This window comes from Melozone crissalis, unplaced genomic scaffold, assembly GCF_028551555.1.
Source record: "Melozone crissalis strain CALT ecotype California unplaced genomic scaffold, PUWL_Pcris_2 ptg000019l_1, whole genome shotgun sequence".
Taxonomy (NCBI): Eukaryota; Metazoa; Chordata; class Aves; order Passeriformes; family Passerellidae; genus Melozone; species Melozone crissalis.
In genome coordinates, this window is record NW_026535797.1 from 18,790,543 (window position 1) to 18,894,106 (window position 103,564).

The following is a 103,564-nucleotide window of genomic DNA, read 5'->3' on the forward strand; positions in this document are numbered from 1 at the left end:
TTGGCTTTTGCCAAGTCCTGTGTTAGTTTCTGCTATGGATTAATTACTGTTTACTGTGTAAACTTACCTAAATGGTTTGGGGTTTGAGTATTGGTGTACCATGCTGCTGTGCATCTGCTGAACACAAATGTTTAGCTTTTATGTGTTCATGTAATTAGATTATTGTATTATAAAGAGTTTACATACTGGAAGTTGAACAGTTACTTTGGTGTGTGCTCTTCTATACCTTTCTGCCAATTTTTTTTTGCTTGTTTCTTTTATGTGTGAGGCAAAACTAGGCTGGTCTCTTGTTGAATGCTCTCCAGGATTCTGGTGTCAAATTGATAGGCACCACAGAGGTGTCAGAAATTATTTTGGAAGTATTAAATACTTCCTTTCTCTGGAATTTTTAGAAGCCCATGGTGATAAAAGCCTTTCTGCTTACAATTTCTGTCTATTCAGTTTGCAGTCCCCTGGGATGTAATTACAGTGATGCCTTCTGCTCACAGTCTTCAGTTGTAGACAAGGCCACAGTTAATTCATATTACAAAATACAAAATGTTTCTCTCTAGGTTTTTTTTTGCATACAATGAATTATACACTTTGTTTCTTTTCAAGTCCTTCCAGCTTTCATAATGGGGCGCCATCTTTTGGGTGTGAATTGTGGATTTGGCATTGCTTCTGCCCATAAGGAGTTGCTTCCACCTGCAGCTTTTGTGTTGGGTCGCGTTTTTCCAATCTTTATGTAAATCAGGTTCATCTTGAGATGCATTTGACAGTTTTTCTGGTATCTACATTAGCACTGAGCCACAGCTGCTTACATAAGAACATTTATGGAGCTGAGAACCACATCTGGAAGAGAATCCACTCGTTCGTGCATAACTTCTCCTACACAGGGACGTTGTGGCAGATTTTGCTGGATTTCTCTTGCGTTCGTTTTGCGTGTGAAGCTGCAGAGAAGCAACACCAGAGGGCAGCAGAGGCATTTAAAAATGCCAAAAAGTTTTGGGTTTGTCCAATAACGAGAAATAAAGTGTTTAGTTGTTTATGACCCTTACTCAGCCCACTCTGAACAGATCTGAGGAGGTCAGCAATAGCATACATTCCATTTCCTAATTCCAAAGATTTTTAAAAAATCAGAATGGAAGAGTACCTCAAAAACTTGTTTCTATGCTGGGTTTCATGCTACAATTTATTAGGTGATCTTAATGTATTGAAGACTAGACAGCCTTCCTCCCTTCCCACTAACCCTGCAAGGGTGGATTTCAGAGGTGTCTGTTAGCCAAGCCCTGTTGGATGGTATGTTTAGCTAGGTTTACCAGATATGTCTGGTAAAAATACTGCATGTCCCTATAATTTCTTACTTTAAAAAGACAAGTGTTGCTGTTTTTGTTCTTATGGGTTCAGAATGAGGATATCAAAGTATAAATTCAGTGGTGTATGAGGAAGGTATGGCAGTAACTGCTCAAGTGACCACTCTTTACTGTCTTGCCTAGCCTTGCAATTCAAAAAGCTTTACAGTGGCAGAAATTTATTTCTAAACCACACTTTAAGGCTGTTTCAATCCTTTTTAATCCAATCTTCAGAAAGACTGATTACTATGTACCATATATATAGGAAGTGTTTATATATACCTCAGTAAGAATTACATTCTAATCACATCTGGATGGTGAATTGTTGCTGAAATTAGGTGTTCTGCCCAGTACCAGAAATTCAAAACAGTACCTAATCACAAAAATAGCATTATTTACATGATATGTGATTAAAAGTGTTAATGAGCAGGAAATGAAAACACTGAAGTTTTCTAAAAGGAAAAATTGGGGGATTCCAAATACCCTCTTTTCTTTCTCTCTTTGTGAGGAGTTTTTTTAGCAAATGCATATGATTTTTAAAAAGTGAATAATCTTTTATCTCTCCCTTCTATTCATAAACTTTATTTTGCTTGAATCTTGTACTTAAGTACTGGAACCATTGCCCATAGTGGGCCTTGTTTACTAAAAGCCTGCACTGGCTGATGCAAAGTTACAACACAGATATATAATGAAATACCTTTGGTTTTATATGTGCTCTTGAGACTGAGAGTTGAGTGACAGGGTTTGTTCTTAGCATCTCCTGTCTTGCCAGCAATCACAGATAGTTTGTTTTGGGGAGACATAGGAGTCATCAAAATAGACTGGATTAGCCTGAGATCATCCAGCCCCCCATCTGTCTCTGGGAATAGAAGGTAACAGGCACTTCAGAAGGTGCAAAAATTCCCTAACCAAGTATTCAGGAAGAGGACACTGGATCCTATGCTAATGACTAGTCTGAATAGTGAAGAACTTCCTATCTCAGTGTGATATTAATTTGGAGGTCCATAAAGATCTAAAACTATTTTTGAATCTTGATAGATTCATACTTTCACTTATTTATATAGGTGATGTGAAAGGAATTTTCTTTCACTGCAGTTTTGAATTTCCTACTGTTTTTAAATTGAAATTCATTTGGTCCAGTGTTATGAGAAAGAGAGAACGGTGACTCCTGAATATTCAGTATGTTCTGTCTTTGAATCACATCCCCTCTTACTCATCTTTTTTATGGTAGCAATTCACTGTCTTTACTATTTCAGAGTCTTAATTATGCTTGCTGTCCTCTAAATCTCCTCTAATTTTGCATTATACTTTGCCATCTACAGTTCTCTGGTTCCCATTTTCCTGTATTGTGTGTTCAGCTATAAGCTGTTCAAGGCACTGTTACAAAGGAAGCCTCTAAAATTGTGATTAAAACAATACCAGGTGAAATATGCCCAGGGTTCTTCCAAGGAGGTCCCATAGAAATGCTTAGGATTATTAATCTCCATCTAATCTGGACAGAATGCAAACAGCATTTGTATGAGGAGGAGGGCAGGAAAGCGCTGTAGGGGGAACATGTGGCTGAGTTCAGCACAAAAGCTGTGCTGCTGAGGGAGATGCTCTGTGGGGACTGTTAGACTGAACCACACTGCCTATTTTTATACCTGCACCACATCTGCAGGTGTATGGCATGCAATCTGTTAATTGCAGCAGGGAGAGCCAGAGCTGAGTATTGGCTGCTAAGAGATAGGCTTGGAAAATGGCATGCCTCCTCTGCATATTTGGGATAAATGACTTTCTATACATTCCTTAATGGTCCCAGTAACAAATGTGAAAGTGAAGCAAACTGGCCAGATCCTTTTTCCAAATTCTTGTCAGTAGAGGAGAAAGCTTTATTTTTTCTGTCTTTTTCAAAGCAGGGGAAGAACATGGTGAGCCCTAGACCCAGTTGCAGTACCACCTGACTTCTGGAGAAGCATTACTTGTCCCTGAGCTTCACTTTTTTTCTAGTAGTGCATATCCTGCCTCGAATAAGCATTAAATTGACAGGGATACAAAGAAAGGGCCAATGTACTTCCTGCTCTTTTTTCATTTGGATGCTAAATGACAATGACTTGCAGAGCTATAAGCTTAGAGTGCGACACCTTAACGTTATGGATTGGATTTCTCTCAAGCCAGTTCACCCATACCCAGATGACTAGTTTTACCTAGACAAATCACTTTAAAAGGTCAGTTTGTTGTTTTTGCCAGCCTTTAGTTTTGAGGCTCAGAAAGCTTCTACAGAGAACAGTGGTTTTGAGGCCTGGGTTAGGCTTTATTGCTTTGAAAGCTTATCTGCTCTGAGACAGATTCAAAGCTGAATCCAGTCTTTTCAGTCTTCAAAGGCACCCTCACATGGCTGCTGAAGAGTTGCTGAAGTCTGCTGGGGTGTGTTGTCCTAGGCCTGTTTGTCACACACCCTGCCAGATTAAACCTGCTGTGTGTGGGGCTGGCTGCAGCCACTGTCTGCTGCACCCACCGTGCACCTCTCAGCACTGCCCTGCCCTGGCAGAGAGGCTGCAGTTTGCTCTGCAGGCAGGAATGCTCTTTTCTCCTGCTCTTTTCCATGTGAGACCTTAATGGCTCAGGCCACTCTGTCCCTGAGATGGGTTCCACATCATCATAGTGATTTTCAAAGGCCAGATTTTGGTAACATGTATTTGCTATAGTACTGATTTATAGTACTGCATCTGAGGTTGAAGAAAGTTTAATAAATTTCAGGCACTTTGAAAAAAGCATTTGTTAAGATGTCTCCAAAATCATCTTGGTGCTCTGGCAACATTTTTGTTAAAGGTGATTTAACCTTAGAAATCTGGTGCTTTTCTGATAAAAGCTGATTCCTTAATCAGTCAGGAAGGATGTAAACTTTATTTGTATATCCTTTCATCTTTCTACTTGAATTCCCATCAGTTCTGTTCACCTTCCCTAATGACTCCACTTTTGCCTTCTCCTACCAGAATCTGTTTTATTCACCTAGCACAGGAAGGAATGAACCCTTGGCTCACCTTCAGTAAAATGTAAGGTCATTGGAGAACTTTTGGAGAAATACCATTTTATTTTGGCCAGTAATGTGCATACAGGAGAGTGAACAGATGGGAGAACACACAGCTTAGGATATGCAGCTTGAAAGAACTAGAAAACTGAGCTGGCTTGGAGAAAAACTAGATCCAAAACACGGTGGAATTACAAAGTAATCCCTGAAATATTGTGGAGTTGCTATGGAGACATGCAGGTGCTCAGACCAACACTGTAGACTAAAAAGATCATTTATAATTATCTGGGAAAAATGAATTATGCTTTTCCACATAACTACTGTATGTATTGTAATAACTGAGGAGAAAAAAGGACACAGTTATACAACAGTTGTTACTATTCAGGGTTTCTGCCCCATACCCCTTTCCAGGTCTTTGTGCTAAAAGGAGCAAAAGTATTTCTAAAAAAACATAGACTTAGAACCATATGCTAGATCTGTGCTGCTTCTAGAGAGGATTGGAGTCTCCTGGGCATAGAGAAATTTTGCTTTGTCTTTTTAAATAAATTCAATATAATTGTGTTTGTTGTTGATGCCAGGTAAGGCCACGTGTGTGGTCACAGTCCAGATCTCATGTGCAGGGCATTGGGGCAGCTCTCAGTGCAGATCAATCAGTTCTTCAGCTAAGTGTGATGTGCATTTCTAGGCACATATTCTCAAACTATGTTTTTTCTGTAACTCTGAGCTAGAGCTATTCAATTAGCAAAATTGAACTGTTCCGTTCTGTTCCCGTAATTTTTTAAAGCCTTGTATCTTCTACTCAGGTTTCAAACAGCAACACTAGCTGGAAGAATTTAATATTTCCATTTGACTAATGGCCTTTAGCTTAAGCTTGCTCATTCTTTCCTATTTTTGAAATTAGCAGCAAGTTTGAGGGGGAGAACATTTGCAACAGCTTAGGTTTGTATTTTCTACTGAGGGCTGAGAGACATTCAGGATATTCCACAGTAGTGCTTGCCCTTCAGTATTGAGGCTTTAGTCTCAGTTCTGCAGTCCTGTATTCAGGAGGCTGCTGCTGAGACTTTAAGCCAAGAACAACAATGTGTTAAAATACTAGACAATAAAATACTTTCTGGGGAAACAGAGACCATGGAGTAAGAATTGCAAAACACAGGGAAAGCTTAGATCTGCAAAGTGGTTTACTGCGGATTCTTTCATTTCAGGCCTAATCCTTAGTTATTCTACTTTGCCTGGAAAAGCTCTATTTTGTGCAACCATTTTTCTGTATAATATCTACTTCTATTCCAGTGGTGTCTACAGGTCCTTTTCCTAGTCTGGTACACAACACTGAGTGTGAGCTATGCTGTTCCCAAAGTGGAATACATTCCTAACCCGAAAAATGTTTAAATACCCAAACAAATCACACAACAAAATGGATTGAGAGCATGAAGGAAGGAAAAATCCTCCCTTAAGAAATCCCAGTGTCCTCAAGATAAGCCAGCAGTACTGGTTCTCTTTACAAACCTATACTGCCTATCAAGAGGACAGTGGTTATCATCACATATGCATGTTTCCATACCCTGTTTTATGAAGGGATACAATCTAGGTTGCTTGACTTCAATCTACATAGGACTAAACTGGAGTTCTGCACACTCTCCTCTTCCCAGGAAGACACACCATCACACCATACACGCTGGGTGGTGCTTCTCCCACCTTCACTACATGGGGATGCTGGGTACCAACTCACAGTGTAATGAGAGTATTTCAGCCCAGCTTCTCTGTGCTCTGCAAACCTGATGTAACATTTCATTTTTCTGTAGGGAGTGATCTTTGCATGAAAAGGGGTTACCTTACTCATCTTTCGCTTTTTGCACTGTTCTCAGTGGGTACGTGTAATCTCCATGGAGCCCTGTAAATTATTGTGAAAAAGTGCGGATTCAGGAGATGAAAAATTCAACTTAGGTTTAGTGAATGAATTTTCATGTCAAGTCAGGAGGTTTCTTTGTTTTCTCTTTTATTCTTTGAATAATATCTGTTTTCTTGTCCGTGCTTCAGTGACAGAAACTGTTCAGTGAAGATGCCTACTTTCCTGGTTTTTTTCACTTATTCCGAAGTGGGATAGACATCATGTCTGAACACAGAAAACTCTCCCTTGACTTATTCTCATTCACTTTGCTTGTTCCTCCTGTAAATTTCCCCTCGGTATAGTTCACCTATTCCAGCATATCTCAGGAGATATCTTTGGGAAAAAGAGATTAAAGCATCCTGCTTGCATAACAAAAGTGTAAAATGGCAAGAGAGTATGGCACCCAGACATGGGTATGGGGCAAACACGAAGCTTTTCGTTGACGTATTTTTTTTGCTGATAAATCAATAAGTCCAGGTGAGCGAAGAATACAAAACACCTTACGACGATGGCTATTAGCCATCTTCAGGCTTTCAACATCCCTGCATTTTAAAAAGTTAAATGGCACCCTGTGAAGTTAAGATGCTTTATTCTATGTACTAAAGCGCGACCCGTTTTACCCGGAGCCCAGTGACAGCAGCATCCCCGCCTGCGGCTGCGGGAGGCAGGGCTGAGCCCGGGACAGCCGGACCGCACTCGCTCTGTGCCGATTGTCGCCTCCCGGTGCCCGCCGGTCCCGCCCCCGCCCGCCCGCCGCGCAGGTGCCCGGAGCGCGTTCCGGGGCAGCGGGGCCGCAGCGCCGCCAGCCCGAGCGCTCCGGGAGGCTCCAGCGGGCGGCGATCGGGGGCCGGGACAGCCGCGTCCCGCCGCGCCTGCCCGCGCTGCTCCGGGCCATGGCGGCGGGGGCGGGCCGGGGCGGGGCGGAGCGCTGACAGGCAGCCCGGCCGGGGAGCCGCGGTAAACAGGAGCCGGGGAAGAGCCGGGGGAGACCGGCCTCGCAGGAGCCTCCCGGCCCCGCGGCCCGCCGCCCCCTGGCCCCGGGCATGGGCAGCAGCAGCCGCCGCAGCCGGAGGAGGAGCCGCCGGCCCGGGCCCTGTGCGGGGCACCACCGAGGTAGGCTCGGCCGCCGCCCTGGCCGCGGGCAGCCGCCGCTTCCTCCGCGGGGGCCGAGCCGGGTCCGGCGCCCCTCCGGCGCTGCGAGGCCGGGTACCGGGGCCGGGTACCGGGGCCGGGTACCGAGGCCGGGCCCGGGCCGGGCTGGTGCGGGGGCCGCCTGCCCGGGGTCGCTGCCCCGCGGCCGCCGCTCGTCCCGGCCCCGGCGGCAGCCGCTCGCCCGCAGGGTCCGGCAGGTGGGGCGGGCCCGGCCCCGCGGGTCCGTGCGGCGGCCGGGGCTGGGGCACCGCGGGGCGGGCGCGCCGCGTTCAGGGCTGCTCCGCCGGCGGAGCTGGGGAAGCGGCTCCTAATTCCCTGGTAAGAGGCTTTCCCACCTCCGCCGTCTTTGTCTGCACAGCCTCAGCTGCTGCTGCTGGCTCTGGGAGCATTAGTGTTGCTGCACTCGGGGAAACCGAGCGCCGATCAGGGGTGGGAACGGGACCGTGTTTGCTCCAGGTGTCCCGTTAGGAGGAGGACGCGAATTGCGTTCCGTGAGCAGCGTGGAACAGAGATACAAACAGTGCCCAAGGTGTGCTGGTAGCAACGCGTTCGTAAGGAATCGTGAAGTTTCACGGCAGACTAAGGAATAGTCGGAATTCCTTCATGCTTCTTGGAGCTAGTTGGCAGGAAGAGTAATGCTCGAGTTGTTCCAAACTGTAACACTTTAACTTCGCCTCATTTTGGTACGCTGAAAGTGCAAGCAAAGCGAGAATTACAGTGTGCCAATGCCAGATCAGTTGGTCTCAAGCTGCAGTGCAGGAGGGCACGGCTCAGCTCTGCAGTGGGCAAAGGACTGGTCTATTTCCAGGCATCGCGAATCTGTGAAATAACCCAGCAGCATAAACATAGAAAGGACAATTTAGCTAGAGCTTGAGTGGAGGTGGAAGAGATACTGGAAGGAAGATGGGGGTGGGAGAGAGCCGGTCTGACAGTAATGCTTTAGTTGAAGCAGCAGCAGTCTTTATGAATTTGTGCTTCTAAAATTGGTTTGGAGTAGTGTCAGATGAGGCTGAGATTGATCTAGCAATGGTCCTAGTGAAACATTTTCAGAGAAAAGTTTTCTTTGAAAACCACTTTATTTATTAGACCTAAGATATTTTGTTTGAAATCTGTCAACGTTGATCAATTTCTACTGATGCAGAGTTCTGCTAAGCCTGCCTGAGGACCAGGGTTCCTGGAAACATCAATGTTCCTGGGTCGAGGGTATGAATAATACCTGCTGGGGCTGTTTGCGGCTTCTCAGCTGTAGCCCAAACTGTTTGGTGCCAGATTCTCCTCAGAACAACCTTGTAGCTGCTCAGAGAAAGTGAGATTTCATTCTGCTGCGGTTGCTGAAAATGGTAGAGCTGTGGAAGTCTGAACAACTGGCCTTTTGCTGGGAACTTGGTGTGACTTTGTTCTAATGCAAACTTAAGAAATTAACAATTCACTCAATATTTGTTGTTGGGTTTTCTGTTGTTCTTTTGATTTTTTTTTTTACTTGGATTTCAGCTAGTCCTAGCCAGAAGTTCTGCTTATAGAGATAAACTAGTTAAAACGAAGTGATTTTCTGTTTTGGGGTGTCACATTGGAAGAAAAGCTGCATGCTTTTCGTGCCTCAGTGTATGGATATGGGACTAGAATTGCTGGAGATGTTCAGGTGAGGTCTGGTGCTAGAAAATACACCTGTTCCCAGGCTGCTTTTGTGCAGTCTTAGCTGTTCTGAGGATACATTAATTCAGCATGCTGGATGAACTTTCTGTATTTTCAGGATGAGTTTGTTTTGGTTTGGTGTTTTGGGTTGTGGGTTTTTTGTTTGTTTTTTTTTTTTTGTTTGGTTTTTTTTTTTTTTTTTTTTAATTTAAGCTTATTTTGGACAAGCAAGTGTCACATGTTCAAGGGTGAAAGGCCTTCCCAGCTGCTGAGGCTGTCACAGGTACTTTAGGCAATGTACCAAAGTGTCTGACAGACTCATTTCCTCGCTGCTCTTCCAAACACTGACATCAGTGGGGAAGGCAGGGCACTGCTGGAATGTGACAACTTCCAGTAAAAATGCTGCTCAGGGAAGGAGTTGGAGGTGGTTGTTACAAGCCCTGAATTGATCCTGCTGCATAAGAAAAAGCAGTTTCCTGCTATGGATCTTTTCTGCTGTGTACCTCAGTCAGCCCCAGTGGGCCTGCCTGATAGCTAGCTTCAGAAAGTGTGAATAATAGAGTGTGCATGGCTGTCTGCCAGGAAAAAATGAAAACAGGAATGAGATATTTTCTTTTTTTTCCTAATTGTTTTTATTTTGTTTTGCTCTTGTTCTGCCTTTCCACCCTCCCCCCCCCCAAAAAAAAATAAGGAACTCTTGATCCTGTAGAAGTGTTTAACTGGCATTCTTTAAGAGCCAGTAGATGGACCATAAAAAATTAACAGGCATTGAAAGGAGGAACTTCCAGGAACCCTGAACAGCCTTGTTCTTGGACTGTGTCTGTGTGGGGCAGACAAATAGTGACTGTGAAAGCTGTAGAAGGCTATAAGGAATAAAAACTTGAAATATGTGGAAAACTTCCCTTGCAGGGCATAAGGTATTAGAGGGGAAATCTTCCTGGGGGACGAGTTCTCCATTTACTGCTCGTGCCAGCTCTTTCTTGGGAGCATCTAGTGCTGGCTGCTGCAGGAGCTGTGTGAGCCATGTAGATTGCACATCTCATTCACTGTATTAATTTCCATAGTGATACAGAGCTCATGCAGGGTTTGCTGGGACTTCTGTTTTGCTGACTTGTGGAATGACTGCAAAGATCTGGTGGCAGCTCGGTGGAGCACAGCAGAGCTGGCATTACACTTGCTGGGTGGGCTTTGTTCACTGTGAATTTTCACAGCTCCAGATTGCTGAAATGCTCCTCGCTGAGATAGGGTCAGTTTTACTAGTTCTGCTTGGATTTTACTGAAAATGTCCCAAAAGAACTCTTAATTTCTAAACCAGATTATTTTTCACTATTTCCCACAATGTTTTTGTGGAATTTATCAAGGTATCCACATTCATGTGAAGCATTAAAAAAAAAAAAATAATGGATTACATAGTGTTTGTTTATTGATTCTGGGGTAGGTAAATGGACAAGAGCTCTTGGAAGCCTGGTCTTTTTGCAATTAAAGCTATGCTTTAAGAGCTTTGTTACTCTTAAATGTAACTCATCACCAGACAGCCAGACAGTTCACCAACAGCAAGAGCTCTCAGCCATCAGCAGTTTCTAGTGCTTGCAATTTCTTTTCCCCAGGGACTGAGAAGGAAGGCTGGCCTTTATTATATGTTCTGCTGGTTATCCTGTTTGGGCTGATCTAGATCAAAGGTGTTTGTCAATGAGTGTCAAACCTCTCTGTCTTTTGAAATGAGTGCCACTCTGGAGCTCAACATTTGGTACCTGCAGGCGAGGTGGGGGGCTTAGTAGCAAATCTTGAATTTGACCTGGAAGAATGTCGTGGTTGATTGGACTAAAAGATGTTGGAAATTTTAGGTAAAGTACACATATATTACCTATGGGTAATATGTATATATGCCATGGGTGGAAAATAGTGAAAGGTTCTAGAGAGTGTGGCTGAGATTTTCCATAGTTATATGAAATAAAGGCAGCAGATGAGCACTTTATCCCTGGAGACTCATTTAAGGATCCCAGTCGTAAACTTTGCAAAATGTGTGGAAAATGGAATATAAATATTGTATATTTTGGGGGTAGGTAAATCCTGTGTATCAGTTGGGAATGCCTTGATATCTGCCCTTCAGAGGGCATCAGGACAGAATTACATGTTACCAGTCCATTTTGCAGGTGAGGCTGCAGGTGAAGAACAGGACCAGCGTTTCTCCTTGGGAAAACATGCATTGAACTTAAGAACATCCTTTAATAGGTCACTGCTACCTCAGCTAGGACAGGGTTTGTCTCCCAGTTTGGGCTTCAGTAAGATCATGTGTTTATGCACCATCCAGATAAGAGGTTCATTACAAGGAATGAAAATGTTGTCAGCTGTTCTTTCCTGAGCTGGTAGTTTGGCTTCTGTCAAACTCATCCTGTGTCCTTGACACAGGATGAGAAACTTCCCCCTTTGAATCAAAGGGTTAATTGGTTAATAGGGGAAGGTAAGGAAACTAGAAGGTGACAAACCAAAAAAGGAAGAAAAAAAAGAATATGGTTCAAGTTTACTCATAAAGTTGCTCATTTTTTAAAAAGTGTACTAATCCTTTGTGCCTCTCTTTCTCTCAAATGTGCTTTATTTTTAAAAAGCTTTTTGGTTCCTCTTTAGTGTGTGTACTGGGCCTGCAAGGAAGAGTATCTGTAGGGAAAAAAACCCCAATGCTTCTGAATAAATAGCTAGGCTTCCCCTGGGTCTGATCTGTTGATTCTAATGACCAGAATAATTTGTCACTCGGACTTACTTACTGCTAATGACTCTGTGCCGTTGTGCAGCTTGAGGAAGGGAATTGTGCCTCTGTTCTTGTTGCTAGAGTTGAGCTTGAAGTTCTGCTTTCTCATTTCACAAGAAATTCCATGGGCACACCACACCGATGTGTGAGGGTCCACACGTTGCCATGACTCCTAGCACTGAAACTAGAAACTGGCTTCTAGACATGGGATTTAGGTGCATTTTGCCTCTAGAGGACCATTTGAGTACCATTAATTGAAGGAAGCAACAAATTGACTCTGAACAACCTCCCCTATAAATACTGAGGAAGTTTTCAGTCACATCTTCTACTGTAAGCAGTTCCCTTGGCAGTGGACCAGGCCTTCACTGTCCTGGGAGAGGGAAGGTGGTGTCACAGGATTATTGGTGGGAACCCCTCATCTCCAGATTACTGCAGGGTTTTCAAAAGGGATGTCTTTGGTTAATGTCACCCATAAAGGTCTCCTAAAGCATTTCTTTGTTTAAGAGACTCCTTCAGCACCAGTGGGAGCTGTAGGAAGACAAAGCCTTCTCTGCCTATTTATATTTGCTTTCCCTGTCACTGGCTCCTTGTCTCATCCAGGACAGAGGATTAATCTCTCTGATCCCTCTATTTCTAGTTGTAAAAGCACAGTGTGCTGTTGGGGGTGATTCGCTATTATGCCAATCCTTGTTATAATCTCTTGTAACTACGAATGCATCAGTCAGAAGAGAAAGGCTAATGGAAAAATTTGGCATGTTTATGTATTTTTTTCTATGTGCACATAAATATTTATGGTAAGATTGATGGATTAGAGAACAGGAAGTGATGCAATATAGGGCTCTGCCATGGTTTCATAACATGGGCCACATTATAGCAATAAATTCTTGCAAATGACTCTGTCTGACTGTAGTTTTGTCTCCTTGCATATTTTCCATGCCCTCCTTCAGCAAACCACTCTTAAGGGTCTTGCATTTAACAGCATGATGAACTCTGCTACAGTGGATAGAAAGTGAAAGTTGGCAGTGGCTTTTTGGTTCCTCATACACAAGCGTGGTGAAGTCTGGCATACCAGAGGAATGTGAAGAGCGTGAGGTAATAGTTTACCATAGGTGATGACAGAGAAGAAAACACTCATGGGAGCAGTCTGACTCTTTCTGAAGTTGACAGTAGGCTTCGATTTTTCATTCCCTTCTAGTAAGTGACGTGAGTTCCCCTTGCAGTTCTGCATCCAAAATGTCCTTTTAGCTGTGATTATCGTTAGAGCTTTTAGAATAATCATCTTGAGCTTGCCTGCCAAGTCTGAGCTGTAAGTGCCAGGACTAGGGAAGACAGTTGTTGTCAGTGTTTTTTCTCAAGTGCAATCTGTGACCATTGATTTACAATGAAACTGCTTCTATAAAAGGTGTCCATGTGTATGTGTGTGCATGCATATAATCCACAAAAGCAGGTGGGCTGAAGATTTGCTGCTCTTTGACATTGCAAGTGATCTCTAGAGGAAAGGATTTTTTACACCAAGCATGATAAATGCATACTGAACTAAATGCTGTCTTGTTTCAATGAGAAGAAAATATCTGCTTAGCTTTAAAAAGAAGAGGAAGTTCCCTTGCAGCTAAAAAGGTTTTTTTTGTGAGAGACAGGAAATCTGAGTCTTTTTCCTGCTTCTGGCCTGTTTTTCCCATTTCAGTTACTTCACCTTTGCACACCTTAGTTTCCTGTAACTCAGCTGTCATCTGTATCATGATATTTGTAAGGTTCTTGGATTTTTATTTAAATTTTTTAACCTGTTCTCTAAGGGGAAGTGGGTTTATGCAATCACACCGCCAGTAACTTCTGAACCTGTTGGCTAAATGTCACATAATTGCTGGAACTTTAGATGTGGCAGAAAGAATGGAATGTCAATTGCAATGTCACATGTGAGAACTGCAGCCTCGCCCTGTGCTGAAGCCCATGGAGATGGCACTCTCTAAACATAAGCTCGGCCACATGGAGGAGTGGCCCCTGTGAAACCATGCGATACCAAGCACAGGATCTCAGACTGTGCTAATCCTTCTGCTGTGGAATGGCCTTCTTCCACTGCAAGGCCTTCTGAAAGCTTAGGAGAAATGCAAAGTATTGTTACCAAATTAGAGCTGCAGTGATGCATCAGATTCTTCACAAAATTAATGTCTGAAAACTAAGGGGGTGGAGGGAGGAGAGATACCCTTGTAAAATTACATGATTCTTGTCAGGCTGGCTTGATCTTGGGAATTAGCAAAGAACAGTAGCAGGTTTGATTAAAATATGGAAGGGAGTTTTAACTTTGCTTTTGGCATAATAAAGCAGGAGCTAATAAAAACAAGATCAGATTTCAGCCTTTTAAACACATTGATGTTCTTATGCAGTGTTTTCCTATTGAAGCCTTGGAATATCTTCTTTTTTGGGGGCATGAAAACTGTATATTGCCTCTTAGCAGTTCCTTTGTGTGGGGCATGTATGTTGTTTCTGTGATTATTTTGACAGCAATCTTCATCTATTTTGCACCCTTTACCTTAGGGTCAGACCTGACAGGGGAGGATAGCTCGTACTGAGACTGCTCAAGTTGAGTGTTTCTGATGTTGCAGAAGTTCTCACCAATCATTGCAAAATTGCAAGGTTTGAAAGCTCTCTGTGTTGTTCTGTGTGTGCTGCTGCATGCTTTGGCAGGGTATGAAAAGGAGTCCTGCTCTAGTACACCTGCAGAGCTCTGCAGTTCCTGCGACCTTTTAGAGATAAGTATCTTTTTATGTGCCATCCTGGAAGTATAGGAAAACTGCCCTGTGATGTTTTCCAGGGAAAGCATGGAGAACTTGCAACACTGTTGTAATTTCCAAATGGCAAAAAGTTCAAAATTATTATTCTTTGAGCTTTCCTAATCCATCTGATTACTTTCTTAAATGAAATGTGTGGCTTTGTCTCTAGTGAGGCAGTGTGCAAGTGATATATTAGACCTGCAGCTTCAAAGCAGCAGGAGATGGCCCTGCCAGAGCCCTGTGCCTGGTACTAAGCCTGCCTGAGTGCTCCTTGCATTTTACCCCTGCTCAGTAAGGCTGCATTTGTGATGCTGCTAGTGAGGTGTGGAAACATCTCCTCTGTATATTTACATACCAAAGGCAGTAGGGTAAATCTGACATGTGCTTTGCAGTCTTTTGGTGGTGTTTTTCTTTCCAAGATCTCCCATGGTGAGTGTCTGGTGTTCTGGGGACCCTGAAGCACTTGTATCTGCCCCAGACCTAGGCTTTTATTTACTGGTGGTGTTGGTATCAGCTTCTCCAACCACAGGGCAAGGATCCCAGCTCAGTTGCAGTTGAACATGTGTGATTCAAGATACAATTTCTCACTCACTTTCCTTTGTTAGTGATACCCTGGCAAGCATGGCATCATGTGGTCCAGCAGCCTGAGAGCAAAGAATGCAGGATCAGTCCCTTATATAGGGAATTAGATACTTCATGCATTTTATTCTTGGCTGTGATCTTTCATTGTGTCTTGTTAGATATTTGTTATGATTGTTTGCTTTCTGTCTGCTTGAGCTCTACTTGTCAGCTTGGACACATGTTCAGTCTGTCTCATCCATCTTTGCCTGCTGGGAAGTTTTTTAGTTGGCATGTTCTCACTGTGCAGAACTCCAGGTGTTTTGCAGAGACTTGGTAGGGCTGTGAGGCCCTGCAGGCATCGTGCTGCTTGGCTGTGTGCCAGCTGCCTTTTCAAGTCCTCATTAGCTGCTGCATTAAGGCTCTGTGCTCTGTAAGACCTGCCTGGGTTTGGCTTAGCCTGTCTTTGCTGTCTGTGCCTTGCGGGAGGAGGCTGCAGGGATGGTTCTGCTTCAAGGTAGATGCTCTGCTCAAGGAAGGCGTGTTTTCCAGTTGCATCCTGATGCTCTGGTGTTATCTCCCTTTCCACATGACACTACAAAGCATACACTTATCCCTTGTCACACAGTTCACGTTGCTGCTTCTATGAATGAGGGAAGAGAAACTCAGAGAGCTGATGATCCAACCTCTGAGTGATTGCTTTTGAGCTATATCCTGTGTGGCTCATGGACAGGTCTTTGTGGTTGATGTAATCTCACTAATGCATATGAGAGACATCTGAGCCAGGAACTGGGAATTTAATAAGATGATGAAACTGTTGGGTTTCAAGTCTGAAAGTAATTCTTGTCAGCAGGGAATGGGAGTGAAAAGCAACTTGCCTGTACACAGTGCATCCCACCAAGGCCAGTAGCATGGACACACTGCAGCACAGGCCTGCTTTTCTGAGGTGCTGTTTATTCCCCGTGTCCAGCGACCCCTCTGAGTCAAGGACAGTTGGCAAGTTTCTGAGCCAAGCCTTTCTTCTGCAGGCCTCTGTTTCTTCCTCTGTTGTAATGTGCCAAAAAAGAAAAAAAATCACTAGCAGGCTAAGTCATGCTTTAACTTGGTGAGCAATAAAACAGTGTATTTCACTGTCTCTGGGCCTTCTACCACCCCTTCTCGAAAAGATGCCACTCCAGCATGACAGCTTGCAGAGGGATGGGTCACTCCAGCTTGCAAATGCCTTCACCACTGGTGTGTGAAGATGGCTCTGCCTTTCCAGATTTCTTCATCTCCCCTAGCTGTTCTTTCTAGGCTTTGAGGGAGAAACTTGAAGATATTAAGTACTTTCTTGGGTATATGATAGCTGCTTCATCTTTGCTGGTAGATGATGGCTTTTGAAAAGATACTAAATATTGTATTGGAAATTCAAGTGTAAAATGTAGTCTTAGAAAAAGCAGTAACTAATTTGCAACTGAGTGCAGCTCCAGCTCAATCAGACAATTGCTAAAAATAATCTACCTTCTAATTCCACTGGTGATCTCTAATTAGGGAAGTCTTGTAATTCATAACCTGCGTATAGGACAAGATCAGAGACTGAAGTGGTTTTGCCAGTCTGGAAAGAATCATTGTTTGGGGAGGTAATTCTAGGGGGAGACCAGCTGTTCTGACACTGATGGTAGCAACTTTGCTCTTCATTTACGCTGAGCCTTTACCCTAGCTAAATATAGTAGGGTGTAGTTTTTCCAGCAGTGTCTTCTTTTTAGACAGAGAAGATGCCCTCCTTGGTGGGCATCTGCTTCCTAGAGATTTTATTTTTCCTTTAAAAAAACCTCACCTACCTCAGAAAACCCAATCCATGAGCACAGAAAGAACATTATATATATGTTGCATTGTTGTTTCCTGCTTGAAGCTGTTAGTTTGAGCATTTTAAGACACCTATGTCTATTTGCTGAAGAAGCAGCACAGCAAGGAAGAGGGAGCCTTTTCAGCTGAGGTATTTCACATTTCCTTAGATTGGGATCTGATTTAGCCATTTGTGGATTTCATTTCTTAAGTTGACTTCTGTTGTCTGTAATGAGGCAGTGAGAGATCAACTGGCCTTGCTGATATGTGAAACTTATAACAACTGCAGGAAATGTAGGGAATGTGAGCTTGTACCAGATTATTTCTTTGTAAGATAATGGTAATGTTGCCAGGTAATGCCCTTCACTGAATAGCACGTGTCCCTGAAAAACAGGGAGTGAAACTTCCTCTGAGCTCAAGGCTTTGTGCCTCTTCCAGAGAGAGCACAGCCCGTGGGGAAGCACCGTGCCAGGCACAAGGTCACTTGTGACGCCGAGGGGACCGTGCCTGTTCCCAGGCACAGTGCTGCTGCCTGTACAGCCCAGAGGCTGAGGGGAATGAGTGGGTCCTCTAAGGGGAAAGCAGCAGTGTTTTGGTCACTTCAGAAATAGCAGAAGACATCTTTAGTCTTTATATACCTTGTTAACATCTTGATGTGCTGTACAGCCCATGTGTGGGAGCCTGTGCTAAAGATGGGACTATCTGGAATTGAACAAGCCAACTGTTTTTAAGTGAGCAGAAAATGGAGGAGATTTTTGTCTTGACTTTGTAACTTCTGCTGCATTGGGAACAGGAGGTAGTTTTCTTTTTTTCAATTGAGAAAGAAAAAACAAACTTGCATTTGCCATTTAATACGATTAATAGAGAAATACATAGTTATCTCTCCATTAACCTAACTCTATAGATGTTCAAATTATTTGTCTGTAGTTATTTTTCATCTGCTCTTTGGGAGAGCAAATGTCCCTGAATATTATCGTAATTGTAACTACTTAGAGAAGGAAACCAGAAAGTCAGCAGGTATGGGTCCTGGAAGACATGGAGCAGAGTAGGGTGGAGTTCTGTGGGTTTTCCTCTCTGCAGTGAAGGATGCTGTTGATGTGAAATTCAACAGGTTCGATGCTTGCCTTTTCCTCCAGCAGTAGATTTTTCACGAGGACTACTGATATTTTATAAATAAATAAATTTTTTCTTCTAGCTTTCAGTTTCAACAGATACCTGATCAAAACTACTGTTTCTTTCAGGTTTTATCTTCATGAGTGTTTCAGGTTTTACAGTAGTGCTCGTATGCACCAGAGTTGCACTGGCCTCGTTTAGCACATTTGACTCATCTCACCAGCTCCTCTTTAAACTAATTTAAAGCAAAGACCGTGTGCTTGGGGAAAAGACAGAAAAGCCACTTCTAAATGTGATTGGGTTGAAGAATGTGACATGTCAGTTGGCATAAGTGATGTGGCCATGCTCCTGAATTTTATTTTCCTTTTTGGAGAACTTCATATAGCAGCTTCTTTTACTGCCTTGTAGATACGCAACAGCATCTCAGTATCCATTCCATTGTATTGCTCCAGTTATCACCATGTTCCTTCAAAACCACCTTTTGTCCCACAGAATTTTGCTGTCTGCTGGCTTGGGCCTCCCCTCTCCCTTACTAGACGCTTGGAGATTGCTTTGAAACACATGCTGGAGTAAAAACTGGTAATCATTTAAGAGTAGGTCAGAAGGGCACTGCAAGTCAGCCTGTTCTCCAGCAGTAAGGAACAGACCTGTGCAGTTCTGAGTGTTTCTCATCAGTAAGCACCATTTTCCTGTACCTGGGTACTTCACTCTGTTTCAGTGGCTTTCTGCAGTGTCTGTGTTTGGCTGGCAATGAGCAGCTAATGGATGATAGCTGGACTTTACTGCTGTAATTCTGGCGGTAGAAAGCTGTGATGGGTTTGCTTTAATAGGATTCTATACAGGGCTTGCAAGTGCATAGGAGTGGATTGGTGGAGCTTTTTGCTGTTTCTCTAAATGTCTCATAAAATCTCTAAACTTCTAAATGCTTTTAGAAATGAAGGGACTGATACTGGGTGGGACAGAAAGAGTCAGCACTTTATTGCTGAATTGAGAACAGGGACAACGGGTGAGGACGCAACTGCTGGACACTGTTTCCTTGTCTATGCAAGAAGGCAGTGATTTAAAGGAATCCACAGTCACGTATTCATCTCATGACTGCATCCAGTGGCTATTTTAGGTACAGTGGGGATGAATGGCTCTATAGACTGTGGTAAGAATGCCTTGTCTGTGGGTTTCAGTAATGCCAGTCCCTTCGGGTGGCACAGAGCGCTGTTGTGGGGGCAGGACGGTCAGAAGCAGCGCACACGTGCCAGCGGGCTGGTGTGCAGTAACACCCGCGCCAAGGGACGCGCTGCCAGCGTGTGTCCGTGTCGGCTCTGGCACAGCGAGCTGGGCTCTCACTGCTTGTCAGCCATCTGGAAACAGTTGTCTGGCCTTTAAACTACACCAGGGACACTTAAAATATGATAGACACATGCAGACTTTTTAACCACCCAGCAAATCCCATGATAAGGTTGCAGCTGGAAGAGGCTGTCTTGTTCTGGCACTGGAAGGGATTTAGTTCAGTTCACAGACCTGGACTCTCTCCGTGGGCTTTATACAGCCTTACTTTTTAATGATAATGCTATGACACAGAGGTTCTTAAACTATAGGCATAGTTTTCATGTTGAAGCCTATGAGAAATACCGTGTTTGTCTGCCGAGCATCTTTCTCAAATCAAGATCTGGCAATTTGGTGACAGTGCAGACGTGAAACTGAGAGACTGACTCAGATGTGATGGCTGTTATTGCTTGTCTTACTGTAGCGCTTCAGTCTGTGCTGTTGGTTGTGCCAGGTACTGTACATTGCCATGGTAAGGAACAATACCACCCCACAAAAGCTATCTGTGTGGCTGGAACAGCCAGGAAATGGGAAGTGGAAGCACTGTTATCCTTCCATTGCACAGAAGTGGCTAAACCAAAGAACTTCAATGATTTGCCTTCTTGACCCACAGCCAGTGAGCACACCTCTGTGTTGGTGACGCTTGAAATAAAGATGGGCGGCAATGTCAGTGAGGTGTGCACTCTACTCCCCCAGCACGTTGTTCTGCCTGGAGGACAAGTTCTCCTGCACGTCCCAGTATTGGTCCTTCCCACACTGCCTTTTGCACAGGGGATTCCTGGACGTAGCAAATGTACAGAGAAGGTGTCAGAATGGAAAAAGATAGAAATATAAAGCCTTTAAGGAAACATACTATGCCTGAGTATATTCCTGAATAAAAAGTTCTCACTGAAGTCTGTTATACTTTAATGACTCATGGTATTTCTCTGTATTTAACATGTATTTAGAATTTTTAAATCTGGGGGATTGCAAATGATTTCTGGTAGTGAGTTTGGCATCAGAAATCAGGTTACTTTAAAATGTGAGAATTTATGGTTGAAATTCAACTCATCTGTGACATGCAAGTTAGCAGAAGAATTAGGTATACAGGATTTTTGGTACATTGCTCTTTTTACTCTGCATTTGAACTTCTGCAGACTCTGGTTTTAGGCTCTCCAGTTGCTTTGAGCAAGTCCTAAAGAATGTGGTTTGTAGGTGTTTCTTCAGAGTTTAAAGGCTTGTCATAGTGATCCAGAAATCTAGATTTTGTTAACGCTTCCGCAGCAAAAACATGTTGTAACTTGAACCTATAAATAAAGAGTTACCTGACATTTAACTTGTAAATCATTCAAAAGAAATACATTCTTATGTGCATGGCTTTGGAAATTTCTTACTCACTCAAAGACAAAGAAGGAATGATTTCACATTTCTTCAAAACACAGAATCATATAATCAATAGTATATTCTTTTTACTCTGCCTTAAGATGAGTGTTTTGCCTGGTAGCAGTTAAACAGAAGTGAAGAATTTTGATTAGGTGCCTGTTGTTTGTAAATGGCTTTTACAACTGTTTGTCTCTGATGTAAAGAAAAATAAGTGATGTAGCACAGAATTTTCCTAAAAATGCATTGTTGTTATTGCTGTACAATATAGAATGTGAGCAATGTCCTCACTGAACAATGGTGAGATTGTTCTGTTTCATCACTGTCTTGCATTGTAAATATTTATACTGGTTGAGAGACCCAGGCTTTTGTTGTCTTCAATGTAAGTGTATGCATTTTTTAAATATGTAATAATTTTGAAGATAAAAATACAGAGCAATTTTTCCTTGTATTTCAGAACTGATTTAGAGTTTTATGAGCACCAAAACGGTAATAATGAAGAATGGGAAAGGATCATAAATTATCTATAGGTGTTACATTGTATCATGTGGACTTGTGTACTGGACTAGAAATTTACCTGCAAGCAATTGATGCAAATTCCTCTCTCTGGTCTATATGTGTATTAGTATGTCTCTTCTTCCATTGGATTATAATCTTCATTACATTTTCTTTTTAAAAATATCAATTGTCACATGGAGCGCTTTTTTCCCCATAGATTTGGAGTTACTCTGGAGGTCTGGGGTGTTTCCTTGTGCCTGATATCCCTTGCTGTCCTTCTGAGACGTGTCACAGTTTTGTGGGGTTTGGCATTTGCACATGGTAGGGGTGAGGGGAGGGGTTCTGTATTCTGTAGCTGTACTGTGGACCCTTCTGTCTGATTGCAGGATGATCTGCAATTGCAGTCAGCCAGCTGCAGCAGTCTTGGTGAGCCAGTCCCAAAGCTGTGTTCACACTGGAATCCATGTAGGTTACTGCTGTGCATCACTTCTGGACATGCAGTGAAAAGGTAAAGACAGCTCTTCTCAGAAGCTGTAGGAATGAGTATAATACTGTGGCATGTTCTTCTCTGACAATGAGCATTGTAACGAAGCAAGTCTTCATCCATATCTTTTGGAAAAATTTAAAGTTGTGTGATGAAGACATTCTAATTTTTGATCTGCAGGGTGGCTTCAGTGCCAAATTGGAGGGAAGAATGCCTCTTCTGGAGAGAGGCATTCATTTCCCAGGAAGGCAGTCTCTACTCATGCTGGGAGTTGATGGGATCATGGCTAAAAGTGATAAGGCAAGCCCCAGACAGGCTGTGGTGTCATGTCCTTCTTGCACAAAGCTGTAAAGACTCAGTTTGCTGTGAGTGGGATTCATCTGCCAGACTTGCTCTGTTCAGAAGCAAGCTGTCTTTAATGTGAAGGGGTGAGGAGAAATGGTGATTATTGAGGCAAGAGAGTAAATGGCACCCCCGTATGCAAATAGATTTGGGAATTCAGTGGAGCAAGTAGAGGAATTTGCTGGCTGAGAAAACAGGAGTCCTGGCTATTGCTTCTCCCTGGCCTACATCATTAGGACTTTCCAATGTAGAGAATCAAACTCTTGCTTTACTTCTTTTTCTTTTTGCTTGTTGTAGTTTGAGACTGTCCCAGGGATTGTTACTGATGTTATTATGATCTGTTTAATAAAAAATATACAAAGGGAGTTTCTTAAAAATGTCTGTGAACCAGCAGACTGCTGATGCTAAAGAAGTTTTGCATCTGTAGCAGGAGCTTACTGCCCCAGGTGTGTGTGGAGCACCTGGTGTTTTGTTTTTTTCCACAGGACATCAGGATTGATTAGTGATGCTTCTGATGCAGGTAAATTGTTATTAGTAACAGGAGCAGACAAAAGTAATTTGTTTGTTTCTCAGGGGACTGTACTGACTGTACTATTGTGTTATTGTAACAGAGGGAAGTGACATTTGTTTTCCTGAATGCTAACCAAGCTAGTTCATAATTGCATTGATCAGCTGATTTAATTTGAAGGGAACAGTTTTTAAGGAACTTGTTTTTCAGGGTCCAGATGCTGCTCAGCTTCCATTGAAATCATGGGAAGGGGTTGCTAAGAGCTTTGGGACCATTATTTACTGAGACTGTAGTTTAACTGCTTGCTTGTCTAGTTGTATTACTTTCATGAATAATAACTGTATTCTTATTTGGAGAGGACTTAGCCAGAGCTGGCAGATGGCTCTGTTTCTCTGTGGGTTATGTGTAGTCTACACCTGTATATTCCTGTATATTGAGAAATGTTCAAAGGGAAGATGGGGAGCTTGCAGAAGAAACTCTTGTCACCTTTCTAAGTCTTTCTTTTGATTTCAACTACTCAATAACATGATTTAAAAATATATTTGAACTTAATGAAGCTGATTAGCTGGGGGGCACTAGCTGGTGGAGGAAAGGAGGAACTGAGATAATAAAGGGAGAAGTTACAGCTTAAGCTGGTAAACAGTGCAAGATACATAGGCAGACTCAAAGCTGAAAATAGCAATAATTCAGAATTATATCTGCCTGGTCTGAATACAAGGACTCTTTTCAAGGTTAGTACAACATTAGAAGTGAAATGTGAAAGGTACTGCAGGAAAGGAAGTATTAGTTCCTCTCCCTTAAGCTCTGTTGATTAGATTTGTTTGTCAAGTTAACAAATGCATGTGAAGTGCATGAGGCTTGATAACATCTCTTAAATACTGCTGTTAACAAAGTACTGATTAAGCTACAGTAAACTAAACTGAAACGCAGATGCAGGATCCTCTTTTTGAAAATGCACATCTGTCATCTCTAGAAGAGCATTACGTAACATACATTAGTAGGGGAAGAGTCCGAACAAGCTCAAAATGAAATAAATCAGAGCTTCAAACTGGAGCCAACACAAGCTGATAGGATTGAAATATTTGCAAATATGGAAAATGTAGTGTACAGAAAGTAGACATAAGCTATATCCATCTGAAATGTCAAAGTAGCTAGGAAAAGTTATGCACACAGGAATATACTAAAATCACTGGATGAGGGCTTTTGTTACCTTCAGAGCAATGACAAAAACACAAAACCAAAGGAGTTTTTTTTAATGGAGCTTTGAGATTTCACATCAAGACCTCCAGCAGAAAAAGATTCCAAATCTGCATTAAAAGATTGTTTTAGATCTTATTATGAGCAAGTAAGCCAGCTGATGAAGATGTTACACCATCTAGCAGCAAATTTCCTCAGGGAGTTTCAGGCTTTGTGCTGCATAGAGGGGAAGTTTCAGAAGACCAGATTGCATGGCAGCGATCCACAGAGTCTCAGAGCAGAATTTTCAGCCTGCATCTGGAAGGTGCCCTGCAGTTTTACAGACTGATTTATCCCATGGCAGGATTGTCGCAGCAGTGGATGGTACTTCAGTGTCTGTATTATGTGGACATCAGTGATCTGTTGCTTTATTTTTAACCTGTCCACCCTGCTACAGACTGTCAGAGCACTGACATAGGTGATGCTGCTCTCAGCCACTGCTGTGGGCTAGGGCAGTTGAAGAGAAGTTAAGAAACAGACCGGAGCAGACCGGAACAACTCATGGTGAAATTCTTTCCAATTCCCTTCTGTTAGTGACTGTCGTCTTCCCTTTGCCACAGGTTCCAGGGCATATCTTTCATGTATATAAAGACATATTATTTTAATCCAGAGTACCTATTGTACTTTAAACAGAAAAGCAACTGACCTATGTGGCTGGTGTATTTTTCCCCTTCTGAGTAATACAAAGCATCTGTACACACTTACATGCATCCTTGGGATGCATTTCTTTTGGTAAGGCCTGTGTACATTTGCAGCCAGTGCCACTACAGCTCCAGAGCTTCTATTGAAGTTGTCCAGCATACCCTGTGTAGCAGGGGAATATGGTGGGCTTTCTGAAGAATAAATGACCTAAGAGAATCTGCTGTTCAGATAGCATGTTTATAGACTCAGGTAGGTACCAAAGCACAGAAAGGAAATTATTTGTGCTTATTTGCCCCTTTTCAGCTGTGAATCTTTGGCAAAGAGTAGTTTAGCCTTTATTTTGGAACATGTAATGGGCAGAGGGCTGCAGTAGGGGGCAGGTGAGGAAGGACTTCCATCTACATTCTTCCAATGGCACTTGACACCCTAACAACCCAGCAAGATCATTTGGTTCATCTCACATTCTTGCTGTCACTTGGGAAGCTGAGGTCTTGACAGGGTGGATGATTAAAGCAGGAATTCTAAGTGGTTTCCATCTACTTCTGTTATACTGAGCTTTCCTGTTGTTGTCCCTTCTCATTGTTGAGAGATACATCTGGTGCAGGTAGTTCAGATGCAGATTGAGCTCTGGGTGGGAGCCTGAGACAAGAGGCCATGAATTGCCAACCTCTTGGACGTCAAAGGGCATGAAGATGAATAGTGCCAGTGAGGTGGGTGAACGGACACTGGGACACACAGCCGGAGCAGGGGACTCAGGATGAAGAATGAGATTTGTGTGCAGGTAGACTGTGATGGGATAAAATCCCAGGGGGTCCTTATTTGGGGGTGCTCCTCGGAGGCACCAGCTCAGGCTGCTGTGTTACTGCACTGTGAATAAATGGTTTTGTGGAACAAGACATCTGAGACGCTGCCCTGGGAAACCTGGGGACAAACCAGTAAGCAAACGTGGCCAGACTGTGTGAGTGGGGTGTGCAGGGAGTCAAGCAGGGGTTTCATAGGCTCACAGGAGCCTCCTGCTTTGAGGGGCCTTCAGTCCCAGCAGTGAAAGTCTCTGGTGTTGGAAATGCAGCTGCCGGAGTCACGTGAATGGTCAGACTGGAAGGTTTCCTTAACACCAAGTACTTCCTGCTCATAACCCAGAACTAATTTTCTGCTTCTGTCAGATGGACTGTTCAATGGAATGCCCCAGCCACCAGGCCCAAGTCATGTGCATGCTTTTCCTTCCTTTTGTACTTCTCAGCTACCTTGAGAGACTCTGTCCTGTGTTCTCTGAATCTGGCTGGCTGATTTTGCTGCAGCTTTGTGGTTCTAGCAACATAATGAGGACCTAGGTGGTGTGGTTCCAGGTGTCTGCAGGCATTTTTAGTTACTGTTTTGCCTATCCTGCAGAAATCAAAGCTGGACTACCTGAGTGGGTGAAATCTTCAATTCACTGAGCTAAGATCATCTGAGGCGTCTGCAGCCAGGATTGTGACCTCTTTTGTATTTTGAAATGGCATTTGTTTCTGAAGACTCTCTGCAATGGCAGTATGGCTGGAATCCATCTTTTAGGAACCACTGTGGCTATAGATAAGAGCAGCAACTGAGCTTCATGCTGTCCTCTGTCTTGGCATTCCCATGTGCCCCAGCCAGCTTTGCAGGAAGTTACGAACCAAATAAAACACACACAGTGAAGGAGGAAGCTGAGCTCCTGCCTGGCACCTTCTGGGCAAGTGTACTCTGCTGTTGGATGGAGTAATGAGCAATTCTTGTTTTGTGTGGCCTAAACATCTAACTGGAATCCTGAACAAAAGGAACTATCTAGGGGCACTTCTTCCTTTTTGGCAGGCCCCCAATTTGATGTGCTTCAAGTTTGGATCCTTCTTTGCAGGTGCCCAACTCCTCACCTTTGAATCAGGCAGGACATGGATTTAATTTAACTGTGAGATATCCTGTGGAACTTGTCATAACTCGCTTTGTGTTGGCTTTGAGTGGCACTGCTTTTCTGGCATGCCTGTCTGTTTGTACTCGGTACTGCAGATGGTCTGTTCATTCACGTAACTTTATCCTTTAATTAGCCCTGTGGAGTTAAAGTGCTTTGGGTTGATACAGACAGAATTTGAGTTGTGTGCATTATTAGGGACCCAGCAGATTGGGGATGCGACAGGGTGGCATCTGGGTTTAGTTTACAGCTTTCTCTAAGCCACCCTTGAACAAAGGCAGGCTTTATTAGAGCGTCTGCCAGGCTTCTTTACCAGAGGAGAGCTGTTTCACATCATCTTTGAATACACAGTTGGATTATATTCTGCTGTTTGAGCTCTTTCAAAGAATTCTAACACATGCTGTCCTTGAAATACCTGCAAAAAAACTGGTTTGACTTGTTTGCCATCATCAGAGAGGGTTAACTGTGTTTTCCAATAATTTTCCGTGTTCTCTTTATAGTCACAACTTGTCCTTGCCTGCAAGCCCAGAACCCTTTTCGAGGGGAGACACAGAGCAGAACTCCTTCACTTTTGCTCCATTACATATTACCTGGCATATTTTTATTGAAGCTTAATGTTCTCTGGATTTCCTTTCTCTGTGTTTTCTTGGTAAAATACCTTCCCTTCCTGCCTTGTTTATTGTGGTTTGATAATCCCATCTCAGCCCATGTTTATATTCCCCCTGGCTTGGCTCTTTTAGAGGATGTAACTAAGCAGGTGTGGGGAGGATCTGAGGAGATTCTGTGGTTCCTCTTTGTGCTGGGATTCAATAATGCTGGTAAATCTCATGTTTCCATTTGTCCTCCAGTAAGGAAGTGTCTTTGTTGCCAGTTTATGCACACTGATATATTTTACTTTTAAAGTAAGTGATGCCTGAAAGTTACAGAGGCGTTGCCTGTAAAGCTCTCATGCGTGCTTTATGGTGCTGTCTTGGCCTCTCTGGGAGTAGCACAAATCCTGCCCACGTGTCACTAAAGCTCTTGAACTTGGCTGAGCACTCGAACGGGCAAACAGCATCAGGCAGCAGATGGAGTGTGTGATTGGGATGCAGCAGGCCTTGCTTACATTTTTGGTTTTGTTCATCGTTTTCTCTACAACCTTTGATAAGTCTTTCCCCCTCAGTGAAAAGAGGATAGTGAACTGTCATTCTCCATATAAAGTGCCTTGGAACCTAATTTTTTTTCCCCTATTGTTTAATCAAAACCAATCAAAATAATTGATCCTGTTTTCATTTTACACAACTGCAGTATTCCTGTGGAGTCTAGTGGAAATAAGCCAAGCTTTTTAGGTTTGTGATTCCTTGAAATATGCTGAATGGTCTGGTTCTATCTTCAGAACTTCCAATTAAATGTTAAATAAAAAATGTGTACAATATAAATTAAGGGTATGCACTAAGTGCTAAGATATACTATTTCCAAATTATTAAACAACATAATACATAGGGCATTTATCTAGTCTCTGTTTTTTGCTTTTTCAGATTCAGAACCAGACAAACAAAAAGTTGTTATGTTATGGAAGCAGAGGAACAGTGCATCATTCAGTTGCCCTGTTTAATATAGTCCCTGCTGTGTTAATTCCTTTCTAATCTGTTCTTTAAACACAATTGATTGTGTCTCATTTATGGCAAATTACATTCCAAATAAACACGCCATGATATTACGTGTTTCAAAAAGCTTTTTATTTATTTTAACTTCACTAATGTAATAAAAGTTATGCCTGCCTTTCAGATGAGTATTGCCAATTTTGGCTAATTTATGTCTATCACTATCTGTCCTATGTGTAATGCTTTCCTGTTACATTAGTAGAAGAAGGATAAAGTGTGTGTAGTCCTTCCAGTGAATTCACAATCCCTAGTAAGGGATTTTGATTATATTAATCTCTAATAGTCTTAGGAAAGGAACAGCTCATGTGATACATCTTTCAACTGTTACAGGTTTATATGAATGACAAGAGCCAAATGCAGGCTATTGTCTGTTTTTAGCCAAAGCTGCAGCATTCAGGTGTTTTTAGGATGACTCCTGAGGCAATTCCATGAAGTATGGGGGTTGACAGTTTAGGAAACTTATCTGTGTGAGCCTTGTTCCTTGAACCTCCAGGTAGCACTCTCAGCTTGGAGAGCTGCTCTTCCTCCCTCTCCCTGTCCAAGCAAACTCAAGCATGATCCCTGCCCTCTTGCTCTGCTCTTAGAATGCATTCAGAACTGGTTGAGAATTTATTTGTTCATTTTGCGTTAATTGTGCTCTGACCTGTATAGTTAAAATTCTTTAAAATTTCCGCGTCTCTTCTCACCCAGCAAGGGCACCAGAATCCAGAGAAAAAAAGACATATGTCTTGGTCCAGTGGATGGCATAGCTTTGATTTAGAAATTACTGCATTTCAAGCTACTTTAACATAATCTAATATTTTTATTTTTCAGTTGCAAGGCCTTACAATGGCACAGAATGAGCACTGCGTTCAAGCCTCCTTCCTGTAAATGATAGGACCAAACAAGGCGGTGTGATGAACATGCCACTGCATCAAATCTCTGTCATTCCAGCTCAGGATGTTACCTCTTCCAGAGTCTCCAGGAGCAAGACCAAAGAAAAAGAGGAACAGGTATTGTCAGATATGCTTGATTTTCACTGGAAATTATCTAAGTATAAAATGATAGGGGTTACCAAATCAGACCTGATTCTATTCCAAAGCCCCAACTCCTTGCATTACTGCTGCTTTTAGTGAGGACAAACACTACCAAATTATCTTCTTATTTTTGTGTTTGCTATTTTAAAGCAGCTGTCTGCAAAATTCTAGAGATTGTTGTTGAGTAACTTCTGCAAAATGCAAGCTACAGCCATCTATTTTGCATAAGAATTCAAGGCAGATAGAGATTTGGATGATTGCTCTAATACCATTATTGTAGAAGCTGTTACAGGTGTATTTAAAGAAAAATTATATGGAATGTGAACTCATATATGTAGCCATGCATCCTGGTTTTCTTTGCTCTTGGTGGCATGTAGTAGCTATGCTGTATTTCAAAGTGACTAGAATATCACAAGGAGGGCTGTGTACACCTTATGTATACATACTCTATTGGTTTATGCAATATGATTTGTATTCTTAATTTGGGAGTGTGTGTGAGTGGAATCAATCTGAGGTCTTGCTGTGGTGCTAATGCAAAAATATCTGCAGTATCTACTGATTATAAGTCCAGTAAAATCCATTCAATACACTACTTAACAGTTTGTAATAGCATGTGAAGAAGACTAGATTATATCTAATCTTTGCATGTCAACCTTATTTATCTGGGCTGTGTCTGATGCAGCCCAAAAACCTTAATGTGCATTGTGCTTTAGTGTACACTGTACTGCATTGATCTTGTATTATCTGTCAGTTCCACAGAAACATCTTTGTGCTTTTGTAGCTTTAACATAGATTGGCGTCAGGAGAATATTCACATTATGGTACAGCTGCAGGGCTTGCTTTGTGGGCTGCTCAGCAGTGGTTAACTCTGAGGAGACCTGGGGTGGTGCTGATTACAGATAGGGTGTAGCTTATCTATAAGGGACTAGAAAGGCACCATCATGTTACAGTAAGGGATTCACCAACACTAACTTTGAGTAGGGTAAAAGAGTAATTTCTGATGCGTTGTGATAATTTGCCCTGATGACCCATCTCACCTGATAGCTGTCTAGATTGCACCTATCAGAGTCACCAGGAGAAATAAACTGTCCTAGTATTGACTGTTTTGATTTTTTTCCTTAGTAACATCTTAATGGATTCTAGCCCTTCAGATGCTTAAACCAGGTTCTTAATTAGGCTGGTACACTGCTACCTTTGGTTGCTAGAACTAGGCAAGAAGTTACTCTCACAGAGAAGATGCTCTCAGTCCATAAAGCACCTTGTCTCAGGAGTCTACTGTCACTTCCCACGTGTCACACAGAGTTACTGTCTGGGCAGCTCCCTGGGTAAGAGGGCTCTGCTGTTTCCTCCCTTTGGTGCTCTCCCATGTAGTAACTGTGAGTGCTGAGAGTGAAACAGCTCCTTTGTCAAATGCAGGGCAGTGAATTTACTACTCTGCTTTGGGACAGTGGAGATTAGGAGGCAGATCAGAGCGACTTGGGCCTCTAACCATGCAGTGGGCTCAAGTGAGAGTCTCAACTCTTCTTCTAAACATGTTTTTAGTTTCCAACACAGTGACTTCAGTGTTAACAAATATCCCTTGTGTTTCCTTCATGACAACTAGTGGAAATGTTGGTTATTGTTCCCCTTGCTGGGTTGCTGTTATATTTTCAAGCCTTGGCACATTAGAAGCAGAACAGAATACTTGTTTAAATATGTGCAGTGTTGAAGAGGAAGTGGGACCATGCAAGCAATAGATTAGACTAACTTGGAAACACTTTGTTTCCCAAGTCTTGTCCCTCCTGTCTTCATCAGCATATTCATTCATCTCCAGGTGTCCTGCATTCTGCCAAAACTACAGCTGGAACAGCTGGAGCTCTGGGTGAGCTGTCAGCTGTACTGATACTGTGGGTGCTCCTGTGCCCATGAGCCTGGCTCTTATACTCCCTTCCTCACTCCTGCTTCTGGTGTTAGCCTTTAATGCTGGATCTTGCAATGAGCTGGAGGGCAATCAATTTGTTAATGTGCTGACTTTGACCAATCCAGTTAAACTTTCATATTGCATCAGTTAGCTTGTTCAAGGATACTTTATAGTCAGAGTCCCTGTTAACTCTTGGATGCAGTCCAGACCCACTGGGCAAGTCTGAATTTTGCTCAAATTTAAAGAATATAGTAAAGGGGAGATGGGATGTAAGAGAGAGAGAATTTCAAGATTATCCTTGCCATATTTTAAATGAGTTTTTTTGTTTCAAAATACCTGTTTTCTGTTGAGATAGCAACTCCAAGATAAAGGGCAGCAATGCAGCTGAACATGATCCTGTATTGGGCAAATCTGCTGAACAGTTGCACAACAACACAGATAGTTGTTGTGCCCTGGATAGCATCTACTGTACAAGAGATTGATACTGGGTAAAACTGAGAAAGAAGGTGTTCCAGTACAAAGTCAGTGTAACTTCAGTACTTTAACATTTCAGTTGCATAAGTTCCCATTAGACAATACAGGTCACAGTTATTTTCTTATGTTGTAGTGGGCCTAGACACAGTTCTTATGTCTGAAATGTTGCAAGTTTTTCTCAAAAACAATTGTATATTTTTGCACAATTTGAGCCAAGTACCGTAATTTTCTTACCTTACCTTTATTATATAGTAAGAATAGTAAATTTCTTACTTTTTCTGTGCAGGAACAGTAAACTACTCAAACTAATGTGTACACTGTAGTCTTAAAATATTTTGAGTTGTACAAAGCCACTCAACAATCTGAACAAAATCAAACCACAGTCAAAACCAATAGTACTGTTTCACAGATAAATATGTGGGTTTGCTTTGTAAGACCAGGCTTCTTAGACCAAGTGCATTTCCAGGTGTGCACTTTATAGATTGAGCAGACTCAGGTACATATCTCCCCTGTTTATTAACAAACTGTGGCTAAAGCCAAGGTGAATAAAAGTAGAGTGTCATCTAGCACATGAAATTTTGTCTTGCTTTCATTTTTGCTATTTCAAACCAGACCTTTGGCTTGTTGGTACCTAAATCCTGCATTGTAAGAAGTCCTTTGGAGGAAAGGCTCATGAAGCACAGCAGCAGAAAATGAAGGACCAAGGTGCCAAGAGAGAGAACTTCCACCAGTCTCTGAAAAACCAGTGTCTTTCCTATTTCCCAGAACGTGCTCTATATTCTGTTGTCTTTTGTAATTCTGGATGTGGTTAGTTATCCACATTTGTTGTAGAGCTGCAGAGGAAGAATTCTCAATCTGAACAGTACAGATCTCACTACTTCTTCTCTTCTATGCTTCTGGTCAAGATGTAGCTCTTTTATTTCAGGTTAAGACTTGGTTTTATTCTAGCTTTTCTTTCTACGAGAGGAAATTTTCTGGACTACTGTTTTGTAACTAAATGAAGAACAGCAAGAAATTCTTACCACCTTTGTCATTACAGTGCAGTTTTCCATATTGAGTGATGTATAATACCTAGGCATGCTTAATGGCAGATTAAATTGTAGGCTCAATACCTGTGGAAGACTGTGGCAAAAATCTTATTGAATTTGAAGAAGTGTTACAGGGAAAGATTTTTGTCCACCCTTTCTGGTCTATGTCCTCAGTGTATGTATACGTAAGAGCCCGATAGATTCAGGTTAATGTAATTTTCAACATTTAAAATAGTTGAAATCTGAAGTTAGCAGCAATATTTCATGAAACTTTTGTCCATTTCCCCAGTAAAATAAGGAAGGTTGTAAAGGGATTATTACTCTTGCATTTAACTCAGATGAACTGATAGCTTTAAAGGCTATTAATAACCATCATTAGCTTCTTACTTACCCTTCACTAGGAATAGCTTCATGCTTGCCTGATTTAAGGGAGAGTTGCTCTATTGTGTGTGAGAAGCCACAACCCCCTTCCCCTGTTTGGTGGGCAGTATGCTGGCAGTAGTGTTTCCTAGTGCATGCAAAAGCAAGCAGCCCTCAGAATTTCATGGGAAACGAGGAACGATGCTGGCATGTGATTGAGGTGGTGTTCTGCATTTGTTACATCATTGTCTTTTTGAGGGCTTGCTGCCTTCCTCGCTGAAGCAGACTGATATCTGCTACAAGTTGTTAGTGTCACTGCAGTGAGTGAAGCTCCCTCAGCAGTAGCTTTTCACCGCTCTTCTAAAAATGTGCACCAGTCATGGCCTCTGGTGCTGTGATCTCTGCAGATCTCTTAAGCAGATCAGGGATGGGTGGGATCAGCGATGGAATGAGAGATCATGAGATGTTGGTGCAAGTAATTTTTGGGCACAGTACTGTTCCTTCTCAATAACCTCAACCTGGGAATCAATGCCAAGCTGTCATCAAAGATCACACAGCATTTATCACAGATGCAGATCAATGTTCTAGTCAGATTTAAACTTGCTGATTCCAGTTGATCAGCTGAAACTCCCTTCTGCTCACTTCTCTTGTTTTCTAAGTGCTATGCAGTATTACTGGCTGCTACATTCTCAGCAGAGATGCTGTGATTGTCTCTGACATCTCCAGGTACTTCTCAAAGCTGTCATCTGGAAGATACTGAGTGCCTCATTTGTGTAGATGGAATTATGGTGAGAGAAGCACATTGTGATGTATCTTCATAAAGTTCTTCTGCCTTTGTAATGATCTCCTGCATCCTGTAACAGAAAAGGCACTGTGGCCTATTGATTCAAATAACCCACTTCTTACTGTAAAAGCAGGACTTAGAGAAAAAAAGCAATTGATGCATTTGCAAGAGTTTGCAGCCATAGATCAGTATTCTCAAGGTAAATGTGTGTGCTTTATGTTATTGAATCTAGAGTGACACTTTGAGAGCTGTTTTTAAGGTACAGAAGCACCCTGACTTTCTCCATTCACTTTTTGGACTTGGAGCTATGAATGTGGTCTCTGAGTGGCTGAATTTGGCCCAGATACTCAGGCTTTGTAAGGCTCTGTGTGGGTGTGTTTGGTTTTGCTTGCCCATTAAACTAAATCATTCATTAAACAACCAGGCTCAAAATCCTATGTGAATATTACCCCTTTTATTTTTTGTACAGTGACTTGTGTGTTTATGTGTAGCTATGTCATATATTAACACGGGGCCCGGTATTTTTCCTTTCTGAAGTTTGCTTTGTATCAAAACTGGCTAACTATGGAAGGGTTTTTGTCTGAGTATTCTTTATCTTTCCTGTGAGAAGCAGAATGTACTTCTCCTGCTGTACTTCTTGTAGGCATAGGCTCAGAGTGGGTGGGAATTGTGAAGACCTTTCCTGACAATTCAAATCTTGGTTTTTACTTTGGGTGTTTATCAAAGGATTGTAAAGCATTTCTCAGAAGAAGTTACACTTTCCACTCTTCCTGCCTCTTGCCAGCTTAAGGGCTTTCTTCTACTGTCCCATGTGTTCCTGGCAAGAGCATGGCTTACTTTGCCTTTGGTACCTGGAAAACTGTCAAGAAGCACACAGAGTGAAGCCAGGCCTGAATTAAGCCAGGTCTGTAATCTGGAATTTGTTTTTCTTTTACCACCTGCTAGATGGCATTGGGCAAATCCTTTGGGTTCTTGTGCTATCCTGACTCCCGTCTGTGAAAGAGGGCTGGCACTGCTGACTAGCCTTGTACATGACTCCAGGTGTATGGATAAAAGCTGAGGAGCTGGAAGCCTTTGTCACTAGGTCCTCTGAGATGTTTGCTTTGCCAGAGTCCAGATCTGCAGACGCTTGTGCTGGTGGCCCAAAGCTGTGCTGCAGAACACGCTGGGCATGGGGTATGTGGAGAGCAGAGGGGTCTTCCTCCTGGTGGTGAGCATTGCTTGATCTCTGTTGTGATGCATGTGCAAAAGGTTGTGACTTTGCTAAATTTCTTCCGCTCTTATCGTGCTTGAGTGCAGGGTAAGAAGCTGGTCCTCCCTCTCAAGCCCTACTCTTGGAAGCTAGCACATGCTGCTTCCCAGCAAACCCCAGTGAAAGGGGAAGAGAGGAGACAGGAAGAGGGAGGGGATGGGATGGGATGGGAGGGAGCTGCTCCTGCTTGAGTAGTCCTAACAAAAAGTCAGATCACGCTGTTGGATTCTGCATTGTGTTTGTTTTGGAGTGTGTACAGCATGTGTGTGTGAGGAAGGGAGCAGATGGCTGCTGAGTGGGGATTAATTACAAAAGCAAAAGTGTGGGAAGTGGTTTCTGAAAGGATTTTGAGGGAAAAAAGAAAACTTTATTTTAAAAATTCAGTAAACATTATGAAAACTAACAGCAGTAGATACAGCAGCAGAGATTTAGGTAGTGATTCTTAAGAGAAGAAGCTTCGGCAGTTTCCGATTTTGCAGTTTGCTTATAGTCACTCATTTGTTTACAGTTTCTGTTTTGACTTTGCTTATTGCATGTGAACTCCTTACTTTGATGTCTCGAGTCCAGAAACTTAGAGTTAATGATTATGATCTCTAGCAGTTGCTTTAACCTGAATTTTAAACCACCTCTCCAACATTAACAAAATCTGTCTGGCTTTTATTAGCAGCTCTCTTAAGTAAGCTGAGAGCCATTCCTCAGAAAATATTGTATTCTAAAAGTGCTGATGCAGTTTAATTACATGATAGTCATGTATGCTTTGGTGGTGTTTTGCAGGTCTGTTAATGTTTCTGGTGTATGTTAATGTGCAACAGCTTTCCATAAAGAGAGCCCTGGATGTGAGCTCGTGACTTTGGAGTTTATATTTTTTTTCTTCCCTGGCAGAAGCATGCCTGTTTGTTTGCCTTCTAATGAGATGTGTCTGTCAGTCATGATCCCACAGTGATGTATATGTGCATATAAATACCTGTGTTGATGAAATCACCACAGCTCCACAAAGACATTAGTCAAGACTTGATTGTAGTGTGCAGTGATTTTCATCATCCATTGCCTATACTGTTTCTTTCAAGTTAGGCTGTCAGATTCCTGCAGACTGATTTTTAAAGTTTGCTGTTCATTAAATGTAATTTCTGTAAATGAGACACCCCAGAAGTACAGATGGTTTTCCCTCCCGTAGGATGTTTTGCCTCATGCATTGATGCATAAGGAATGACTTCGTTGATTTGATCTTTCAGACAGATGTGCTTCTTTGCCCGGTAAAACAAAGTAGGTTGGGTTTGGAGTTGTTTTTTAGGGTGTTTTGTTTTGGGTTGTTTTGAAAGAAGAATGAAGACTAACAATTCTGCCAGGAGGGCATGATGTAGTACCCTTAATGTACTTGAACCTCAGTGAGTTTTAAAACTGTCTATTTTTAAGCTGCTGATTCCCCTTAAACCCTGCACCCCAGTAGTTTATAGTTTAAACTTCAGCAAAATTTTATGTAGGCTTAGATTTGCACCTTGAACTTAGTTAATTCTACTTGGCCTTTATGCCACATATGAATAATTCTTGACAAGGCCAGGGGAAGTTGTTCTTCAGAAGTTGCTCCTCCCTGCTTTGCTGAAATCTAAGCTGTTAGGAGTACAACCTTCTGAGTCAATAATCCTCACACCTAGAAACAAAATCCAGCTTTGGGATTCATTTAGCTTTCTTGGTCCCAGAAGTGATGGTCTCTCATCTGCTACTAAACGTGTTTCTGTCTGGCAGAAGACATAGCTCCTGTTTTAGGAAATTTCTTACGGAGATTTTTGCATGACAGCCACAAGTCAAAGCATACTTTTATTGCTGAGCAAGCTCATGTGTGTATTGTGTGAGGTCAGTGGTTGAAATTCAGAATTTCATTTTTTAGGAGTCAAGAACTGAATTCCAAAAACAAAGGAAGGAGCTGGATTCGCCTATTTGTCAAGGTTTAAGTTTATTTACAGCCCAGTACTCTCTTCCTGTAAAAAAGCACTACTTTGATGTTGATGAAAATGAGTACAAGTGGGCTGTTTAAAATTTTTTTATTTGCTTGAATGTAGACCACATTTGATTCCTTGTGCATCTGGACTACAGGTGGCTGTTAGTGTCAGGAAGAGGGTTGTCCTTGAGTTTGCAGCATTTGACTTCACCCTGTGCTGAGTGAGCACTGCATGATTTCACCATGTTCTTTAAGGGTGCAGCATTTCTGCTGTTCCTGGAGGCAGGAATCCGGGGCAGTGTCACCAACTGCTTTGCACACATGTTGTGCATCTGTCAGGGTAATTGGAAGTAGGTGTGTTTAGCACAAATATTCATATACTCAGATTGTATGAGTGTGGAAGCAATTTTTGGTGTATTTTTAAGATTAGAACATTTTTAGTAATAAGTTTGCATCTTATGCTTAGGTTTTTCAGAAACCTGAAAGTAATGAAAGGGGGTGTACATCTAAATTTTTTGTGTAACCTACTGAGGTCTATATCAAAGCTGGATTTGGAGTCATGGATTTCCAATATTCACTCTCTAGTGTGTAGTTATGTTCATTTGTCAAGTGTATTGTATGTAGTATCTCATGTGATAATTATGGATTGGCATCAAATTCTTAAAAAAAGTATGAGATTATCCTTTTCCTAGAATTTAGAGAGGGGAGCCTAAAAAAGATGTTTTAAAAGTTTAAAAGAGTCTGATCTTGGTGGTTTTGAATATCACCTAATCAATTGACTTATTTTTCCTGTAAAGTGGTTAAGGAGCAGCCTTGTAACACATTGATAGCTTTTGCTGAATGGAAAATTGCAAAATCAGAACTGTTTTAGCCAGCTGTGACTAGATGCACAAACCCCATGTTGGTTGTAAAGTTTCTTCTGGCAATCATCTGCCTGCCTATTTCTAGGAATGTTCCCAAGCAGTAGATGCAAGAGGAGATGGGTAATGTGTTGCTCAGGTTGAAACAAGGTGTGTTTACCTTTTTTACCTCAGACAGTGGCTTGTGATACTTTCTTGCTTCAGTTTTAATAATAACAGTGAAAACTTGTGATTGATCCCAGAGAATACAAAAGAGTTGTTTGGGCTTGGTTTCCCTCCAATATTCTTAGGAAGGTTTATTGTTATTCAGATGGCTGAAAGCGTGTTATTTGGGTAAAGATTGCAAGGCAGCCTTGTATGCAGTGAAGTGAAACATTTGCTAATTTTTGCATCTTAATTTCTCTGAGCTGGTTAACAACAGTTAAGCAACTTCCTTCTGCATGCAATACTGGAATGTAAGGTCCTCTTTGGCTGCCAACAAGCTTCAGGTACTCCAGAGACATTGGAGTTACTCTGAAACATCCACAGGCAGACTTGTGGCAGTGACCCCTAAAGAGAGGGTTTCTTTTTTCATGCTCTATGGCTGGGATATCTGGGAGAAGTGAAACACAGCTATTGCATACCTCTGAACTTTAAACCATAGCCATTTTAAGTTAAGGACTGAGAAGGAAAGCATTAGGAGAACATGGAGCATTAGGAGAACATGAACTCCTAGCATTAGGGGTTCATGGGAACATTAGCAAATTAGGACCACTGGGCCAGTGCTGATTTGTGCTTAATCTAAGAAAAGGTATCTTCTCTCTTACAGCTGGGAATAGGACTGAGCTGGTTCTCTTCTGTGATTAATACAAAAAACTTGGCTATTTGTCTTGTAATTACCCCTAATCAGCAAGCAAAAAAATCTGTATCACTATATAGTGTGAAGTTCATGCAGAAGGGGAACCGGCATGTTGGAGTGCAGATTAAAGTTTTAAACAAAACACCTATTTTTGTATGTTTTTAATATGCAAATCAGAATATACACACCTGCATGTCTGAATATACCTTCTCCCCCTGTACTTGGCACTGGTGGGGCCACACCCTGAGTGCTGTGTCCAGCTCTGGCCCCTCAGGTTGGGAAGGACGCTGAGATGCTGGAGCGCATCCAGAGGAGAGAACGAGGCTGGAGAGGGGCTGGGAACACAAACCCTGAGAGGAACCACTGAGGGAGCCTGGAGAAAAGGAGACTCAAAGGTGACCTTAATGTTCTCTAGAACTCCCTGAAAGGTGGTTGTAATTAGGTGGGCTTGGTCTCTTCCTCCAGGCAAACATTGACAGAATAAGAGGACACAGTCTCAAGCTGTGCCAAGGGAAATATAGGTTGGATATTAGGAAAATTTTTTTTACAGAAAGAGTGATAAAGTACTGGAATGATCTGCCCAGGGAAGTGATGGAGTCACCATCCCTGGATGCGTTTAAAAAAAGACTGGATGTGGCACTGGGTGCCATGGTTTAGTTGAGGTGTTAGGGCTTGGACTCAGTGATCTTGAAGGTCTCTTCCAACCTAGTGATTATGTGATTCTGTGTCTGTGTTGTAGATATATCTATATATAGATATGTATGTAATTTTTAGACACTGGTAATAAAGGGTTAGTTGTCCTAATTCCTAGCTAGAGTCAACATAGAAGTAGCACCTCCCACCCCCAAAACTGTTTCACTGAAAATGGCTTGTTTTATTTTAATGATTCCTTTGAAGTTTGTAACACTGAAGGCCAGCAGGGTTAGCCACATCTGACTTGGAATTACCTGTGTTATGTTGCATGTAACTACCCCTGTACATTGAATCTGTAACTCATGGTATTTGGAAGTGGCACTTTAGCTTTCAGCCTTGATTTGAAGATGCAGGGTAAAGCTTCTTAGTTTATAGTTTGTTTCCATGCCAGCCACCATCGCAGTGCACAGAAGTGCTTTGCCTGCTAGTTGCTAGCAACTCTTTCTTGAGTAATTGAAACAGTCTCTTAAATTCTGCTTTTGGACTTGTGTGTTGAAAACAAGTGGGATCATTCACTTTATCTAAAAACTTACAGATAAAATTCTGGAGTCTTAACCCAATAGGGTGTTTCCTTCAACATTGTAAATGGGGCAGGGGGAATGAGGGATGGAAAGGTATCCTCATGGGGCCTCCCTTGTCCTGTTTGAAAGTAAAGGTTGGGACACTGGAAAACCAAGTGTCTTAATTACAAGACATTCTGTGCTGCTCTTGCTGGTGGGATTTCAGTGGCTTTACAGTTTTTGTCTTCTTTCAGTTCTCCAATGCTACCTTGGCAGTTCAGAGGGAAAACTGAAAACTCTGCTTGCTCTAATGCAAGGGTGAACGGCATTGATCCTGTCCTCAAACCCCATTCAGGTTCTCATTTCCACTTGTCACTTCTCTATAGCTTTCTACAGCTAATCCTCTCCTGTACTTCTGCTTTGTAAGCTGAAACCCACATAATTTGCAATCACAGCCTGTGTGACTTCTGTGAAAATAAAAGGCAGTTTTAGTACTGTGGGTTTTTTTCCCCAAATCAGTTTCATATGCTCTGTATCTGTGAAGTGTCTGTAAGCTTCATCAGCCTGCTAAGCTCTGTGTCACCTGTATATATAACTGGCAGAGCATTTCCTATGCTGTTTTTTTTAAATTAATTTCCATGTTATTATTGAAAGTATTGACTGATGCCTGGCTTAGTACCAATCTCGTGAAAACAGCAGAGCTGTCTTAATTTGAGAAGGCCAACATCAAATCTGTCATCAGTCAGATCTTCACCAGTGGAACATGTTTTATATCAGTATCATTTGTTCCATTTTTAGATGAAACATTTGAGAAGAGAAATAGAAGGAAACACTCCTCTCTATCAGGCATAGTAAAGGTGGGAGTTCTACTGAGCTAAAACAGACCTTTAGAAAAATGTTAATAGGAGACAACAGACTGGCTGAAAAGCCCCACCCAGCAGATGGGGTGAGTCTGATTGCAATAAGGCAGCTCTTCCTCCCAGTCCCATCCTGAGCACGACTGCTGCAAGGGATATTTCTTCTGCAAGAGTTAGTGGGGAGAATTTCAAGAGTGGGTAATGTGGCAGGTATGAGAGTTTAATTTACAGTGTTTGTTCTGTGTGTTTTGGAGCCTGAATAACTAATGCCATTCTGAAAGATGCATTTTAATGGTTACAGGAATGAACTGACTGAAGTGTATAGGACCTTGCAGTTTCCATGGGAAGCTGGTTCTTTCCCATGAATTCAGTTGGGGAGGAAGAAAGACATCCTGGATGTCTGGGCTGTGTTGTCCCCTCAGAGCTTCAGTTCCAGCTGGATCATGTTCACACCAGACTGTTTAATCCTGGGGGTTTTCCCCTTATCATCTATAAACTTCTGCTTCTTCTTGAATGTAGATGCAGCAAAGAGCACTGCTGCTGTTCCTAGATGTATGAGCATTTTGAACTGCCCCCAGTCCAGCCAGTCCCATGCTGAGCATGACTGGTGGCAGTGCTTATCTCCTGAAAGCATTCCCAGTTTCAGCCTCTGTCCAGCCCTGCTGCTCTGCTTCCAAACTGCCAGGAATCCTCATGCTGCCCCCAGGAGTGATCAGAAATTTGTATTGATTGTGCTAAATCTCCAGATTCAAATATTTGCTTTCATGAGTTCTGGTATCCAGGTCTAAATATTTTAGCAGCTTGGTTAGTTTCAGTCAGAAACACAAACCCACCTGTAAACATCTAGAAGATAAATAATAACTAGTAGAGCCCAGCAATTCCTTAAAAGCTTCTTTCTGACCTCTATCTACCTCTGGTGCTACAGCTGCTCATTTAAAGGAACTACTTTAGAAGTCCCAGCCCGCAGCACCTCATCCAGTAAAACCCAGGTATCTTTCCTCTCGCCCCCTTTGAAATGCACTCTCATGGTCTGTCCTCTTCAAGAAGATGTTCCCTGTGGTCTCACTGCTCACACATATCCCACCAGGAACTCGGTGGCAGGCTCAGGTGCTCCCTGTGTCCCAAGAATGATGGAGGGGTACCCCACTGGAACACAAGAAGTACATTGTTAAAGTCCTTCTTTTAACACTGACTGCTCTCTGCCTACCTGTAGTAAACCTGAGGCACACCCAAGTCTCTGGATTGCAGAGGGAAGGCAGGCAGATGAGATCAACCCATTTTTATAGCCTTTCTGGTTTTCAGTGGAGTCATTAGGACAGAAATAACTAAATCTGATGTTCTGGTTTATAATCAGAATTTTTGGGGGTTTAATGCAGAACCTTGAACCCCTTGGCCTGTTGTCTTCCTTCTGGTGAATTCTTCTTGCATATTTGGGTAGGTTTTGGCTGTTGTGATTTTTTTTTAATCTGATGGGTTGTTTCTTGGGGTGAGTTTTTTTGGGGTGGTTTTTGGTTTTCTGTTGTTGTTTTGGGGACTTTTTTGAGACACTTTTGAGGAAGCCCATACAGTTCCTCTTCATAGCAAAGTTCTGGTTTTCACTTTATTCTCCTAGACTTCTCAAATGTTCATGAAAGTGACTTAACTAGTTCCTGCCTGTGCAGTTTTTGTTGGGGAGAACTTGTGTGCAGTTCAGGTCTGAACTCAGTTCTATTTTATGAGGCCAAAAAGCAAAACAGAGTCAAAAATGTAGATGTGATGGGAAATAAAAGCCTTGCCAAGCCCCATATGCCCCTTACTTGCTTGGCCATTTCATTTCATGTTCAACCATCCGGTTTTTGATAGTCTGAATTGTTTTTTTGTGGATTTGGATTTTTGGTAGGTTTTGTTTTGTTTTTTTCTGTAGTCAGTCTTTTAACTCTTTTTTGAAAAATTCTTCAGATCCTACTGTTATAGCCCACTCTTGTTTTATAGTTGCTTTATTAACACCCACAGTACTTGGGTAAGCAGCTCTTGATTGCTTTGCAGCATTGTGAATTGCCTGTTGCAGTATTTGAGTTAGACACAGGCATCAACAAAAGTCAGCTCCTTCCAACAGGTACTGCTGTCTTTCTGCCTTTTCCATAGAAGCATGGGTTGGAAGAGTGGCTTATGTGGAATTTGTTAACACTTGTTACAGTTTGGAGACTGGTTCTAATTTAATTAAAAACTGCTATAAAATCTTCACTACTTTTTTCTACTGTGAAATTCACATGCACAAGCACCTGCAGGATCAAAGTTCATTAGCTTGTTCAGTGTGTTCCTGATTGCTGGAACTCCCTTCAGTCTTGTTTGTTTGGAAGATGTCTGGTGTACCATTGGATCTGCACAGCCTGCATGTTTCACAAGCCAGAGAAGAGCAGAGCAGTGCTTGCACAAGCATGATTACGGGAACGCACAGGCAGGAAACACTGCCTGGTATTTAACATCTCCTTAAGCTATCTTTTCCCATTACACTTTATGCCATTCAAGCTGGTTCTCCCTTCCCTCAACCCTCCTTTGAGCTTAGGCCTGGGAAACATCCATCACCTGTTCCTGGGCAGTACCAACTGAGATGTCAGCAAACAAGGTGCTTGGACACACAGACACTCCAGAGAGGTTAGCAGGCTGAAAATGTGAGGTGAATTGCCCCTGGCTCGTGACTGTCCTGTGGCCAGGGAAGGACCATAAGTGCTCACCCTCTGAGAGTGTATCTGCTGCTTGAGGTGTGCTGCAGAGAACTGACCCGCTCGCTGCTCTTATTTTACTGATCAGGGATAACTAATCTCTTTGTACTGCGGGTTTTAATTCAGAATAGTTGGGGTTTTGTTCAGTCAGACATCAAAGAAGTTCTGATTGGCAGCTCAGAAATTTGTGTAAGGCCTGAAAGGAGGATTTATAGGAAATGAGCAGATGGTCTAGTAGAGAATTTCCCCAGGAGGCTGCAGTTATTTAAAAACGGGAGAAACTAAATAGACTGTACCAAATTTCACCAAAATTAACTGGCCAGCCAGTAGCTAAATACTTAACCAAAATTATTCAGCTTGGCCCCTAGCATAAGCATGTAGTGAAGTGATATGTCTGTGAGTTTACACACATTATTCCAAGTTTCACCTATTAAGTGCACATGAATGCAAGATGATTTTGCTAAGCACTGTTCTGTGGGGAGGCCTTTCCTGCATCTCTTCCTTTCACACTGGCAACATGATTATTCAGGCATGCAGGAGAATGCTACAAAATGTTGCTCATATTAAATGAAATATAAAGCTGTTCAGCTGAATGCCTTTAATTTTTAAACTGCTCTTTCTAGCTTCACAAACATAAGGCTTAACACATTGGTTAGATTGCAGTATTTTGGAAAAAAACCCAAGCAAGCAGTAGCTTGCTTTATTTCGGGATGCAAGACTCAAGAGTATGTTAACTCTAAGTAGTCAAATGTTGCACGTCCATTTAAAAAACCCATGAACTCAAGTCACTTCAGAGTTGTTTGCCACATGGCTTTAGACTTTCAGGATTCTTGTTTCCAATGTGGTTTTTTTTTTCCAGAAGCTCTGATACCTAGAAACCGGAGGTTTTGTATGGGAATGGCTGTCTAAAAATGGACAAGCAGTTTTTTAGTGCAAACCCTGTGATGTCAAATGAATGGATGAATTCAAAAACTGTCTGAGCTCATTATTCTTTAAAAACTTAGGAAAACACTTTTTTTCTTTTTTTTTTTAGGTAAATCTCTGTGAAGCACCCTCTTTAGAAAGCCCATAGGCTTTAATTCTCTCATTACGTTTTCAGTTGAATATGCAGTGGAGAGAATGCTCTAAGAAATGGTATGCAGTAATAAAATGTGTTTAATTACTGTCACACTCATCTGTTTATGTTCTGGTTTGCTTCTCCCAGAAACTTACACATAACACCTGGTGTTATGGGGGCAGTACCGTGGGCCACCTGCACACATAGCTCTGCTGAGAGTTCCTTGGTGTAACGCTGGTGCAGAACGTAATTACACCGTATTTCTCTTCCAGCTTGTTGTGTTTGCATAATTCTTTGTAATGGTAGTAATACACCTATTGAATTTAGAAACCAGCCTTCATAACCTTTCACCCCCCCTCCTGAAGTACAAAGAGGAAGAGGGTAGATATCCAAAGGGCTATGTGAAATTTTTAACTGAGCTTAGAAAACATGCTTCCCTTTATAGAAGCCTTAGAAATGTGTATTTATGGCATCATTTTCCCCCTCCCCTCCAGCAAATCATGTCCATTAGCCTCAGAGTTAGAGTCTTTGAAAATAAAATTTCTCTGAATTCAACACTATCTTCCAGATATGAAAGAAAAGATCTGGGTAGTGAATCCACAGCAGCCCAAGTTCAGCTGAGGCAGAAGTCTGATTGTAACAAGATGTAGCCCTTTTGGCTTCCTTTGCAGGGACTGAGGCTCTCTCCATAAAGTACTTCTGCATCTGTCGTGTGCAGCCTGGTTGCTTACCTGGTGTACAGGGCTGGATTTGTGCAGAGTCCCTGCTTTCTCACCATAGGAAGCCCAGCTAATTCTCTGGAAGCTTCTTGGTTTCCACATTTTAAAGCATAGTGGAGGAGCCTGAAGGAAGACATTAAGGCCTCAGTTTTTATATTTTAAGATACTTTGCCTCCTTGAGGTTCGTTTATTGGTAGATATTGGTAAGTGAAGTGTTTCGATAACCTTTGTTATATCAGCCAAGAGCTGATAATGCTTATGTGGATATGATTTAGCATTGGAGTTTTTCCTTTTTAAAAGGAGTATTCTGTGTTACTGAGTGCACAGGATATGGGACCAGCTGTGTTGGATGAGACAAAAGGTCTGTCTAGTTCAGGGTGTTGTCCTTGACCTTGAGTAAGAGGGAGAACATAAGAAATTAAGTATTTCTACAGTGATCTTTGCCACCAGGTTTGTACCATGTAATTTTGTGGTAAAACTTCATTTTGAATGGGGTGCAGTCCTCTGAAAACTTCAGTTTAGAAGTTAATGTGGCAAGAACTGATGAGGGTAAAAAGATGGAGTTGGTCTGTAAAAAAAAAAAAAATTGCAGTTGATGGAAAGGTAAATCCTCTTCTGTGCCTTGTGGTGTGTATATCACATTCCTGAGATCACAGGGTATCACAGCAAAAGCACAACAATAAATGTAACTGTCTGGATAATGTCATCTAGACAGACATAAGTTTGATAAGTTTATGAGCTTTGGTCCGTGCAGGAGGGTCACCTTCAGCAGAGGTGAAAGAGGAGTCCTTCCAAAGTAACAAGCAGTCATAACTGAGCTTCAGATGACTCTAATATTTTGAATATCCCTTTCTGTTTCTAGTCTGTTATCTTCATCTTTTCTCTCTCATCTTTTGTGTGAATTGGAGGTAGAAAGCAGGAACTGGCTCTTTAGTTTTGATGTGACCTGAGACATGTGATTTCAGAGCTGTCTAGAGAATTAAGTTATGCCCAAACTGAAGAGCTATGGTTTAGAATTTAGGAAGCTGCATGAACTCTCTCACTGTAAATCATAGAATCATTTAGGCTGGAAAAGATCTCAGTATCTTGTGTCTAGTGATTAACACTTCCAAGTCTACCTCTAAAACACAGCCCTAAGCACTACATCTTTTAAATACCTCCAGGAATGGTGACTCAATCACTTCCCTGGGCAGCCTGTTCCAACAGTTAACAACACTTTAGGTGAAGAAATTTTTCCAAATAGCCAATCTAAACCTCCTCTGGTGCAATTTGAGGCTATTTCCTCTGGTCCTAACTCTGGTTGCTTGGGAGACTGACAAGCCACGTTTCCTTTACAGGAAACTAATGGCTTTTGAGAGCCTTGTCAGTTGTGTTTGGACAGCAGTGTCACTCGGATTGCAGTGATACAGGAATGCCAAATAACTTGATGTGTATCTAACAACGAAATTGAAACAAAATAATTCTGAGAAATAGACCTGAATCTACAAGTAACATTTGGCTATTGCAGTGACTGTGTTTGCAAATAAATTACCTGCAAATTACTCTTCTGTTTTTTCACTCTTTGGAATACCTGAAAATTATTTTTGTAGTTGGCTTGAAAAATTTTACTGACACAGCAAAATTTTTTGCTTAAGAGAAATAAGCACATGAACTTATCCCCCATATTAATCCACCCCCTAAGTTCTCCTGAACAATTTTTTTTTCTGTAAACAGGCAACTGAACTCGCCAGCTGCAGTAAGCATTTTTTCCACCTTCTTGTACAGTATTATTTTCTGGCCTGTCACATTCTTTTGCTGTTTTCAGTCTTCATCTTTACACAGCTTCTCTTGCATCACAACCCTAAAGAAAAACTAATTATTAAGCAGCTGAATTTACAAGTGCTATGTTGTCCCAGAGACATGATTCTGTGCTTATCATGCCTTCTTTGACTTGTAGCTGTGTACACTTTTATTAAAGAAAAAAGAAAGTCACCAGCTCTATTTGACTAATGAGGAAGGAAAATGGATCTGGAAGGGTCATCCTCCTTGCTCTTTGGACATTTGGAGAATTGTCATGCTTCATAGCACAAAAATTGCTGAGGAGTGCTGTGGGGAATTGGGGAGAGGTGGACATCAGCTGCTGCAAGGAATGGAGCATGTACATAGGAGCTCTCATGCATTATTCATCACAAGCACTTTTCACTGTAATCAGCTGGAGGAAGTAGTTAGTCTAGTTTAAGCTACACTAGTATTTATATTTAGGCGACTTAAACAAGCCCAGGCAAGTACTGCACCAACTCTTTCTATTAATCTGCAACCAAATGTAGGGCACACTGCAGCTCTGCTTAGACCCCTCTGTCTCTTTAGGCTGAAGAGCAGGAGTCATGCAACCAGGAAAAGCTGCACTGAGGATACACACGTGCATTCATGCTGGAAAATGAAGCTTCAGGTAGGAGAATGTCTTGTCAGCAGAGGAATGCTGTTGAGCCCTGCAAGATAATTGTGGGTCAGGGCAGCCTCTGTCAAGGGAGGCTGCTGGAGAGGTTCCTCCTTAGAGTGCTACCTAAATGGTCCTTTTTAGTGTCATACTTTGTTCAGTTCTAGTTATAAAGATGCATTATTTTCTTTTAACATGTTTCCTTCATTCACACTGGCATTCTTCTAAAGGTGCTGGGGTTTAAAAGTAGGGAGTCAACTTGCTGGTTTTTGGAAATTTTTGAGTTGTTTTTCTTTAAGGTAGCTTTTTAATTTTATTGGTTATTTAGCACTTCAGTTTGGGGGGAAGGTAACCTTAAGAAATTCTGTTAAAACACAGCTGGGTGTGATAAGCCTTCAGCTCCAATGTGTCTTTTCAGAGGGTCTGTGTTTGAATGGCTGCAATATCTGCTACTTTTAATTTGCTGAATAAAGATGCTTGTAAATAGGAGCTTCTGTTCTCAAAGCATATCTGCATTTTCTAATGCTACCAGTTGCTCTAAAAGAAATCCGTAGTCTGTCTTTGAAAGCTTTGTATGTTTAAATTATTAAGGCTCTAGCCATACTGTTAATTCAGTTTTAGACAAAGAAGGGGATTTTGCAAAACCTTATGGAACAATAACAAAGGGTCTTTGTTCTGTTCTGTGAGCGTTATTTGCTGTGTAATGTGTGGGTTTGTGCATGTGTGTGAGAGGGAGGTACACAAACACATAATCTCATTTGGCAAGAATGTTCAAATGTTATGTGCTTTGTTTGTCTGAAATGTGCTTTTGTGTGTCTGTGCGTGTGTGTGCGTGTGTGTGTGTGTGTGTGCTGCCTCTGGCTGAGAGCTGCACTGCACAGGTTTGTGTCCTGCCTCTTGGGGATCTGCTTGAACTTTGGGGAGATTGGCATTTATCCATCTATTTGTTTGTTTATTTATTTATTTTAGTGGGCTGATAAACTTGACAGTGCAAAGATCAAGAGTCAGTGCTAGACACCAGGACAAAATGGTGCTTTGCTGTGCAGATTAGTTGTTTTCTTTTCAAAATGATAGCTTGAAGTCCAGCCCAGGATTTAGTAAATAAGCATTGCTGGTGGAAGCAAAAATTGTCAGCTTTGTGTGAAATCCTCCAGGAGATTAATGATCACATGTTTTTGGTGGAGCTGAAATGTATGCTGCCTGCCAGTATGTTGTCTTCCAAGATTACTTGATCACCTAAATAAAATTTGCATGTACACAAGAATATGTTATTTAGTGACATTTCTTTTGTGCCTTTTAACAGTTGGGAGTTACAGGATTTTGTCCCACACATTATCAGTCTGTGGCTTTGGTAGGGGGACACATGTATGCTTTTGGTAGTCCTAAATAACTTGAAATGTTGACTCTAAAACTTTAAAAGCTTGTTTTGACTTTATGTGTGAAAGGACTTCAAATTTTTATGCTGTGCATACACTGAGAATTGTTCTCCTACTTGAATTTTGCAGATGCTTCAATATTTGCCATAAGATAGAGAGCTGGCAGTCTAATATTCTCTTACAACTAAATGTATGACCTTTCAATGTGTAAGATCCTTGTTTCATAGACGCTGGCTAGCCGAATTATTTATCTGATTTTCTTTGACTTAAGGGTCTTGTGCATTCAGTTAATTGACTGAAGTCAGTGGAGATGTATTCACGATTATGTGACTTAAGGGTTTTTTAAACAAAGTGTATTTTACTGTTCTGCTCAGTTACACCTAGAGTCCAGAGTTATCTTATCTAGTCATCAGGGTATGGGGAAGGAAGAGTTATTTCTGCACTTGCTTGTTTAATATATTGATAATTTAAAATTAGCTTTTCTAAAAGTGTCTCCATGTTGTTCTTTTTCAACTGTCCACATTCAAATTTCATCTGTACTCAGCCTCCACTAAACTGATTTTATTAACTCTTTTTTATAATCAAATACTATCTGATACTATCACTGTAGCACAAAACTACAATTACAGCATGGTTTGCACAGGGAGGACTCAAACATGTTCACCCTGGCTTAAACCAGTTTGGGCCCAGGTGAAAGTGTCATATTTGATGTATCATATGAAAGTGGTTGGGCTTATGCCCATGCTTCAGAAGTTCCTCAGAATCTTCAAGAAACTGAAGATGGACTGAGATGGGAGATCTGGATGGACTGTGATCATAAAATCTCAGTCTTGGAAAGAGAAGTTTTATTCTGATTTTTACAATTTTTTAAAACTCAGCCGTTGTTACAATGATGATAAAATTTCACGTGTCTGAGAATTGTTCTGGATTAAAATATCTTCCAAATTTGCCTAAGATATGCTCTATCAGCTAAGAGTGAGAAAAATATTTTGACTGAACAGAACACTTCAGGCATTACTTAGAGATACAGGAAGGTGAGAGATTGTACTGAACATTCTAAAAAAAGGTAATAAATAAGGACAGAAAGGGCAAAAAAAGGCAGAAATCAAATTTTTTGTTATTTTTCTGTGTCACTGTGAAGAGCTGGAATCAAAACAGAAGAGGATACCCTCTATTCAGGCTGTGGCAAGCAGCAGGGCTGAGAATTATTTGATAAACCTCCTTACCAGTTTCATCTCCTATCTCGGTCTCTCTTTGTAATGGAATATAAAGGCTTCTAATGGAAGAATCAGAAATGCAATTAAAATATTCCCTATTTAGCAGCAGCAAGAAATGTCACAAACTGAAAGTAAGAGTATGCTTATGTTGGTCTTAAAGCAGCACATGGAAGAGGAGTTACTAGTTATGTGATATAAAGGCAGCATCGTATTGTAATAGCATTTAAATAAATCCATCTGTGATGTCCTTGGAAAAAGTAGTAGAAAACAGGGAAGACTCCCTCTTTTGCCAGCAGCAGAGGATGGCAGTGAGTGCCTTCCTCCCCTGGGTGTGGCTGGGAGGAGAAACAGTGGTGAGGCTGCAGAAGGGAGGGTCCTCTGCACCTCCTTGAGGATGGCAGCGTGCCAGACCGGAGATCTCTGCCCCTGGGTCTGGTGGAGGAGGGCAAAGGGATGCCATCATCATCTCCTTGTGCTTCAGCCTCAACACTGTAATGGGTTTGGACTCTTCATCATGGGCCTGTCTTGGCCACTGGTGACAAGGGAGGGTCAGTAAAAGGAGGGACAGAGACTTGTTCTTCTTTCCCCCCACCACAGCTCCCCAAACTTCCACATCTCATTGTCCAAAAGGTACAGGATGCTCCGATACCTGAGCAGAAACAATTGAAATGCTGTTGCACGTTTCTTCCCTCCTGGGAGTGACTGCAGAATGGGAAGAAATACCAGTGGGGATGTGAGCTGTGCAGGGTTTGGTGCAGACAGAGGGGGAGCAGGCAGCCATGTGCATGAATTGAGTGCAGCTCGAGTGAGTCAGGACATGACTGCCAATACAGACAAGCCCAGTCTAAGAGCTGAATGAGCACATTAGTGCAGAGATGTGCCAAGCTGCAGCTGCTTCTCTCTGAGCAAGTCTTGGGTAAAGGGATGAGTGATGTGCTGTCTTGGCACAGCTCAGGCTTGGTCCAGTTTGTTTGTGCATTCATATTAAAGTAACAGTACGTGAACAGACTGCAAGTGAAGTAGCATTTTGTTGTCTTGTATATAATAAATGATAGTCATTGCAGTTTTGCTTTGGACCTACCTGGTCATGTATTTGACCTTCAGCAGTGTTTAGAGAACAATCCTGAAGTGAGATGATTGCAGACACACACAACATCCGAGCTTAAAGCTAACAGAAAGGCATTTCAACACCATTTGTAAATGTTGGCCTGTTGATGCTGATGACCTCAGACCTTGGACTGAGATATAAAATCGTGAATACGGATAGGCCAGTTGAATCTCTCCAAGTCAGACCACCTCTGCACTGGACTCTGCAGAGAGATTTAGCCACTGTGCCTTTCCTGTGCTCCCTGAGGAGTTTGTGTGAAGCTAGTGAAGGCTGGCAGCTTGAAAGTACTGAGAAAATGGAGGTCAGGAGGGAAGGAACAGCAACAATTGCAGTCTGGGATTAGGGGAATTTGGTTTTATTTTGTCATTTTTATAGTGTCATCCTGGGATACTTTTGTCTGACTGCATCTCTGCACTATAGTTATTTGAGGCACTAGCGGCATTTCTTTTTTCCTGTTCTCTTCCTATCATGTGTTGTTGTTTTTCTAATTTGCTGATTTTTTACTAAGATCTAAATTCACTTTCTGGAGAGAATAATCTCCTGTATGGGAGTAGAAGATAATGTATTCTTGACCCCTTCAGCACTAAATGCAAATCTCATGAATACTGATTAATCCAGAGAACTGACTCAAAGACCCAAAGAGCCCCCTACACTCATGATAACCAAAGTATTAAAGTTGTCCACAAAGTTAAGACCATAGCTAGAATTGAGAACATAGGAACTGCTGTACCAGGTTGGACTAAAGCACCTTGTGGTGGTGTTCAACAGGAGGTGCTTAGGGAGTAGTGAAAAAGGAGGCATGTAATTATGTGATATGTCAAAAGTTGGCACACCATCCCCCATATAATAGTGCTTCCCAAATGTATTGGAAGATGGCACAAATAGGTAAGGCTTTTGTGGTGAGTGGTTTGACTGTGAATTGTATCTGTCATATGCAGCATGACCACAAATATTACAGCTACTCAGTCATACCTTCTATATTTGTTAATAACATTTTGCATGCCACTTAATTCCTTCACTGTGAGTTATGTCAAAGGACTACGAAGGATTTTGGAAGCCCAGGAGTCCTGTCAGCTGCAGTAGCAATGAGCCAGCCTCAATGGGGAAACCCTGCTCTTGCATGACGATCTTAGAAGAACATCTGGAGGAGGTCAGAAATGGGCAATTGTCAATAGACAGTTCAGTCAAACTTAAAAAGCAGAGCTAAACTTTGATAAGTTACTGTTGCATTGAGTTACTGAGAAAAACAAGACACACATTAAAGAAAAAAAAGAAACTTTTTCTGTATGATCTTTAACATTCATAAATCTGTAAAGAACAGAGAGAATTTCAGATTATGCTGTTCTTCCCACCTCCTCTGCTTTTTGATGTCTTTTTGTGACTTGCTCTCCTTCCCTTTCATGTCTCTACTTGATGTAGTTTTGACATTGGGATTAATTTTTGTTAAATTTCACTTCATCTAGTTATGCTGCTTTCACTTACAGATTCTTTCCACTTGTTACTAAAAGTCTCTCTTTCTTACGGTTGCATTTCCTAAAAATACTCTTGTAATGTGTCTTGGAATCCATGTTTCTTTGTTAGCAACATCCCTTTTCCATGCAGCTCTACAGGCTGGGGGAGGAGTGGCCTGAGAGCTGTTCCACAGAGTAGGATTGGGGTGCTGGGTGACAGCCAGATGAATATGAGCCAGCAGTGGCTCCAGATGGCCAAGGGGGCCATGGGCATCTTGACCAGTATCAAGAACAGTGGGGCCAGCAGGACCGGGAACAGTGATCATCCCCCTGCACTCGGCGCTGGTGAGGCCATACCTCAAGTGCTGCCTTCAGTTCTGGCTCTCTTACTCCAGAAAGGGCACTGAGGTGCTGGGGAAGGACAGCAAGGCTCATGAAAGTCTAGAAAACTTGTCTCACAGGAATGAGGAAGGCAGCTGGGTTTGTTTAGACTCGAGAAGAGGAGGCTCCAGGGGGACCTCATCACTCTGTACCGCTGCCTGAAGGGAGGGCACAGTGAAGTGGGGCCTGGTCTCTTCTGCTCTGCCTACAGCGGGGACAGGAGAAAATGGCCTAAAGATGAGATAAGAGATTCATGTGAGAAAAAATTTCTTCACTGTTAAGGTGGTCAGGCATTGGAATAGGTTGCTCAGGAATGTGGTGGAGTCACCACCCCAGAGGTGTTTAAGAAGCATCAGGATCTGGTACTGGGTGATGTGGTTTAGGGGTTACAGTGGTTGTGCTGGGTCAGTGGTTGGACTTGATGATTTTAAAGGTCTCTTCCAACCTTAATAATTCTTAGATTCTATGATCTGTCTGCTATACTTGAATGAAAGACAAAATCACTGACTGGGACTGATTGAAAGTCACTTTCCTGGTGCTGCTTTATTATCTTAACTGCAAGGCTCACCCAGTAACTGGAAAATGCTGTTTATGTAACATAATGCTGCTGAATGTATTTGCTTGGTGGCTGTTACAAAGTGTATGGGAACCTTCTGTGGCTTAAACAGAGATAATCAAGAACAAGCTGTCAAACAATTAATGCTTCTGCCAGTTGTCTCAGAAAGTAAAGTTTAGAGGGTCAGATTGGCTAAAGAAAAGTAGGTCTCTGGAGACCGATGTTTAAAGTTCTTTTGCTTCTCTCAGGAGCAAAACCTGTGAGCTTCTTGTCGTCTTTTACTCTCACTGAAGTGATTGAGTTTTTCACAAGAGAGTTCCACAGTGGGTTTGAAGGTGGTAACAGTTCTCTCTGCCAGTATCACTTCAGACTCTATTAATTGGGTGCTGCCCTTCTTGAAATGAATTAAAATACTCTTGCCCTGAACTTTGTCTTCTGCTTGGCAGGAATTTTTCATTCATGTGCTTTCTTTATGAGCCTAGCTGTGAGGAAATCTGAAGAGCTCAACTCAAGCCTTTCATCTTACAGCTGGACAAAGCATATCCACCAGTGCTGTTTCTTCGAAGTTCTCTTATTTTGATGTACTGCAGGCACCAGAAGGGTACTGTAATGTTGTTCAGAAGTGCTTAAAAACATAGTATGTACTCCAAAGACATTATTGGCTTGGAGAAGGTGAGGTTGTGTAGAAGAGCACTGCAAGGGGGTGATTTTCCCACTTCTTCAGTTTAGCAATTCAGCAGACTACTTAGATTATTTCCCCACCACACCCTTCCCCCTTGTCCCTTGTCATGTCCATATTTTTTTTCTATTATGCCTTTTGGCAAAGGACGCAATGTCTTCAGCCTGTTGACTGGGTGATAACATCAGACAGCCTTGCCTCTCTGAATGGCAGCCTCATTTGGTGGACAAAAAACACCTTGAATTTCAGTCCCAGTAAAGGAAAAAAAAAACAAAAAAAACCAAACAAACAAACAAAAAAAAAACCTTAAATAACCCTAAACACCAAAACCACACAAACCCAGAAAAGAAACCAAATCATCATCCTCACCCCTCCAGGGAAAAAAAAAACCACCAAAAAACCAAAAAAACCCCAACAAATAAAACATACTGTTAGTTCTTTTTGAGATGTAAGACAATCAAAATCTAAACAGTGGTACCAAAACAATGAGTATGTTAAAAGAAATAGTAATTTTGTGATCTCTGCATTGAGCATTCCCATGTGTCTGTCCTGTAAGTAACTGAAAGGAAAATAATGTAGATAAAGGTTTCTTGGTTTTTTTAATCTTACTCAAATTTTAAGTAATGCTTGAAATGTGTATTTTTTTAAGATTTGCTTCCTCTGCTGACTTTTTTTATCGTGTATTCTGGTGTACTCAGCTTCTGTGACAGGGGATGCATGCACTTGTTTTATAAATTTTAATCTAATTTCATAATTTTGAATCTTGAGTAATGGAGGTGTTTTTTTGTGTATAAGAGCTCATTGAAATTGAATTGGCATTGCTTAAAAGGTGGCAAGCAGTTTGGATTCTGGGTACTAGAGCCAGTAATGCTTCAAGTGGCAATTTGGTGATGAACTGGCATGTTCCTAGACAGTCCTTGAGCTAGGTCCTAGCAAAGACTGTGGAGATGCATTATTTTTTTAATTGTATTATTATTATTTTTTAAAAGGGAATCTGAAGCTCTTCAGTGGTACAGTTTGGCAGTTCAAAAGAGAGGTAGCAGGAGAGTGTTGGGAGAAAATGTTCTTCCAGAGATTGGTTTCTGCACCTTCTGATGGGCAGCTGAGATGCTGCTAACATGGGTTTTTGTGTTTCTCTTGTCCGGGGATCTCTTTTTCCCTCTTTCTAATATAATGTCAGCTTAGCCTAGTGTAACAGGAAGCAGTCTCAAAACCAATGAATTTAAGCTCCCTTATGCTGACTTGGTTGTTCTCCATATTCAGGGCATTCTATGGTTACCACACACAGTTACTTCTTTCTCTTGATATTAAGTTAATAGTTGGGCAGTTTTTACCATTGCATCTGGTTTCTATTAACTACTAATTTTGTTGCTGTTACTTGTCTTCAGTTTCTCTCTTGCTGTCTAATGGAAAATTAGTGTTTTATGACTTGCTGGGGTACTTACTCTATCTCAGTTGACAGTCAGTAGTTAATATTAGGATGTTGAAATATAGCAACACTCTTCCCGAGGAAGTATTTGTCTGTCTCAAAGGGGTCAGATTAGTTTGAAGAACCAGGTGTAATACCTTAGGCTATTTGAAGCACCAGCTCTACTTTGAAATCCAGGCTGGGCCATCTTGGTTAGACTAATAATCCCTTTGTTTTCTGTCTGCATTGTTCAGGAACTCTGCTTCTGATATTTTACTTCTTTAATACTTCCCTCTTCCATAGTTGTGGCCCTACATCCACCCTGGTCTTTTTGAGAATACTGACTGCATGTTGTTCTCCCTCAAAATATCCCTTGTTTCAAGTGAAATTAGTCTCCTGACTTCTGTTGGCTTCTCATTTCCCAGGTTACAATTAAGGGTCAGAATAGGAGTTGACATAGTGATCATCTGTGCTGCAGTCCGGTACAGTTATTACAGTTGGACAGAAGCTCTTAAATTAAGAACCAAGAGCTTAACTGCAGTCAGCATCCCTGAAATTGCGTACAAAGCTTGGGAGCTGCTGCTTCTGTTGTTTTTCATCAGCCTTAAAATGGTGAACTTTGGTGACAGGTTGTGACAATCCCTCATCATTGCCACATCAGCTTTTCCACTGAAAAGATTTTCACAATTGAAAGACATTTTCTACCTATTTTTCGTAGTGGCTGCAAGGGTAGGAGAGCTGTAAGCCCAAGATGTGCTTTGAAGGCTCATGATTTACCAAAATGCCTGTATTTAAATGGCAAACACACAGCAGACAGGCAAAAAAAAATATCTCTGTCCATAAAGCTTATTTTGGTTGGCAGATTTTCACTGGCTGTGCAAGGCAGGGAGTTTTGTGTTGGTATTTTGCACCATTGTTTTCATGACATACCTGTGGCATTTAAACAAATTACAGCCCTATCAAGGTCTTAATTAGGCATTGGTCATTTTCTCTTCTGCAAAAATGCTGTCTTAAATGTAAAGAAGAGTTGAAGAGTGGTCCAGGACCCAGCCAATTTCTCAGTAAGGTTGCCTTAGTCTACACAGTATGGTTTAAAAATAAAAGGATGCAAATCCTCCTAATGAACTGTAGTGTTATGGATACTGAGAAATGTAGCTCGTTACAAGAAACCTTTCTTCTGCCTCCCTCAGCTGTACTGGAGCAAAGCCCTTTTAGTGGTAAGACTGAGACTATCTCCTGGTTACCTGGCATAAAGTACTTAGCTGTCCTGTGTGGAGAGGAACAGGCTTAGGACAATGTACATGAAAATTCAAGAAAGGCAATCCTTTTAAAAAACAAACAGAACAGAGGCCAAATTCATATTGAAAAATCAAGCTAGGTAAATGCAGTGATAATCTGGCCCAAATGCAGATTTTTGTCCTTTATTTCAGTCTTTTGATCAAGAAACTGTGTATCCTACAAAATTATAATAATATTATGGCAGATGACAGCTGGAAGAGACTTAGTGGTGGGAGCTGAGGTTCTTCTGTGTGAAAGGATTTCTGAGATGCAGCAGGTGTAGGATGGATGTTTTAACAGTCTCATTCTGCAGCCCATTTATCTCAGAGTCAAATAAAGTACAGCAGGGACAAGAATATTACTTGGGTGGGTACAGTTGGAAAGGAACTCTGCATTCTCCTTTGCTGTCTGGTAGTCTCTCCCCTAGCCTGTGAAAAAGCTTCTGCATCAGGCTTTTCAGTCTAGTTTTTTGTGATGCTTCAAACCATTAATGGTTTGTGCAAATTGTCTCTCATCAGAAGACCTACATATCTCATCTGAAATTCAGAAAAGAAATAGAAGAGACATCATGTCTTTAGAAAAACAAAACAAAAACAAACAGGGGTGGAGGAGGATTATCTATTTTGGTTTTTTCTTCCTCAGTTGTACTGCTGATTATATCGCTTATTACTTGCTCTGTCCTCCTTTCCCTTACTTGCTCTTCTGCTTTTTATCTAGAAGAATTTTCACTTCTGCCATGCCATGCCATGTAGCAGCTGCTTTTGATTTGCAGAAGCACAAGTAGAAGCCTTCTCACATGTCTGACTCCAGGAAAGATGTTAACATGCTTTTCACTGAAAGGAAGAGAAGAGTGAACACAGATACCTCTGAGATGAAAACAGAGCATCTGCAATAGCAAGAAGTGTGAATTTAACAAGAGGGAAACATGAGCTCCTGATCAGCAGTGGGAAGAGAATCTGCTCATTGTAATGCGAGCATTTTTGCAAGTTGTCTTCTTCTTTCCCATTTTTAGATGTGAACCACTTTTACCTGTCAGTGCTTTTCGGAGGTGATCTCTGACTCTGTCCCCTTATTTTCAGCTGAGTTTTGGGAAGGTTTAGTGTCCAAGGCCATGAAGATCTGACTACAGAAAGTGCACCTCCCAGTTCCTCAGCCATTCCTCAGTAGTTAGCCCAGATTTTCTTCTTTGCTGTTGTCTGTGGTACAAATAAAATCAGTTACCTTGTCATTAAAATTGAGGTGACACTTGAAGGATTTCTCTTTGAGAGGGTTTCTTTGTCTTAGTTTATTGTAGCCCTTGATTTGACCCTGTCAGTGCAGATTTTTTCCATTAAATGAAAACAAAATGTAGTTTGTGAGGGTTTTTTGCTATAATATATAAGTGTATATGTCTGTGTGTGCATTTTAATGCATTTGACATAAATACGCCTCACAGTCTTTCTACTCCATTGAAACCTCCCATTTTTACACCAATATCCTTTCCTCTTAGTGCCTTTTGTTGATTGCTGCAGTTATCTTTTTCTTGTGTTGGGTTATAAGATTTCTGAATCAGTTCCAGCCTTTTGCCATGTGTTGTATTGCTGAGCAGTACACAGCCCTGCTCCTGATTTTTCTTCTTTCTTGAAAGTATCAATTGAATTTGGCACAGTATTCTGATTTTTAATTACATCCAGACAGAATGTTCCAGTCATTCTAGGCCCTCCAGTATTTGTCACTCTTGTATAGTGAGATTACCTCCATATCTTTCAGGGAATAAAACCACCTATCTGTAAGTATTTGTTAGAGGGGTATGTTGAACTGGAATCCAAATCTAATGCTCCACTTCCGAGGAGTGTTAGCTGGCAGAGAAATAAAATCCTTCTGGATTTAAAAATTATTGCAATCCTATTTTCTAAAGCTTACAGGAGTTCCCCTTTGCACCCAGGATTAGATTTTATGAAGATGACTATATTTCTATCCATTCTAGATTCTTCATTTGGAAGTCCTCCTCCTTTGTATAACATCCCAAATTCTGTTTCTTGCATTGAATTAAAAAATATTTCCAGGTTATTGTAGGGGTGAGGAAAGATACACAGAAAGACAATATAGATAGCAGCAGAAAGGAGAAAAGGGCAGGTTCATATGGGAAGAGCAGTATCTTGAGAAGAGTCAAGAGCGATAAAAGGCACAAGGAGACACAAAGTGCAGATGTGATGTGGGTTAAGATGGTGCTGGGGACAGTGGTGGTGGCTGAAGATGCACTTGATGCAGTCACTGGCTCACTGGCTGTTCTCCTCACTGTATCTGCTGCTGAAGGATACAAAGCAATGCTTACTTATAGGCAGTGTTTATGTGCGGGCTTTCCTGGTTTCACCCTGTCACTTTAGGAAGCAAAATGTTTTTTAATCTCCATAAGCCTCTAGTCTTGCACCAAAACATGCCCCTCCTGCAATGTAATCCTCTTACTTCAGTTACACTGCTATGCTCCAGTTATGCCCATGTGCTTGGGAGCACAGGCAGCAGGGTTTCTTAATGTGTCAAAGGTTGGAAAAACTTAAATATCCAAGCACCTAGAGGAAGCCTAACTTTCTTGGGCAAGCTTGTAGATTTCTTATGCTGTGGGGCCTCACTTGCAAAAAAAAAAAAAAAAACCAAAAAAAAGAAGAAACAACAACAAAAAAGAGCAAACAAAACCAAAACTCCACCACAAAACAAACAGAAAACCATAAAACAAATTAGGCATCTTTGAACATATACCAGTTTGCATCACCCTCAGTTTCCTTGCTTCCATGTGCAGGGGAATGAGGACATTGTGGAGCACCTTCTGCATGCTTGTGAACCATATGCTTAGAGAACTAAAAGTCATTATACAGCCAAGAAAGTGCAGTGACAATTTGAGATGAAATTTACAAGTGGTGGGGACAAATAAAAAAGTTTCAGCGGTGAAATGAGATTGGTGGAATGCAATGCATCAGTGATTTAGAGGAAGCAGTTACTGAGAAGCATTCAGTGTTTTGCCAGGTGGTGGGCTCTGGGAGGCAGCTCCTAAAGCAGATTCTGAACTCTGAGACTCCATGTGAAAATCAATGCCCTCACAAGATCCAGCTTGGAGATTTACATTCTGCAACCAAGAAGAATGGAGGGGAGAGCTCTTGCTCGTGTTCTCCTTGCTTTGGCATGGTTTCAGTGTACATGAAACTCATCCTGGGCAAGCCACACACGCTGTTCAGCCACGTGCCTGTAACAGGACACAGCTGCTGGCTGTGACACTGAGCAACACTGCATGCAGCAGTTGTACAAACAGGGGTGAATTTCACTCAGGGCAGCAGAACTTCCTTGTGCCTCAGGTTTCTCTTCTGCCAAGAGACTGCCACGTTTGCCTGCTTCAGGACACTGACATCAAACTCCAGGTGTGTGTTTTGAAAGAGGCTGTGAATTGGAAACGGGCCTCATCGTGTCTCTTTTACAGGTATCATCTTGTCCTGCTCTTGTCATGAGCTGCTGCCTAGTGCTGTTCAACACTGAACAACTGCAGTATTTCCTCTGGAGGGGGAATACTGTTTTGGAGGAAAGGTGCTAAATGAGAAATCACATGCACTGTGCACCAAAGTTTCAATCCTGTAGTACAGCTTGATTTTCAGGGATAATGTGGGTGTTATCTAAATACTTCAATGTACTAAGAGAGGCTCTTCCAGTTTTATGTCCTCTTTTTTATGTCATTCGTTCTGTCATTTTGGGTACTAGCAGCAGATGGTGTTAAGGAACCTTTCAAGAAAACTATCAGCTTTTCTGAGCATCTCTGTAGAAAATTTGCCACTCATTCCTTTGAATTCTAGCTTTTATTATTTACCTCTCTGTTTTGCTACTTTGTTCTTAGCTGCAGGATAAGACTAGCTATTTCACTACTTTGAGATTCTAAAGCTTGGAGTTTTAAGTGACTGGAAGAGGTTTGCCCCAGCAACTTTTCACTGGAGATGAGATGTTTTCTTCACTTGTACACATTAAACAAGGGAAGCCTACAGGGAGTATATCCAAAGACTCACAGAATTTTTCTAGACCTGATACTTAAATACCTCTATCTCCCTGTTTGGAGGATTATTAAAACTTGAACTGTAAGGGTAATAGGAAACTGTCATAACTGCAGGGTGAACTGTTACCTTTTGATCAGTTGTAAAGGCATTTTCCTTTGGGTTGATTCCCATTGTTCATGATGCTTGTTTTGTTGCGGGAATCCCTGCTCACCAGTCTCAGGTCTTGCCTGACCTAAAGAATCATTTAATCTCATCTATGAATTTCCTCCTAGATGCCTGTGAAAACAGGCATTCCTCAAAGCATAGCACATATGTGTAAGAAAAGATGAAAGGAAAACAAAGAGTTAAAATGCAAAAGATGATAAATGTATCTAACCCTTAGCTTTTCCTTGCAAATTCACATCAATCTCACTCCTATTTGGTAACTTTGTATTGAAGCACAAAACCTGTGAATTTTAAATATAGCGTAGTGTGAATGTGGGCTACAGTGTTCTGGTTTGAGTCCTTGTACATTTACGTCTCTGTATTTCAGAGCCCAGTCCAGTTGTTCATGCAGGTTGCAGCCTTATCCCATGGTACTGTCTGATCACTCTCACTGCCTGCACTTGCAGGATGCAGCTCAGCAGCATCTAATCCTTCCCCCTGCCTTTTCCAGAGTGCTTGTTGTGCTAAATCATCTGTTTTGTCTTGTTTTGTTAGAGAATGCTTTGCATATTTTTTTTCTTGCTGGCCGCCTTCTGAAGGGCCCCTTTAAAACTAAAATCTAAGAGAGATTTTTGTTCCATTTTGTAATGTCCAGATAAGCAATATTGTTTGCCTGGGATTTGGCTTTTAAGAAAAATGGATTTCTGAAGCAGTTGTTACTTTTCTTCAATCTCTAGGAAGATGCTTCAGCAGTCATTTCACACTGGAAGGATGGTACTTATGTTCAGGGTTGATGGGTTTTTTGGCGTTTTTAAAGCTAAGAGGAATCAGAAATAGGTTTTTTTGGGGTGTGTGGACTGAGAAGTTTCAGTTCTGGATCAGAACTTTGTTTTAAAAGGATCAGTAAGCATGTGATTGGTGTGATGTTCCAGGTATAAAAGCTTGCAAACTGAGGATTCTACCCACAAAGGGAATCTTCTCTGCTGGATTCTAGTACCAGTGGTGAAGCTCCTCTTTCATTGTTTCAGCTTTTCACTCAATTAGAGGTGTAAAGGCTAAGAGAAAACAGCCTCCCTTAAAGGTATGATTATATATGTTTGTAGCAAGTATACAAAAAGGCCTTTAATTGTTCAGTGGTTCTTTGTGATGTTTTAAAAGTTAATTCAAAAAATAAAAAAATATGTGTTTTAATAATATGTATTGTTTTCTAAACCAGTTGCAGATTTCACAGATTGCTAGTGTGATTTCTGCAGATAATGAATGTGTAGAGCAGTGAACATAGAAAAGATGGAAACTGAGTTTTTAAAATCTAGCTTTGGTGGAGGTCAATTTAAAGTCAGTTTGACAAAAGTCAAATTGTATAAGTTAATACAGTTTTCCTGATAACTTTGATGCAATTTCCTGTGACAAAAAAAGTCCTCAGTCAAAGCTTTAGATAAATAAAGAGCAGGAGATTTAATGTGAGTATGAGGCTTAGTTATAACCTTTTCCTCTTGGGAAGTAAACTTTACAAAATGCTGTGTCAGTGCAGGAATGCAGCACTGTCCCCAGTAGGTCAGCCAGCACACTCCACAGCTGTAGTTCCTTTTCTGTTTCATAGGAATAAATGAGTGAGACAGAGGAACCCAAAGAAGTGAATTGCTTAATACTGCTTGCATAATATCAGTACTTTTGAGCTGATGCATGTGTGTTTCCATAAAAAACTCCGAGACTGAGCAGGATTTCACTGGAACTGGAGCATGAGAGTTGCAGAAAGAGAATGAGTAAATGTCTTCAGTTAAGTGGAAAAGCTTCTGTTTCAATAGGCTAATGGCCCAGAGATTTTATTTTAGCAGGAAATGCAGGCGTTCCTGGGACTGTAGTGGTAAATTTAGTTCTTACGCAGCTGCTGGCATTTGGCTCATTCAGACACACAGAAGCCTCAGCCCTCCTTATTAGACAGTGTGTGTGCTGAGTTCCCCAAACGGGTGAAGGGCAGTGCTCTCCTTCTCTTCATATGGTAGGTTTTGTAAGTCTCCCATCCAGTTGCCTCAGACAGTCTTCTGCTGTCCTCTAGGTTTTTAGGTTTTGAGGCTGCCCACATGGAGCGTCCCCTTTCCAGCTTCAGGCACCATACTCTGTATCCACACCACCTGCTCCAGAAAAATCTTTTTTTCTTTTCCTTTTACTGTATGCTGGCCTGCAGATTGATGGCCCTGCTGTGCTGGGTCATCCCTGTTTAATTTAGCCAACAGGGCTTCATTGACTTCAGTGTTGCAAAGTGTAAGCACTGCACAGCTGTCCCTTCCTGCACAGGGGTTCTTTAAGATGTGTTCCTGCTTCTCCCAGCTGATTGTGTAGTAAATGTTGATTTCCATGTGCAAAAGCAAACATGCTTTTCTGTCGGATTTTCATGCTGTCTAGATGGTCTGGGAAAAGCCCAAAGATGGCCTTGGGCCCCCGGGGTTCGAAAGGACGAGAGGAAGCTTCAGAATTGTTCTCGGTCTCGGTGTTTATTAATTGCTTATCTAAAAGATTTTCTCTTGGCCTGACAGAGTTCTGCTCAGCAGTCAGCCATGGGCACACACTGAGAGCCCCTGGGGCGGCCACCTATCTTTATACCCGGAGTTACGTATACAATATTTATCATTTTTCTCCAATACCCTCTATCCTTATTAACCAGTGTTCCCCTAGTAAGGTCCAATCCTGGAGTGCCAACTCCACCACAGAAGATGGAGGCCCAGAGGAACAAGAAGAAGGAGAAGGGCACGCCCCAATACCTCCATCTTGCCTCTCTAGACCCCCCTGTACAGGGATCTTAAACCCTGTATCTCACACTCCAATTAACTTGTCCCTTCACCATTCACCCCAGTGAAATCCTCCCGTCCTCATACTGATGTCATCTCCCATGTGGGATCAAAGTCCAGCCACCAGACATTTCTGGCAACATTCCAGGACTCCCGAGCCCCCCAGTTCTGAGAGACTGAGATCCCACACTTTTCTAGCTGACTCTTAGTGCAATTTTTTTCATCTCTGTTTCTCATGCCTTAAGGTAAATTAGTGTTTTTAAAACTACCTACTACCACTTGTAGCTATTGAAATACTTTTCTTCTGGTCAGGGTGTTGTAGTGACTCAGTCAGAGTCTTTGAGCCAGCAGTGTGCCCAGATGGCAGGAAGTACATTTAGAGTGTGTTAAATCCTGTGTGCTTTTGCAGCCTCTAGCACTGTGCAAATCACAGGGTTTCTTGGTCAGTGAGAAATGACCATCTCAAGTCACTGTTGTTCACACATGACTGTGAACAAGCAGAATGGCCCTGACAGACAGACGTGTAAAAGCAGGAGATATCATACCTTGGCTTCTTCAGCTCTGAATTTCTGTAGGAAGCCCTGAATTTCCCAGTTGCAGAAGTGTTCTGCTGAGCCTGGCTGTGGGAGGGTGTGGTTAACAGTGGCATAGGAGGCTGGGGTGCGGCCAGGTATTTCAAAGCCCTGCCTGATCAGGTTCTTGCCGTGCACTGTACTGCAGGACTGCAGTGACTTTAAAAGCTCGCAGCACCAAACAGTGCAGAACACCAGTGGGTGCCCCAGGTAGCCCACTATGGACTCACACTAGCATCAGGAGAGGCCCTGTGTGAGAGCAACTGTGCTTTCTTGACAAAGTGATATAAAATGCTCTTGGGTTACTGGTTAGGGTAGCCTGCTACATCTCAAGGGGGTTTTGCCTTTTGTTTCTGGTATCAAGGTGTGAATTTTGGGGAAACAGAAGGTAGATGGCTGTATATGTGCTTTCTCTAGTTTTGTATGGTTTTTTCTAAGAGGAGAAGGGGAGTGGAACTTTTTTAATTTAAAAAGCGGAAAAGTATGTAAATGTGGGCATTCACACATGCATGCATGTTCTTCAAATTTTTTTGTGGTATATAGTCAGTCAACATGTTTGGAATTTACTGGATAATTAGTCAGGAACTCTGAAGATCATTTAATAAAAATTTTTATTAGCTCGTTTATGCTTTAAAACATTCTCATTTTGCAGTTCAAATGCTCTATCTTTTAAATAAAAAGTACCTTTCCCTTAGGTGTGAATAATATTTTTTTCCCAGAGCAGTGTTTTCTTTAAGGATGGCTGGATACTTTGCTTTTCTTAGACACTATTTGTAGTGAATTGTCTGAACTTACAAACAAATGTTGCTAGAAATATAACATGAATAAAACTCTCTAGAACATCACAATTTAGAGTCTTACAAGAATCTCAGTGTAGCCAGTGTTTGGCTCAGTGAGTTTAATGGCAAATGTAGGCCCTAGTTGATCATTTGCCTAAATTTTTGTGATTGAGCAACGCTAAGTTTGAAATGCTTCAGGCAGAATATTTTGCTGACTGCACTAATAAAAATGTGAAGATAAAATTTCAGGAAAAAGCAAGCTGGTCTGTACTCATTAGGTATTGCTAAATGTGTATAATGTCTACAAGTGCTCTTTCAAGAGTTCTTTTGTCATGTGCTTTCAGCCATATCACGTTAAATGGTAACAAAAATGCCCTAAGCACTTTCCCAGCATCATTTGGGAAGTGATCTCTCCAATTTCTCTAGGGAACATTGTTTGCCCTTATGATCCATGCAGTCAGAAATAGGTTAATAAGCAATCATGTTACATTAAGATGTAAAGGGAGGAAAAGAAGGTCGAATCTTTGAGAAATATAGAAACTACTTGAAGAATCAATATTTTTTTGGGAAATAGACAGTTTTCTAGTGTTGTTCTGAATGTGGTTTTAGATTCAGGAGGCCTTTGTAAGCTTGGTTAGGAGATTAATTCGCTGTTTTAGCAGTATACTGTGGTGGTATGAGTTGAAGATAAAAGCAGCTTTGTGGACCATGTTAGATGAGCAGAGGCAGTGATGTCAGGAGCAGGTGCCAAAACATGGCCTGACACCTGCAGGGCCCTGCAGACACGGGGAGCTCAAGGCCAGCTCTTCTCACAGGCTCTCCAGGATGCAGGCTTCCTCTTGCCTGCTGGCAGCTTGAGAAATTCCAAGTTACCAGTTGCCTGGAGGGTTTTTTAATCAGTGAATGTTTAAAATAGTCAATTGATTTGGCATATTGACATGTTTAGTGTACCATGAGAATTCCAGCAGTTGCATTAAATGCAATTACTTTGTAAAAGATAGACTGTTATTCCTCTTAATGTGTTTATAATTGCAGACTTCCTCAGCGCCTGTCTCTTTCTTTCTGCTGTTAAATACACAAAATTGTTTGAAATGGCATTTTTGCTGTAAGCTTAACGTGTACTGCTTCCATTATCAAGAAAGGTGTGTATTTTTGGATCACGTCTTTTGTAGTTCATATAATTTGTTCCCTGAGGGAAGGATTCATTTTTTTGTGTTGCATCACATAAAGTCGTGCATCGATTTTCGGCAGGTTGTCTGGCAACAGCAAGATAAGAACATCAGTAAAACATGTTGGGTGCCAAACTTTGTAGTCTACTTTCTTTGTTTGAAATTGGGCCCAGGGCACGTGCATGTAGAAAGTGTGCAAATTGATACATTTTTAGTGAAATGTGCCAGACTGATGGTCTTGTACAGAAATAAAAATTTGTGCTTCTAGGTAAGGCAGCCTTTGGTCATCAAGAGGAAAACACATATATCATCTTCTAGCTCAGACGGTTAAAGAAGGGAGATGGAAGTCAGGTGTCCATTTTGTGCTAGCAGCTGGAGATGCAGGGTATCCATGATAGGAGGCACTTTGCAGAGTGTTTGCAAGTAAAGCAAAGCAATGCAAACCCCAGAAAAATGGTACGTTGAACAAAGCCATGGAGAAGAGGGCTTTTTGGAGAGAATGCTATTGTCACCTTATCCACCATCCGGCTGGAGGCAAGAAAGATTCCAGGCATTGTATCTCTCTCATAGTCCTAGGACCAAACTGGCAAAGCCAGGCACAGAACAGTGCACAACAAGTAGCCATATCTGTTCCATGTAGGGACCTGTGCCTGACGAGTCTGCACATCCATGGACGTTGTGAGAGCTGCTCCTCAGGCAGGGGGAGATGGAGTGCATGGTGCTTCTGTCCACACTGGGTGCAGACATGGGCAAGAGATTCCTGTTTAACTTCTGCACTCTGCTGTGTTTGCCTTGTTCTTTGAATTTCTTCTCAGTTCTATTTCTTGTTAGTGATCTGCTAGCCTCCTTGCCCTGCCTCTCCAAACCCCCGAGGGCCATGGCCGGTTTTTGAATTCCTCAGTTCCTTGAACTTTGCCGCTGAAGCCATTTGGTCTGTTTGTTGTTTTCTTCTTTTTGTTGGCCACTCTTTTCTGTTAGAGCCGTATGAGCTCATGGTTTTATTTCTGTGGCTGATGATTTCAGGCACAGCTGTAAGTTCAGTGCCTGGAATAAAGCTTGTTAATTCTCCTATGTTTTACTTTCAGGCTTATCTTTTGCCTTCAGGTTGTTTTTCTGCATTTGTCTCCCACTATGTGAAGTGGCTTAATATGAATAGGAATAAACAAGTTAGAGACCTCTCTGAATTATCCACAGTGAACTTGCTATAGATTTTCCCTTATGATACATCTGAAATCTTACATTGGTTTTCTGCACTTAGCCATGGATTGCTGGTTGCTGTGAATCAAGTGGGATTATCCAGTAACAGAAAATACTGGACTAGATGCAAAGGGCATGATTTGGATTCCTATCTCAATATTGATACTGTGTCTCCAGAAACACAAAAAAAAAAGGAAATAGGTGATGTGATTTCCATCACCCTTTTGCTTTCAAGTGTCAAGTAAACACTGCACAAGTATTTTAAGTTAATACTCCACAAGAGCAGAGATGCTAAGCATAGATGCCATGAATGTTTCTTGACCAGTCATTACACTTGTATGGCATTACTCTTAATTTCATTTCTCTTCTAGCTATGTGCAAAAATCATTGATGAACCTTGATAATAGTTATTGCTCTTCCACAATGACGTGGTAACTACAAAGAAATAAAGGTCATAGTCAGATGATAAGATGCAAAGTACCATTTCTTACTTGAGTAATTATATGTCAAGTTCTGTCAGTGACAAGATGTAGTGCTGACAAAGCTTTTGTAACTTAACAATCCATTGGTTTTGACAGGTGAAGGAAATAATTGCAAACAAAAGTGTTCTCCCATTTCTTTCCTCTCATTCTGTCTACTTCAGACAATTAAGTGCACTTGCCAATATTTTCAGCAGCAATTTCCTCTTCCCAGACTAAAAGCATATGTTCTTTTTAATATAAATTGTTCAGGTTGCAGAGCAAGATTTGCAGAAATTCTTGGAAGAAGTTGTCAGGAAATTTGACCCAGTCATGAAACCTGAAACAATACCTGGGTGTGTACAACTGCATGTTTGTAGAACAGTGATGCATTCATGCTCTGGCTGTGGGACTCAATGGAAGAACAGAGTTTCACTTCTGATTTGCTGCTTTGCCCTGCATGGATCAGCTACTCAGTACTTCAGCACCTCACCATTCCAAGCAGTGCCATTCTGTGTTCCATTCTGTAATTCTCATCAGATCTAAGAATGAGAATTGCTGTATGAATCAGAGCAGTTGTTACTTATTTATTCTCTTCTGCAAAGTTTTTTATTAAGAAAAGCAACCATTTACCCAGAAGACTTTGTTAAAATTTACTGACATTAATTGTTGATAACCGTAAGTATTTTGCTAGATATCAATCTCATGCTTAATCTGTCATTGTAAAATGGAATTGTAATGCACAAAATAAAATTAAAATGTAGTTCAGAGTCCACGTAGAAAACCACAAGTTGTCAGTGCTCTCGCCAGTCTGACATGGTTTGGTTTTCTGTCTCTTTTGGGGTGAGACATTAGTACTTGCCTTGTAGGGATGTCTCTCTCTCTGTGGCTTTGCAGTAACACAGTCCTCAAAAAAAAGTCTCTGCTCTTTGTTACTGGGATTTTAGATGGAGAATGCCTATCTTCAGATGAAGCTCTTAACCCATGATATTGTGTAAGATAATGTAAAAGAGAACTTGTATTGCAGAATGGGGAATACAGTGCCCTAACAGGTCACTGGTGTGTTAAAGAATGAAGACTTCAGGAAGCAAGGAATACCATCCTCTGGTGCCCTCTGTCCTCCTTTCCCAGATGGAAAGAGAATAAAAGTCATCTTGCTAACCCATTGGGATCTGGCTTGCAGTTTCTTCTGCAGGTCTATGAGCAGAGATAAAAGATAGGTTTAGCATTAATCATAGGACTGGATTTAGGTGTGTTGTCACAGTTGTAACCAGAAGATAGTTGCACAAGCTATGAATCTTCTTCCTCTGTTGTCTTCTATTTGCCTGCCTTAAGGACTAGAAACCAGAGTGTTGGAAATACAAAACCAAATTATTTTACTGATATATTGTTAACCTTTCATCTGGCCAAGATACTTAAGTTGTATTTCTTTCGGGTGCCCACTTGCTGATGCTGCAGTAAGTCTGCAGCTAAGTTTGGAGAAAGGTCAGTTTGATACAGTGGTGTTTGGAGTGGACAAGAGCAGCTGTAGCTGCTGTGGCTCTCATGGTAGGAACTGATGTGTTGGAGTTCACAGGAATTCTGGGTTTGGCTGTGTGAGCTATGTAGCTGTTGTGCTTAGTGGAAAATGGATACAGTAGGGTAGGGAAGCAAGGCTAAAATAACTTGAAATGCTGAATATATGAAAGACTGAGGCAAAAAAAAGGACAGAAGGGAGTTATCATCTTTAGATATCTGAACTGAAAAGGCCTTGAGAGATGTCATGCAGCTGAGGAATGGTGGCAGAAGGGAAAGTGAGCCAGGCAAGATGGAGAAGGCAAAGTTTAGAGCCCTGAAGAAAGGCAGATGTGAGCTGAAGCAGCTGCTGAAGGAAAAAGGCAGCTCTGTCACTCACAGTTGGGAGCAAATTCAAGGGGAAGGTAGAAAAAGAAAGGAAAGCTGGGAGGAGGATTCTGGCCATTGCAAGCAAGTGCATCCAGAGGACTGGGTAGCAATTTTTCTGGTTTTCAGTCATTTTTCTAAAGCCACACTAGCTGCTGGGGACCTCAGAGCAGCATCTGCTGGTGAATGGCTCAGGAGGAGTGACAAGCTTCACTTGTAATTTTTTCCTATCTGGGTTGAGTTTGTTTGTTTGTTTTTTAAACACCTGCTAGGTGGTTCTAGTTGGGGAGGATGCCTTCAAAAGGCAGGATTCCCATTATTCCATACAGAAAAACTGAATTGCTAAAGGAGAGTGACACTTACTTTAACTGGTGATAATTGTAGGGTCCTTGCTTGCAGATGTTGCTTTTGTCTTGATCTTTCATTCAAGTGCAAAGCATAATGCTTTTGCATGAGGGAAGGAGAGCTTATTTGGAGCTCTGATTACCAGCCAGAATATGTCTTACTGTGCAGTGGGAACATACTAGAAATAGTCTGAAGATTTTTATTTGTTGAGAGTACCATGAGAGTTTAGCCTTGCCATTCCCATGTCTTTGTTAATTTGTGCATAATTCTATAAGATCCCAGGACTGATGTACTGGTGATGGATATAGAGTGAAAAGGGAGATTTGTTTGTTTGCCTTTTAAATAGTTTTTATCTGTTTGATGTTTCTGTTCCTCATTGATTGTGCCTGCTATTAAAATCTACTATTGTGAATTATAAGATCCCAGGACTGATGTACTGGTGATGGATATAGAGTGAAAAGGGAGATTTGTTTGTTTGCCTTTTAAATAGTTTTTATCTGTTTGATGTTTCTGTTCCTCATTGATTGTGCCTGCTATTAAAATCTACTATTGTGAATCTCGTGTTGATGTTATGGATGTACCTGCATTGTGTGGCTAAGAAACAGAGATGTTCAAAAGCACTTAGGTGCTTAGGAGTCCATTAGGAATATCACAGATTCCTAAATATATGTGTGCATGCATTCTGTAGCCCTTATGGGAATACTTTTCAAGATTGTAATTTTGTTTTAAAATGGCCACTTTTTCAATAACAAAACCAATAGTTTGGAGTCATCAGCTGACTGAAACCTCTGATAGATATGTTTCCAACAGTAGATGAATAAAGATAGTATGTGCATCTGTCTCTTGGAGGCTCCTGGCACCTATCAGATAAAATCAGTTCTGGGAGCAGAGGCAGAGAGACAAGTTTCTGTGGCAGCAGCTAAAAGTCTGTTTACTCTGCATCATCTACTGTGTTGTGCAAATACAGGTCTTGTCTTCCAGCCTGTGATGCTTATTGAATTTCAGCACATCCTTTTCAGTGCAGGTGCCTGTGTAAATTCAGTCCTGCTCCCTTGCAAGCATCTTCTTCAGCTAGGCAGGAGTTTTGTTGGGGGGAATTGAGTTAACATGAAGAAACCTCTGCTCTGTTTAATTTCATCCTTGTCTTTGGCACCTTGGGCTGGATTTGAGACTGTCACCTGTCTTGCTTCAGGGAGACTTCTCACCCAAGGGTTTCACTCTCTGCTGTCATTTTCCCTTGTTGCATGTAGCCTTGCTCTGTTTGCTTCCCACACATCCCTAGAAGGCCAAGCACAGCCTGCTTCCCCACCTCACAGGCAGTGGCAAGTCTTTGTGCTTGCCAACTGGTGTTGGTCTCTTTTCGTCATAGCTTGAGAACATGTTCCTGCCCCCTTTTTTCTTCCTCCTGTCTCCTGTAGCTTCAATGAATTTTTTTTTGCCCTGTTGCTATGGTTACAGTGCCTTTGATGAAATCAGCTAGGCTGTCCCTTTTGATTGGAGCCAGTTCTTACCATACAGGTTCTGGCAGTAGTCCTGTTCAACATTAGTCTTTGCATAAGTATTATGTCCATATTTTTGAGGGTCTTTGTGTGTTTTTCTGTTTTAGATGAAGCAGGTCTTCATGATACTGAGAAGTATCCTTTCTAAAATTGATGCCGTCTGAGAAAAGGCCTTTACAGTACCCTCAGAAAAAAGAAATAACTGCTTTAGTATTTGTCAGTTTGTACATGTGTTGCCTATGTGATATTCTGCAAGGTAATATCTTGTTAAACAGACAAAGCAATTCAGTGATTATTGTAAACCAGGCTGATGTCAATAGAAGCAATGTCCTTAAAAGCCCCCAGCTGTAAGACTGTCTCCATGGAATTTGATTTCTAATGCCAACTTTTAAGTATTTTTATAGCTGTGACTTGTTGCTGCAGTGATCCTGTTCTTGCTCTTTCAGAACGAGAAGGCTTTGGGGCATTCCGTGAGCCGCTCCAGTAACATCTCAAAGGTAAGTTGCTCCATGTAACTCCGTTTTGATAAACTTGGGGATACTGGGATTTCTTTCATTTCGAAATTGGGTGATGCATTTGATGATGTGACCAGTAGAAAATGTTTTTTATGCCTGTCATTGATAGTCACTCCTGAAACATTAGAACTCTGGTGTTTTGCAGACTCTCTTTACAGGTCAAACGAAATGGAAGCTACAGTCGGTTTTCTCTTTCACACTGTCAGCCTCCTTAGCTTGATAGGAGCAAGATAGATGACAGATGCCTGAGATCTTATCTTGGAGGGGAAAGTGGCTCCAAAAACATCACTCCAGTGTGTTGTTTTGTAAGATAAAGCTGTGTAAGATATGTATTGATGTGCATCCCATAATATGTGTAGGATATGTGGTTAAATGTTATTCTGTTGTTACTTCAAGACCAAATTATTTTTAAGTGCCATGAGCTTATTATCAGGACATGACTATGTAAGTATTTTTAAATGTTTGATTTTACTGAGCCTGGTCATGTAAGGCAAGCAGGATGCTCCACCTCTTCTAGTCACACTTCAGCATAGCCAGTGGGCACATCCAAAGCATAATTGCTTTGTTATGCCATTAGGAAAAAGGTATCTTCTGTCCAAGATAATTATTGCAATACTTACCCTTCTTTCTGCATTGCATATAAGATTTTCTATTGGCTGTGTTGATTGAACAGTACTTTTTATGGGGTGTATAAGCTTCAACTCTTTGTTGCCACAGTTTTAAGGGGCTGCTTGTAGTTACTTTTAATGAAAGACTGAGTCATTATGGCTGCAACATAGTAAGTATTGTGAGTACTTCTGGATCTAGGGAACTGTTCATGACTATCTGCAGCAGAGGAGACAGTGTCTGCATATAATATATGGTTTATATGGGCACAGACAACTTTCACTTTGGAGCCAGAAGGGAGGATTACTGGGTGTCCTAAACAGTGAGCAGGGCAACTTCCTGGTGCACAAGGTGTTGACCAAGCTGTAGGTGTTGTTGTCATGGATTGATAGATAATTTTGCATTTGGCATCAGAAAATGTGCACTCATATAAGGGGTTTTGAAATAAAAACTGTGTGAGTATAATAGTCATGTAGATTTTTCTAAAATGGGACTATGCTTAGGCCTTTTTACCCTGGTTCTTGTCTTCTTAGGGATCTTTAATTGGATTTTCAGGTTTTGTTCAGCAGAGATAGTAGTTTTGCCATTAAGTATCATTGTACTTTTCCCAGAGTGTTTCAAATCAGCACAAACCTTTTGGCAGCAGCACTTTGGTACCCAAATGAATCTGCACAGTTCATTCTTAATTCATCAAGAACTGGTGGTGTGGCAGTGCAGTGGGAAGGACCTTGCACTCTGGCAAAGCTCTCCCTGGGAGTGCTGGCAAGTGAGACATCAATATTTACATTCATCTTGCAGTGCTGAAACGTTCAACATGACTGCTGTGTGTTGCAAAAGCTAAAGTTCTCAAGGGGATCAAAAGTCAGTCTTGCCAGTTTAATGGAGGAGACTTTTTGGTTGCAAAAAGCAAAAGGTGTTGATGTTCTTGCTGCTCTTGTGTCACCTCTGCCTGATCCATTCTGTGCACCTCTGGAGATAAGTTCAAACAAGGGCAGAGGGTGAAAGCCCCATCAGTGAAGTCAGCCCCTGATTTGCCTGCCTGTCTGAATGCTGCCTTGTGCATCCAGGCAGTTCAGTGCTAAACTGCAGCAATTATTTTGTAGTTGACAGGTGTTTTGGCTGTTGCGTGTAATTTCAAATGACAAATCATGAAACATTGCAGTAGTGGAATGCTGCACGAAAGCTTAAGTACATGAAAATTTTTTCTTTAATTGTGAGTTTGAATAGGAAAGGGCCCATTTTTTTAATTCAGAATACCATAGCAGCTTGGCCAATAAGGCAGATTAGGTACACATTTTGAGTATGGAAATGCTTGGCTGCCTGTATATCCCTTTCTGAAATCCACAGGACTTGTTGATCCGACACCATTTTAAGAGGAGCTTTTTAACCAAAATTGGATTAAATCAATTACATGCTGCATTTCCAGATGTGTTGAAGTGTGTGTGAGTGTGTACACAAATAATGGTCATGCTTTCTGCATGACTGTTTCAGCCATTGTTTTTCCACCCAAATCTAACTTACAGCACAGGAACATAGCAAATCTGCCACAGATTCTTGGCACTGACACTTGAATCAAAGCCTTACTGGTGCTGATATGTCATTATGAACCCGCTGTGATTATTACTGTGTATCTTTCCACTGCTCTCAGTTGCACAGTGCAATGTGAGTGGAAAGGATTGAGTCAGAACTCAGCCTTCAGCCAAGAGAGGATGCTGTGTTACTTATTGTGACCAAGGAAAGCAATGCCCATGGGCTTAACGTGATCGGGGAGGGAGGCAGACAGATGGTGCTACTGCAAATGTAATCAGCTGGCAGAGGTAGCAGGACCTCTCTGAATGTAGACCCCCAGTGTCAGGGCCAGGTGGAGCTGTCCCCTGGGAGAAAGGGGCAAAAAGGGCACTTCTCCAAGAGGCAGATGCTAAGAGAGGCAGAGGAGATGCTAGTACATGTGGCCAAGCCAAGAAAAAGCAATCACCTGAATACTTGGCTAAGGATGGAGGCCAGAAAGAGCAGAAAAAGGAGCAGGGAATAAGATGTAGGAGGATCTTCATATGGTGTCATTAGGCTGTGTGCAGTATGTTGCACACTGGGGGATGTGGCATTCTTCCAGGCCCTTCTTTGCTTTTTTGGTATATATATTTCAAACACTCTTTTTAAATCTGCTACACATGAAACATTTTAAATTTGAAATCTTTTATATTTGTTTTTAAAATAAAAAAAAAAAAATTGAAGGCAGATTTAATTTATTTAGTCATGACACTTGAACACAGCCCATTTTCCCCAACTTGCCCTGTTCAGACACATAAACAGCACTGATGCTGTTTGAAACAACTCCAGTTGGCACAAGGGAATACAGCTCAGATCCACATCTCAGCTGTTTACCCTATGCCAGCATTTTTTCCAAGCAGCCACTGATTGCTGCAAAGTGCCTTCATCATTCAAGCCCCACAGAGAAATAATTAAGCTTTATAGAAGCTTCGTCCTCTAAATAAAAAAGAAATTGACCCTAACACACAGCTAGTCACTGGGAGCAGCTAAAAGTGGGATTTTCACAGTAGTGGTAATTCATGCCCTCAGTTCATAGATAAAGGAATTGTGCTTACAAGCAGATGAAATGAGGTCACTTACAAAGCTGGTCTCTAAATAGTTATTCTCAAATTAGTGGTATTGTTTACCTTTAAAGTATCTGATATATCCTGAAACTGATGGTGTGATGTCTGGAAATACCTTCAGGTCATCTGTGTGCTGTTCTTGTCATCTGATTGCTTTGGAAGGTTGATTCTAATGTAAAGGGGAAGCACTTTGTGGTCTTATTTTCATAGCCCTCCAAGGGACTATGAAACTTCGAAACTTTGAAAATGCTAATACTGGGATCACAGCAAAGGAATCAAAAGTGAACTCCTTAAAAAATGTAAATGCTTTGTCTTTTCTGAAGGCCTGTGTAGTTTTATCTTTTGAACAGAAGCACGCTGTAAAGTATTAGATTATTCTTAGGCTGAATAGCAGCCAGTGCAGACACAAAGTGGTAGCCTAAGCTTGCTACGAAATTTAAAATCCATTTAGGCTGTTCATCAGCTTGGAACAGATTGAGAAAAGCATATGAATACACACATCTACTGTTGCCTGAAGCTTTAATGCATTCAGTGAGCATTTGTCTGTAGAAAGTAGTCCAGGTTTTTCAGTTGCAGAACTTAACTATCCTGTAGTCTGTCAGATGACCAAGGCTTACTGAAAAAACTGTTCCTCAGAGGTGTTCTGTTCAGGTATGTGAGCCTGGGGGTAGGGAAATACAAGTTGCCTAAAAAAACTCTTCTACTGAGTTACTGGGGAAAGAAAAGACATGAAAAAATCTATAGCATGAAGATTAAAGTATACTTTTTCCCCAGGTACAAGAGCAAGTAATCTCATGCTGGAGCACAGTGCAGTCATGTTTGTAAGGAATGTGAGAGTCTCCCTGTGCTGTGATAAATTCCCTCTCCTGGGGCTGGATTCTTACATATAGGTATGAGGGCACCCCATTCAGGAGGAACCTGCAGGGGTTTCCTTTCGTTTTTTATTCTCTCAGTCCAATCAAGGTATTTTAAGGAAGATTTTTAAAGACAAAAAGCCATAAGTAATTTTTTCTTCTTCTCCCTGCAGAACCTATGTAGTTGTTACTGGGTTTAGTCGACATTAATCCTGTGGTATAGGCAGGTTGTATAATTCTTGGGGAGATTTTGAAGGGCTAGATAGCCTCCTTTCTCTAGTATCTTTAGCTCTGGAATCTCTAGAGAAAAGTTCCTGACACAAACATCCTTTAGATTTCTTTGGAAATAATAAGGGAAAGCTGACTTTAGCTTTGCTTCTCATTGCTAGACATAGTTTTAATTATAGTCATATCCATTATATAAAGTATGGAAGAAAGTTCTTCCAGCAGCTGACTGCTGGTTCCTATCAAATTGTTGCCAAAATTACATGGTGGAGTTGATCATCCTGAAATTTTCAGATGCTTCTTTCTCATATCTCCTCTGCAGTTTTTTAACCACTCTCCATTTTGATAATTTATCTTAACCCTCTCTAAAGACACTTAATTTTAATATGCATTGGAAGTCAATATGGCATGAATCTGGTAGGGAGAACTTACTGGAGAAGATCAGAAGTTGCTGATGGTTGATCCTGCCATATTGGTATAAAAGCTTTCAAAACCAGCCTGTGTCAGCAGGGCTGTCTGCCCATCACATCCCCCAGTCTGTCCATGGTGGCCTGTTCTGCCTATCTCAGGTGTCAGGTTTGTCCACTTTGGTCTCGTTGCACTGCTGGAGGCCTCCTTTAGCATCTGCTCCACAGATGAGCTTCAGAGACTGTGGAACTGCAGTGCAGTCTAGCAAGAGCCACACATGGAACACAGGACTTGCTGAAAGCACTCGAGAGCACATAAAATAAAGGCCAGCCCATAATCAAAATGCCAGTTGTGGAGTGTTTCGCTCCTTGCTCTATTGCTAAATTTGTATTTGCCTGAAGCTCCTTGTTCGGAAGTTCCTCCCAATAAAAGACTTAAAATTGAGCTTCTTTTCACTCTTTGTCTGCACAAAAGAGAGTTGTGTTCTGTTATTAAATGTGCATAGTTCTTTGTATATTAGTTCTAGATCCTTAGCTGAAACCTCTAGTTGTTTTTGTAGCATGAGTAGTAGGGTCACACTATTATTCCTAATCCTGTGGCACCTACAAAAGACAAAGTTTGTATGTGTGGGGGAAAGCCTTTGTTTGCTTGCTTTAGACTTCCAATCAGTTGAAAAAATTCTACAGGAGTTGTTTCTAATTTTTTACTTTCAATGAATAATTGAATAACGTTTTTAGGATGTGACGGGCCCTGTTCTTTAAAATGAGATTTAATTGCTGTTACTGAAATGCAGCCTAGAGTGGGACAACAGCAACTATACCCAGAAGTGTCATCTCAGATAAGCAGGTTATCTTGAAATATACCCGAGCCATTGGCATGTTCACTATGGCTGACTTCAAAGATGCCTTTATTTTCTTAGGCAGGGTGGGGTTTTTTGGGTTTTGGTGTGCAACATGTAATCAAAAGCATGTAATAAGAAAAGGCTGAGTTCTCTTACCAATAGATAACGCTGTTCATGTGGAGGCAGAATGGGAACATCTATGTGTACATATGCATGGACACCTGCATATAAGCATATTAAAAAATGTATATGCTCCTGAGGGCAGCCCTTCAGAGAACGGTAGGAATCCCAGGAATTGTTACCTTCAAAATTGCTGTGAGTATTGGAGTGCCAGTGCAGAAGGCCGTGCTGTGACCTCAGTGAATTGCATTAGATAGGAATGTCAATATACACAATTAACTAACTATTGACCTTTAGTACTGAGCTATTTTAAGCAACCAGTCAGGCTGTACAGAGTAGCTCACAAGCACAAGGCTCCAAGGCTTGTCACTGGAGGGGGTGTTCCTCCTTGTGAAGGGCATGACAGTCCACAGAATTTCAGCAAGTGATTATGGGGTTAGAAGGGTCAAATTCAGGCTGTCAAGGCGTAGGCTACATGTCACATATCAACATGGCAGAAACCTTCTGTGAGAAGGAGTGCTCTAAAACCAGCTGCTGCTATTGCCATTATAAATATCCAGTTTGGCCAAAGGCGCTGCTACCTGGGAGGCTGCAGCTGGGGCAGTAAGGGTGATGTGTACCAGAAGCTACAGAGTGGAGAAGGCTTTCACTGGTTATTTTCCCAGCCCCTTCAGAGCTGAGCTGTGTGTGGGAGCAGCATCAGAGCTCCAAGGTAGCTGGACCTGCCTGTTTCATTCACCCATCACCATCTCTTCTTCGCTGGGTTCTGTCCCAAGGCTGCCTGTGCTTCTTCTTTTCTGTGGCACGTCTGCTGAAAGCTGCTGTGTCTGAGTCAGTAGAGCCAGGTGAGCTGGGAGGACTGGCCAGCAGCAGTGATGTGTAACCCTGCTTCTAGATGCAGCAGAACTTGGTACTTAGGCCTTGGGCAGCAGCTTGCATTTTGCTGTGCTCTTGTCAGGGAGTTGTGCTTCCCTGTCAGAGACTCAGTCCTGGCACTGACTGGCGTTCCTAGGGAAGTGACTGGCATTAAAGCAGTGGTTTGTTTTACCTCACCTCACTATCCTACTCTGAGTTGCAGTGCAGCTCTGTAAAGTTTCATCAGCAAAAAGCATGGGATGAAAGGAGGACAGACTAGGTGACTGGAGGTTCATTGAACCATGGCTTTTGGTGGCAGCCACTGCTCGTTTGAACCAAGGGTAGGGCATAACTTCCTCCAGTGATTTGTTGTTCCTTTTTGTGGTGCCTATCCAAGTGTGTTAACTTCTGTTCATAGTTTGATTGCACTTTCATTATGTATGAAAATAGAGAAAAGTATCTTTTGTTCTGAAGCAGAAAAATGGGGGGGGGGAGGAAATGTACCTCAGATACTGAGTTTCTGTAAGCCACTCTGAACAGTACTGGCATCTAGAAACAGAATACTAAGCTTGAAATGCAAATGAAATTCCATAATTTCTTTTTTGTCCCAGCCTTTTGATTTCCCAAGTGGCAAGACTTTTAACACTCTTGGAACCAGACAATTGGATCAAGAAACCAGTAACATGGTTTTGGAAGGGAAATTTTGGATCATTGATTCTATTCATCTTCTATTAGACTGTCACATCATACATTCTGCTATCCTTTTTTAGAAAAGTTCATTGCTAAACTGAAGCAGCTGAGAGATTGGATTCATTCTTCGCAGGTTACCTTCTGTGATTTGCTCCTAACATAAAACCTGAGACAGATTTATTAATTGATCCATGACTTCACTTCCAGCAATATATAGCTGTGTCTCCATGGCAGAATGCAACTTGCTGTTTTACTGGTTTAAGATTTTGTTTTTAGAAGATTGCTCAATACGTCTTTTAGACTATTTCATTTTTTTTAGTTTTAATTATTTGCAGAGTGAAACAGTTTATCAGTAAATTAGTGTCAGATTTTTCATTAAATTGTCAGACTATTAGTTTAAAAAAAGTTACTGCACAAGCCCTTATAAAAGATAGGATATGAAGTCAGGTGTACCTGCTTTTAGGAGAGGTGAATCATCAAAGAGAGAACAAATTTCCAACAAGTACCTGAATTCACATCACTGCATTATCAGAATCCTTAGCATGTGCAAGTGGTGTAAAATGTAAAGAACTGTAATTTTCCTGGAGAAAGCCAGTAATTGATCTTTGTCTGTGATTTGTTTTGTCACAGTCATTACATAGCTCAGTTTGCTTTCTGGGCCAAGGTTATTCTGCTGGGTTTTATTCTATACATGTACCCAGCTTTGGGTAAGATGGCAAATAAGTTACAGTGTCTTACTTAGGGTTAAGAGGTGTGTGTCAGAGTCTTGGCTGTCTTGCTTTTGGTTCCTGCAGATCCTGCTGTAAGTGGATACCTGTTTTTTCAGTGTCTGTGCACCTGAGGTGTCCTAATGTGAGGGCAGACACATTGCTGTCTATAGTGCTGTTGACTAGAGAAACAAGACCTTAAAAGATGAGTTCTGTGACACGGAAGGTGATTGTTTTATCTGTATTTATAAAGTAGCATGTGTATGTATCTTCTCTCACAAAGAAATAAAGAGTATAACATGTGACAAGGAACCTTGGTTTGGTATGACAGTATAAAAGCCTGTGGCAACCTTGTTTAAATATACAATAAGGGCTTTTAATAAATTAAGTATAGAATTGACAAGTCCCAAGACAGATGCAGTGTGTGTTGCAGCATGATCAAAGTTATCACTGCAGTTATCAAAGCAGTGATAACTGCTGGTGTCTGAAGCTGAAGCACAGGGCTGGGCACAGCATGCTTCTGTGGTAGCACACCTTTTATCACCTGAGGCCTCCCTGGTCTGGCTGTCTGCAGCTGCCTGACCCAGGTCTCTGCTGGCAGTGCTGCTTTCTGTGCAGCCCAGTATGGAGATGACATTTCTGTTGTTCTGCTGACTGCATTGTTCTTTCTTGGGTTTCAGGCTTTGCTGTGCAGATCAAAAGAGCTGTAAAGCTTTGTTTGAATTTTGAAGTGCAAACAGTGTTTTGCAGCAGTGGGTGAGCAGTGCAGCCTGTCCAGCAGCTGTGGAACATGGGAGACCCAGGTTTAAAGATTCTGTGTAATGAGGTTATTAATACAGGACTCCTCCCCGCAGATATCTCCAGGAGGAGTTGAGAAGTTTGTCAAAGTGACGTGCAGGATACAGCAGCAGAAAAGGTCTTTAATAACAGCCAGAGGAGTGACAGCTGAGACAATGCTCATTCTTAGCACACTGAGTTCAGATTTGTCTATTAAGTGTTAAATGTGCCAAGAGCTTCACTTTGTTTTTGAGTTAGGTCAACTAATTCTTAATTCTTCAGTTATTCTATTTCTCACTGTCTCTTGTTGCAACAAATATGACTGCTGCCATACCTCCTGTCCAGTATGGATCTTCCAGGATGGAAGATCCTGTTCAAGTAAGAGCAGGACAAAAGGCCTCACAAAGTACACCAAATACTTCAGGGAATGGTGTGGGTTGGCAGATGGTGCTCATGTGCATATGCTAGTAAGGAATATAAGTCCTCAGGTTGTGTTTGAGTTACTGAGTTACTGCTGGTTCTGTTTTGTGAAGAAAACCCCAAGCCTCTAATCTCTTGCCATCATTGTTAGAGGAAGGATTAGCTATTACATGGTAGCTAAATTCCAGCTAGTTTATACACACACTTCCATCTAATTATTCTAATTACTGTAGCATTGCTCATTTCCTGAGCTATTGTTCTGTGCAATGTTTGACAGCTGGCAGGTTCCACTCCAGAGATATCTGCATTTGACCTTGGGGTAAAACATTTCTGTTCTAATCACTACTTCTCCAGGGATGGGACTCAGTGACCTTTCTCGCATTTAACAGTAAAGTCACTTTCTTACAACTAGCCCTTGAGTATCTGCTGTAGAGTGATATCTGACTCCATACGCTGTGTTTCACCCTGAAGGTAATTGCTCTGCATACTGACTCCTGACTTGAGGGTGTTTTTGTTTGTTTGTTTTAATTTCACTGCAGGCTGGAAGTCCAACCTCTGTCTCTGCCCCTCATAGCTTCTCTCGGACTTCTGTCACACCATCCACCCAGGACATCTGCAGGTAACGTGTGCCGTTTTCGTGGCTACAGGGAGGCTCAGACAAGGTTCAAATTAAGGAAAAACAAAACTGAAAAAGCATGTTTGTGGGGAAGTAAGCGATGTGGGATTCCCACTTGAAGCATCCCATTTGTTTGACTCGACTGCTGTCTAACACTGCTTTGTTAAATCCTACTGACTGTTTGGCCCTGCTCTGTTCACCATTCGCACACTAGCTGTAATTCTCATTTCTTCACTTTTAATTATACATGTTCTCCTTTTTAATTAGTTTTTTTTGCTTTCTGTGCTTTTATTCCACTATTCTGCATGCAGTTCCAGTGCAGTGTTTTCTGAGTGTTGTCATCACAGTCCAGTGCAGTCTGCTGTTGTCTTGAAAAATCCGCACTGCCAGAGCCCTCTGACACAAGGGGTCACTGTGACAGTAATCTGTCAGGACACGTTACATGCAGCAAAGAGAAACTCCCGTGGGCAGGATCGGGGCCAGGCACTCAGGTCTGCTAAGAATGTAAAGCCCACCCGCACCCTGAAATTCTCCAAGTCCCTCAATGACGTGGACCAGAAGGCGCAGAGCACCAGCGAGTGCTTTGATTATGTGGAGCGGACACGCTCAGAAGGCAAACTGACCCTGAACCAAGAGCAGTGTTTAAGGATTAACAAATTTCATCTTAAAGAGAGGAAACCGCTGAATCTCAGGCCTCTTTCCTTTAGCAATTCTAAGCACTCCTATATCCCTTCCCTTTCCAACTACTCAAGTGCATCGGGAGGAGCAGAGAACCACAGCGCTGTGCATATCCCCCTGCTGGAGGACAAGGTGGACCATGACTCCTCAAGGAGCAAAAAACTGTTGCGTTACCTTTTTTCCTTCTCCCACACTTCCAGCATCAGCAGCCTGCATAAATTTCACGAACTGGAGAGCTATTCCAGTCACTTCCAAGCTGACAAATCCTCCAGCATGCTGGTGGAAAGCACAGACTTCTGCTCTGATGATATGGGAGATGATGACGTCTTTGAGGACAGCACCTCAGTGAAACTCAAACCAAAAGAGCAGCGGGCACCGCTCTGTTCAGTTGAGAAGGACAGTGACCTTGACTGCCCTTCCCCTCTCTCAGAAAAGTTACCCCCTCTGTCCCCTGTGTCCACATCGGGGGATACCTGCAGGTTGGTTTACCAGAGAACCACCTACCTTTTTAACCCTCCCATGTGCAGTGGTGTCTGTTCTGCTTTCCCCTGCCTTTGTGCTGTTTCTGTCTCTTCTTTTACCCTGTCACCTTGCTAATCCAGTATGTGTGATTTGAAGCATGCAGCCTTCTCTCTGCAGTCCTGCACCCCTCTGATGCACTTAACAAGGCTACTAAGCAAAATAACTTCCTTTGGAGTCAAATAAATTCTCCTAAAATTTATTTCAGGTTTGGGGTTCTGAGATATTTTATCAGTGCCCAAACTGGCAATACTATGAGAGACACAGCTACGCATCATAAAGGTCAAGCTGAACGTGTTTTAGCTTTTAATGAGCAATGTGTTGTCCTGACAGCACTGCTAGTTTGGTCAGAGGGAGGGAATCAGGAGGAAAACAGACTGCTTGAAAATTGCTTGTGAGATCAGATCAATATAGCTTTAGATTTATTTTCCCCCTCAGTTTGTATCCCACCACACTTTTTTATTTGTTACAGGCTTCCTGGTTTTCTTGGTCAAAGGGTATCTGAGCACTGGCTGTTAGTGATAGGCCTGTGTGATGTCCATAGTGTGAGATTCAAAAATGTGGGTGGCATTATTCCAGCTGCAGAGGATTAATCATGTGCACAGGTGTCAGGAGCAACAAGATCTGGTCTGTCTTCATGGTGACTTGGCTGCTGGTCTGCCCTCTCCCACATCAAAATTGTGTTTGAGGAGCAAGAGTCATCAAGTTCAGGAGCAAATGTCTAATCCCTCTACATAGCATTTTATTATCCTAGTCTTTCTCCTCCCTAACAGCACTTCCTAAAGCTGCCTTTGTTATTACTTTCCAATATTATTTGATTTCCCCCCTCATTACCACCATATCTAGTTCTGTACTGGCTTGCCATCAAGATGCTGTTGTAATCCACCCACGCCTTCATTTCCACTTGCCAGCTATCAGCAAGGTCCCAAGAGGCAAGATGCTACACATCAGTACGAGATTTCAGCAATAGACAAGGATGGCAGCAGGCCAGAATTTACTTCACATATGCTTAGTAACTTGTATTCATTCCCTGTGCTCCTCACCAAACCCCTTTCAATTCATGACCTCTGCCCCATGGTTAGAAGGACTTCACAATGCTTGATGCTACCCAGGGGTTGTGTATAAATTGAATCTAGAAATCAAATGTCAGCAGCTGGTAGTAACTCTTTATCAGATGTCTTTGCTGTTTGCACAGTTAGGCTGTGAGAAAAATAGGGAATTTTGCTGATGCTGATGCTTCCTTAGCAAGTCTTGCTAAGTCAGATTTAGAGAAGCAAAACCATCTAGAATAAGTGTGTTTTGGGGTTCAGATTTAGTTCTGTAGTTTTGAATTGTGAATCTGTCTCTTAGGAATTTGCATTGGAATTAATCACTTGTGTAAAATCCAGGCTGTCTAAATAGTTGTTCATGATCCTGGGTGGACTGTTTCACCGTCGGTATTGGAATTTTGTTTTATCTTCTATTTCAGGCCATAGTACATGAGTAGCTGTACCTCTCTGTGCATATTTTTTCTTGGCAAGTGCTGTCTGATCTGTTTAAATGCTATTTGCAGTTAAGTGCTTTTGGTCTGGGTGAAATGTTGTCATTTCTTGCTCCGTTTTTTCTTTCAGGTACTGCATTTCTGTCAGGCTCTACGTGTGTGCATCATCTGTGAGAAAGGAGCTGTCTAGTCATCTGTGTCTGTGCTTAATTATTTTGTGCCTGTGTATGTGCTTGTGCAGCAATTGAGTTGTTTAGTTTTAGCTCCTTTGTGGAACACATTCCTTTGATTTATGTCTCGGGATCCCCAGTGAACATCCATGTGTGATCACAGATATTACATGGCTCTTCCACATCCTTTCTGCTTCCTCTTCTCCTAATGAGCAGCTTTGCTTCTGATCCAGGATATGTCACTGTGAAGGAGATGATGAGAGCCCTTTGATTACCCCCTGCCACTGTACGGGCAGTCTCCACTTTGTGCACCAGGCCTGCCTGCAGCAATGGATCAAGAGCTCAGACACGCGGTGCTGTGAGCTGTGCAAGTATGAGTTCATCATGGAGACAAAGCTGAAGCCTTTGAGGAAGGTAGGCACAGCACCTGCTTCCCTGAGAACATGCTTTGTTAGACAGAGATCCACTCTGGAACAGGCTGTGCCCACGAGCCTGCAGCACCCACCATGTCTTTGTGAATGGTTTTGTAAATAAGTCTGGTCAGTCTTGTATAGGTACAAAAGGATTTGAATTAACACTCACCCTGGCAAATTCAGCATCACAGGAATCCAGCTCTGATAACAGCTGTTGCAGCCCAGCAGCTTTCTGTCTATATATGTGTGTGTGTATATATATATATATGCAGCAATCTGATTTTTTTCTTTAGATTTTAGAGCACAAAATTCTACAGTCAGCAGCATATTTTTTTTAATGGGAAGCTTTCTATTACTGTTAGCTGCTTTAGTTTGTGGCTCTAAGATCCACATGGCTTTTAAGTTCTCTTCAAAAGATGAGGGTTTCACATTAAATTTACTTTCAATCACATTTCTTGGATGTAATTTAGTTAAAATTTGTAGCTTTCCTTTTCTTTTTAAAGGATCAAGCTTACTTAGTGAGGATAATACATTTTAAGTAGAAGGTGGTTCCCTGTTAGATGTGTTTTCATTTTTACCTTTTCTTAGGCTGTGAAAGACTAAAACCTGTATTTTTGTTTAATAGATAAGTATCTATTAAGCAAAATCTGGTGATTTAAAGTATAGGTGCTTCTATCCTCATTTTGTTCTCCCACATCCTCCGAGCTTCCAATGTCATTTGTCCTGACATCAGGATTTTGAGATGGAAGTCACTGATATTCTTAGCACAGACAAATCTTGCCATATCTACTAAAGTGGAAGAGGTTAATAATGATAACCTCAGTCTGGAACTAGAATAAATGAGAAACATTAAATTCAGTTATGATGAGCCTAAATCATGTAGAGTGAGAAGTTTGGACTGCAGCTATCCAAAAACTATTATGAGAACTTGTCCAAATCCTAGAAGCGTCTTCTAACAGAAAATAGGGAAGATTTCAAACACTTCTTATTTTTTAGAGACGTGTACTGTCTGCAAAGTGTAGAGCTTAGCATGTCCAGTGGATGGGATGTCCTTTGCTTATGACTGTGGTGGATCATTGCCTTCTAAAAATGCAGATTTTGGCTTCGTAACCCCTTGGCACAGAGTGTAGTTGTTTCTGAGCTGCAGAATTTGTCATCATAAGGTCTGTTGTCTGCACAGCCAATACTCTGCACAACCCAACCATAGGACAGGAAAGAAATTATTCCAGAGAATCCAAAGAAGAGTTGCTATAGTTGTCAGTTGACTGCTGGCTTTTTTCTGTGCTCCCTCTGCCTGAAGTGGGTGGTGAACATTTTCTGAATATTTGTGCCCTGTGGAAAAAAAAAGATGTTGTGCACCTTCAAAAATGAGTCACTCAACATCATTAGTTATATCTGAACAGGTCATCTGTGGGAAGCAGACAAGTTGCCAGAAGGTAGGAATAGAGCCATAAATAGAAGGATTTTGCCTCTCAAATACATATAGAGTCCTTTTAGGGGTTCAGCTGCAACAAAAAGATAAGATGCCTCTGTATCTTCAACTCAGCCCTTATGGTAGCCTTTCAGTCAGGAGAAAACAGCCTGGAACTGTGAGCATGATCAGGATGGAACAAATAATAGGGCTTCTCTTTGTCTATAGGGTAGGAATGGAATTAAACTTCCTTGGCATCTTAAGGTTGTATTGCAGCATTGGGCTGTTCAAACACTAAGTTACTAAGGGAAGACAGTGAGAACAAAATGTGTCATGGCTCAAATGAAGGTGAGGGCAGACAAAAGAGAGATGCCTAATTTGAAAATTTCAATGAAAAAAAAAGACATTAAATTTTCCCCTGGGCTTTTTTTTTTTTCTTGTTTGTTTTAACAACACTTGAAAAGTCCAGAACTGCTGACTATTTTAAGTGGGAAATGGCACATGCTGTGTCATCAGAATAATGCAGCAGGGACCACAGATTTGAGTTTCCTCTCTGGGCTAGTGTGCAATTTGCAGAATATTTTCTGTTTTGCTTTGCAGTCATCTCTCTTGTAGCAGTGAGGTGGTGCAAGCTGGTTTTGAGACTGTGGAGCCAGCAGTTCACAGGAGGTATTGTCCAGCAGAGGAGCCCAAGCTGTACAACAGAAAAGAGAACTGTAAATTAGTCAAAGCACAGGTCCTCCTAGCTCTGTAAAAGCATTTGCAAATAGATTTAACATGGTTGCTTTTTGGCAAAATAATTTGATTAATTTGTACTTCCTTTCGAAAGGCAACACCTTTTTATAGAAGCAAAAGCAATTTTTTGTTTTAAATACAAAATGCAAAGGGAGTGTTTTGTCCAATCTTTTTCTAAAATGACTGGAAAATATAGCTTTCTAGTACAACAACTCTAGCATGTAACTCCTGGAAGTACTCAATTATTTTGCCGTGATGAGGTTGGATGCCCACATAACTGGAAATGTGGCTTGGGCTGGACAAAGAGCTGTGTCTGTTGGCAGCGCAGAGATGATCACAAAGTCTCTGTCTCATGTTTCAACCATTCTTGTTTTTGTGGCAGTGGAAGCAATAATTCAACATAATGGATGATTTCAGTCAAACCAGTCAGTTCATCCTCACCCCCTTCCACATTATGCTTCCTTTTTGAAGTCCTATTTTTCTACAAATTATTCTACAAGACATCAGATGCGCCTTTTTATGCATGAGACGTTTATATGTCCCAGCATGTATTTTGTGAAAGTGTGAGAAAAGCCTGTCATAACTCTCTTCCAATCAGATATGCTGAAGGATGTGTGTCCCACATGCAAAAACTTTCATCATATACATAGGCAGAATTACAGAAAAGAAATTTAAAACACAGCTTCTGGGTGTCCCAGGTATGTCTGACATATTAGAAGCATCTATAATAATTGCCTGGTTACCTTGTATCTTTCTGAAAGTACATTGACCTGATTTTGTGGTTTTGTTTTGGGCTATATAAGCATTATTGATAGATGCAGAACTCGGGATTTAATTTGCTGCATCCTCTCACTTGGAAAACCTCTCACTCCCATTCTGTATATTCTATGGGCATATGTATTGAAGTGCACTTGAAACACTGAAAATAAAGTGTGAGTGTCACTGCTATAAGTGGTGTTAAATACAAGTGGAGATTAAATGAAACCCCCAGAGGAGGAGGTGAGAGCTGAACAGCCATGGGACTCTGAGAGCTCAGCCTGAGGTGTCTTTACACACCCTGAATCCTGTGCCACTTCCATTGTTCTGTTGAATGCCTCCCTGAGCAAGGGTACCACTCCCACTGGAGATGCTCAGCTCAGCTGGGGGTACCCAGGAAGGAGCAGCCCTGCTCGGGGCCCTGTGTGGGTAAAGAGGGTGTGATGGCATTGTGCTGAGGCACAGGGTGGGAGCTGAGCACTGAGTCCCCTCTGGCACCAGGATGGCTCCTGTCACAGCAGGGTGAGCTGCCAGCCCTCACACATGTGCTGTGACCAAAGCAATGATGCCATCTGACTTGTACAATCCCTGTTAGGAGGAAACTGGTCTCCTGCCTGGTTTTTGTTCTCATCAACATTCTCTTTTCATACTCTCTAGTAACTACAATAAACTCCTAATCTCTTGCTCTGGTTCCTGGTTTCTTGCCAGTGGGAGAAGCTGCAGATGACAGCCAGCGAGAGGAGGAAGATCATGTGCTCTGTAACATTCCATATCATTGCCATCACCTGCGTTGTGTGGTCTCTCTATGTCCTGATAGACAGGACTGCTGAAGAGATTAAACAGGGACAAACTACCGGTATGTTACTTGCTTATCTTCCCACTTATTCTCTTGGAATAATTCTTTATCCTGATTGCAGAGAGGATGTGGAACTTAAGTGTTAAACTTAAACCAGTCAGCTTTACCCTGGTATTGGTTTGGTTTAAAAGCAGAGTTCTAAAATTATTTAGCTAAATCAGTAAATTAACCAGTGAATTAATCCATGGGTACTTTTAAAATCTATTTCGGGTCAATTTAGTTAGTAGTTGTGAAATGCATGGATATGTGAGCTAAGCCACTGTAGCCAGACACAAAGTTGCACCGCCTCAGCAAATTTAGGTCTAAATTTGCAGATAAGGATATAAGCATTTGTTTGTAGCTATGGCTACCTTTAAACTGGGCAAAACTGGAACAGTTTTAAAAAAGAGAGGAAGTAAGAGGAACCTAAATTCAAATCTTTGAGGTAAATCAACAGGGTTTTCTTTCTGCCCAGTCATCTGTGGGGTGGGTTAGTCATCAGCGAGAGCCATGTTAGGCTGGGAAAACTTTCATGAATGATTGCACTTGAAGCAGAAGAAATTCAAGTTGAGTATTAGGACTCCAATTTGCACAAATGAGATAAGATGCTTGCAATCTTATCAAGGGCTGCCACCCCAGTCCACAGGTACCTTAGAAGGTTTTCTTTAGTATGCCAGTACAGGTTTGTCTTCAGTCGGTAAACATGCCAAGCTGAAATGTGTTTACTCAGGTATGCTGAGCTGCAGATTTGCAGCTGTCACAAAACTGTTCCTCGGGCAGCTGAGCCTGAAGGTGGGGTAGAATGGATGGAAGCTGTTAGAAGGCAAGTGGTCCTTGCTTACAGAGCACTGCATGCCAACTAGACATGCAGGTGGAAATTGTTCTGCTGGGAATTGAACAGTGTCCTTTGGGGAGGTGGTTGAGCACTGATAAACCTGTAAATCCACAGAGTTGTTACAGTCTCTTCAAAGCAGAATCACTTGAAATAAAAAAGTTATCCTCTCATTTCTCATTTAGACTATAGCTGCATTGTTCACGACTTCAGTCAGGAAGCTGCTTTCAGTGAAATCTCTTAGTTTCTGTTCCATCCAACCCCATTTCTTCCATGAGCAGTGAACATTCTTGGCCTTTGAAAAGAGTAAGGTTTCCATATGATAATGAAAATGATATGTTTTCAAAGGTTATTTTTTCCTGTAAATATATTAGATGAACATAACTAGGAGGAATATTGTGAATATTTGGTCCATATTATACTGCTTTCTTTTCTCCTTTCATTTGGATTCTAAATCCAGGGAGTGCTGTAATGAGCTGAGGGGTGCAGGAAGTGTGTGTGGATATATATTCATGTCCACACAGGGGCAAGCACGTGCTGTCGCTGCCTACAGACAGCATCAGACAGCTCATCTTTGAATGAGAGGGTCAGATATGAATCACAAGTGAGATTTCATCAGTAACAGAGCTGCAATGCCCTTTGTATTTTGGGACTAAAATATTTTAATTCTTCCCTCACTGCTATGCCTTTCCAAAACCACACCAGCCCTGTATCTTGGTTAAGATTTTGAAGAGTTGGAAAGATATGATTTTATTCTCTGAAAAAACCTGATAATGATTGATTCAGCGTAGTTTCATATCCATCTTGTGATGGCACTTATTTTAAAGAGGCTGGATGAATACAGGAGCTATGTAAGAATATGTATTAAATGAATAGTTTTTAATTTAAAAGTGGTTAATAGAAATGTAACAAGATCCCCTGTCTAAATATTCAAGTTAGACAAATTTGGGCAAAGTGATGGTGTCAGTTTTTAAGGACAGAGGGTAAGCTTGGAATGCTTCAGCATCTCCAGCACTTGCAGTTTGTATCAGAGATACTCTAGTTCAGATACAAGTTACTGAGTGTGATGCAGATAAAATTTTCCTCGTCTGCATAACAAACATGTCAAGCTATATGGTAACAATAATTCCTTTATATCTCCATGTGCTGTGTGATCACAGAGTGGAACAGACTTGTTGGGTCACTGGGTTGAATCTCTGCTATGAAGAGGAAACCATGCCATAGAATCCCTTTCATAACTGGATCCAGTCTTTGTTTAAAAACAGGTGTAAAAGGACCTAAGTATATTAATGGTGGTTGCCTTGACTCTGTGATTGTACTGCATCAAGGCTCAAACACAGAAAATCACTTGTTTTGGTTTTTTCTCTGGTGGAGAAGAATGTGATACATGAAGCAGAAGTCTGTGTGTTTGACTTGAAGAAGAAAAAAAAAGCCAGACAGGAAAAATTGCAAAATAAGAATAGCTGGCATGACCCAAACTCTGTGACAGTTTCCTTACGGTACATTTTTGAAAGATCCAGTTTAGTCCAGCTTAAGAAAGTTTGGCTGTAGTAAATTAAGCTACTTACATAAAGTTTGGAAACCCAACATGACCTCTATAAAAACACCCTCCTGGAGAGGTGATAGGATAATTTCCAGGACCTGCTGTTTGACTGGCAGTTTCTGAGATGAATGTAATTCTTCTTTTTATTTTTTTGCTTCCAGGTATTCTAGAGTGGCCATTTTGGACTAAGCTGGTAGTTGTGGCTATTGGTTTCACTGGAGGACTTCTGTTCATGTATGTACAATGCAAGGTGTACGTACAGCTGTGGAAGAGACTTAAAGCTTATAACCGAGTAATATATGTACAAAACTGTCCAGAAACTAGCAAAAAGAATATTTTTGAAAAACCTGCACTAATGGAGCCAAACTTTGAAAGCAAAGAAATGTTTGGGGTTCACCATTCAGACACAAACTCTTCACATTACACAGAGCCAGAAGACTGTGCTGCAGAAATCCTTCATGTCTGATTGCTAGCTGGAAGGGGTATTTCCATATGTCCTTGAAGATTTGAATATCATTGTTTACTGCAAACTGCTCTACCTTTTTAACATCAGCAAACAGCTGAGGGCTGGCGGATGAATTTTTTACATTTGTTTTTTTGTTGGAATTTTTAAAAATCCCTTAGGCATATCTGTCAATGTCATCATGGTTGCATACCTCTCAACATTTTGTGTCTCATACTGGCTGATCAAAGAGCCAGAGGATGAGGTATTCACAGGGTAGAATGAGCCTTGGGTTTGGTACCAAGGAAGCCGCTAGCGAGCTGTCACCAACTTCATGGAGTCTGTTACTTTAGAAGATGATTCTGAAGGGATTCTGGAGGATGTGTATTGTGGGGTTGGTTGGTTGGTTGGTCTGTTCTTTATGTGTGATGAAGGAGGTTGTCCCAGACAGTGAGAGAAATGAGAGGGAGTCTAATCTACCACTAACACTGCCACTAACATTGTGTCTCAAGCAGCAGGTGTAAAATTTTGCTTTACATATTGCGATGAGACTTACAAAGCATATAGCACTTTTAAAAATGTTTATTTTGTGATATGTATGTCAAATGAGAATGAAACTTGAAAGAATGTGTCATTTTTGAAACATTTCTTAATTCTTTACCCCATTTATTCTTCTGAAACATAAACCTCTTGCCTTATGAAAAAAAAATTAAATTTCAGCCTGTGATTTCCCACACACGCCCACATTATCTCACTAAACGTAACACTAAAAAATTCTGCCTCTTTGGGATTACTTTGAGGAGCAATTTTCTTCAAAGGATATTGCACTTGTGACTTGTGTATGAGGAGTAGTGGATGTGTACAATGTTTGTTTTCAGTGGTTTCAGTGTTCTGTTTTGGGGATTGGTTTTGATTTTTTTTTTCCCCAACAGGTCAGACCATCAACATACCTGCTCATATATACCTGAAGTAGCTTTCATTCCAAACCATTGGCAAAGGTTTTGTTGCTATATTGATAAAAATGTGAGCTGTTACAGAAAAAAGGAGACTTAGTCAATACAGCTGAAACTGGTTTTCTTTCTTTAATGCTGTGTCATGTGTGAATTACCCAAGAATTTGATGTTGTCAGAGGAGATGCTGACATACAAGTCTAGCAAGTAAATATCACATTAAGTGGATAAATTTAGAAATACCTGCTTGATGTGATGCACTGTGTGGTCAGAGAATAGTATATATCTGTGCTTTTGAATTTGGGACTGGCTTTTTAATCAGTCAGCTTTCATGCAAAGAGAGGGACAGCTTTAAAATCTGTTTGCAAGGCTTTTAGTTGCCCAAAGCCTGGGGTGTCTGCAGTTGATTTGTTTGTCCAGTGTGTTTCACTGCACCACTGTCCAGCTTTAAGCCCTCATTTAACCAAAGTCTCAGTGTGACTAGAGCAGAAACAAAGCCCCATGAAAAGTCAGCACATGAGGCCTCTGCATTTGAAAGCTGACTTTCCCTACCTGAGCCCTGTCTACATCTCTGTCAAGTCAATGATGATAATATGGCTGGTTTTAGTAGGAGTTGCCTGGACTTCTCAGGTAAAAGTTTCTGTTTACTTGTTGAGATAGTGAACTAAATTCTTAGCTCTAGTTCAAGTTTCACTTAGTATTTTTTGAAGTACAACTTTGGGTACATTTTTTCATAGTAAAAGCAGCTGCTTTAAGACTTCTTAAAATATAACAGTAAGAGATCAGGGATTTTTTCCTTAAAATGTAATATTAATTTATTTCTAAATCAATATTTTAATAGAAGGCAGAGAAGGGACTCTGGTAAGAGAACACTCATCCCAGTGGTTTCTAGAAGCTGTTAGAGGAAAAGCACATGTGCCTCTGTCACTTCATGCTTGAAGCTTACTGTCTGTGATCTCCATGAACAACGTGGTACCTTGTTCTTGAGATGTGTTAAAACATCCAGACCTCTGGGCAGTCCTGGTAAAGCTGCACTGGCATGGATTTGTGTACTGTACTAGCTGTCAGGATGTCCCACGCTTAAGTGATACAGGCAGACAAACCCTGCATACCCTGCTAGTATCAGGGCAGTCTTTGTGACCATACACATGCAGAGTTTGTTGCCTATGCCTGCCATAATTCAAAGTGCAATTACTCAAGACCTTTCCTGAACTCTGCTGTGGGTGATCCTCTTCTGTTTTGAGAACCCAGATAATACGCTGTCTCGTTTTGTTTTCTGTTTTGTTCTGTGAAAGATTCACTAGATAAACTCAGGTGGGTTAAGTATCAGGTCTTGCACACCTTCATGATGTCCTTCAGAAATGCCCAAGTGCACGGGCCTGCCTGTCTGTGAGATGCTCACGTTACAGCTGCGAGAGGCGCAGGCTCAGCTGCCGAGCGGTGCTGTGCGTGTGCTCACCCCGGCTACGGCCGGCGGGGAAAGGAAGATGGACAAGTCCTGGATGAAACCTGGCTGTTCCCAGCTCACCTGAGCAGCTCTGCTGTGAGCAATGTTCTGACATGGCTGATACAATGAAGATGGACAAGTCCTGGATGAAACCTGGCTGTTCCCAGCTCACCTGAGCAGCTCTGCTGTGAGCAATGTTCTGACATGGCCGATTCAGCCCACCACAACTCGCTGGTTCTGCTTCAGCCACTGTTGTACATGATTCTAGGTGAAACATTGCAAAATCTCATGCAGTGTTTTGGAAGCTGCATGTGGAGTGTGCCAGGTAATGTTCAGTGTATTCAGGGTACTGAAGGTTTTTGCTGTGCCCCTGAGTATCTCAACTTGTGAAGAAAAATCATGTCCAGCGAAATCACTTGGGGAAAAATACTTGTGAATGAAAATGTTTTAGCCAGTGTTGCTGCTAACAATTCCCTCTCCCAACAGATCTTTTTGGAATGAAAATTAAGACAAATTATTTAAACTCTTTATACGGCTTAGGAATGCTCATACCAGGAAAGGCTGCAGAAGAGATCCATCTGTTGGGGGTTTCATTTATGCTGGTGACACTTCTCATGTTGATTCTTCCTTGGTGTTAATGTTGGGCTTCTGGAGATGCAGTTCTCTGCTTCTACATGGTGCCATGAAATGTTTGAGAAGGCTGAATGGTGCTTTTTTCTTCTTTCTCCTCAAGAAAATACTATTGACTTTTTTCAGCTTCCAGCTGTGAGGCACTGATGCCAGCTCAGGTGAGGTATGCCCTTTCCATTCAGATGTCAGTAAGGGGAACAATCACCCCCTGTTAGATCAGGCTTTCCAGTACTTCCTTCTGGCAGCTTTTGAAATGACTGAAATAGAAGCCTGGTCCTTGTACCTTGGCCAAAGTTAGCTTGGGTTACTGTGAGACTTTCCTGAGACCAGAATTTAAGTAGGAGGGAGCAGAGGCTTAATGCCATGTACTACAGTCCCTTCCCTAGGTTGCCAGAGCCTGTGCTGATATGTTCAATACCCCTGATAACTGACCCCATTCTATTGACAGCACTCCTGTTCAAAAAGACACCATCTGGGCCAAGGAAATTCCCCTGCTGTGTCACGTTTGAATCTGCCAGGTCATGAGCTTGCATGATGTTAGAAATACAGGTGTGTGCTGCAGAAGGTTGATCCTGTGTAAGAGCTGATGAGATACTAAATTCCTGTGGATTCTCAGGACTTTTTTCAGCTGTAAGCCTGTGTTTTGGGAGTGAGGGTGGTGTTTAAAATGTGCTCTGAAGAGATGGCCAGACCCTGGGACAGCTCCCTCTGGTTGAGTGTCACTGAGATTGGCTTTGCTTCAGCAAGGAGGCATTCAGTGAAGACTGAATGAGCCTGTGAAGGGTTAGAGAAGAGCTGGGCCTCTGTGCTGTACCTGGGAGTTGCTGGCAAGCAGTCATAACTCTGTTCAAGCCAAGCCTCTGTACTGATAGAGCACGAGGCCCACTTGGTGCTGTAAGGAAGGGGGCTGCTTGGCCTGCCACTCCATGGTGGGAAACCTTGGAAGTGATGCATGGATCAAGCACCGTGCACAGGAGCTGGTTGCTTCTGCCCTGTGTGTGGCAGAATATGTATCTATTGCAAAGTAGGAACCAGGTCCACATTTCTCCTAAAGCTGATGTGTGTTAAGATACAGATTTCTGGTGTGGTCTGCTCTGGAGACTGGCCAGCAATGAAAGGGGGGAGGTCAGTGACTTGGGTTGGGTCCCTCTCAGATATGGGTCAAAAAGGGTAAATACAAAAGCAAGGATATTGCTGGCTGGATTTCCTTAGTGTTGTATTAGATACACTAAGAAAATTTCCAAATGGGACCTTTTATTTTGTGATTATTTTTTAGTTTTGAGATATTGCGGTGTCTGTATATTCCAATGAAGTACTGAAAGCACTTGTCTTTGTATAGAAGATAACTGTTTAAAAATTGCAGCTAATCTTGTATTTAGGTAAAACATTTGTAGATAGGTGACTGTATAATGTTGAAGAACTTTACACTGGCATGTGTTGTATAACGTTTATACAAGACACTTCATACTTCTGCAGAATTTTTTAGTTATTAAATTTCTAGTAAGTTAATGTATAGTTTTGTATCCTTTCATGTATGTTTGTTTTCTTGGTATTACCACTTGCAGAATTATTTTTAGTTTCTTAAACTGTAATTGGTTATTTGTGTGTGATACACAGGGTTATTGACTGCAGCAATAAAGTGTTTCTATAAAAAAACAGAAAAACCCAAACCCCTTATAGTATCCATTTTGTTTGAACAAGCATGGAGAGAAAAATTGAGTAAGATGATGATCAAAGCACAGAACTTGATGGCTCTTCAGTGTAGCAAATGATCCCTAATGATAAAGGTATTGTAACCATTGGAATAATTGGGCAATTCCTTCGATGCAAGTGCTTTGACCTCAAGTACAGGAATCATGGGGAGAAGTTTCTGGCTTCTGCCATGAAGGAGGTGGGAAGAGAAGATTTCCATGGGCCTTAAAATCTGACCTTCTGGAATCAACACTGCATGGGGCATCAAATGCTTCATATCTGAAGTCAGCATTTTCACATGCACCTGTGTAGAGGTGCAGAGCAGAAGATGCTCATTGCTATGATTTTCCTCTAGGAAGAATATTAATTTTGTGCACAGAAGAGGAAATCTTTAGCAGTTTCACTAGAATACATTTCTAGCACCAGTAGGTCAAGGAGACAGCACGTCTGTGAGAGAACTTGCTACAAAGGCATACACACCAAAGAGCAAAAACCTGGAACAGACACAAGAGGGCTCAAAGAAACGCTTTTCATTTTCTTTTAGGTAAGGAAGGGAAGGAAATCTTAAATATGCAACCCTGAAGAGGTGTCTTCCATGCAAAACAGAAGTCTCCGTCCTACATTCCCTTAGTAAAGAAAGTCTGGCTGTAGTAAATTAAGCTACTTACATAAAGTTTGGAAATCCAACAAGACCTCTGTACAAAAATACCCTCCTGGAGAGGTGGTAGAATAATTTCCAGGGCCTGCTGTTTGACTGGCAGTCTCTGAGATGAAAAGTTGATAAATGGTTTAAGGAACAGAGCCCACAAAGCCATCTGGCTGTCAGTTAAAAAGTGTTCCTTGTCTTGGGCTCAGGCATCTCGAGTTAATTATAAATTAACTTACTTCCTCTTGTAAACCATATTTTCATCTGAAAGAGTGTTACTGTCACTGTGTGAAGTGTGTCCATCTCTGAGGCACAGAACAGCATTGGCTCAGCAGCATATGGCACAGCTGGGAGGAACAGCAACAGGATTTTTCATCTGGTCCCCAGGAACTAGAGCTGGCTGGTGAGTAGTTACTGGCTGGCAGGACCAGCATGACTTTTTTCTTGGAGCAGGGTAGAAGGAGATATTTGGGAAGCAGAAGGGAAGCATTTTGCAAGGTCCATGAGTGCCCTGTGGAGGCTACAAAGGTGTCAGAAGATGCAAATCCAGCTGCCAGTTCTGAAAACCAAGTCCTCTCTCAAAAGCCTGGCTTGTGCCTGCACTGCAGCTCAGCCCCCTGCCCTGCTGCAGGACACCTCCCATCCCACTCCCCTGTGGACCAGTCTCCTGTCAGCCACCCCCAAATTCCAGATTTCCCTATCCCTTATCCACCTCATGCTGTGCTTGTCCTTCTCCTTTCAGTCTATTGTGCAACCCAATTTCCTTCCTCACTTGCCCCTGGGCCAGGCTGGCTGTGAGGGTTGTGCTGGGATGTACCAAATTGCAGACAATGTGTGCTTGATAGGAATGACCACAGAAGTACCCAAAAGTGACACTGCAAATAAAAGTCTATGTCCCCTTGTGATGCCAGCTCTTCCTGTAAATCCTCTAGGCTCCAGTCTCTGATGTGTAGGATCTCTGACATTTTGGCATTGTATTGTGTACCACAATACAGCAGAAGATGATTTTTCACTGCCTTGGGATGGATGTATAACATAAAATCAGGCAAGAATATCTCAATATAGAACAAGAATGGAACAGAGGAAAACTCAATTCATCTTGGCTAGATGGAGAAAGGAGGCAGAGGAGGTTTTTTTTTTTTAAAAAAAAAACAGAAATCAAAAGAGCTCTGGACAAAGGAAATAGGAAGCAAATTCAGTGCATTATACAGGGTAGGATAATTAGAAATGTAATATTGCTCAGGCAGGGTTGACTGATGACAAACTTGAGGAATACTCTTTAAAGTGCATTCTAGGAAAAGGCAAGAATGTGTCAGAGGAACTGAGATCTGAAAATAGAGAGTAGACTTTGAGATTATTAGGGAGATAAATGAAGTTGTCTCAAAGGCTTTAACATCAGAGGAGAGTTTGAAATAACTGAATAAAACACCAGAAGGCTGTACAGAGCGGGGGGTGGGGGGGAAGATCACCACTCAGGGTGTGCTCATTAAATCCTGAAGCTTCAAGGAATCAGGCTTGCAATTCCCAGCATTTTTAGACATTGCTGAAACAAACCTCCCAGTCAATTTTGCTGGCACTGCTGTGCTGTGCTGGGTTGTTCTGATGCTGTCTCAAAGGCCACTTGCCAACAAGGCAGGCTTAGGAGAATGCTAGAGCTGTGGGGTCTGGTGCTGGGATGGCAGGTTCCTTTGTCATGGGAAACAGTTATCCTTGTGGTTGGGAGAGGACAGGAGATGTCTTGGGCTGGTGACTTGATCCCAGCTGTGAGAGCACAGCTGTCTTGGATAGTGTGTCATAGATCATGTCTGCTTTACTCCTGAGCATCCCAAAATAACTCACCAAGTACCATTCCTACAGATAAACCGAGGTCTCTCTAGAGCCTGGCTTGCCACTTACTTTGCTCTCATGTTTACCTTCTTGCTTTGGAAGTGCTGTATTAAAAGAGATCTGATTCTAATAGTGGGATTATCTAAACCAGTATTTCCTTATGTCTGCAAGTTGATGGTTTATTTTATCCCAAAACTGCTTTCAGGATTATGTTAAATTCATGGTCATATATAAGCAGTTGATGTACACCAGAGAAATCAGATGTAAATTAAATCAGACCATTCCACTGAGCAGCCTTGTTGCAGCCCTGCACCAAGTCAAGCTGTGGTGGAAGTCAGAGGTATTACTTCAGGGATTAATTTGAACTCGCCTGATGTTGCACAAGCATCTATCAGGACTCTACCTTTGCTTCCTGGGCTTAGGAATTTTGCAGCAGTTTTCAGTCTCTCACTGATTTGCAGTTGTCACAAGTGTGCAGCCCAAACTGATGCCTAAAGAGCAGCCACTGATGCAGCTGTACCCCTTGTTTTTGCCTTGCCTGTGGCTTATCGTGTCCCTTGCCTTTGCTCTCCCCTCCTCTTTAGCACTGTTACCTGCACAGCCTCGAGCAGCGGTTTGGGGAGGGGAAGCCTGAAAGCACATTGCTTTCCCTCTGCCTCCCTCCTCTCCTTAAGTGTAGCTGCACAGCTACATCTGCAGAGGAAGGAGAGGATCTGCACATTTAGAGGAAGTGATGAGGTCAGGCAGTTCCAGATCCCATGGTCCTCAGGGTGAGGGAGGTGTCCTAACATCGTGTCAACTGGGATGAAGGATCCAAGGAACACCAGTCCATAAAGAGGGCAGGAAGTTCATGGGGATAGAGAAACTGTCAGCCTCTTGCAACCTGGATGGTCCCTTGCAGAAAAGGTATAAGATACTGTATTAGGTGTTGATATAGCAGCCCTGCTGGGGTTTGTGAGAGAGTCAGCTGGCGCCAGAATTGCCACTGCCTGGATGGCAGAGCAAGGACACCGTGCTGAGCTTTGCAACTCTGGAGTTCCTTTTTGAGCACTGAGGTGGGACAGAGGCAGTTCTATGAACAAGGAGGGGTTTTCCTCCCCATTCTGGTGGAGTAACATGTAATTAGCATCCATATGTTCTCAGCTATTAAGCTCATGCCCCTTAGATTATTTATGTAGCTTGGGAATTTCATGTGGGCTCTGCTGCTCCTCTCTGTCATTTGTTAATTGCTGCATTGTATCATTCCTCCCTACTCCCAGTCCTTATTAACATATTTCAGGAGGGCCATCTGCCTACCCCAACTGCCTGTAACCTCAGGAGGGCTGTAAGATATGTGACATCTTCCCAGAACAACCTTGTTTCTCACTGGCACTGCATGAAGGTAAAGAGGGACAGCAGCTGACTTCTGCTGTGAGTTTCCATGTAGTAAATCTGAGGGGTGTTTAGGCAAGGGGGAGCTGTGAGTAAGGAACAGCAAATCTCTGGCAGAGTAGATGTGGCCTTGCAGGCAGCTGTCCTGCCCCACACTAACTCTCAGCCAGACCAGAAATAGCAGCTGCTCATGTTTTAAGGGCCTGGTTTCCCAGGTGGTGCAGGGAACAATTCCTGCTTACCCAGGGAAAGGGTTGAGGGGGGTAAGCCTGAGCTGGTGGTGACAGTACAGCGTGGGTCTCCTTATGTGTGAGGTAATGTACTCTCTGGATAAAATGGGTTTTGTGTATCCTGCATTTTGTCTGGCAGGATTTTGACAAAGTGTTTGAGATCATGCCAAAAGTAAAAATTGTCAATAAACTTTTGAATGTGGACCTCATGCTAAAAGTGAGAAGTGCTAAAAGAACAGACTTAAAAAGAGACATAGCTGTGAAGAGGCTGGTAAGACACAGCAAATGCATTCCTACAACTTTCCTGTACAGGGCTGAGCTTATCTAGTGTTTTTTAATGAGTTTGTAAGAGGAGTTGTAACACTATAGGAAGAGTCCCAGTCAATCTTTGTGAAGAAGAGCCTCAAACCATGTAAAAACAGAACTCATCGCTCAGGAGAATGGAATTGTGTTCAAATGCTGCATCAGAGCTGAAATGCAAAGAAATGTGGAAACCCACTGACCAAGATTTGAACACCACTTTGTTCCATATTTGCAGTGAAAATGAATGTGCCTAGAAAGAACCTTGGGTTTGACAAATCTGTTTCTGAAGCACTTCATGTGTTAGAAGAGTTTCAGATATCTTTCAAAAAAGGCTGTGAATCTAAATTTAGAAACTTTAGGGCTAACAGTTCTTGTGCAAAAAATGAAACGGAACTGTGAGCTCTTCGAAATCTTATTTGAAGGGAAGGGAAGCAAGGAAGGAAGCAAGGAAGATCTTACTGGGTTTATGGTGTGCTCCTGTGTGGTAACTTTGTCCATGGAAGTGATCAGAGTGCAGCAGCAAGGATCTCTTGTTTAAATCTCAGAAGTTGGATCTCCGGGCTGGGATTCTGCAACTGCCTCAGGTGGCTCCTGCAACAGCTGCCCATTTTGCACTTCTGTTTGTTATTTAAATAGTGGCAGCAGACTAGAATTAATGCTGAGTACTTTTGAATCTTTGCTATGTCTATATATAAAAGCATATCCTGAATGTGGGAGAGCCTTGCAATCTAAGTCACAATACAGAAAATGCTTGAGTTACTGCTTGACCTGGAGAGACATAGGAGACCCTCCCTGACTCTTCTGGGAGAGCAGAGCCCAGTATCTTCATGCCTCTGCAAAAGAAAAACAGGACCCTTTCAAGGGATCAGGCTGTCCCTGTTGTCCCCATTGGTGTGTGACCACAACATGTAAGTACCTTAAAACATAGACAGGCTACAGCCTGTCTTGGGAAGCTGAAGCAGAGAATCCATAAGCTTATCTCACAGTGTGCTCAGCAGTCTGAGGGGCACAAGGCACTTTGCAATGGGACGTGCCAGAACAGAAACAGGCACAGCCAGCAGCAACTTCCAACTTTAGTTGGCTTTAACTTCTCACTTCCTTTGTATTTGAAGGTTGCTGCCTCACCTGTGGGCAGAGTGCCTCATTCTGAAAGTGCTACCAAAGTATGATTTGATTAGTTACCATCATACACTAGTTAATCCAGCACAGAGCCTCAGCTGTAACTGTACCACAAGTAAAGCACTTCTGAGGTGGTTTTAATTTAGCTTGTTATGTATATCTATCACTAAAGATTCACAGAGCCAGAGACCAGCTAGACCAAGTGCCTGACCACAAAGAAATGAGGAGCTGGGTTTGATCACAGAGCAATGATGAAAGGACACAGATGAGCAGAAGTGCAGCCCAGCCCCTCCTAGCACAGTATCATGCAGCTGCTGCTGCTGCAGCACAGAGGAAGATGATCAGTGAGATAACAGGGTTGGCAGCATGTAGTGTTTGTTTGCTTGATGAAATACTCGAGAACAGTGTTAGTGGTCTTGGTGTCAAAGTGCCAAGTGTGCAGTGTCTCTGCTATGGCTATATTTTTCTGGGCAAGTTGGAGTCTGGAGGAAGCACAGACAGCTCTTCTGTCCATAATGTCAGCATCTTAATGGCAGCATGTGTACTCAGGGTGGGGAGTGTGAAATGGGATGTTTAGAGGGCTTTCTGCAAATGGGGAGCTGGTTGTTATGCACAGTTCTGATCTGCAGACATGCTGGCATTTGGTGTTACAGAAATACAAAGAGAGCAGGGTGTTCCAAAAGCTCAGAGGAATCCAGGGAATAAAGCATGGGCACACGCAGGGGTCTAGCCCTGAGGAAAGTGTGAGCTGTACACAGATTTGCACATTTGGTGAATAGAATGGGGGTGCAGTATGGTGTGAGTCACCATCCCTGGGAGTGTTCAAAAAAATGTGGTTATGGCACTTAAGTACATGGTTTAATGATGAATTTGAGTGGACTTGATGATCTTAAAGGTCTTTTCCAATCTTAACAATTCTTTGGTGATATGATAGAGTGAGTAACTTTGGATGATGAAGAGAGTGGGATATTTGCAGTGCATAGTGTGTTGTGTCAGTGTAGTGTGAGTGTAAGGAGCACACAGTAGAGCTGGTGTGTCTGCACACTGGGGTGGTTTGGGGGTGAGGTTACAGACTGCAGAGCAGTTTAAGATGAAATCCTGTAAAAGTGGAGGTGGTGAGGCACACGGGGCTGTGCCGACGTCAGCTGTGCCTGGCAGGATCAGGAATACTGTGTGGAGCACTGTGCTGCAGAGCCGAGAGCTTGGATGCTGTGTAGAGTTGTGAAACTGTGGAAGGTTATCAAGAGGAAAGCAGAGTGTGGAGGGCTCTGTAAATCGTGCTGCCGTGGAGCTGCTGCACAGGGCAGGGGCACGGACTGAGTGCAGGGTGAGGGCAGGGCTGGAATTCCGGGTCAGGGGATGCTGTGCCAGGAGAGGGGCTCGGGGCAGGGCTGGAATTCCTGGTGAGGGGATGCTGTGCCAGGACACGGTTGGAATTCCGGGTCAGGGGGTGCTGTGCCAGGGCAGGGCTGTAATTCCGGGTGAGGGGGTGCTGTGCCAGGGCAGGGTGCGGGACAAGGATGGAATTCCGGGTGAGGGGGTGCTGTGCCAGGACTGGGGCTCGGGGTAGGGATGGAATTCCGGTGAGGGGGTGCTGTGCCAGGGCAGGGGCTCGGGGCAGGGATGGAATT

At 42.0% G+C, this 103,564-nt stretch overlaps 1 protein-coding gene across 2 annotated transcripts; it reads left to right on the plus strand.

Annotated features, from left to right (window-relative positions):
* The first annotated feature begins 7,276 nt into the window (after window positions 1-7,276).
* MARCHF8 (membrane associated ring-CH-type finger 8) lies at window positions 7,277-96,258 on the plus strand. 2 transcript variants are annotated; one of them, XM_054277258.1, is made up of 8 exons: window positions 7,277-7,339; window positions 28,786-28,964; window positions 72,105-72,155; window positions 81,828-81,907; window positions 82,216-83,061; window positions 84,985-85,165; window positions 88,775-88,922; window positions 91,438-96,258. In XM_054277258.1, exons 2-8 carry the CDS (start codon window positions 28,869-28,871, stop codon window positions 91,740-91,742), a joined length of 1,707 nt encoding a protein of 568 aa, XP_054133233.1. In that variant the 5' UTR covers window positions 7,277-7,339; window positions 28,786-28,868; the 3' UTR covers window positions 91,743-96,258. The 2 variants fall into 2 exon arrangements, with proteins under 2 accessions (XP_054133233.1, XP_054133234.1); XM_054277259.1 differs by lacking the exon at window positions 82,216-83,061.
* The last annotated feature ends 7,306 nt before the right edge of the window (window positions 96,259-103,564 follow it).

What these genes read in the sequence shown, in the direction of transcription:
- MARCHF8 (XM_054277258.1), top strand. Translation starts at nt 28,869, where the DNA reads ATGAACATGCCACTGCATCAAATCTCTGTCATTCCAGCTCAGGATGTT. An exon ending in TCCACCCAGGACATCTGCAG is followed by an intron (nt 81,908 to 82,215) that starts GTAACGTGTGCC and finishes TTCTGCATGCAG; the next exon opens with TTCCAGTGCAGTGTTTTCTG. An exon ending in TAAACAGGGACAAACTACCG is followed by an intron (nt 88,923 to 91,437) that starts GTATGTTACTTG and finishes TTTTGCTTCCAG; the next exon opens with GTATTCTAGAGTGGCCATTT.